Source organism: Cornus florida, unplaced genomic scaffold, assembly GCF_030987335.1.
Source record: "Cornus florida cultivar Cherokee Brave unplaced genomic scaffold, ASM3098733v1 CherokeeBrave_3.0.0_Hap2_Chr08, whole genome shotgun sequence".
Lineage (NCBI taxonomy): Eukaryota > Viridiplantae > Streptophyta > Magnoliopsida > Cornales > Cornaceae > Cornus > Cornus florida.
Window position 1 is genome coordinate 53,467,522 of NW_026775578.1, and position 144,179 is coordinate 53,611,700.

The following is a 144,179-nucleotide window of genomic DNA, read 5'->3' on the forward strand; positions in this document are numbered from 1 at the left end:
GTCCAAGTTCATGAATATTAGGCCACATTGTAATTTTTAGTGAGATATGAAATTTGTCACTATGTTTCTTGAAATTTTTTAATTGTGCGACAGAGTATGGTTCTGAATGAGCAATGTTTACGAAAAGTAATGTTTATAGATACGAAATAATATTATTGAAAATGTTTACGAAAAAGAAGCCCACGGAAAATATATTCGTTGGAGAACTGAGTTTGAGGTAATGGGTGAATGCATCACTTAGAACAAGGTAATGCAAGTTGTGGACAGTTCTCTGTTGGGGACACCAAATGGGAGAGAACTAACGAATGACCAACAAAATTGTTTTCTGGCCATCATTGGAATTAGGCATGTAGTGTTCTTCAGAATTAGCAGAGGGTAGAAGTGGCATGAAAGATGTGTTGGTCAACCTCAACAGGATCAAATCACAACTCATTTGCAATCCACAAACATGATATGTGTGCAGTAGCATTGCACATGTGTCATTAGCAAGTGTTTGGCTTTATTGTTGTAATTTATTAAATGGCTGAGAAACTGAGTGTGTGTGCATCTAAATACTGTAAGCCAACCCCTAGGGTATTCAGCCCAATAGGGTATTCAACTCAAATTATAAGCAAGAACACTCAATCACAATCAACCGTACACAATTAGACAAGTTTGACAGATGGGTCCTCACAATTTAACTCAAAAATAAAATAAGAAAGTCCTAAAATTTTGTTTGGTTCCTTGGAAAATATTTGAAAGCAACTTCACTAATAAATATTTCAGTTTTAGTACATAAGGATTTTAGAAAACAGAAAACCTTCCAATTAACAAGAGGTTTTTCTCTCTCTCTCTCTCTCTCTCTCTCTCTCTCTCTCAATCAATCAACGAGAGTTGTTGAGGAATAAAAATATTTTCATTGAAGAGTGTACCTAGTTGCAGAGGAGGCCAGGACTTGAGGCTTGAGGCTTTGATGATTTAGTGAGGAAAAATTCTTCTTCTTCTTTTTTTTTTTTTTTTTTTCAAGATAGGAGTGTTCTAATTCACTCAATCTTTGGTTCTTGTGATTCATTTTTCTATAATTAATGTACAACATGCTTGAATGTGATTATTCATTAAAGAAATTTCTTTAGAGTTGTATATTAAATTTGTATATCCATGTGGGTTGTTATGTGAAAGTGATTTGTGAGTAGATAGTTATTAAAATGAATAGAGAATCATACTTAAATGGTTGTGTTTTAAATTCATATATTTAATGGCAAAAAAATTTGATTATTTATGTACATGTTGTTCTTTCATGAGAATTATCTTGATAAGCTTGTAATATTTGTTAGAATTGATTTGTATGATATTACGGCATTGAGATGCATGAAGCATTCATGCATTAATTGGGAAAGAAGTAGGGGGAAAAATGTTTTAAAATAAATAAATTTGTTCTTGGGAAAAAATATTTTTCAAAGGAGTTTGTGAAAACCGGACACCTAGGAGGCGCCTAGCGGTTTGTGTTGTTAGTGTAGTCAAGAAGTGAGTATGGTTGAGCTAACTAGGCCGGATGCGATGCTTTGGAGGTGCCTTGTGGTCGTAGATAGTTAGTCAACCCTCCATTCATGACGCCTTGGAGGTGCCTTGGGTCGGATTACACTGACGGTTTGGAAGTTGAAACAAAAATATTTCAGAAAATGGGGGGTGACATTTGCATAATATTGCACTTCATGACATTGTGGTAAACTTGTGATTGATTGATATTTGTTACATACTTGTTGTTGTGGTTGAGAATGTGCGTTTTCCTATGGCATGATCCTGTTTGCCTTTACTTATTCTTCGTATGGATTCACGGGGTTATAAGAAGTGTGTCTTAGACACTTCCTACTGAGCTTATGCTCATCCCTTTATTATTAACATTTTTTAGGACACGGAAAGGAAGTTGCGGACGATACTTCTCCACAGGGTTCGATGGGTCAGTGGACTGTTTTGACATACTTTGTAGCTATGATCTCATTTTATTATTATTGTTATTACTATATTTTTTTTATGACACGCATATTATATATTGACGGACGGTAATGTCTTTAGGTGACCACGAGTTCGGATAAGGACCCTGTTAGCAATTTGGACTCTCGGATTCAGGTCGTTATATTGCGACTCCCCGTCCAATAGCAACTTGACCTTAGGCTTATGCTTAATATTTGTAGAAGAGTAGTAGGTAGATTAGACAACAATCCATGAATGCTCCAACCCTTTCAAAGTGTGATCGTTTTTACTTCTGTTCTTCAATCGTCTGAATTCGATGTAGAAGTAGATCTGTTTTTGTCTGATCGATGTAGATGTAACTGTATGATTACGATTAGGATTTGAACACCACAACTCTAAACTCACTATGTGTTTATGTGTATGTGTTCTAGAAAGACAAATAAAAAATTCTTTAAGAATTTCTGAAATAAAAATCTTCCTAAGGCTTTTAAGAATAATAACTTGATAGTGCAAAAGTCGTAAATAAACCTATGTGTATGACATGGTTTATATAGAGGTTTACAAAGTCCTATTCCTTTTGAAAATAAAGAAAATTTTATGCATAGGACTTGGAAGGAAAGTTGGATCAAAAAGGAATTAAACAGAATAAGAAAACTGAAAACCTGTTATTGTCAGGACTTCTGGAACTGGTACCCCAATCTTGGTACCGGTTCCGGAGGACAGAATGGAGTTCTCGAATCTCAGCTTTCGGAACCGGTTCCCAAATTTAGGTACCGGTTCCCACTTGACAGAATCCAATTTGAACTTGGATTTTCTATTTTTGGAGACTCTGAAAAATATACCATATAGGTATTTTTGTCTTAAGTGGGAAAAAAAGTCCTAATGTGTTGTTCTTTCCTTTTCGATGATTAACAGTACTCTCATCTTCTGAACAACCTTTGAATTCCGCGGTCGATGTCGATTCTGATATGTTAACGAAAACTAGAACTTGTTTTGTTACTGAAATGTGCCAATTACAAAAATATATATCACATATTGTTTCTCGTAAATGGTGAATTCTTTATTTTCTCAAAGAAAAGAGAGAAATAATTGAGCGACATATATCTCCTATATTTTTGCAACTGGAAGTAGGGTTGCAAATAAGCCGAGCCGAGCTTTACCTTGCTCGGGCTCGGCTCGCCAGTTTCAGGAGGGTGCTCAGGCTTGGGCTCGGCTCAGGCGAGTTTGGCCAAACTAGGCTCAGGCTCGGCTCGCCAATATTTTGGCAAGCTTGGGTTCGGCTCGGCTCGAGCTCGCCTTCAAGCCAAAATGAAAAAAAAAAAAAAAAAAAAGGAAAAAACCAAAAAGCTTTAGATCTGGTACTGTTTTGACGATGGATTAAAAGAGCTCTCCGATCATTCTTTTGATCTTCCTTACATTAAAATGGGATTGAGATATCGAGACCCAAAAGGAGATTTTGAGAGAGAGATCTATTGGAAACCCTCCATGATGCTGTATTGATGTTGAAAGGGATGGGATTAGAGGAGTGATGTTGCAAGATTTGTTTAGGGTTTAATAGCAGATATTACAGAGATTTGTTGGAGACAGTCGATGGCGTGTTAGAGAGGAGGAAGCGATGTTGCAACAGCATGATAGAGAGGAAGAAGTGATTTTGCGGCTGTTATAAAAACGAACCCCTGATATAAAGATAGATAATATATATATATATATATATATATATATATATATATATATATATATAATGATGATGATGATAGGGTAATAGGTTAAGTAGATTTGGGCTTAAGGTGAATCGGGCTTAAGTTAAATGAAAATGGGCTAATGAATAGGTATTTAGATTGGTATTATATTAAATGGGCCACACAATTATATATTAGTATAAAATAAAATAAAATAAAAATTAATTATTTTATTAAACGAGCCTGTTCACGAGCCTAACGAGCGAGCTTAGCGTTGCTCAAGCTCGGCTCGTTTACTAAACGAGCCTAAAAAATGTGTTTTAAATTTTAAATTTTATTTATATACATCTATTGAATAATAGTATTATAAAACGTAAATTCATTTCTAATTTTTATACTAAGAGTGTATCATAGATTCAATTATTCCACTTCTTTATCATAATAGTATTTTTATTTTAAATGAACAACTATCATTTACTGTTTTGCTTGTGATTATTTTTTTTCAAAAATAAAAAAGTTCAATACGTTAGAATATATTAACACATTACACTTATTCTACTACTTTATCATAATAGTGTTTCATATTAGATAATATTTTTGTTTATTTTCTTTTCATTTTGTTTTAGCCTCCAAAGCTTATGGAAAATATAATTTTGAATCTAACAACATCTGAATTGGAATCACTGCTAAGAATTGTTTGTTTTAACTCTTCCTCTGTTTTATTGGTAGCAAGCAAATCACTATTATATAGAAAATTTTCATATGATGCATGCATATATATATATATATATATATATATATATATATATATGCGCAAAATGACCAAACGAAGGCTACTTGCCATACCATGTAACCAGAAATCGAGCAAGGCTACTTGGTGCAACCCAGCAAATCAAATATAAAAAATATGGTCCTAATACTTGGCCAAAGGACTACAGACAGCACAATAGATGAGAGCTGGATTGCATTACAAGGACACTTTAACCATCAAGAATTATGATGCAATGTTATTTCCAACCCTCATTTCAAGGAATATTCATGATGACAATAAATTTCTTATAAGGAAAAAGACAGTAACTCAGAAATATTTATAATACCATAAAATTTGAGAAAAACCAACAAAAATGTTTAATTATGTCTTACAAACTTGATCTCACATTTGCTACAGCAAGAGATAAAAATAGATTTTTTCATCACATAAAAATGATGAGCAAAAAAAAAAAAAAAAAAAAAACTAAATAAATTAGATTGATCAAAAGACATCTGAAACAAATTAAGTCTATACTGAACTTCCCAACACAGTTGGGACAATCCAAATTGAGGGTAGCATATCGTTATGTGAAGGATTAAGGAAGAAATGCATCCCAAAACTTCCATTCACTATGTCGAAGATAACCATGTCACGGCGCCCAGATGGGGGATAGCATATATAGTCAATATAATCATCTGTATAGTATATTGAATTAGGTTCACATCCGGGCCATTTGGAAGCTGAAACACAAATGGAATGATTATCTCCCAAAAACAGGGTATCTCCACCCAAGTCCTTCACTTCAACCAACATATGCGAACCCTCCTCAAATTGGTCTAAGAGCATCTTAAAAACCTTAAACCCTAAAGTTGCATGTTGTGAATCGTCTCCAATTTCTAAAAGCCTTTGTACAAGAAGTAATTCCCCACTAGATGATTCGACAAGATACATGAGTTCAGTATCAATAATTTGCGGTGAAATTTCCTTTTCCTCCACTTGCAGAGCACTAGCCATTCTATTAACATTAATCATTAGGATTATATGACTATCAACTGCAAAAATCCGGCCTTTATAATATATGACATCACCAAATCACCTAAATCTCTCTTTCTCTATGCAAGTCCAAGCTTCATCTCCTGCCCGAATAAATGCCAGGGTAGAACTAATGCCATAGATGGTGGCGACAATATAGTCATTAGGAGATGAAGTAGGATCAGCTGACAATATAACTTTTGTAACTTCAAAGGAAATCAGATTTATGCTTGTTGAGACCACACTATCAATTGGAGGAAGCTCTATTGTAGAGCCAGAGAACGGATTCATTAGAGTTACGCTCGAGGATTTTTCTATACCAATCAGCCAACCATGTGAGGAACCACAAAGCCTCTCTTTGTAAGGTACCCGTAATTGAAAATCATATAGCTTATTATGAGTAATGCTGTATAGATTGCGTCGTTCGGTGACATTATTATCTTTCAAAGGCACTATCAAGAATGGAACTTGTGTGGAAAACTTATTTTGAACAAATTTAAGTTTGTTCTCCATTGCCACAGACTGCCATGGTTTGCAAACCGCACCAAATCGAACAAATTCAGAAAGTGAAACCAAATTTTCCAGAATCATATCTGGGGAAAGGTAATGAGAAAAAGAATGATGATGATCAAGTTGCCACCACTACTTCTGTAGACTTCCTCGTTGTTTATGGTGATGATGCTATTAATATTGCATGCCATGAGACCAGCTAGGTTATTGATAGTGGTGCCTCTATTCATGCTACATCTCGAGAGGATGCCTTTACATCCTATACACAAGGTGACTTTGGGACAGTAAAGATGAGAATTGATGGCTTGGCCGAAATCATTGGTATTGGAGATGTGTGCTTGGAAATGAATAATGACACGGGATTGGTCCTTAAAGATGTAAGGCATATTCCAGACATCCGCTTGAACTTGATTTCTGCAGGCAAACTTGATGATGAGGGTTGTTGCAGCTCCTTCAGTAATAGCCAGTGGAAGCTCACCAGGGGTGCAATGATAGTTGCTCGAGGCAAGAAGTTTTCTAGTTTGTACGTATTGCAGGTAAGAATCTCTAAAGACATTATTAATGTAATGGAGGATGAGCACTCAGTTGAGTTGTGGCACAAGAGGCTTGCTCACATGAGTGAGAAAGGCTTGACAATGTTAGCTAAAAAGAATCTTTGTCAAGAATTAAGAGTGCATCTTTGAAAAAGTGTACTCATTATTTGGTAGGGAAGCAAAATAGAGTTTCTTTCAAGAGTTCCCCTCCTTCAAGAAAGCCAGGTATACTTGACTCAATACCTTCAGATGTCTGTGGCCCAATGAAGATGATGTCACTCGTTGGCTCTCGTTATTTTGTGACCTTCATAGATGATCATTCAAGGAAATTGTGGGTGTATACCTTGAGAAGAAAAGATCAAGTGTTGGATGTGTTTAAACAGTTTCAGGCTTTAGTTGAGAGGCAGACTGGAAATAAACTATGGTGCATCAGAACAGATAATGAGGGAGAGTACATAGGTCCTTTTGATGACTATTGCAGACAACAGAGTATTTGACATCAAAAGATGCCTCCCAAGACACCTCAGTTGAATGGTTTAACTAAGAGAATGAAAAAGACACTAATTGAGAGAGTGAGATGCTTGCTTTCACAGGCACAATTACCAAGATCCTATTGGGGTGAAGCTTTGAGTACAGTTGTACATGTTCTTAAAATCACACCATGTACTTCTCTTCAGTTAGATGTACCTGACAAAGTTTGGACTGGCAATGATGTTTCTTATAATCATTTGCGTGTCTTTAGGTGTAAGGTTTTTGTGCATATTCCCAAAGATGAGAGGTCTAAGCTTGATGTGAAAACCCGATAGTGCATCTTTTTAGGCTATGGCGCTAAACAGGTTATATGATCTAGTTGATAAGAAACTAGTGAGAAGTAAAGATGTTGTGTTTAAGGAAGATCAAATCATACAAGATATTGAAAAAACAAAGAAAGCAGTGCCTCAGTACGATGATGGTTTGATTGACTTGGATCCAATTTCTTCAACAGATGTTCCAGCACATGTTGAACATGATGCTCAGGATGACTAGCAGGGTCCAGATGACAGTGAAGCTCCTTTACAGATTGAGATTGGTCAGTTGCCAGTACCAGAGACACCACTTGATGTTCCACTCAGGAAGTCTATCAGAGACCGACACCCTTCCACTCGGTATTCTACAAATGAGTATGTGTTACTGACTGATGGGGGAGAACCTGAGTGTTATGCAGAAGCCATAGAAGATGAACATAAGACAGAATGGGTTGATGCAATGCAAGATGAGATGCAGTCATTACATAACAATCACACCTTTCAGCTGGTGAAGTTGCCTAAAGGAAAAAGAGTTTTAAAGAACACGTGGATTTACAGGGTAAAGCAAAAAGAACACACTTCACGGCCAAGGTACAAAGCTAGACTAGTTGTCAAATGATTCAGTCAGAGAAAAGGCATTGATTTTGATGAGATTTTCGCCCCAGTTGTGAAAATGTCTTCCATACGTGTGGTTCTTGGCTTAGTAGCTAGCCTAGACTTAGAGACTGAACAAATGGATGTGAAAACTATCTTCCTTCATGGTGACTTGGAGGAGGAGATTTATATGGAGTAGCTAGAGGGTTTCAGGGTGAAAGGAAAAGAGGATTATGTGTGTCAGTGTAATACCCCTAATTTTAAAAGGATAGTCTCGGTATTTATATATTTATTTTTATTGTATTTTTTTTAATTGTTTAATTGATTATTTGACTAATTGTTTATGTGTTTAATTGAATTAAGTGTTACTTGATTAATTGGCTACTTATCTATGTGTTATTTGTATTTTGTCTAGGTGTTATTTGTATTATTTGTTTAATTAGATTGTGTGCTTAAATGATGTATTTGATTAATTGTAATTAATTATAAATTAAATGATTAAATATTTTATTTTATTTTATTTTATGGTTATGATTAGTGGTAATGGGCTAACTAATTGGGTCCCATGGACTACTTGGATAGGAGGTTCGATGGGTATGGATAATTACCCATGGATAGTTGTATATGTATATATATAAATATATATGTATATACATATATATAAAAAGGAAAGTAAATAATCTGATGTATATATTTTATATATTTATATAATAAGGATATACATATATTTTATACGTAACATGTTTTAAGTTACCTTTTTAATATTATGGTAACTTTAGTATAAATAAATAATCTGATGTATATATTTTATTTATTTAATGAGGATACAGATAGATTATATACGTAACATGTTTTAAATTACTTTTTAATATTATGGTAACTTTAGTATAAATAAATAATCTGATGTATATATTTTATTTATTTAATGAGGATATAGATAGATTATATACGTAACATGCTTTAAGTTACCTTTTAATATTATGGTAACTTTAGTATTACTAAATAATCTAATGTATATATTTTATTTAATTAATAAGGATATACATAGATTATATACGTAACATATTTTAAGTTACCTTTTTAATATTTTTATTTTTATTTTTTTTTATTAAGTTGACTTGGATTGGGAAAAGGAATATGGTTATTATTTAGCCTATAAATACACAACTATAGGTTGAAAAAGGAGTGAAAATATATCACGTAATATATTCTAGAGAGAGAGAGTTAGAGAGAGAAAGAGAAATAGGAAGGAAGGAGGAGAAAACCCTTTAGAGAGAAGATCAAGGAAGAAGAAATTTAACTTTCAATCCGAAAGTTTAAGGCAAGTTCTTCTTCTATCTCTTTCCCTTTGATTCGTGTTTCTGTACATGCCTAGGAAATTCCAGAATTTATTAAACACATAAAATTAAATAATTATGCATGTTTAATTGGGTTAGAACATAGGTTTTATGAAATTGGTTCATATCTGTTCTTGTGTTATGAATTGATAAAATGCATGATTTTGATTTGATTTCTTATGTGAATTTTTACATGTTTAAATTATGTATTTTTTATACCTGTGGAATGATGGAACGTAGAAACATGCCTAAGATTTTTGAACATTAAATAGGGATTAGGTTTGGGTTTTAATAAATTTAAATAGACTCAATCATAATGATACTTGCTATTTGAATGTTTTAAACAAACGAATGGATTTAATCTTTTAAAATATTTTAGCAATTGAGATTAAATGTGTATGATGAATTGGATATGGAGAATCCTTATTTAACGGTATAATAAAATATCATCATGTATAAGATTCAGTTTGTGTAGGACATATGATATAGGAAGTTTAAAGAAATAATAAGTCATTCCTATTATGTGATAACGTGATATCATATTTATCATAGTTATTTATGGAATGTTTGATGTATTTCCTTAATTGTTACATCAATTGTTGGATTGTGTGGTTTAATGCACCGGTATGGGACAGTGGCATTCTAGGGATGGATTAACTTATTAGTTAAGTCCTACCTATTTTATATAAGGGAATGGATTAACTAAAATGTTAAGTCCTACTTATATTTAAGTCAGGTCAGCTGAACAAATTGAATGACTTATGGATGATTAATTTATTATATAAGGGAATGGATTAACTAAAATGTTAAGTCCTACTTATATTCAAGTCAGGTCAGCTGAACAAGTTGAATGACTTATGGAGGATTAATTTATACTGGATAGGATGGTTACTAGATTTTATATATAAAAGTATGGTGCCATGATATGAGCTTGAGTCTCAGGATCAATGGTTAGGGCGCGTATATCGCCATGGATGTGTAGCTAGATATAGTGTAGTTGTGTACCCTGATAGGTCTAGGTACTCATGTCCACTATATGTGCGTTTTGCATGTTGCCTACTATTCAGGTTGAGACAACCCTATAGTCTAGTGAGGTTCCTTTAGTGTGTATATATATATATATATATATACGGACTACTAGTTACTGTTGGATTGACTAGGATGTATACATGTATCGGATCTCTGCTTGGACTGTAGTAGAGTAGAACTTGTTTGTGGGCTTGACCCACCATTATTTTTCAGGTGTTCGTCACGAGTAGAGGTTGTTCGTGCTGAGCGGGGATCAGTCTACTTCATTCTTCCGATGCTACATAGGAGTTCCTTTATGATTCAGTTTCCTGTTTTAGATTACTGTCATTTGTTTAGTTTGGATTTTCTAGGGGTCCACATAGTATGGATTCCCGAGTTGTATTTTGGGGGATCAGTTGTATTAGAAGAGTTTATTAATTAATGGAAATATATTATGAGGTTTATTATTAGATTATCATTTTAGTTTCTTGTCAGCATTTTATTTATTCTTCTTTATTCTTTTGTACTCTGTGTTCGTTTATTATCAATTTGTTTTGATATCCTCGGGTATTCGGGCGTGGGCCTGGCCAACCCGCATTCGAAAATTCGGGAATATCACAGTCAGCTAAAGAAAATTCTTTATGGTTTAAAGCAGGCACCTAGACAGTGGTATAAGAAGTTTGAGTTAGTTATGGGGGAGCAAGGCTACAAGAAGACTACTTCTAACCATTGTGTATTTGTGCAGAAATTCTCTAATGAAGATTTTGTTATTTTATTGCTATATGTTGATGATATGTTGATTGTTGGCAAGAATCTTTCAAGAATTGACAAATTGAAAAAACAGCTAAGTCAATACTTTGCTATGAAGAACTTGGGGCCAGCAAAACAAATTCTTGGTATTCGTATTTGTTGAGACAGAAAAGAGAAAAAGTTGTACGTGTCACAAGAGCAATACATTGGAAAGGTGCTTGAAAGGTTCAAAATAAATAATGCTAAAGTGGTTAGTTCTCCTCTTGCTACTCACTTTAAGTTAAGCACTAAACAAAGCCCTTCCACAGATAAAGAGAAGGAAGATATGGAAAGAGTTCCATATGCCTCAGCAGTAGGAAGCTTGATGTACGCAATGGTTTGCACAAGGCCAGACATAGCCCACGTAGTTGGTGTTGTTAGCCGATTTCAAGAGAGCATTGGAATGTGGTAAAGTGGATTATGAGGTATCTTCGAGCACTGCGAAGTTCAGACTCAACTTTGGAAGTAGCAAACCAGTGCTAGTTGGCTATGCAGATGTAGATATGGCAGGGGATATAAATACCCGTAAGTCTACTTCGGGATATTTGATCACTTTCTCAGGTGGGGTTATTTTTTGGCAGTCGAGGTTGCAAAAATGTATTGCACTTTCTATAACAGAGGCAGAGTTTATTACAGTAACAGAAGCTTGTAAAGAGTTGCTATAGATGAAAAAGTTTTTGAGAGAGCTTGGTTTTAAGCAACAAAAATATGTCTTATTTTGTGATAATCAGAGTGTTATTCACCTTGCTAAGAATTCTACTTTTCATGCTAGATCGAAGCATATTGATGTGAAATACCTTTGGATTAGAGACGCTTTGAATGACAAGTTGTTGGACTTTGAAAAGATTCATACAGATCGCAATGGCTCAGACATGTTAACGAAGGCTTTGGTAAGGGAGAAGCTTGAGATTTGCCACTTGATCGCCGGGATGGCGAATCCTCCCACTTAGTCGGGAAGGGGGGATTTGTTGGGCTGTGTTCCCTTTTAATTTGAGGAGGCCCATATGAAGCCCATATGGGTATAAAGCCCACATATAGACACACATATATGTATGCTTATGCTGTATTGAGGAGATAAAAAAAAGTGGCGGCGGCATCTTGTACTTTCTGGAAAAATAGAGATAGAAAATTCCCTAAAAACCAGTTCTCCAAAGTGCGACCAGATTTTATCAAGGGCTCCGATCAGCAAGTGTTTGTGGTATAATCGAACTAAAATTTGACAAATGGGTTCGCAATACAAGGCTCTACATTCTGAACTCTGTTTTTGGGTCCGTGAACAGTACCTCTGTTTTGGTGAGATCTCTCCTTAATCTTTAATTAAAAGATATTTGTTGCCAAGAAAGATTATTTCTTGAGAATGATTACCTCTAGTTCTAACTAGAGAGAACTTTTGTACATCCATTATTTTGTTAATAGTGGAGATTTAGTGACTACGGTCCCATGGTTTTTTTGCCTCCCACATCGGGGAGTTTTTCCACGCAAAAATTGATTATGTCAATTGTGTGTGTGTGTAATATCCTTAATTTTAAAAGGATAGTCTCGGCATTTTATTATTTATTTTATTGCATTTTTATTTGTTTCATTATTAATTTTGTTTATTTAATTGTTTATTTGCATTTATTATTTGATTTTATTATTTGATATTTGACTTATTTGAATTAAATGGAATTAATTGTATTCTTTGTTTTATTTTCGCTAAATGAATTAAATGTTTTAATTTTAATTTGAAATTGGTTTAACTGTATTCTTTGTGCTATTGTCTTTAAGTGAATTTAATGTTTTAATTAGGTAACTTAGTTTTATTAATTGGTAACGGACATAGATTTAACGTAGGTTTTGTTTTATGGGCCGACTAGGGTTTAACTTAGATTAGGGTTCTTGTCTTGGATTACCATTAGACTTAGGTTATATTTGTGCCTATAAATACACGGTTATAGTCTGTAGTAAGGGTTGGAGAAAACCTATTCACGTACCAAAGCTATAGAGAGAAACAGAAGGAGGTTTTGAGGAAACAGAGCACGTTCGGTGAGGGTTCGATTGCGGCTTAAAGATCGGACCTAGGAGAAGGGAAGAGCCGGAATAGTAGGAGGCTTGATGGTGTTCAGTATTGCCGGAAACTTTGAGACGACGCCGAGATTTCGTTACTGAAATCATAGGCAAGTTCTTTTCTTCCTCTCTCCTATTGGCTCATGTTCTGTGCACCTAGATAGTCTCTAGGGTTTAATTGATCATTAACTGAAACTTACATGCTTATTATATGTTATATTGATAATCTATATGCATTGAATAAATTCTGTTTCAGTTCTTGCATGTCTGAGTTTCAATTTTGTTCTTTAAGCATGTTAAATCGGTATGGTTGTAAACACTATAATTGCTTTCAACTCTTGTAAACAAAACATTGGGATGCTACTGGGATTATATAAGACTTTTAGGTTCAGTATTAAAGAGGAATAGAGGGGTTGGAACTGCCGGAGACGAAGCAAAACGGTCGAAAACGGAGAAAACTGGACTGGAGGCTCTCAGAGGAGGAGAGAGCTGGCTCTATGGAAGTGGGAGCCGGCTCCCACACTCATAGAGCTGGCTCTAAGAGTCATGGAGCTAGCTCCATGCACAAAAGAGCCTACTCCCAAAGTTATGGAGCAGTCTCTCTCAATTTTTCCTTTTCTGAAGTTTTTTGACGCACTGTATTGAGACTATTTGAAGGTTGAACTGTTTTGATTAATTCTGGGACTTCACAGAGGGGTTAAGTAGTTAATTTAGGATGTTATTAAGAACTCTAATTAATTAATCTTTAGCTCTAAGTTAATGGGACGAACAATATAAAATTAAACTATTTGTTTATGCTGTTAACGGATGGAAGGAAATTAATTGCATAATTAAATTTTAGCAATTGAATGGAATATAGTATGATTATAAAACTTATTTTAAATGCATGATAGGGTCATTTATTTATTAATTTTGATCTATGCATGCTCTGGATGCTAATTGTTGAAATAGTAAACCTTTTTCTACAATTGTATAGATTAACGCTTGGATTTTGATTGCTGAAATATTAGACATTCTTTTGCAATTATTGGGATAATGGTTTTGGACTGTAAATTGCTAAACTATTATTTATGTGTTGTAATTTACATGGATATGGAGGATTGTATGCACCGGTATGGGACAGTGGCATACTATGGATGGTTTAGCTCAAAACGATAAGACCTAACCTATTGGTTTAAAGGAAATGATTGTAAAATATTGAATCCTAATTTTATTTAAGTCAGATCGACTAAGTAAGTTGAGTAACTATCTGGATTAATTATTGTTTATGGTTAAGTCAGATCGACTAAGTAAGTTGAATGACTACCTGGATTTATTGTTATTCGCGGTTAGGTCAGATCGACTGAGTAAGTTGAGTGGCTAACCGGATTAGGAATCTTATGTCAGATCAACAAAGAATTAAATGACATACTCTGATTTTGAACGGACTTTATATATATGATTATGGTACCGCGATATGAGCTTGAGTTTCAGAGTATATGGTTAGAGCGCGTATATGCAGTGGATGCGTAGCTGGCTATGATAGGTTGAGGTATACTCTGTTAGGCTTAGGTACTAATGCCCACTTAGGTGCATTTTACATGTTGCCTTCTATTCAGGTTGAAACCCCCTATATAGTCCAGTGAATGTCCCTTAGTGTGAATATATATATATATGGACTAGATAGCTATTGTTGAGATATTTAGGGTGTATTTGTGTATCGGGTCACTGTATGGATTGTAGTTAGATTAGAACTTGTTCGTGGGCCTGACCCACTCTTACATTTTTTTCAGGTATTGGACGGTTCCAATCTTAGGGCTTATTCAGCAGAGCATAGACGATCGTTCAATCTACTAACGACGTAGGATTTCACTCCACGTTTTGGAGTTGGATTTTATTTAGGAGTCCACCTGATGGATTCCCGAGTTGTACTCTTGAAGGTTTTTGAGGAGAGTTGGATTATTTAATCTTTATTATTTTAGAATTATATATTTTAGAATTCTTTCAGTTTTAATAATTATTTCTTAAATCTTTTTGTCATCTGTGTTCGTTTTAAAATATTAATTGTTTAATATTCCCTCGGGTTTGGGTTTGGGTTTGGGCTTGGGCCTGATCAACCCGTGTCTCAGATCCGAGGGGTATCACAGTGTGTGATGGTGATTATATTTTTCAGATTATTGTTGTAATACCCCTATATTTTAAAGGTAATATTTATTGAGATTAATGATTTTTATTTAAAATAATTTATTTGATTTATTTAGGATTAATTACTTTTATTTTATTTTAAATGATTTGTTTGATTTAATTGGAATTAATTATTTTTGTTTTATTTTTTTAAATGATTTATTTTATTTAATTGAGTGTTATGATTAATTATCTTATTTTTATTAAATTATGTTTTGTGACTATATTTGATGAATTGGTATGTTGGTTTACTTTATGAGAATGTCATGATTGTGTTGTTTTAAGTTGCTTATTTGACTATGTGCAATTTTTATGCTAGTGTGATTTTATTGTGTATTATTTGCAATGATTAGATTTAATTGGATTATTTTATTTATTTAAGTTAATGGGTTTGGGCTTAAGAGGAGTGGAACCAATGGATATGATCTCGAACTTGGATAAAGCCTTATTGGGTTAATTAATAAAGGCCCATGGTTAAGTGATTATTTTAATAATCATTTTTGTATAATTATAAATATATATTTAATTATATATTTAATAAGTGTTGAAGCGCACAATAAATTAAAATAAATTGACTGAAATTAAAATAATAATTTAATTTAGTATAACAAGATAAATTGACTGAAATTAACTGATGTTAATGAAAGATAATTACAACAGAATATAATAACTTAAAATCAAATAGAATACTGGTAACTTATAAACTGATAGATTACTGGTAGATGGTTGTATACAGCATACTGGAGATGTAATACAACAAAGATAGAAAAAATATGATTATTACAAATGAAGACTGATTATATGAAAACTGAAGCCTGAGTCCCCTCTGAAATGAAGCCTGCTTATCCGATGGAATGGTTTCTCTCTTTATAGCTGGGTTCTGGCACTGTTGGAGAGCTGTTGGAGACATTTTTCCGAAATCTGCAACGCAACTTTTGGCTTTGAAAGATGTTTCAGACTTTTCTGACTGAGGTTTACTGTAGGTGTTACTGTTCCTGTCCTTTTACGCTGACAGCGACAGCACTGTAGATGAATAGTATTTTGTCGGGTGACTGTAGAAATAGTGATCTGCCGACAGTACTGTAGCAAAAAGTAATGTTGACTTGGTACTGTAGCAAATAGTAACTTTGACCAAATAGTGATTTTGACTTTTTCTGGCCTAGAATTCAAATGGATTCTGGGCATCCTGAAAATCATAATAAGGATCTTGTGGGTGACTTAACTCAGCAGTAGAGGAAGCATCATCTGCTTCTGCTTCATCTTGGGATAGTTCTTAGATGCGATCAGTCAATGTGGCTGCCATCCTTTTGAGTTCCTCAATTTCTGACTTGGGAGTATGCTTCTGAGACTTGGTAGATGTAATAGTGTCTGTAAGAGAAGATTGTTTTTGTTGAATGGCTTGTTTTGGTGGTGGAGTGACTTGTCTTGAGGTTTGCTTTGGGTAATCATCTTCAACATACCCAATAATTTTGTCAATTTTGAAAATGTCCCACCATTTAACATAGTGGCGACGGATGAGCATGTTGTCCTAGATATCATATTGCCATTTGAATATCTATGGGACCTTATACTTGCAGCAAAATAACAAGAGGACTGGGAATTGTGAACTGTGTTTGCTAACTTTATGAACTGTGTGGAAATATTTGACTTGATCTGCAAGGGAAAGTGGCAAGATGTCTAGAATGGCGCCATGATGAGACCACCAATGTAGAAACCAGGTAGGGAGTTGACTTTTGAAATGACTATCAAAATTGAGGAACCAGGAATGAGTATATGACTCATTTTGGTATAGGAATATGGAGGACCAGGCTGATACATAATCATAATATGTAAACTGAATATTATGATTAGGCAGTGGTTGGGGTAAGTAGGGATGACTACCCCATTCTTCCATGGAGATAATCCGTCGGATATATAGGAAGTGGTAAATGACTTTGGAAGAATCATTGCAATCATAAGTTGTCTTAATGGTGATGGACTCTGTATGGTATAGAATATCTCTATAAAACCCAAGAGTTTTATGAGGATGATTTGGGGCATAGCGAAGGTTACTTAGAAAATAAGAGCGAGCTAATTCTATAGGATCCTTAGTGTGACTCAGGTATGGCTCAATGTGGAATAGAACAACATGTGTTTTTTCATAATATGGACTTGATGGCTTTCTAGTAGTTGATTTTTGGACTTAGGACTGGGTTTAAACTTGTGTTTGGACTTGGAAAGGGTCTGGTGCTGGCATGACTAGAGCTGACTTAAAGGTCGATTGGGAGGTAAGTGGTTGGAACCGGTTGACCACTACTAGGGCAGAAGAGGATTGTGACTGTGATTGGGTAACTGGAGCTTTGCCTGAGCAAATATCAAAGGGTTTAACTGGTTGAGGCCTCTGGGGAGGCTGCCGGTCTGCCATCAGATTTTTGCAAGAATTCTCTGGTGAGAAAATTTGGAATGGAATTGTTACTGCCTTTAATATATTCTATATCAAAATCAAATATACTTAATATGGCTTGCCACCGGGTAAAAATCTGTTTAGAAGCAATATTTTCAACATTGACGAGTGCGTGCCGTCATCGCAAACCCGAAAGTTTATATGCTTATGTGGCCAAGTTTTACATTTATAAATTCCCACTACTACCTTTCACTAAAAATATAGTTAGGGTGAGTAGGGATCGTCTCAAGGGATTGAGTGTCGTATTAGGTTGAGGAATCAAAATTAGGGTTAGTAGGTCGAGTGATCAAAATAGTGGTTGGTTCGTTGAATTAAACTAGATGCAAATTAAACTAAAGTAAACAACAATGCAATAGAGAGAATAAAAGAGAGAGAGATCTTGGAGTTTAGAGATCACCACTAAGCATAGCTTTTCTATACCTTTAATGAATGATTAATGAGGGGAAGAACATGTATTGCAACAAAGTGTGTGTGTGTGGTTGTTTCAACAAGCATGGATAACAAATTAAGCATATATTGTCTAAACAACATGGTGGATAGCACAACATATCAAATTAAGCCATTAATCCTTTCTTTAAGCTCACAATCCAAACATATCATAAGGTTAGAGATACATGCTACTTGCTTTTTATAAGTATGGAACATTAACAACAAGTATGGATTGTCCTCCCATTTAACAACTACTCTACAACTAAGCTAATGATATGAAATTAAACTAAGGGAGAGGCACAATCCATCAAGCAATGAGTATGAACCATCAAATAAACCACAAGAACATGACATTAAGTACTATGTTTTAACAATCTCTAGATCTATAGATCAACACACATAGACATGCATCAATAACACAAGAAACAGAGACAAACATATGAACATCTATTCTAGCATACATAGATATATGGATAGAATGGAATGATCAATTGGAAGCATTAAACCACATAAATCATTGAATAAACAAGATCTATATATATAAAAGTGTCAAAACATGAATCACAATACAAATCCCCTAAAAAATACATAAATCAAGTAGTAGAAAACATGCTTAGGGCTAACTCTAGCCACAAGAGGATGTCTAGCCACTCATGGATGATGTCCTCTAACCCTCAAGGGCACACTCTATGGAAGAAATTTGTTCCTTGGTTGATGAAGAACCTCCAATGGTGTCTCTAGCCTCCTCCTCTTCTTTGCTTCCTCCCTAAGAGTTCTCTAAGGTATGATATGATATGATGTGATACAATATGATATGATACAAAAAGTAATCATTATCCTTATATAGGTAGGTCAAATGACACTCAAAATGAGATGGGGTCGTACAACAAATATTCCCCAATGATTGGATAAAGGACAACTTTTTGTGAGTTGAAAATTTAACTTTTTCGCACTGGAGGAAGTTCGATCGATCGAACATGGTTGAGATCTATCGAACATAGGCTGGATCGATCCTTAATGGCGGCGCCTTTTTGGATAAAAACAAATCTGAGATATTTTGAAGATATTTTTGGCAAAAGGACAAAAGTGGTTGGTAGGGTGGTACAACTGGATAAGATCAATTATTTGGATATGGACAAGAATGTTCGATCGATCGAACTTTTCTTGAGATCGATCGAAGTTGCTGAAATTCCACCCTTTACTTCCATCTGCTATACTTTGCTCATTTCTTTGATTCATCCTAGAATTACTTCAATTATGCTCTTATTTGGCTGAGTTAGATTGTTTTGGGGATAAGTACCTGAAAATGGAAATAACACGAAATCAATACAAAACGGTAAAATAAGATAGATAAAGATTCTAGAATACCTAAGCTTAAGGGGTTTAAATTCGCACTTTTCAGCGCTCATCAAATATCTTTTTCTAAAACATATTTTGTACTTTGACAATCGACGCGAACTAAAAACTTTTGATTTAAAATATCATCTTGAAATTTACTAATACATAAAACAATAGATAAAATTTCTTTTTTAATAGTACTGTAATTACTTTGTGCTTTTGTTCAAACACCAGAATGGAATCGAACCAATTGTTCAGGTGCATTTGGACTGACCCGCTGTTTGAGGATGCCACCATAACCAATGTCCGAGGCATTAGCTTCAATGATTTTAAAAGAATCAGTAGTTGGAATGCTAAGACAAGACAATGACTTGACATATTGCTTGATAGATTTAATTATACTTGTATGAACAGAAGTCCATGGAGGAGGATTACTTTGAAGACGATCAAAAAGTGGTTTACATTGCTTACAAAGATCTTCAAAGAAATCAGCAATGTAATTGAGAGATCCTAAGAACCTCTGAAGTTGAGTCTTATCAAGAATTTCATCAGGGAACTTATCGGCAAACTGGATTGATCGGTTAATAGGACGGATTTGGCCTTGATGAATGTGATAACCTAAAAAACGGATTTTGGTTTGGAATAACTTGATTTTTGAAGCAGAGACTACAAGACCATTTTTTTGGATGACAGTAAGAAACATTTTTAAATGTTTCCAGTGGTCATCAATTGACTTTGAAAAGAGGAGAATGTCATCAATATAAACAATGGAAAAATGACTATAAGGATTAAAAATATCGTTCATGATATTTTGAAATTCACTGGGGGTATTTTTTAACCCAAAGGGCATGACTTTCCACTCATAATGACCAAAGGGAGTGGTGAAAGCAGTTTTATACCTATCCTTTTTTCTCAAACGAATTTGCCAAAATCCGGACTTTATATCAAATTTAGAGAAAATGACTGCCTGACTTAGGCGGCTAATAAGGTCCTTCTTATTGGGAATAGGATACCTGATCCATTCTAAAACCTTATTAAGGGGCTTGTAGTTTATAACTAGGTGAGGAACTCCTCTCTCTATTTTAGAATTTTTCTGAACATAGAAAGTTGGGCACGTCTTCTCCTAAAGCCTTTAATGTAAGGTAACCAAACCGAATGTCGTTTTTTATGCCAAAAGGCAGTTGGAAGATCATAACAAACTTGGTTTTTAATTTGGTGTTCAAAATCTTGAATTTTTTGTTGAAGCATTGAATCGGCTAACTGATCATCAATGCGTTTATAATTAACTTCTTCTTTTAAAAATTCTAACTGTTGAGTTTTACTTTGAAGTAGGTTTACGGATTTGGAAATAGAGGAATCAATTACTGATTTTAATTCTTTCCTAAAGGGGGGCTTAGGAATTTAAACTGGACTTCTTGTCCAAAAGGACGAGTGACTAATCCTTCGTTATTAGTAGTGAAGGGATAAAGGAGGTAGATAAATGAAACTTCTAGGATTAACTTATCAGTCATATTCTTTACCAAAATAAAGGATGTCTTGAAACATACATTGTTTTAACAAATATGAGCTTTAGATAACTTGTATTTTATATTCATTTTACTTCCATTAGTTGAGCTTAGCCTTTTAGAGGTTTTCACATAGTATTTGGTTGGTATGAAACCTTCCTGAATGCAATTAAGATCAGCTCCCGTATCAATCAAAGTAACAACTTCAAGTTTGAAATCTTTGTTGGTGATAAGGGTAACTTTAGCATACCATTTCTGGAATGATATGTGATTTAAAGTTTGGAGTTTTTGAGAGGGTTCTGAATGTATTGAATGTTCAGAGCCTTCTTCATCAAATGATTCTTTTCTTTTGAAGGAAAATGCAAGGTTTGTGTTTAACTCCTTGATATCATTTTTTATGACTTGGTTTTCTAACTTGAGATTTTTTAATTTCGATTTTGATTATGTTAATTTCTGTTTGAAGGTCCTGAATGGTGATATCTTTAGGCTGGTTATTAAACCTTTCTAATGTTTTATATAGGCTAAAATTGGGTTTACTAACTGTTGGGGGTTCAGTTTCTGAGTTACGCAATAATACCTTAAGTTTTTTAAGATATAAGGTTTTTAACTCAGGGTCATCTACTTTGCTGATTAAATCAATAAGTAGATACTCTTGTTCATCAGTTTTTGTAAGAACATTAAGTAACTTATTGGGATTGCAGCAACTATCTTTACATCCTAATATAATGTTGGGAGAACTAGGAGAATTATCAGATGACTGGGAGGAAGAACTGTCTTCTGGGTCACTACTACTATCATCAGTGTCTCTTAACTGGAGTATTTGGTAGATAGAGTCTTTAATTTCATCAGAAATGTGTAACTGATTGATCTTCTTTTTCGCATAACAGTTTTTTGCAAAGTGACCTAGTCGACCACATTTGTAACATTTAATTTTGCTAACATCTTTGGTATCTTTGTTATCTTTTTGTCTAGAAGGGTTTTTACAGAATTTCTTTTTAGGTCTAGACTTTTCTTTAAAATAGTATTCATTTTTGGGGAATACTGATTTTCTATTCTTGTAATTCCTGCGATAATCTTTGTGACTGTTGTAGGTTTTCTTGGAGTTTTGTCTTGAGGGAGCTATAAGAGGAAGACCATATTGTTCACAGAAGGTTCCTATTTCATATTTAGCTCGTTTCCTATCATCTTGTAACTGGTTACTAATTTTCATGTCAATACACATCCTTAACCATTCTTTTTGGATTAAGCTAATGATATTTCCATAAGTGAGGTTATCATAATCAATGTTACCTGTGGCTTTGCTAAGAGTATCTCTAATTTTGTGGGCAAAGAGATTGGGCAGGCTATTAATGAATTTTTCTTTCCAAAATGGTTTATTATTATCATCTCTAAGTATGACTCTAGAAAGGAATACATCTTTATACCACCTCAAATCACTCATGGTTGGACAAGTAAGGTCGGTAAGCTGGTCATGTATTCTGAAAGTGATGTTACTTAGAGTGCCTATGAAGTGTTCAACTATGGTATAGATTAGGGTGTTAACTCCATCAGGAATACCACGTCCTATGGTTTCATCAAAGATGGGAAGGCCATTGTTGTCTTTTTGGACAACATTATCTTTCCACGAGAATCTTCAGTGAGATGTTTTTCCCACCACGATTTTAACATTCCTGAAAATCCCGAAGTAAGTAAATCAACTATTTCCAACTAACTAAGGTTATGTGAAGTAACATAATTGTTGGCTACCATGGATATATAACTGAGTTTATTGAGAATTTCTTGTTCAGATAAACCATCTATATTCCATTCATAAAGTTTATCCGAAGAGACGAAGAATTGATTTTGGATATTTCGTTCTTCATATTGGAGATCAGGAGGCGTCGGTCTTGGGTACCAATTTTTGGTAAGACTAGTAGGGTTGACTCGTTTGTTAGTTAAACTATTGAGTTCTAGGTTGGAGAAAGCAATCTCAATCTTCTGGATGTCAGAGGGGTAACTAGAATTATCAGAGGATAAACTATCAGAATTATCAGTATTATTGATTACAGTGATAATTTTTTCGTCTTTGACTTGGGATTTACCTTTTTCAAGGGTTTTGAGGATGGTCTCAATTTGGAGGATAACAGAAGGATCTGGCAAAGCTGTTGGAAGACCTTTTCTGTGTGTAGGCATAGAAATAATAAGTGTTTCCATGGAAGAAGTAGTAGGGGTTTTTACTAGAAAATTGGAAGGTTGGGCTAATGAGAGCTCAATTTTGTCTAATTGGGTACCAAGAGTGTGTAAATACTGGTTAATGAAGTTATTTTGTTCAATTATTTTTCTTGCATCAGCATCAGCTGTGGTACTGACTTTTAAGGGAGAGGCAGTGATTTCAGCTCCCATGTAATCAAGAATTACGTTTTCTAGTGGAGGATGGGAAGAGGAGATTGTTGTTGTATCAGAGATTTTCCAATTAATTTTAGTTAGGACATTGAATTTGTTATGACAGTTTTCTAGATAATCAAAAAAATTGATTTCGAGTTAGTGTTCTGTCATGAATGTTTGCCAATGATGGAGAATTTTATTTTGTTCTCTTTCAGTATGGGTTTTACGAAAAGATTTTCACTTTTCTTTGTTACTTGGGGATGAGTAGTCATCATGTAATTTTGAAAGATTATGCTTAAAAGGTTTACTAATAGTATTTAACTGAGGGTTTAATGCATTAAGGTTTGCAATAAAATCAGAAGGTGTAGGAGAGGTAGGTGTAGACCTAGATTTGCTAGATGTGGGAGTAACATAACAAGGGTGAGTAACCTGTTCTTCTATTTGAATACCTTTTAACTTAGTATCTTTTGGCGGGGGATGAAAACGAGAATTATTCCTATCTAGAGGAGGAACTTCACTTTCCTTGTCTAATAAACTACCATCTGGTTTATCCAATGAAGTAGAAGGATGTGAGCGAGTCAGAAGGCGTTGTTCATCAAAGTTTATTCTGACTGTTCCGTCAAGAAATTCCTGCACTCTATCAAGATTACTAATATCATTATTTATTTTGATTGGGTGATTTTCATTCTCAAGAACCCATTCATTGGGTAGTGAAATATATTTTCAAGCAATAGTTTTCTTTATTTGAATATTAGCATCAGGGGTACTGCTCTCAATCAGTAGGGTATGACCTTTTATATCTTTCTTAATGGCTTTGACATTAAGATTAGTTTTCCTTATTTTATAATAAATCTTATAGATCAAACCTAAAGGTCGTGATCCTGGAAGCATAGGATAACATGATGTTTTAATATTAAGGGTTAAGGCTTTCAATAGATGAGGGTCACTTAAACTAAAAGTTAAATCTGGGTAACAATTAAAATGAACTGGGTCGTTACAAAAAATAGTTTCAACTACTCCTAAGAGACTGGTTTCATAGTCAATAAACCTAGCATCTCGGAGGGCTAGAAACACAGAGGCATTAAGTCCTGTATTGGTAAATGGTTTGACTGCTGCTTGAACTAGACCTATATGGATGAAGTTGTATCCACGATCTCTATGACTTTGGATTGACGTAGCTGTGAGTAACTGACATTTTTCATGTTCTCTAGACAGGGAATAAATTTGTTCAACTGCCTTGACTGTGTAATCACTAAGAAAGGTAGACTTAAAGAAACTGGTTTTGTAGAATTCTCTAGTTGGAACTCTAGGAATATTCCAATCACTAAAGTCTAAATTAGTATCTTCAATTCGATACTCTTCTTCATTGACTATGTTTAGAATTGGAGGAGGTAAACTAGTACTGGCTCTGGAACTAGAGCTTATTGAAGAGGAAGATCTAAATAACCTATTCATTATTGATGGACTCAAACTAATCTTATTGGCTTGTTAAAACATACTATGGTCATGATTCTCTCAAAGTGGTATCTATATCATATCCACGCTCTTATCCACTCATGCCGCACCGCTCAGGCCCTTCCTTGGGTCTTACTGTTTGGATCTAGGACTTACTGTTTGGATCTGGACTCACAGGAAGAAGATAGAGTACTATAAGCTGAGAATCAATTAATAGGATGCTATAACTAAGACAAACAGATTAGAAAGAGACAAGGAATATAAATAGATTAACTAGATCAACCACCAACAAATGGCTCTTTATATATATATATGTAATATAATATATGTTTATAGATATATATTATTTGAAGATTTTTATTTTATTTAAGAGTTCTAGTTGGAATAGGATTTGAATTTTAATGTGTACAAATATACACATAAGACTTTAGGGTTAAAAGTTTTACACGTTAGAAAAATAAGAGAGAAATAAAGGAGAATGCCAACAAAGAGGAGGCCGAATCTGAGAAGGAGGACATTGGGATTGGAAGAGACGATCAAATCTTGAAGCGTTGGTTTTGTTTTGAAACCTTCAAGCGAGTTTTCTCTATTTTTCCTCTTAGAATCCATAAGGATTTCACCTTGAGTATCAAGGCTTTAATTAAATTGTTAATTTAAATCATGGTTAGAACGGAGTTAATAAAAAATATTAAGTTAATTTTATTTGATTAAATTAGTATTAAATTGGAAAATTAAAAGCATGATTTATTATTATTTTTCTTTTTGGAATTGTAGGATTTTAATTATATATATAGGTTGTATATATATTTCAAATCAACTGTTATGTTTGATCTATGACCCAAGAGGATTATTTAGGGTTCATAGAATTTTTGAAAATTTTCTGTAATTTTTTGAAATTTTCTAGAGTTGTTTTATATTTTTCTGAAATTATTTAGAATTATTTATATTTATTCTGGGCAAAAATTATATATTGTTTTATACACATATGAGGTCCTGTAGCGGCGGTGGCATGTAAAAAGAATAGGTTAGTAATCCAGTGCGGCACGACGTAATGTAATGGTGCGTATGCAGAAGCTTGGCCATTGGATTATAATGATAAGGGACAGATGATCCAGTGTAACATGGCGCAAGTTATTATGGTACACCATGCATCTGGACCACATAAGGAGTCTATTCATCTTTATTTTGATAGAGTGTAACGCAAACCATGAAGAGTAGGTGCACATGCAGATCTAGGCCATTGGCTGAGGTAAGATAGAGGGAAAATGATCTTGTGAGGTTGAGTGCATTGCAAAAAAAGGAAGTAACCAATGGTGGAGCGCGTGCAGGCGCGTGTGAATGAGTGAGAGCACGTGTGAGCGCGTGGTGACATATAACAGCTTGTGGAGGCGCGTGGGGGCACGTGAGAAGGTATTTTGGGTTCCAAAAAGGTCCTATACGGTCTGCTGAATTCCCATAATTGTTTTTTAAGCTGTTAGGGTTGAAAGCAACCACTAGAAGAGGTGTTCTTAATGTCCCGAAGGCCATAGAGTGTTACTACAATGATTAGTAGCATTTATTTTGCATAAATTTAATAACTTATTATACTGTTATGGAATGTGGTGTATATATGTATATATATAATTGTATACATATATGTGTATACATGGATTTTAATAAATTATGATTAGTATGGAAGGAGGTATATATATATATATATATGATTTTAAATAATCAAGGTTGGTTATGGAAGGTGTTGTACATATATTTATATTAAATAATATATGTGGGTAAGTATATATTATTTAAGATGATTATTATTATCATTCTTATTTAATTGGTATATCTGGATAGGCTAGTTTTTAAATTAATGTTATGCGTATGATATGCATGAGATATCTATGTGTTATTTAGTTCATCGTTAAGTTTAAAATCGATACCTGGTTGTATTGTAGGCATGGATGAGTTGTCAAAGGCTTAAATATGGCCTAAATATTTGTATGAATAAAATACATACATAAAAAGTATGGATGAGTTGCTAGTTTAAATGTATGGATAAATATACATAGGAGGTATGGTTGAATTGCCAATGTATAAATAAATATATTTAAAGGAGACATAATTTAATTGTCAATGTATAAATAATATATTTATAATGGCATGGTTGATTTGCCAAAACATAATTAAATTATTATGTGTATTAGATGATTAAAATTTCATCTGTGGATTTATTGTATGTAGAAGTTGGATTATGATTAGTTATTCGTATATTAGAATAATCTAGGGTTTAAAAATTAGTATATTATTTTATATATATTAATAAAATAATATTGGTGGAGATATAGATGATTTGTCAAAACATAGGTATTGGATATGTAATTGAAATAAATAAATCATTATTATGTTTTAAATTAAATATAATATTCATTTAATTTTATTCTATTGTTTAAATGATTAAGTAATGGTATAGGATGAGATTAAGGTTAAAGGAGGTTCTCTTTAAAAGAAAATAAATTGTGGATTGGTTTAGGAATGATTATTGATTTAATCATTATTTTAATGGGTTTGGAAGTTTAATGAACCTATTAATGGATGTGATTAGTGTAGTATATATAATTATTTATATATATGTGTATCATTATATATTAAAGATAAAAACTTTAATATGATTGGTTTTGGTCAGAGATGATCTCTTTATTGGTTTTCAGAGGCCTGGTAGAGAGAATTTGCTCGTAGGGTTTAACTCACGATTTATTTTTCAGATTATTAGAAGTTCAAGTCTCAAGGTTGAGGATCCGCAACTGGAGGACTTATCCATTCTCTCGATTTATTTAAAAGTAGGATATTATTATTATTTTCATTTGATGTTAATATTTAATAATAAATCTCTGGATAGTGGATTTTGATTAATGGGTCCTTGAGTTACAAGATTCCCGAGTTGTAAATTTTGGAGAATTGTTAAGGGAGTTTTTATTTAGTAGATTTTCCTTTAGCAAGTTATTTATTCTTTTTATTTCTTTTTGTACTCTGTGCTTGTTCGAAATACTTTAATTGTTTTGATATCCCTTGGTTTTGTGCACGGATTTGATCAACCCGTATTCCGAAATTAGGGGGTATCACAATTGTGCTCTATTTAATTGCTTCCTAAAAGATTTACACATAGAGGGAGAATATATTTATTCCTAATTTAATTGTGAGAGATTCAGGTTGCTATAATCAGTCCTTGAATTCTCTCAAACAACATATATGTGTGGGATGTGCCACTTTAATTACCTTTCTTGGCAACTCTTATCACTTGCTATGGATCAAATTGGCAGAGAACAATACTTCAGTAGCATAAAATACAACTAACTTCATACCAGTCATCTTCTCAAGAGCAAAATTCAAAATTCAAATTCAAGAACCTCTAACTCATACTTCATTATATAAGATAATTTGATTATCAAGCATTGTTCAAGTGTTTCCATCCCTTGATTTTAAGGAATATTATTCATGATGCTAACAGACTAAAAAAAATAAAAAATGACAAAGCACTTCTGTGTTAACAATATAAATAAATAATTCGATGATAAATAGATTATGAGAGCCAACTACAAATGATATTTATTTAGAAGTCTCAGAACCACGATCTTACATTTTAATATAAATTTAGAATAGACTTGTGTGAAAAATAGATTTGTTTCAGCACAAAACAATCCAATTATGAACCTTTCAGAAGTGGAACCTCATCCTAATCACATTGATGTTAGGCCTCTTGAGGTTGAAGTTACAAAGGCTACATTGTCAGCCGACCCTGCTTCGTCGCCTAATGACTATATTGTTGCCGCCATCTATGGTGATTGTTGTAACCTCGCATTTATTCAGGCAGAAGATAAAGCTTGGACTTACATAGATAAAAAGATATTTAAGCCCCTCTATGATGTCATCTATTATAAAGGCCAGATTTTTGCAGTTGATAATAGAAATAAAGTCATAATGATTGACCTTAATAAAAAGGGCGAGGGAGAGTAAGGCTCCACAAGTGAGGTACTTGAACTCCGGACTAATGTGTATGGTGATTTGACATGTCGAATCATCTAGTGGGGATTTACTTTTTGTACAAAGGTCTTACGAACTTGGAGACGATTCACAACATGCAACATCAGGGTTTGAGGTTTTCAAGTTGCTCTTAGAGCAATTTAAGCAAGGTTCGCCCATGCAGCTTAAAGGGAAGAAGTTGAAGAACTTGGGCGGAGACACTCTGTTTTTGGGAGATAACCATTCAATTTGTGTTTCAGCTCCCAAATGGTCCGGATGCTAACCAAATTCCATATACTACACCGATGATAATATTGACATTCTATCATATCCCTCGTTGGGGCGCCGCGACATTGGTATCTGCAACATAGAGAATGGAAGCTTTGGGATGCATTACAACCTTGATCATTCACATTACCATATGCCACCTTCAATTTGGATTGTGCCAACTGTGTTAGGAAAGTGACTACGAAAGTAACTTCTTGAGTGTCCTTTTGGTCCGATCTATAGTTTCTTTTGTTTTTAATTTTTTAATTTTTCATTGTTTTGTTTTTTTGTTCAATGATAGCGCTAGAGAACGGATTCATTAGAGTTACGCCTAAGGATTCTTCCACAATAAACAACCAACCATATGAGGAACCAGAAAGCCTCTTTTTGTAAGATATCCGTAACTGAAAATCATATAGCTTATAATCAGTTATGCTATATAGACTATGTCTTTCGTCACTATTATCTTCCGTAGGCACCATCAAAAATGGAACTTGTCTAGACAATTTATTTTGAATGAATTTAAGTTTGTTCTCCATTGCCACAGATTACCATGATTTGCAAACCGCACCAAATCAAACAAATTCAGAAAGAGAAACCAACTTGTCCATCATATCTAATAAGTTCTTTGGAAGTCATGCCCAATCTGACTCCTCCATTGAACCCATTAATTTCCTGCAATGTCAACAAATCAAAGAATCTAAATAATCACAAAAACTTACATTATATCTACAATACTCAAATAATTGGCAAAAATTCAAATGGGATTTATAATTTTAATAACTTACATTATATCTACAATACTTAAATAATCACAATAACTTACATTATATCTACAATACTCAAATAATCGGCAAAAATTCAAACGGGATTTATAATTTTAAACTAAATAATTCACAAAAAAAAAAAAAAAAAAATACACTTATTGGTGGTTAACCAGGATATAGTATGAATAAGTTAAGTGGAGTAATGCCTCTTTCATCATAACAAACTTGTTGCTAACAAATCTGAAAAAACTAATCTTTCAATATTAAAATCTGATTGAGCCCGTCCTAACCCATAAAAACAATATCAATATATATATATATATATATATATATATATATATATATATATATGAACAATCAAAACAACTTACCTCAAGAAGCCTGCAATAATCGTAAACTTCACACTTGGCGGCGATGCAAACCTTAAACTTCACACTTGGCGGCGATGCAAACCTTATGAGTAAAGCTGATCTATATAAATAAAGATATAATATTTGAATCGAGACTCTTTTGCAATATGGAATTTTTTTTTTTTTTTTGGGAAGTTGAGGGAAAGTTAGTAAAACACGAGTCTTTAAAGTGTTCATAAATTAGACAAGCACGTTTTACAAGCACATTAGTTTAGAAGTCAATTATTAATTTAAAATTTTAAATTGTCAATACAACCCTTTCTTATCGTAAAATGACCAAATATTATTCCCCAAAATACAATTTTAATCTTTATATATTGGACTTCATACTTTCATATAATTTAAAATTAAGTATGCATAATTTATCAAATGATATAAAAAATTACTTAACAGAAATTATTTTATGTAAAACATTATTTGAAATTAAACCTGTATATAATTTCATATATGTACAATTTATTAATATATTACTCCATAGTATAAATTTAAATTAACAAATTTAAAATATTACTAGAAATAATAAAAATAATTTTTATTTGTAATAATAAAATATGATTTGCCCTCCAAAACCAAAAGCACCCAGGAGTATAAACAAATACGACACATTTATCTAATAAATTTAATTAAATAGTTTAATTTAATTATAATAAATAAGTTAGTAAATCAAATACAAACATCCTATATACATAATTATTGTATCAATTTATATCGACACAATTATCTATGTATTTATATTGTGTTAAATTATGATACGACACGAGTTAAAATGATTTGAATTTGGCATAAACGGATTTGAGTCATAAAAGGGTCAACACGGTTAACCCTTTACTTAACCGTATCGGGTTAGGGCTGAGAAGTTCAACTTGTGTAACTCATTTATGATCTATTTAACTCAATATGTTATAATCGTAAATATGACCTATGTAATATGTTACCTGTTTAAACCCAATTACTATGGATAGTTAAGTCATTTCAACATAAACATTGTCCATGTCTCATGATTTTTCTTTTTATTTTGAATATTTAAATTAATTATGATAATTTTTTTTATTATTTAATATTTAATTAAATATTAAATATCTCGTTTTGATTAACAGGTCAATAAACGATTAATATATTTACCTATTTAATATGCTAGTTGGATTACACGAATTGCAACTCCAAATTGGAACAATGTTAGCATGTCGGAAAAAATATTGCAACACAATTATGACTCGATCTCTGGGTCCATGCAACCGGGTGGCCCATTAGCATCACCCATTGGAGACTCACACGACTTGCACGTGCAAGCGTGACTCAAACGGCCTGCGTCAAGAGCATTCCAGACTTCAATATGTGGAAGAATGTTCGCGATCCACTTTCTTTCCTTGGCAAAAATCAAACCAATCAAGGACCAAACACAAAAACGTCGCCGTAAATTTCCTTTCCTTTGCCTGATCAATAAAAAAAAATCCTTTATAATTTTAAAAAAGGAGTAATTGAGAGAAGAGTAGAAGACTCCAGAACCCCGATTTCCTTCCTATTTCGGGACCCTCTCTTTCTATAAATACCCCCATCCGCTAGCAGCTTTCAATTCGTAAGCAAGCTCTGTTTCGAATCTCCTGAAATCCCTAGCGTTAGTTCAACGCAACTTTCTTTCTCTGTCTAACATTCTTTCAAGCTTTGAAGAATTTGTAGTAATGGCGGATGTTCAGATGGCCGACGCTGAGACCTTTGCCTTCCAGGCAGAGATCAACCAGCTTCTCAGCCTCATCATAAACACCTTTTACAGCAACAAGGAGATTTTCCTTCGGGAACTCATCAGTAACTCCTCTGATGTACGTCCTACATATTTCTCTGAATGTGCGTGTATAGATGTATATGTGTGTTTATGTGTGTGATTTGGTGTTGAATTGATCAATTGTGGTGTATGTAGGCTTTGGATAAGATCAGATTCGAGAGTCTGACGGACAAGAGCAAACTCGATGCTCAGCCGGAGCTCTTCATCAGGATCGTCCCCGACAAGGTCAACAAGACCCTCTCTATCATCGACAGTGGTATCGGAATGACCAAAGCAGGTACTATTATCAGTTTGATTCCACAATTTTAAGCTAAAATTTCATGATTGTTTCCCAGGAAAATTTTCATCAGAAAAAATTGAAACTATTGGAGAATGTAGTAGCATTCCAGGGCAAATTTAGGATTATTGTAGTTGTATTTTTTTTTTTATTGTTTTTTGGATGGTCAATAATTGAAAATTGTTTATGAATGTGTTGTTTTAATTAGATTTGGTGAACAATTTGGGGACAATTGCGAGATCGGGGACCAAAGAATTCATGGAGGCGTTGCAGGCTGGAGCAGATGTAAGCATGATCGGTCAATTCGGTGTTGGGTTCTACTCTGCTTACCTTGTTGCAGAGAGGGTCATTGTGACTACAAAGCACAACGATGATGAACAGTACATTTGGGAATCTCAAGCTGGTGGGTCCTTCACTGTCACTAGGGACGTCAATGGCGAGCAACTAGGCAGAGGGACCAAAATCACTCTCTTCCTCAAGGAAGACCAGGTAAAAATTCCAATTCAATGTTATGTTGCTTTGTTACTGTTGAATTGAACCTGGGTAATATCATGAATGTAATGTTGGTTTTTGAAACTCCAAATTGTTATATTTGTCTCTCAACCATAGGAAGTTTGAATCCCTCTGTTGTTCTTTGCAACCAAACAGATAAGTTGTCTGGGATTGTTTGAATCCTCAAATTCGGTTGCTTGGTACTTACTTTATGTTGTTGATTTGTTGTAGTTGGAGTACATGGAGGAGAGGAGGATCAAGGACCTTGTGAAAAAGCATTCTGAATTCATTAGCTACCCTATCTATCTATGGACTGAGAAAACCACTGAGAAAGAGATCAGCGATGACGATGAAGACGATGAACCAAAGAAGGAAGAGGAGGGTGATGTTGAGGAGGTTGATGAGGAGAAAGACAAGGACACCAAGAAGAAGAAGAAGATCAAGGAGGTCAGCCATGAGTGGCAGCTCATTAACAAGCAGAAACCCATTTGGTTGAGAAAGCCTGAGGAGATCACCAAGGAAGAATATGCCTCCTTCTACAAGAGCTTGACCAATGATTGGGAGGATCACCTTGCCGTTAAGCACTTCTCTGTCGAAGGACAGCTCGAATTCAAGGCTATCCTTTTTGTACCCAAGAGAGCTCCATTTGATCTTTTCGATACCCGAAAGAAGATGAACAACATCAAGCTCTACGTCAGAAGGGTGTTCATCATGGACAACTGCGAGGAGCTCATTCCGGAGTACCTTGGATTTGTCAAGGGTGTTGTGGATTCTGATGACTTGCCACTCAACATTTCTCGTGAGATGCTGCAACAGAACAAGATTCTCAAGGTGATCAGGAAGAACCTTGTGAAGAAATGCATTGAGATGTTCAATGAGATTGCGGAGAACAAGGAGGATTACACCAAGTTCTATGAAGCTTTCTCGAAGAATTTGAAGTTGGGTATTCACGAGGATAGCCAAAACAGGGCAAAATTGGCTGACCTGCTCCGATACCACTCCACCAAGAGTGGTGAGGAGTTGACTAGCTTGAAGGACTATGTCACCAGGATGAAGGAAGGTCAGAAGGACATCTACTACATCACCGGTGAGAGCAAGAAGGCTGTTGAGAACTCTCCGTTCTTGGAACGTCTAAAGAAGAAAGGCTACGAGGTTCTTTTCATGGTTGATGCCATTGATGAGTACGCTGTTGGTCAGCTGAAGGAATATGACGGGAAGAAATTGGTTTCCGCCACAAAGGAGGGTTTGAAGCTTGACGATGAGAGTGAGGAAGAGAAGAAGAAGAAAGAGGAAAAGAAGAAGTCATTTGAGGACCTTTGCAAGACCATGAAGGAAATTTTGGGAGACAGAGTTGAGAAAGTGGTTGTATCTGATAGGATTGTGGATTCTCCGTGCTGTTTGGTTACAGGAGAGTATGGGTGGACTGCAAACATGGAAAGGATCATGAAGGCACAGGCTCTGAGAGACAGCAGCATGGGCTCATACATGTCGAGCAAGAAGACCATGGAAATCAACCCGGACAATGGAATCATGGAGGAGCTGAGGAAGAGAGCCGAGGCCGACAAGAATGACAAGTCGGTGAAGGACCTTGTGCTGCTACTATTTGAGACTGCTCTCCTGACTTCTGGCTTCAGTCTTGATGATCCAAACACATTCGCGGCGAGGATTCACAGGATGTTGAAATTGGGTCTGAGCATCGATGAGGAAGAGGTTGGTGGCGAGGACGCTGACATGCCGGCATTGGAGGAGGATGGTAATGAGGAGAGCAAAATGGAGGAAGTGGACTGAGGGCAGAAGCATAAGCAGCTAGCATCTAGGTAGTCTCTGTTGTGGATAAGCAATATTTTGGTTGGTGTGTCTATGTGGTTGGTAGTAAAGGTGTTTTGTCTTGCATTTTGAGTCTCAATAGGTCTGTGCGCAAGGCCTGTCTTGTCTTGCTTTTGGAGTCTTAACACCATCTCTATTGTAATATGGGTTCTGGTTTTCCGTATTATAGAACATATGCATCTCTTAGTGCCAGTTCTGCAAGCTAAGGATTATAATTATTATTATTTAATATTTTGGTGTAATTGAAGCTATATATAGTTCAGTTTAGGGGGTTTTAGAAGACACAAGACAAGTTACCTTTTTAACTAAGCTAAATATATTAATAATCTTTCTCCATTCCCTTTATGGGCAACTTGGTTCCTGCCCTATCAGGATGAAATTTGTCACATGTTTCAAGGACCAAACCCATTTGGTACTAGGGGATAGGAAATTTGTCACATGTTTCAAGGATCAAACCCATTTGGTACTAGGGGATAGGTGGTCTGCCACGTAAATGGACCTGGCCCATCTACTAGTAGGTAGAATCCATGAACCAAAGAATCCCTCTCTTGCTCTCTAAATCTTGAGGACATTTGTTTCAAGGACGTCACTGTGCCAAACCAAAGAATCACCCCTCTAAGACTTGAGGACACTAATTTCAAGGCCAAAGCCCATTTGGTCACGGGCCAGGGATAGACTCCATGAAACAAAGAATCCAACTATCTCCCTAACTTGTCTCTCTCTAAGTCTCTTTAAAACCCTCTCTTTAAAACCCTCTATTTTTCTCGCGATTGATGGTCATCATGTGTCCTAAAAATATTATACAATTTTATAAAAAATAAAAGTCGTGGTTTTTATTGCTTAACAGATAGACTAGTATGAGAAATTTTATTTATTTATTTTTTTTCAAAGAAAAAACCCTTATAAGCAGTAAATTTTCACAACATATACTAGGAATTCTTCAGTCTAACTAGGCAGACTAATCTAACTCGGGGTAAAAGAAGTAGCTGACGCAAAAAGACTATGACATTGCAACCGGAAGCTAAGCCCCCGAGTGTGGCACAAAATAAAAGTAGGGATTTAATTTATCCGAGGTAAGAATGCTTTATAGCCAAAGAATATTTTATTAAAATAATAAAAGAGGACAAAATTAGAGTGTGGCACAAAATAAAAGTAGGGATTGAATTTATCCGAGGTAAGAATGCTTTATAGCCAAAGAATATTTTATTAAAATAATAAAAGAGGACAAAATTGTAGGTAAGATGATTCAAAAGACATGATATTGATTGTTTTTCAATCGCACCATGTAAGTTCTAAGGATTGAATTTAATTCACTAAAACATAACAATCAAGAAAAGCTTGAACTGGGAGGTGCCGCACCGTAACCTCCAGCTCCACGCCCAAAGCCACCCCTTCCAGCTCCCTGAAATATTGAAACCAGTAGTAAGCCAAATGATAGCATCGGAAAAAAAACAAAAAAAAAAAACTTTGGAAGAAACTCCACTCATTTTGATACAGATCTAAATCTCAGAAAACAATTTTACTTTGAATGCATACTAGGACAAATCCTAAAACACTCGAAGAATACATATTAACAGTGACTGGTGTCTGTGAAACTTCTTAAAAAAATATGAGTATGAAGCATGAGGAACAAGCCACCTTAAAGAAAAAACATTCTTCCATGAAGATTGTATGAAATGACAAGTAAATTGTATGAAATGATAAGCTGCAAGAAGGGCATAGAACATATTCTTAGAAGTCAGGTCCATATAAACATAAACTGCAACATTATGTGGTAGCAGTGAAAACACATAATTAACAACATAGAACACTGAACAAATATGCTGATACAAATTTTCTTTGCAATCTCCTGTCAACATATCTCATTGTGAGACTTATATGTTCCTTTTCCTGTTTTAAAAGGGGCATCAATATCATGCTTTACTCACTTTAGTGATGTGAAATTCTAAAATTTATTTCAGAAAACTTATGCGTACATGCAAGCCATGTAAAAGACATTTCTAAGAGTATCTGAGATGTCATGTCAGACACTGTTGAGACAGAACCTAAAACAAAGTATCCACACTTATGGAGTGAAACACACTAGTCTCCTCTGAGGCAAGTCTACAATTGGTTAGAGTGGAAAGAAAAGTCAAATGGCATAAATCACAGCCCGCACTTTGAGAGGGCAGATCAACAACTATTAAACACCAAGATTTGGTAATACTTGGATCAAAAGTCCAACCTCTTATAAATAAGTTAATTGTAAGCTTTTGAGATGCTTTCTTGTTGTTGATTCATATGCCTTTTATACTAGCTTCTAGTACAAGTTTATTTACTCATAAGTCACACAACGAAAGGGCTCCTTGAGCTCAATATCTTGAGGTTTTTAGTTATTTGAGCTATCAACATTCTAAAAATTTAAACCCATTCAGGGCCACTGATTTTAACTTTTGAAACTGATCAAAGTCTGAGTACCATTTGGAAAGTTAATTGTGCAATTAAATTTGTTGAGCATTGGAAACCTATTATGGTGGGTACCATGGGTTTATCTTTGAAAGCTCAGGTGGACAGAGAGAGGTGCTTGTTCACGATAATGGAACCCTTGTGAAGTCAGTTTGGGGGTTGTAAAAACAATTGTGCCAATTTGGATACACATGACCTAAGGCAGTCTACGGTGAAGATAAAAACAGATTTAAGAATTTAACTCAAATCACAATCAAGACCCTAACAGAAACCTAGGAACAGAGCATATGCAAGCCAAGAGAGAGAAAAAAGTTTGTTCTTTCACTTATTCAGTTGATTTATATTTAATGTTGATAAAATGTCATAAAACTAATATAAGCTACCATAAGCTTATCTATATAGACAATGCAATAGTGCAGGTAGGAAAAGAAATTCAACCCCAAGACAAAACTTGGACAATTGAACACCTTCAAATATATTGTCTAGCAATTTAGACAAATATAAATGATCAAATCTAGGGAATTTGCCAAGCATGAAAACAATCAAAACAAAAAAAATCCTACCACGTAACCAGCCCTTTCCATTCACTAGTGGTTTTGGTTATAGAGCAGCTTTGGTTTGATAAATAAATACAAGGCACAAAGGAGGGTTCTGAAATATAAAAGCAAAGATGACTAAAAGACATAATGTACTACAAGTGAACACACACATCCTAATATCCTGTCCTCTAGTTGAATTCAGAAGACAATCACCAAAACTTCAACAGAATAACACAACTCTTCACACAAAATTACAAATTCAAAACACAATCACCAAAACTTCAACAGACTATAACTCTTTATACATGACACTTTCCAATAGAACTGACAACTTCCACAACTGTCCTCTATTTGTAACAGTTACAATTGACTAAAAAAACAACCAGACCAAACATTTTGAATCATGCATCAATCTTAACATGCCTACAATATGAAGAATGTAACAATTGTTCAATAAAAAACATTTGGAACCCCTAATAACACATCAAATCTGCACCAATATATTATCTACATTTATTTAGTTAAGAGAAATTACCCTAAAAGAAGGCTGAAAGTCGGCCGGAGCACCACCCTTTTCGCCACCAAACTCACCGGGAGGGCCGCCTCGAGGACCCCCACGGTATCCATCCCGGTCACCAAACCTCGGCCTGTCACCTTCAAACCGCGGTGGGCCACTGCAATATCATAATAAATCCACAAAATTAATCACATTTCTACCAAAAATCAAAACTTTAAGAGAAAATGCATTAAACCCATGACGCAAAATGCAATGCGGATGCTGAGTTACCGTGGGCGATCGCCGGGTGGGCCGCCCATGGGCCGACCCATGGGCCTTGCCGACTTCTTCAAAGTGGCGGGAACAATCTCCGACGGAAGATTGAGGTAAGTCCTGAGGAATTCGATCCCGTCGTTGGTGAGGTACCAGTAGTAGTGCATCCAAGCGAAGGTCTCGCGGACGTATTCCTTCGACTTGAAGCTCTGCATCAGCTTGATCACCTGCAGATTCGGCACATCGATCTCGGGGTGCTTCGCGAGATTGTAATCCTTCTTCGCGTAGCAAACACCCTCTGTAGATTCATCACAAACCGAACGTGAGAAACAAACACACACAGACACACACAGTGAGATAGAGGGAGATAAAGGAACCTTGGAAAAGGTATTTGGAGATCTCTCTCCGGTTCTTCTCTGGAATAATCTGATAATGAAATTGAAGATATTCGTTATTTTCAATAGAAATATACATGTAAATAAATAAAAATATATATATATATTCATATAGTATATATTTATATAGAGAGAGAAATGGTGAGCTTCATTTTACCATGGCTGCTGTTCGATGATGAGGGAAGGAAGGGAACAAGACGACTCCTTTCGTTTTGGCAGCTGAGTTACTCTGAACCCTAAAAAATGGAACTTTATAGCTTAGATTAGGTTTGGGTTTGAAATGGGCTTGGGTAATACAATAATGTAGGTTTGGGTTTTAACTTTTAGATGGGCTTGGGTATAATATATTACCAAACTCATAGAAAAATGAATGAAGTTGTGTTTTTGTACAATTTTTTAATATTCTTTGAAAGTGAGTGAGTTACGGCGATATATATATATATATATATTCATTTCACACCTATGATTTTGTTAAAATCATAATGATGCTTTAACAAAATATTTTTTAATTTTATTTAGACTTTATTTTTTTAGAAGTTTTTAATTTAATTTTGTTATAAGTAAATAAGTTCAACATTAGAAATCAAGTGGTTCCTCAAAGTACAAAGTTAGATATATGAAATAATGTTATAGAATTTAAATTATACAAAAAAAAAAAAAAAAAAAATTATATTTCTATTACTATAACTATGTCTATGTATTTTTTCTTATTCTTTTTCAACTCTTCTCAATTGTTAACAACAGAATTAGAACTCTCACTAGGAGACAAGTTGCAAAGAAGCTGATGCAGTGACAATAAATTATAAAAAAAAAAAAAAAAAAATCATGGCACCAAAAATCCAACTCTCACTAATATATATATATACATATATATTTAAAAAAAAAAAAAAAAAAAAGAGTGACAAGATCAAAACCGAAGACAATCACTCTTGAAGCCTCAGTGTTCCAACTACTTTTTAGTAAAGTTTTATCAAAGTAATTTCAAGTAATTTTCTCCACGTCTTTGCTTGTATAATATATTAATTCTATGAAAAATATGCATCCAGTTGTTTTTTGTTCACTTTTCAACTCTTCTTCATCTGTTCTGATGAAAAATTATTCTTTTCATGCTATTATCTTAACAATATGGAGTGTGTAGCTTCGAGAACTTTCATGTTAAGTATCTAAAACACCCCTAAAAATAAATAAATAAATAAATATTCTTTTGACTGCAACAAGAACAGTCCATCAATTTTTGATTTAGAACTCGGATATATATATATATCCCCTGTATGAATAAATCTGCTTCTATCCTGTCAAATATGGCATTAACCCTTTGAATTGGCGCTGCCAATTTGAGGATATGAAGAACATTGAGCACCGAAATGAATTAAAATTGCGGGAAAAAGGCATATTATATATATATATATTCAAGTAGTTTCCATTGAATTTGTTTCATATATATATATATATTTTTGGGGATATGAAGAACATTGAGCACTGAACCAGTTGTACATGACAGAAATTTAATATCTGTTTGTGGATTTTTAGTTTACTGTAGTGAACACTCTAGAGATAGAAAAATCATCTATTGAACCAACACATTTGAGTTCCAATAGCTGCTTAAGAAAAATCATTATTTGAACCAACACATTTGACTTCCAATAGCTGCTTATGATTCCTAATCGACAACATGTTTTTATTTATTTAGGGCTAACAACACATATGTGGAGAGGTTTGTACATGATGCTAAATCAGCTCTAAAACACACATAAATATATGCTCATGTAAACAAGAATTAGAATTGACCTCTCCCTTCTTAATGAATGAATTAAAACCCTCTCTAATACAAAGGCAAGGAAGCACAAATTGGCTATGTAGCAAGTTTGGTTTCTTTGGCACCCTCCAACAACACAACGTGGCGTCGGGAGTCCCCTTCGAAAGGTTTAAAAATGTCCGGTTCAATGTCTACAAAATGGAAATGGCAAAATGTGACGGTGAGCGATTTTGAAAATGACCAGAGAAAGCAAAAGAAAGCTGCTTTGGAAGAGAGGGAGGGAGGGAGGGAGAGATCAGAATGTGCAGAGCTGAGTCTATATATGTTTTGAAAACCTAGCTTAATGAAGCAAATGTACTTATGCAAACTCTCGATTCATTATGGACAAACCAAAAAAGTGACTGAACATTGATGTAACATCCGCTCTTGATTCAACAAGATCAAGAATGTTTAAGTATACATATCTGCTGTGTGCTGCCAAAGGTTAAAAGAGCTACTACCATAGCTTATTGCGACAGGTATCTGATATCCTAAGCTTCCACTCTCAAAATCTCCGTCTATGATAGCCTTTTTACTTATCAAAGCAACCATGACTGCTGCATACATTGTCCACCTTATGGCGGGATGATTGCTGTCCAAAGGCGCTAATTCTGGGGTTTTCCAGCAGATATAACCGCTGCCATGTACATTGAGAATTCTCAGCAAATATGAATACTTAAGCTGCTACAAAATGAAAAAAAAATAAAATAAAATATAAAAAGATAATTACCGAGATGAAAAAAAATATATATATATAAAACAGTAGCTGGTTGACATGTACTGGCATAAACTGAAAACATTAGAGCCGTAACAGGGTAACATGTTGTCTATTCAAACATTAAATTTGAAAATGATATATAAACTCAATTCCCAACAAGTTCAAAGGAAATACATGAAGCATTTAGTAATCCAAGCGGCTAGATCAATAGCAAATAGAAAAAAAGGTTTCAACACTAAACTACTAAAAATTCACAAGCTCAATTGTGTTTTTTGTGCTAGTTATAGATTACCGTGAAAGTCAAAATATTACAGAAAGAATTCATCTAAATTTTACAATACTTTCATATTTTCATTATGCATTGCTAGTTATAGCAACTAACATTGAGTCTTAACTTGGCACCAACACATCAACACATTTATAATGAGTCTGAACATCATAAGTTAAAGAGATGATAGTAGGCTTACAAACTGATATATGATTTGAAGCACCCTTTATTATTCGTAAACTATGTCCATTTGGGAATATTGCAGAGAGGAAATGCATGCCACTCGTTAAAAAAATCAAGACACGGTTTGTCTCCTTCAAGGAGCCTTCTTATTCTCAACCCTAAAAAAATGGAGTATGTAACACTAGTTGGAGCTTAAATATGCTAACCATAAGAATATTGAGATTTTAAGCTTAAGCACAAAGGTTAGAGCTTAAACTAAGGGAAAAGATCAAATCTGCTTTTCTATTTTCAGCTCAAAAGACTAGAACACCTTCTGAAGAGTGAGGAAAGGACTCAATTGTTTTTTAAGCATTTAAACAGATCAACGGACTCACTGAATTTCAAAGAACTGGTGTATGCCTCTAACTTTTATCAAATTCTATTTACCAGGAGAAAAGGAGGTGAACAAGATGTCTATTATCCTCACCATCGGAATAACTTTTGAAAGTCCTTGGCATTATTCCAAAGCATCAAAACACGTGTCGTAAAGTCATGTATGATGAGATAAATGTTGCATTTGTTTATACTACATACATTAAATGAAATATGTCTGTATGATAGTGTAAATTGAAATAAACATAAAGGAAACCAGATCAATAAATTTTTTCCCCTCAATCTCTCTCTTTCAACTCTTCAAATGCAAAGAGTTCATACAAAAACCATAAACATCATCTCGCACAATTTCCATTTCATTTCAAAACCACCAGACAGAGAAATAGAAAATCATGCATAGGAAATCAAAATTTCTTATCTTATTGCCCGCAGGAAATCAGTCAGCCCAAATCGAACACATATATTGATGTGAACTTCAACAGTTGAGCCCAATCAAACACAGTTGAACTTCAATAGCTGCTTTAGACTCCAATTTGAGCTCCAATAGCTGCTTATGCTTCATAATCGACCACATGCAATGATTACTTTTAGCCCTAACAGCACAAGTATGTCAAATACATATATTTTTTTGATAAGTAAGTATGTCAAATATATTTTTAAGAGAGATAGAAACAGAGTTTGGTACATGCTGATAAGTCAGCTCTAATACACATATATTAATATATGTATAATATGTTTATATGTAGAGAGAGAAAGAAAGAGTTCACATTGATTTTCTAGTTACAGGACTATGTATCTCAACCAAATTTTTAAAGAACTACTGTAACAGAGATATACAAATAAAAACCTATCCAGGGGAGTCAATCAAATTATCAATTGCTGATCAGTTTTGCATCACAAGTGAAGACGACTACTCATTAATCGAGTAGCTCAATAATAAGCTAAATTGATCAGCAATAGATTTACATTCAACACTCAGATCCATTATTATGATCGAGCCCTCACGAGTAAATTCAAGAATAAAAAGTCAAAAAACTACATAGGCTTCCTTCACGAATGACATGCAATTCTTTAGTACATGAAAAGGAATCCACATTTGACTATAGTTAATTATATACTCAAGAAATTGTCATACCATGTAACTAGCAAGCAAGCAAGGCTACTTGGCTGCAACCCAGCAGATCAAATATAAGAAAAATGTGGTCTTCAGAAGAAAAAAAAAAACATGAATTCTAGCTCGGGAAATATTTATAATACAAATAAAGAAATGAGAAACAGCCACAATACTATTTAAATTAAAGGTTTTACAAGCTTGATTTCACATTTTGATACAGCAAGAGATAAAAATAGATTATTTTACCACATAATGATAAGCAAAAAAAACTAAATTAAATTAAATTTGATCTAAAGACCGTCCAAAAACAAATTAAGTCTATACTCAATTAATTAAGTCTATACTCAATTTCCTAAAACAGTTGGTACAATCCAAATTGAGGGTGGCATTTGGTTATGTGAAGGATCAAGGATGTAATGGGTCCCAAAGCTTCCATTCTCTACGTTGAAGATACCCATGTCGCGGCGCCCAGATGCGGGATAGCTTAAAACGAGATTATAATCATCTGTGTAGTATATTGAATTCGCCTGACATCCGGGCCATTTGGAAGCTGAAACACAAATGGAATGGTTCTCTCCCAAAAACAGGGTGTCTCCACCCAAGTTGTTCACTTCAACCCGCATAGGCCAACCCTGCTCAAATTGCTCTAAGAGCAACTTGAAAACCTTAATCCCTTCAGTTGCATGCTGTGAACCGTCTCCAAGACGTAAATCCCTTTGTACAAGAAGTAAATCCCCACCAGATGATTCGACAAGATATGTCCGTTCGTTATTCCAATAACGTGGTGCAATTACCTCCACATGCGGAGCCTTACTCTCCCCAGCACTTCTATTAACATCAATCATTATGACTCCACTTCTAGAATCAACTGCAAAAATCTTGCCTTTATAATACATGACATCATTGATGCCCAGAAATCTCTTTGTATCCATGCAAGTCCAAGCTTCATCTCCTGCCCGAATAAATGCCAGGTATAAACAACCACCATAGATGGCGGTAACAATGTAGTCATTAGGAGATGAAGCAGGGTCAACTGATAGTGTAGCCTTTCCAACTTCAAACTCAATATCATCAAGAATATTGTCAAGCTCACCATCTTCGACCCTTATTGGAGGAAGCTCAATGGTGGCGCCAGAAAACGGATTCATTAGAGTTACGCCCAAGGATTTTTCCACAGTAAACAGCCAACCATGTGAGGAACCAGAAAGCCTCTTTCTGTAAGGCACCCGTAACTGAAAATCATATAGCTTATTATGAGTGATGCTATATAGACTACGTTTTTCGTCACTATTATCTCTAGAAGGCACCAACAAGAATGGAACTTGTCTAGAAAACTTATTTTGAACGAATTTAAGTTTGTTGCCCATTGCCACAGACTGCCATGGTTTGCAAACCGCACCAAATCGAACATATTCAGAAAGCGAAACCAACTTGTCCAGAATCATATCCAATAAGTTCATTGGAAGATATGCCCAATTTGGCTCCTCCATTGTCATGTCCAATAGGTTCTTTGAAAGAAATGCCCAATCAGACTCCTCCATTGAACTCATCGTGTTTATTTCGCTAATAGCACTGCAATGTCAATCAAAGAATCGATATGATCACGATACATCTTATCTGCAATACTCAATAATCAATTCCAACGGGTCTATAATTTTTAAACTATTTAAAAATAAATATTAAAAAAAAAACACTTGGCTGGATATAGTATGAATTAGTTATTGTTGCAATACATCTTTCATCATACTGAAATATAACAGATTTTCTACTAACAAATTTGAAAAACTATTCTAATAAAATTAATTTTCAATATTAAAAACAAATCCAAGTCTCATCCCCGTCCCAACCCATAAAAACAATATATATTTATACACACACACACACACATATATATAGTGAATACGAACAATCAAACAGCTTACCTCAAGCCTGCAATAATCTTAAAACTTCACAATTGGCAGCGACGCAAACCTTATGAGTAAAGTTATTCTCCGAAAAAAAAAAAACCTTATGAGTAAAGTTGATCTATGTATAAAGATATAATCTTTTCCTAATAGAGCAAACCTTATGAGTAAAGGTGATCTATATATAGAGATATAATCTTTTCCTAATAGAGCAAAGATTCGAGAGTTTATTTCCTCGTCTCACTCTGAACATCGTATGACGGCTTAGATTTTTAGGGATAGAGGATGTTACAGTCGGCGATGCCAACCTTAAACTCATATGTAAAAGTTAGTAAATTGCAGCTTAAACCCCTTTAACAATGCTGATATTGCACAGTGATCCTTATGAGTAAAGCTGATGTATAAAAGTTGGAAAATTGCAGCCTAAACCACTCTACCAAAACTGAAATTGCACATAGTGTCCTAATCGTTCCATCCGAGTAAGCCGATCTAAATATGTAAAGATATAATCTTTTCCTAATCAGGATTCAGGAAGGAATTAGAGGGTAATTTCGTACAATCCTAATACTAATATAACAATGAGTACGGCTTAGGTAATTTGGGATATTTAGGAAGTTAAAGTCTTGGTAAATTGCACATAAACCCCCTCGACAATGATAAAATTGCAGACAGCACCCTTGTAGTTTCAAAAACTACACCGCATATTTATTTATTTTTTAAAATATTTTTGAGAAATAGATACATTATAATAAAAACCATACGAAATATATATATAAATAATAAGATAAAATGCAAAATATACTCCTACTTTTTATTTTGTGCATATAAATTCTGATATTATCAACATTGTGAGCAAATTATGCTCAATCATCCATTTTAACTAATTTTTTCTAAAAATCTTAAAATGTCTTCACTAGTAAGTTAGTTAAAATGGGTTAGTTGTGGCCCTGTGGGTTGATGATAGTGAGTAAGCACTCGAATCACTTGATCTCAAATCATAATCATATCATTTTTGTCATACTTACAAATTAATCATCCTTGGATCTATAACCGTTAATTATTTTTTAAAGTTCCCTTAAACCTTGCTTCTATGTCCCATATCACTCCATCATTTACAATTTTTTTATCCAGAATTTTATTTCGTCTGGTTTACAGGACTCGGAAGGTGGGAATGGGATTATTTTTTAAACTAAATTATTATGGAACATGATAATAACGATAATAGAAAATGATCATAGTGGACTTGGTTTAATTTCTTTTCGCCCATGCTACCAGGGCTAAAAAATAAAATAAAATAAAAAGTTCGTAACATCTAAAATGGTTTGTTATAATCAAAATTAGACAAACGCACTTGAGTTGAAACTTTGGGGTTAATAATTCTTTTAAATTTATTTAAATAGTTATGTCATTTGAAAGCTATATAGCATGGGCACAGGCATGGATACAGATATGACACGATACGGATACTTCAACACGTTAAATTTAAAAAAATGGTTTGTTATAAAATGGACGCGACAAGCTATGTAGCATGGACACGAGCATGTAACCTCTAAAATGGTTTGTTATAATCAAAATTAGACAAACGCACTTGAGTTGAAACCATGGGGTTAATAATTCTTTTAAATTTATTTAAGTAGTTAAGTCATTTGAAAGCTATGTATCATGGACACGGGCATGAGATACGGATATGATACGACACGAATACTTCGACATGTTTAATTTTTAAAAAAATAGGACACAAGTATGACTTAAACCACTGCCAGATCCAAGGGTGGGTTGAAGACCACCCCCAAAAAAAAAAAAAAAAAAAATTTACTATACTTAATTCTAGTCCAGTCCAAAAAAATAAAAATTTATTACTAATATTAGCCCACCCAAAGAAATATTAGCTCACCTCATTGACAATTCATTGATCCGCCATTGTCTTGGACTTTATATATCTATTAAGTAATAGTTATCAAACTTAATTTATTTCTAATTTTTATACTAAGAATTGTAATGACTTTTATATCATATATACAGTGACGGACTCAGGAATTTTTTTGAGGGGGGCGTTGTTGAAGAATATAAAAAATTGAAGATAATTTTTTTAAATAAAATAATAAATATAAGAATTTATTTTTTTGTGACTTGTCTAACTCAGATTCTTTGATCTTTTTACTATGTCCGTGCTTTCTAGATTATCATAGATGTGGGATCAGAAGAAATAATAAAGCCGATTTACTTTACTTTTTTTGGATCTAAATCGCAATAATATATATATATATATATATATATATATATATATATATATATATATATATATATATATATATATAGTGGGTATTTTATAAAATTTAGTAGGAATATCAAAGAGTGAGAGAGAGAATCATGAATGTGGCGGACGGTAGAGAGTAAAAAACAGATGATTATCTTTTGGATCCAAAAAAATAGTGGTGGGAAGAATGTAAAATGTAGTATTTTTATCAATTGAGATGGGGTAATTTAAAAAAATTTACAAATTGAGGGGGCATTTTATAAACTTTAACAAAAAAGTATAGGCAATAATATAAATAGGAAAAAATTCAGTGAGGGCGGTCCTTAACCATGTCCATGCCTGCATATAAATATATATATATATATATATATACACAGTTATTCCACTACTTTATCATTGAAGATGCAAGAAACTCCTTCTATTCTTTCTCTCTCTAGAATTCTTACACCTCAACCCGAAAAGATCCCTCTCCTCTTCATTCCAACTCCTATTTATAGATATTTACAAGATATTTACAAGATATTTACTGATTGCTGGATCTGGGCCTATTCCTCTGTAAGCCCTGGTCACCCTTGATGGGCTTACTCCCGTTCGGCCCATATGGCAGTGTCTTTCTATGGGCTGACCCAGCTGTTCGGACTGAATGTTGTGTTTTGCGGGTCGGACCTGGCCCATGTCATCCGGGGCCTCCTCAACTGCCCCCATAATTGCCCCTTATTTAATAAGGGGTAATTATTGATGGCGTCTCATCATGACGCTGACGGCTCGAGATAACCACGTGGGGGAGCGGACGGTCAGATCCAGAATCAATGTTCCGGGGCTCGAGGGATTTCTCGCCTTCCCGACGCTTCGGCCCTCGGGCCCCCTCGCCTTTATAATGCTCTAGAATTCCACTTCACTTCCCTTTACCGTCTGCATCATCAGCCAAGTCTCTCTCTTTCTAGAACAGTGCTAAGCTTTTTCTGGTGAAATCCTTCGAGAGTCATTCTTCCAGCGATCTTGCAGTCCTCCGAGGTTAGTTTCGTTCTTTTTACTTTCGGCAGGCTTCCATTTTCCCTCTTTTAGATTCTTCTAGCACTTCCACCATGGTTGTAGATCTGGATGTTCTTCGTATGAGACTTAGACTTCCTGACAACATCGAAGTTAGGGTTTGCCCCCAAGACGTTAATATTACGACCGGCGCCGGCCTCCTGCCCGGCGAAGTCTTATTCACGAACCTTCAATTGAATGTTGTTAGGTTCCCTCTGCACCCTTTCTTTAGTTATGTCTTCAATAGATTGGGGATATCCCCTCTGCAGGTCAACCCCAACTTCTTTAGGATCATATCTGTTATGCTCTTATTGATGCGTGACAGAAATCTGGACCTCGACCTCATAGACCTCCTTCTGTGCTATAAGGTCAGTAAGATTCGTACTAACGAGCCCTTCTACCACCTCTACCCGTTCGAGAAGATGTCCATATGCACTGACACAATAAAATCTGAAAAGGGTTGGAGGGATAGCATAGTGGGCATTAGTGGGGCTTGGTCTTCGCCGGCTGCAGAGGATTACCCAATCCCGAGCGCCTTTGGTGTCTGCTCTGTCTCCTCCTATAAAAAATTCAAATCCCATAAACATGACTGCCCCTGTGAAACATGCGTTCCTCGTTTTTGCACTTACTTATGCCGCTCCTTGGGAATACCTTGTGATGACTTGAGCTATAGTGTTTGCAGGGATAGGAGTAACTACTTGAAGAGATACGTTCTGAACGATATTCCTTCCTGCTCAGATCTCCTCACTTCAGACAACCTCTTTGCGCTCTCATCACTCGGCTACAACATGAGCAGACTTCAGATTCCCTCTTTTGGCAGGAGGAAAAATACTCCCCCAGCCACTCCTGCTGCTGGGGCGACCTCCTCTCCAGCGTCAGCTTCTTCTTCAGCCACCATATCTGACACTGTCCCGAGCGCAGTGGCTACTAACCCTGTTGCCAGCGCCCCTGCTGCCAACCAGAACGCGCCCTCCCCAGCTACCATAGCTCCTGCTGCTGCGGGGGGCGGTCGGGACAAAGAACGAGGCAAAAGGCCTCATCCTGACAGTGAAATCGATCCTGAGGAGGAGCCTCTCATTAGAAGGACCCGGGTCTCTGGGCCGGGTACTCTCTTGCACCGAGCGATCAGAGCTCCTTCTCCCTCTGGGCCTCCCGCAGCTGGTGGCTCTGCTTCTGCTTCAGGCCCCCCTTCTATCCCCAGCTTACCGCCATGGGCCCCTCGGTACACCCGAACGGATGGGACGTTCGTGAAACCGAACGAGACCATGCTGAAGGATGGCCAGACCGCTATGGCCTACTACAGGAGCATGTGGACTCCGAAGGACCTTGAGGCGGCAAAGGGCCTTTCCCAGAAGGACGTGTTCAGTCGCTTTCCCCAATCTGCTATGGAGGTGACTTTTATTTTCTAACTCATGAATTCTCTCATATTACTTGGTCCTGCCTTTGCCCGTTCTGACTATTGGTTTAACCGTTTTTAATGTGCACCTATGCAGACATTGTTCGGGATGATGGCCATGCAGAAGCAGGTGGAGATGGGGAACGCCAGGGCCCGAAAGTATTCTGACAGCCTGGAGGTGGCTAATAAAGAAAATGACCTCCTTGCCATGAAGAATACCGAGGTGCTGGTTCGGCTTGACAAAGCCGAGCAAGAGAGAGATGTCCTGAAGAAGGAGAATGATTCCCTTCAGGATGAGAAGGACGCCCTCCAGCTTGAGAAGAGCGTCTGGCAGACTGAGCGGGAATCAATTAGAGAAGAGAAGGCAGAACTCCAGCGCCTTCTAGCTGATGAACAGTCTGCTCGGATGGCTTTTGAAAAAAGAGCTCTCGACGAGCGTACCGCTCTGATCGACGCGATCAGCAGAGTGGGTGGTGGGATGCTGGCCCTTCACGCTCGGTTCTCCAGGGTCGGTGCTCTTCGGTATGCTCAAGGATTCCGGGAAGGTTTCGCCGACCGGGTTCCGGATGAGGGACAGACCAGCTCCACTCCGGATGAGGTAGACAAGGATCTGGGGATCGAACCTCTGGGGGTCTATGTCGACCCAGAACCCACCGAAGCGGAACGTATATTTGATGAGTGCCAGGACATCGCATCCTCAAGGATCATCACAGCTCCTCCTACTGCTCTGCCACTGACCGCTCCCCAATCGTCAACCGTGGCTCCTTCTATAGCCACTGCTGACGCTGAACCCCAGCCGAACGATTCAGTCATTCACCTGGATTCCCCACCTCATGAGGGTGAGGCGGCTGATGGGGCCGAGGAGGCGAGTCGGCAAGACCAGGATGCTGTTGGTACTGAGGCGTCTAGCTAGGGCTCCTTCGAATTCTTCTAGTTCATATCTTCTTGTAATGATGGACATCTCTCTTTTGTAAACTCAATGTTCAATATTAATGAAATGACAGAACTCTTGATCTCTATGTGTTGTGCTCTATTCAACTTATCTTCAGTACATACATATCTTTTCTCTCTTTTTCTTTTTATATTAGCTTCGCCGTGTGTTTGTACGGCAAGTGCCTGGCGCTCGGCTAGAATGCCACTTGCCACTTGGCTTTAAATTTTTAGCAAGTGTCTGGCGTTCGGCTTGTAGTGCTAGCTGCCACTTATCTTGCTTAAGTGCCTAGCGCTCGGCTAGAATGCCACTTGCCACTTGGCTTTAAATTTTTAGCAAGTGTCTGGCGTTCGGCTTATAGTGCCAGCTGCCACTTATCTTGCTTAAGTGCCTGGCGCTCGGCTAGAATGCCACTTGCCACTTGGCTTTAAATTTTTAGCAAGTGTCTGGCGTTCGGCTTATAGTACCAGCTGCCACTTATCTTGCTTAAGTGCCTGGCGCTCGGCTAGAATGCCACTTGCCACTTGGCTTTAAATTTTTAGCAAGTGTCTGGCGTTCGGCTTATAGTGCCAGCTGCCACTTATCTTGCTTAAGTGCCTGGCGCTCGGCTAGAATGCCACTTGCCACTTGGCTTTAAATTTTTAGCAAGTGTCTGGCGTTCGGCTTATAGTGCCAGCTGCCACTTATCTTGCTTAAGTGCCTGGCGCTCGGCTAGAATGCCACTTGCCACTTGGCTTTAAATTTTTAGCAAGTGTCTGGCGTTCGGCTTATAGTGCCAGCTGCCACTTATCTTGCTTAAGTGCCTGGCGCTCGGCTAAAATGCCACTTGCCACTTGGCTTTAAATTTTTAGCAAGTGTCTGGCGTTCGGCTTATAGTGCCAGCTGCCACTTATCTTGCTTAAGTGCCTGGCGCTCGGCTAGAATGCCACTTGCCACTTGGCTTTAAATTTTTATAGTAGACCGTTGGAAAAGAAAATTCTTTTTTTGTAAATTCTAGTAACTTGCTCATTCATACGTATTTGATTGACAACAAATAACATCCAATTAAAGCCAGAACTTAGCTTCTATTGGTAGTACCTCTTCAGAGACGTGGCGTTCCAGGGCTTGCTGACCAACCTTCCCGCCATGGTTTCCAACGTATATGCCCCCTTGCCAATGACTTCCGCAATTCTGTATGGGCCTTCCCAGGGTGGCATCATTTTTTTGACCATCCCCACCTTTCTTTTCAGAACCAGATCGCCAGGGGCAAAATCTCTGTGTTTTACTCTCTTGTTGTGACTATTCGCCAGCACTTGCTGATACGATGCTAGCCTTATAGCCGCTGCGTCCCTCCTTTCGTCTATCATGTCGAGGTTCAATCTTAACATCTTGTCGTTCTGATCCCGACTCCATGCTAAGCTTCTGATAGTGGGGACTAAATGCTCAACTGGTATAACTGCTTCAGTACCATACGCCATTGCGAACGGGCTCTCCCCAGTCGGCCGCCTTGGGGTGGTTCTGTAAGCCCATAGAACGTTCGGGAGTTCATCCAACCACTTCCCCTTATGATCTTCCAGCTTCTTCTTAATGCAGGCGAAAATGGTTCTGTTTGTGATTTCTGCTTGTCCGTTGGCCTGAGGATGACTTACTGCAGCCAACTTCTGGTTGATTCCATACTCCTCCAGCAGCTTTCTTACTTGCCTGCTGTCGAGGTTTGTGCCATTGTCCATGACTATTGTTCTGGGAACACCGAAGCGGCAGATAATGTTGTTCCAGATAAATCGTCTCACCTGAGTCTGAGTCACGCTAGGATACGGTTCTGCCTCCACCCATTTAGTGAAATAATCCGTGGCCAGTAACACATACTTGTTCTGAGCTCTTGCAGTTGGCAGAGGACCGACCACATCCATCCCCCATTGCGCGAAAGGCCACGGCGAGGCCATTACGTGCAATTCCTCAGGTGGTTGGTGGATCATTGGTCCATATCGTTGGCACTTATCGCACCTTCGAGAGAACTCCTCCGCATCTCTTGACATGTTTGGCCAGAAATACCCTTGTGTCATTGCTTTATGCGCTAACGATCTTCCCCCAGAATGATTGCCACACACACCCTCATGAATAGCTCGCAATACCTGCTGCGACTCCGCGGGGGTGACACATTTCAAGTACGGGCCAGAATAGGACCTTCTGTACAGCTGGTTCCGCACGATGGCGTACTTGGCAGCATTCTTTTTGAGTTTCCTAGCTTCATCCCTTTGCATAGGCAACACGCCATCTCGAATATAGGTAATGATTGGGTCAATCCAACTCGGTTCATACGGTATGACGTTGACTTGCCAAGGGTCCGAGTCCATCGGTTCTTCGAAAATGGACGGCTGGGTCACTATTCCTACTGGAATCACCCTCGCCAATGTTTCACCGCAACTCGAAGCACTGCATGCTAAACGGTCTGCATCTGCATTCTGTTCCCTCGGCAACTGTATGAATTCAATCTTTGCAAAGTCCTTGGCTCTACGCAGAACGGCAGAACGATATGCCCCCATCATGTCATCCTTGGTTGCGTACGCACCATTTACCTGCCGAACAATCAGCTGCGAGTCACTATACACTGTCAAACTTTTGATCTGTAGCTCTCTGGCCAACTTTAATCCATTTAGCAACGCCTCGTATTCCGCTTCATTATTGGTGGCTCGGAACTCAAGTCTGAGTGCTTGGCTCAAGGAAGTACCCTCTGGGGTTTGCAGTTTGATCCCAATCCCAGCCCCCATCTGGTTAGAGGAGCCATCCACAAAAAGTTTCCAAGAGCCGCTTCTAAGGTCCTCTTCCGTATCTTCGGCATCACATTCTAGTAGGAAATCGGCCACCGCTTGCCCTTTAACAGCTGTTCTCGGCTCGTACGTTATGTCAAATGAACTCAACTCTATGGCCCACTTTGTCATTCTGCCCGAGAGCTCTGGCTTGTGCATGAGCGTTCTGATTGGGAAAGTTGTTAGAACAGCTATGGGGTGGGATTCGAAATAATGCCTCAACTTTCTTTTTGCATTTACAAGTGCAAGTACCACCCGTTCGGCCTTTGAGTATCTTTTTTCTGCCTCCATCAGTGTTTTGCTTACATAAAATACCGGGTATTGCACCCCTTCCTTGCAACGAATCAGAACGGCACTCGTCGCGACACCAGATACTCCAAGATATAGAAATAACTTTTCTTCCGGTTCTGGGGCTGACAGGACTGGTGGATTCTGCATATATTGCTTCAAATGAGTCAATGCCTGTCGTTGCTCATCCCCCCAGACCTGCCTTCCATGGCTCCGAATCGTATCAAAGAATGGTTTGCAGTGGTCTGACAATTTTGAAATAAATCGACTTAATGCAGCTATTCGTCCTGTTAGGGCTTGCACCTCTCTGATCGTCTTTGGCTCGGCATTCTTAATCAAAGCCTCTGCTTGAGCGGGGCTAACTTCGATGCCCCTGCGGTTGACCACGTGTCCCAGAAACTGCCCGGAACTCACACCGAACGAGCACTTGGTCGGATTGAGCCTCATCCCATATCGCTTTAGTACATCAAATACCTCTTGCAGATGCTTCAGATGATCATCCTTTTTCCTACTCTTTACCACCATATCATCAATATAGGCTTCGACAGTCTTACCCATTTGATTCTTAAAAACTTTGCTAACAAGTCGTTGATAAGTTGCTCCCGCATTCTTTAGTCCAAAAGGCATAACTTTGTAGCAGTATGTTCCTCGCTCGGTGACAAAAGAAGTTTTTTCTTCATCTGCGGGGTCCATAGGAATCTGATTATAACCTGAATATGCGTCCAGAAAGGTTAAACGCTCATACCCAGTGGTGGCATCCACCATTTGATCAATCTTAGGCAACGGGAAGCTGTCCTTCGGACAGGCTTTGTTCAAATTGGTGAAATCAATGCATACTCGCCATTTCCCATTTTTCTTCTGCACCACAACGACGTTGGACAACCACTCAGGGTAGTGCACCTCTCTGATAAATCCCGCATCAAGCAGCCTATCGACTTCTTCCGCTATGATCTGATTACGTTCTGGAGCAAATCTTCGCTGCTTCTGTTTCACTGGTTTGAAATTGGGATTGACATTCAGGGAATGACAGGATACGGAAGGACTAATTCCAGGCATGTCTAGGTGACTCCATGCAAATACGTCGACATTGTGGGACAAGAAATCCACTAGCTCTTGCTGCTCTTCTCTGGTCAGTCTTATACCTACTCTGGTAGTTCGTTCTGGCCTGGACTGATCGATCTGCACATCCAGAAGGGGCTCCTCGGTCAAGTCGGCTGACTCCTCCACCCTATTCTGCTCGAGTGGAGGTTCCTGTAATTGCTATCTGGGGCTTGTCGAACGGACGGGCGCCTTTCCTTTCCCAGCATGCTTTAGTGTGACGGAATAACACTCTTTGGCTGCGACCTGATCCCCCCGAATGTCTATTACTTTATCTCCATCGGGCCCGAGGCACCTCATGACCTGATGCAGAGTTGAGGGTACACCTCGGACTCTGTGAATCCATCCTCTTCCCATCAGGAGATTATACGAGGGGTGAATTTCCACAACCACAAAAGTTTCCATAAGAGCTCGTTCTGCAGCTTGAACTTCTACTTCCACCATCCCGACGGGTTCCACCCTCTTCCCATCGAACCCTAATAAGGGATTTCCGGTGGGCTTGAGCCTCTCTGGTTTAATGTCGAGCCTGTCAAATGTGTCCCTCGGCATAACATTCGCACTGCTCCCAGGATCGATCAGAACTCTGCGCACCAAGCAATCTGCCACTATCAAACTGACTACCAACGGGTCGTCATGAGGCAGTTGAACACGCTGCAGGTCTGTCCAGTCGAACTTTATCTGCATTGACGGGCTCTGCTGGTGTAGAGTGGTCACATTGCCGACCCTTTTCTTCATCTGCGCCTGCCGCAGGCGCACTCATAGCAGCTCATCTGACTCTTCACTAGGCTCGGGTCGACCATGGATAGCATTGATTATACGAACTGGTTGCGAATTGTGGGAGCTTTGTTTATGACTCCTTTTTATTTGTTCCACTGGTCGATTCTGCTCCATCGCCGAGCCTTGAACATAACTCGCAAACTCCCCTATAGCTATCAACATCTCCACTTGCCTCCTCAGGTTCCTGCATTCGTTAGTCTGATGTCCGAAATCAGAATGAAAAGCACAATGTTTAGTTTGATCCCTCTGTTCGAGGGGTTGTCTAATTGGCAGTGGTGGATGAAACTTGTCCTTGTTCTCCTGATACAGCCTCGCCAGAGTGATCTTCAGCGGAGTAATCAACTCTTCCTCCCTGGACCTTTTTTCGGCCTTCCAAGTGGTCTGACGTTGCGGCTGAGCCTGCTTCTGCCTGATCTTTGCCTTGGACTTTTCCTCGGTCGACACAAGCGACGTTGTCCGAGCATTAGCTGCCTCCTCTTCTTCGAGGCGCACGAAGCCATCGGCTCTCTCATTGAGTTCATCCATGGTAGCCGGCGTATTCACTACCAGACTGGTGTGAAACGGAGTTCCGCGTGTCATGGCTAACTTGAAGGCTTGAACTGCCGTAGAAGGGTGGCATTCGATCACCATACTCTTAGTGAGATTAAACCTGGTAAGAAAGGCCTGGAGACGTTCATCCTTGTGCTGCCGCATCGTGAACAGGCTCGAGATGTCCTTCGGCGGGCGTTTGTTCCCATAGTACTGGCTTATGAACCGATCGCACAGGTCCCTGAAACTGCCAATGGAGCTCCTAGGCAAGTTTTTGAACCAGCTGAGCGCCGGTCCGGCCAGGCTTGTAGGGAAACATTTGCACATTAAAGAGTCGTTTTCCGTATTCAGGGCCATTTTCAACTGGATATGATACACATGATCGATCGGATCGGTCGTTCCGTCAAACAGAATAAAGACTGGCATAGCAAACTTCCTTGGATGCGGCGCATTCAAGATCTCGTCGGTGAATGGTGAATCCACCGTCCGGGCTGCGGATCGGAGAGCTTCATTCTCTCTCTGGAGTCCAGCGGTAGCTCTGTGAGTTACGGTTCTGCCCTCCGAACCGTGATGAGTGACAGTAACCATGGAGGGCCGGTAAGACGGATCGAACGACCGTTCCTCTATGAACTCTCTTTGCCAAGGCGACGCTACTCGACGGCGATCAACCTCCATCACTTCCTCTCGGTCAAACCTTTCCCGCTGCGGATCAACGTGAGTCGATCCTTCGTGATCTTCAACTCGACGAACATTTGGCGGCAAATTGTCCATCATCCTTTCATCACGGTGGTGAGCTGACTGATTGTTCTCGTTCTGATCGCCTTGATGCGCGATATTGGATTGAACACCTCCTTCTCCGACCGGAGGTGGATGCGAAACTGCAGGTATTTGCCGATGTTGCAGTCCAGCTTTCAATTCTGCATTTTCTTTTCTGAGAGCTTCAATCAAGTTCATCAACTCTTCAAGCTTTGTTTGCTGGACAGCTTCCATCGGATTGGAGCTTTCACCTATCATTATTCCCGAACGGAGTAAAGGCATTAATCTCAAGCTCGCGAGTAGATCTGAGCTTCGTGAGTAGGAATTTTTTAGATCTGGCTTCTAATCCTCCGAATTATGCTCACTGTTTACGAGATCTGAATTGTCTGAACTCTAAATCCGTCAGATCCTGCCACAATCAAACAACTCGTAGATCTGAAGTCACTCCAAAGCTTGAAGAATTGTAATTCCTCCAGAGCAGGTCACAATCGCTCAGCTCTGGATTCAAATCCTAAAGATCGAGTCTCGATCAACCGAATTGGTTTGAATCCATTCGATACTCCTCATTGATCAACCAAACTTCCATGCGTTTCCCACAGACGGCGCCAATTGAAGATGCAAGAAACTCCTTCTATTCTTTCTCTCTCTAGAATTCTTACACCTCAACCCGAAAAGATCCCTCTCCTCTTCATTCCAACTCCTATTTATAGATATTTACAAGATATTTACAAGATATTTACTGATTGCTGGATCTGGGCCTATTCCTCTGTAAGCCCTGGTCACCCTTGATGGGCTTACTCCCGTTCGGCCCATATGCAGTGTCTTTCTATGGGATGACCCAGCTATTCGGACTGAATGTTGTGTTTTGCGGGTCGGACCTGGCCCATGTCATCCGGGGCCTCCTCAATCATAATAGTGTTTTTATTTGAAATGAACAAAATGCTTTGCCTGTGATCAGGAACGGATTTGTGATCCGACTGGTAGTATTCCGGAGCAAATGTTTAACATGTCTGCTCTGCAATTCTTTGACCCGACTTCCAATACACTCGATAGAAATCTGCCATCAACTATTGGTTTTTGGCTTCCTAATCTTGAAGAATTAAATCTAGAAGACAAATCAGTTGGGTGGAAACATCCCCTTGTATCTATCTAACTCTTCTAAGATCACAAGACTGTCGCCCTTGAAAATCTGCTGCTCTTGGATTTATCTAATAATTCTGTAAGTGGTTACCTGCCATCACAAATGAAAATGTCTAATGTCATTGACGTTGTAGATTTATCTTGGAACAATATACAAGGAAGCATTCCTCAAGCTATTGGATCCTCCCAAAGTCTTAGCTCCCTAAATTTGTCGAGGAACTCATTACGGGGGAATCATTTGGTGACTTGATTTCGTTGGAATTCATGGATCTCTCTTACAACAATTTATCAGGTACCATCCCTAAGACCTTAGAAGAAGTTTCACATCGCAAATATTTGAATCTTTCTTTCAATAAGCTCTCCGGAGAGATTCCAAATGAGGGCACTTTTGTTAACTTTACTGCTCAATCTTTTATCGCAAATGAGGATCTCTGTGGGCCGTCAATTCTGCAAGTTTCGGCTTGCAAAATGTACAGAGAACACGGACTAAACAAGTTTTTCTCAACTATATTCTTCCAGTAGTTGCATCAGTAGTAATCTTTGTTGTTTTGATTTTTGTGATGCCAACTTGCTTGGGTCAGGAGGCGGAGTTCTTTAGATGGGACAATCATTGCTGTAAAAATATTGAATTTGGACCTTGACGGAGCTTTTAAAAGCTTTGATGCAGAATGTGAAGTGCTGCGAAATGTACGCCTTCGGAATTTAGTAAAGGTCATAAATACATCCTCCAATCCTGAGTTAAGAGCTTTGGTTCTGCAGTACATGTCTAACAGAAGTCTTGAGAAGTAGATATATTCTGAGAACTATTACCTAGATTTCCTTCGAAGAGTGAGCGTCATGTATGATGTTGCGTTAGCTTTAAAATATCTCCATGATTGTCAACCGGAGCCTGTGGTCCATTGTCGTTCTTTTAGATGAAGAAATGGTTGCTCATGTGGGAGACTTTGGAATTGCAAAAAATTTAGTTGACAAGACTGCAGCACAAACCAAGACTTTAGATACGCTCGGCTACATTGCACAAGGTACTTCTCGCATTCTCCCTACTTCATTTTTTAAAATTATTGTTACATTTCTAAGAGTGGTGAAACTTATGACTTCTTGTGAGTTAGACTTCTCATCTTCCCAATTTCAAACGTGTTCTTGATGAGGCTTTCAGTTCTATGGCCAACACATTAATGGTCGGTTGGGCTTCTAATTGAATAACATATTTCTGGTGTTGTTTAAACATAATAAATACTTCACTTTATTGCATGCTCAGGCTGGCATTTTAAATGCTTAGTTGTGTTACTCATATGCTAGGATTGAAAATGTAATGCAACACAATAAAGTCCAGCTTAGCTCACTACTTGATTATCTTTTCTTTATCTCTTTCTTTCTTTCTTTATATATATATATATATATATATATATATCTCCTAAAACATGCATATCTTCTGTAGACAAGTCCAAGTTCATGGAAGTGAATAATGAAATTTCTTTTCATTGTGCTTCTTGAAACTTTTGAATTGTTTGACAGAGTATGGTTATGAATGAAGAGTGTCTACGAAATGTAATGTTTATAGCTGCGGAATAATGTTGCTAGAGATGTTTACGAAAAGGAAGCCGGCAGATGACATGTTCGTTGGAGAACTGAGTTTGAGGTAATGGTGGGCCTCTTAACTGGGGTTGATGTTTATTTTGGTCCAGCTTTAAGCCCATATCTGTAGCCTACAATTAATAAGGACCAATTGACTATGAGTTTTAGTTTGGGCTAGTGGGACGTGGAATGCTTTTACGGGTGCAGGGTCTTTGTGCCCATATCTCATATTATGGTAGTTTTATTTGGTATTTGTCGTATACCTTTGAGTAGGGGTTTTCTTTGGTTGTGCTTTGTAGATGCCGTATGGCTGTTCTTATTGTCGAAAAGAAAAATAAAAAAAAAAAAAATGTTGGGGACACCAAATGGGAAAGAACCAGTGAATTACCTACAAAATTGTCTTCTTTTTTTCTTTTATTTTTCTCCAAAAGTTCAGGCAAATGCCCGCACTCACAATATATTTACCCTATAGCGCACAAACGACTCACGAATTACCTAAGAGAAAAGTTCAACATCCTAGTCCATTTTTTTTTTTGAACAATGATTAAGTTTTAATCATAGCTACAATATATGCTCATAGCAACAATATTTCCTATATATACATGAAACAAAATGCAGGTAAGAGTAATTATAGCAAAGACTAGAGAGAAAAATAGTGCCAAAAAATAAGTGCACAGAGAGTGGTGATGAAGAAACGCATGGTGATGATACGTCTCTGCAGTGCAGTCCCAGAAAATAAATGCTTTTTGCATTGAATAGCCTAGTTGGAGTTGTAGGGGCTGTGCCTCAAACTTTCAATATATCTTGAAAGAGTATCATCAAAACCTCTCTAATCTCTCATTTTCTTCTACTTTTTTAACTTTTTAGTAGTATCGTCTGAGTGCAAAGCTCTCTCTCTTTGGTATATTATTATGACCACTCTCTAGAACCTTTCTGTCTCCAGTTACTTGATGGGAGAATTGTACTTGATTTACTTTAGTGATGGGGAACCCTCGCTTTTAAAGCACGCTCAGGTTTGGAGCGTGTGTGGAACACGCTAGGTTGTAAGTATTAATTGGTGATTTTGTTCCTGCATGTGGTTTTCCTATTAAGTTTGAACCGTTAATTATGTTCTTTTTGGACATTAGTTTAGATTTTAATAGCATTTGGATGATCTTGTTTCTACTGTACTGAACATGATTTAATGTCGAATCAGGATATTTAAGCCAACTCCTTTAGTCTATTAATTTATCAAAGTAACTAGCTCGTTTGTCATCTCTCTCACACACAGTCACACACACATATATATGATATATGATATATGATACACTAGTCTCATTTCTTTTTTCGCTTTTACTTCTCATTTGTTCCTACAAACCATATAGAGCAAGCCCTAGCTACAGCTTTAGTTCTTTGTACTCATGATCACTTGTTTTGTGGATTTGAAATATGAAACTGATGAATTGAAGTTACTTATATTATATTGGGTATTTAATTTTCGAGTGGGAAGCAAATTTTACCTAGAATAGATATAACCCAGTAATGAGAAGTGTAGTCCTCGGTTGATCTTCTGTTATAGGGTTATGAATAGTGTGGACTCCACAAAAATCTTTTAATTCACTTTTTTTTTTACTAATCTTTTAATTCACTTGGAATTTTTTTCTTTATACCAACACCTAAAACTTACTATCCCTTACTCTTGTTTAAAACTTTAAGTTGACTGAATCTCTTATTGGACCACAATACATGCATCGTATTTGTCACACACCATGCACACATATGTGTGTGTATATATATAGAGATATTTGTTGTAATTTAATAAAGGGTTAAGTGCAAAAAACTCCCTTCTACTATCAATATAGTGCAAAACAGTTCATGTGTGGTATAAACCCCCCATATACTATCAATTTAGTGTAATTAACCCCCCCTCTCATATTCGCATAAAAGACATTAATACCCTCTCTAATATAATTTTTAGGGTTAAGTGCAAAAACCCCCCCGATCTATAGGGTTTGTGCAGAAATAGTTTATACTTTTTGAAAATGTGCATTTTAGTCCATAATATTCAAAAAATGTGCAAATAAGCCTCTCTGACTACTTTTTGATCAAAATTAACATAAAATAAATTTTTTCAAAAAAGACATGACATTTTATTCTCACTTGAAAAAACATATACTATATACACACACACACACACACACACACACACACACACAATACCATAATTCCCTCTTAAAAGAATCCATATTAAACCAGACCGATGAGTGTCTGTAAGAAAAAAATAGTTTCACTACCCTCGAATTAAAGAAAGTAGGACCCATAACACCCTTTTGGGTCTCCTGAAAGCGTAAAGTGAGCAAATGCATGTAATTTTGAAATTCCGGTGATTGTAATTTCCAAAAATAAAGAACAGTGATTATCCTTGAAATTTATCATAATTACTGTATAAACCCAATGCATTATTTGTTGAAAAATTATCAATTAGTTTAACTTTACAGTTGGTAAAAAAAAAAAAAAAAGGCTTTACTGCAATAATCAAGAGGAATAAAGTTATATTTTTTTTAATATATCTTTAATTTAATTCAAAATTCATTAGTAATTAATTTGTTTATAGTTTTGTCATTACTTATTAAATATCTTAAATATATTTATTTTAAGGTTAATGATCTTAATTGGATAATATTGAATTTTGTAACTATTAATATAAAATTTATGTGAAAAAAAAATTCAAAAATAAAAGTTAATGGTCTTAAATTAATCGAAATTTTTGAAATTTTTAGGCTCGGTCTGGTTAGATAAAAATTAGTAGTGGTTATATTCTATATTTGTTTAATATGGATTTTTTACATTGCCTAAATTTTTTTTAATATTATTTCATTTATATTAGAGAGGGTATCAATATCTTTTTATGCGAACATGAGTGTAATTGCACCAAATTGATAGTATAGGAGGGTTTTATACCACACATGGACTGTTTTGCACTATGTCGACAGTAAAGGGTTTTTTTTTTTTTTTTGGCACTTAACCCAAGGGAAAAATAGGGTTTTTAAATTTACGTAATGTCAATTTTGATCAAAAAGTGGTCAGAGAGGTTTATTTGTACATTTTTTGAATTTTATGGATTGAAATACACATTTTCAAAAAGTATGGACTATTTTTGCACAAATTCTATATATCAAGGGATTTTTTTGCACTTGACCCTTTAATAAATGGGTGAGAAATTGTGACTGTGTACATCTAAATAGCGCAAGTCTCCGCACATTGTTATCAATGAAGTCAGCTTATTTAATAAAAAATAATAATATCAATTTGTTTTGTTGTCTTGTACCTCTCCTCTAGTCTATTTGTGGTCCTTGGCTTCGGGGACATAGGTTTGGAAAGAAATAATATACTAGTTTGGATCTATTATTGGAATAGTATCCCATTGTGATTGTATTTTTTTCCAAGGTTTCTGAAACCTATTCTACAATAAAATTTTCAATCTTTTATCTCAAACAAGTTTAAACACCTATCTACTATGAATCGGAGAGATAGCAAAAAGACTTTTGACTCCCACTCCTCTCCAAAAAATACTGGTATGACATTGATGGGTTTACATAGTAGTTTGGATTTGTAAGATTTAGGGTTGCAATTCAGGCAAGTTGGGCGGGTTTGAGGTATAAATTGAGCCCAACCCATCTTATAAAATGCTAAACACAAGCCCAACCCTAATCCTATCTTCAACTCTAACTGTTCAACTCTAACCCAGTCCATCCTTCTTCTTTTACATTCGGGTTTAGATTTCGTGTTAAAAATTCGGATTACTCATATGGCTAATCTTTACAGCGAAAATTTAATATAATCTTGAATTAGTTGTACATTAAATTACTCTTAAATAAAAAAAAAAAATTTAAAATTAAAAACTTTCTGTAAAGAATTTTTAATAAATTACAAACAAATTATTAGAAAATTAATTTTCTTAAATGTTAACATACAATATTATATATAATGTAATTAAAATTAAAAATGTATATGAAAATAATATTAGAATTAGGATTCGGATTGCTAGCACCTCAACTCAAGCCCAACCCTAATTAAATTTGGATTAAGATTTTTCAATCCAGACTCAACCCAAATAATAAAAATAATTGTGTAAACTTAGAAAAAATCAGGCTAGACCCAAGTTGCTCCAGGTTGCCCAACCCAAATTGCACCCCTAATAAGATTATAGTAACTACTACTTTCTCTTTGATGGTTGTTCTTTCTCACTTTCCATGTAACGACCCAAACCCATGGATTTGAATCTCTATCTGGGCCTAACCTGACCCAGAAACACCTAAGGGTAAAATGGTCATTATACACCTTACTAATTGTTAGGAGTCATAATGGAACCACACTATTCATTTCTAACTGCATTGGTTCACAAAAAGGAGATACTCTAACTTTAGGCTCATACTGGACCCATAGGGTTTACAAGGGCAAAAATAATCATTTAGAATCATAGATATGAAATGATACTAGTACTAATGGAAAGAGGACTCAAAATACTTCAATTTGGACTAAAAAATGACCCCATTTGGATTTAAATCGGAGATCGATCTCCCTAGGTTTAAGTAGATTCATCAATTAAAACCTTTTACTATTATATATATATATATATATATATATATTTTTATATATTTTAACACTAAACCAGAATATAATTTAACAGACACAGGAATACAATCAAGAGTAAGAACATTTAACAACCACTGGGGCCATATATATATACTCTACTTTAAATCACCCCATTCGGCTTCCAAAGCCATTCTACTCAGCATGTGAACTACCAAATTTCCTTTTCTAGAAGTTGAGGCAAGAGAAACGCCCACACAAAACTCAAGAAAGATTGAAATATCCTCATAGACAACCATAAGAGCTTCTTCAGAAGGGATCAAACTCATCACAGGTTTATAGTCACCCTCCACAATGAAATGACGGTATCCCCATGCCTTTAGCAGCTTGAGAGATTCCTGAAGCACCAAACCTTCTGCCACAGGGGTTGCAAACGTTTGTTAGAAAAATATAGGCCACTCCAACAGGATGACCAAAATGGTTTCTAACAATCATACCTCTTCCACAGGACTGTCACATTGAAATGTATCAAAGTTTAATTTAAGACATCCAAGACTTGGAGATAGCCACGCTGCCGAACGAACCGGCCGGATGAAGAGTAGGAGGCAACGAAGACAACTCATTTTGTTTGCACATATTTGAAATTCATGAAAATTGTTTATAGCTCTTTGGACAGTGTCAACAGCCGCCCAACGCTTGTTTCTAAACATGAAATCGATTATACTCTTCCAAATAGACCAAATAATGAATGCAGCAAGGCTAATGCAATCCTTCGAGGCATCACATGAATTCCAAAAAATAGTAAGATCATACCATCTTTAATTTCAGCCAAATAGAGGAATTTATATTATCAAAATCCAATCTAAAAGGGCTTTACTTCCATGCCTTGCAGGCAAAGGGGCAAGTACAGAGAATATGATTAATGGATTCTTCAGCCACTCCACAAATTTTGCACGTAGCATCATCAAACACCTTTCTGAGCCTGATTTTTTGAAGCACTGGGAGTCCCTCGTGAAGACATTGCCACATGAATAGTTGGATCTTTCTGGGAGCACGAATTTTCCAAATAACCTTCCACATTCTTTTCCTATCCGGTTCAAAGCTGCACCCTACTACTCTAGGAACATATTTTTTCTTGGTAAGAGATGAGAGAGCTACGTAGTAAGCAGTTTTGACAGAAAACTTGCCATTCGAAGTAAAGCCCCAGATTTTACGATCGTCCCCACCCAACTATCGAAGGGGAATTTGGAATGAGGTTCATGTCTCTATGGTTAAAATGTTAGGAAATTATATATTGGTTCCATGAGGGTGAGGAGATGTTGATCAGTTCTGCCACTGTGCTAAAAGAAGCATTATTTTTCTTTGAAGTAACTGCAAAATTAGACTTATCCGGGAGCCAGTTAGCCATCCAGCAATCAATGTTTGAACCATCCCTAATGCACCACTTTAAACCCCTACCGAAGATATCCTTTGCAGCTTGCATGCTTCTCCACACCCAAGAGGATTTTGGCTTGACAGTTGAATCCAGGAAGCTGCAGACTATATATATATATATATTTAATTATTATTAAATTAGATAAATGTATGAAAAATATTAATGAGGTCAGTATGGCATGTGTAAATAATGTAATTTGATGAGCTTTCATGTTTAGTTTGTGAAATTTATCCTAAGCATTATATGTATTACAATTTGACAATTTCTTTTTCCATGTAACTCTCCCATTTCATTATTACAATTTTGCATGATTTTGCCTTATTTGAAAAAGTGTCCTTTTGCATGCTTGCCTTGCGGTGGCAACATGTATGCTGAAAAAGTGTTCTTTTGCACGATTAGCTACCTATTGAAGCAACTAAACCCCTAAATTATTAAAAGTTACTACTAGATTTTTAATTGCATTTAAAATGACATTTTTAACTATGTACAATGAAAATATATATATAAGAAAATTAATTAAAATTAAAGAACAAAAATTGAAAAGTAAACTGAAACTCAGATGCATATTTTTCACATAATTAATATTACACATGCAAATAACACAAAGAAAATTACACTTTAATAAAGAGTCTTTGCTGGGCTACTGAGAGTTCAATTTGAATTCCTATGATGGTCACCTCTTTTGTTTAAGTGGTGTAGACTGTAGAGTATCCTAGTGAGAGTCCAATTTATACTTCCTTCTTTGTAATGGCTAGAAAGAGTCTTTGTTGGGCTAAAATGAGAATGTAAATGCAACAAAAGACATGTATAACAAGGCAAGCATGCAAAAGAACACTTCTTCAAACAAGGCAAAAGTATGCAAAAGAACTCAAAATAGAATTGGAGAGTATTAGCCTATGAAATACTATAATATCATTAAAATTGTAACAACAATAAAAGTACCATAAAATAATACTATTTATTTGCCCAAACTATTTTTACTATTTTCATATATAACACTTTTGTTTGGAGCATAGATGTAGCATAAAATATATATTTTTTAATTATAATAATAAATAAAAACAATCACTTTTGAATTTTTCTTTTCATAAACGTTGTGCTTGAAGAAAAATAATAGAAAAAAAAAACATATTTATTAATAAAATATGTCGGTCAAAAGCCTAGTCTTAGCATTTTCAAAACATGTCGTTGGATACTTCAATTCAACATTTAATTATTAAAAAAATTAAATATTTTAGTAATATATTAAATGATATTTTCATTAAAAGTTAAATAGAGGGACGTGACTAATAATTAAATATATATTTAAAATTCAAATAAATATTAAATATATATATATTTATAGTTAGTAAGAACATTTATTTATGTGGTCAAGTTGATCAACATTTTATTTGGCACGCTCCTCCATACAAGGACGAAATGTGAATATATACCATATCATCCCCCTTGTTACCTATATCATTTCCCTATGCCGAAGTATCATAAGGAAGAAAATTGGTAGTTGAGAGAATAAATGATTTTTTTGATTTTGCCTGTGAGAATGTGTCAAGTGTATCATAGTGAGAGCTAAGTTCTGGTGCATCAAGACTATTATGTGTATGTATGTGTATGAATAGATACATGTGAGTGGGTGGTAATAAGTATGCTATGGTGTGCCCAAGCGTACCTAGTGTAATGGTGTGAGCGTGTGGGAGGTCCTATTTAACTGTTTGTGAGAAACAAAGAAACTGAATCATTTGTGTGAATAGAGCTCCTCGCTCTTCTTCCTGTCATTGACTCTCAGTGCACAACTTGCAAAGAGTGATATTCATCACGGTGCACATCCAGATCTGGTTTGGATGGAAATCGGAGGTGACAGCTTTTGCACTTGGGCTTGTTTTTGTGAGACCTTTGTTGATGATCTACAATGTCATGAACTTTATCACCCAAAAAATCACAAATATTACACATAAGGACACTTACCCTTCCCTCTTCGGGACAAGCACAGAGCCTCCTCTATTCCTTTTTCCACAATCCACAGGAAGAGAGGAGGCTCTGTGCTTGTCCCGAAGAGGGAAGGGTAAGTGTCCTTTTGTGTAATATTTGTGATTTTTTGGGTGATAAAGTTCATGACATTGTAGATCATCAAGGGAGGTCTCACAAAAACAAGCCCAAGTGCAAAAGCTGTCACCTCCGATTTCCATCCAAACCAGATCTGGATGTGCACCGTGATGAATATCACTAAATGTCAGTGTTCTTGGTCCCTTTTTTTTTTTTTTTTTTCTTTTTTCTTTTTTGCTTATTTTATTTTATTTTATTTTATTTTGCTGTTCCATTCTTTTGTTTTCACGATTTAATTTTTTTTTTGGTTTGTTTGATATTTTTATTTGGTGTCAAGATTTGTCATAGTCTGTTTTAACTGCAACACTGAAGCCATGTTTGATGAAACAGGAAGAAATCTTCGTAGCCATGGGTGGGCCTGCCTTCGGAATCTGCGCGCACTTCACTGAAGACAGTATATTGTTGTTGGATATATGAATGTTTATATGACTGAGTTATGCATTTACTTACTAGTAGTTTAACACTAAGAACCTGTGTGTTTTTTATTCTAATTAAGGCTGGCAGTGGTGTGCAGTTACTATATGTTGGCTTAACCTAAGAAAGTGTTTTTTTTTTTTTTTTAATTAGAAAGATGATTTATGTTCACATTCTAATGTTTAGTTTTGGAGAGTTTGGTTAATAGAAAGAAGTATTAAGTCTCTCCTTGAATTCAACCTGTCTCATTCCCCTTTTTCTACAATTATGAGTACTGTTGCAGTCTCCCTCTCTTCCTCTCTCTACTTTTTGAGATTGCTTTATTTTTTTTATCATGGCGATTTTCCTTTCCTTGGCATGAATTTACAATTGTCTCTCTCTCTCTCTCTCTCACACACACACACACTCACACACACACACACAAAATGGGTATTTGCTTTGCTTCGATAGTGCCTACGTTGTCTTTATCTTTGATAAAACTGGGACTTTGATTTGGCAGTGAATTGAAGCCTAAACTTGTCTTCTTATCCAAAAATCCTGAGATGCTTTAATTGCTTACCCCATAACACCAAGTGCACTAGGCTACAACTTTAGTTCTTTGTACTCATGATCGCTTGTTTTGTGAATTTGAAATATAAAACTGAAGAATTGAAGTTACTATATTATATTGGGTATTTAATTTTCATGTAGGAAGCAAACTTTACCTAGAATAGATATAACCCAGTTTTGATCTTCAGTTATAGGGTTATGTATAGTGTGGACCCCACAAAAATCTTTGAATTCACTTGAATTTTTTTCTTTATACCAACACCTACTGGTGCTTGGGGAACGAGTTTAGCTTATAATGGTGCTGTTTACAGAAGATCTTGAGTAATGGTTTCGTGTTCACTATGATGTTGCTAGTACACACAGATCTTCTAGTTTACTTGGTCAATTAAGGATACAGGTCCTTGTCTTCCGGTTTGTATGTCTGTCACATTTGTTTTGGACCTCATTGCTGTAGGTCTTTTGTTAAGATTGGTTTAGTCATGTGGTGCTTGCCTTGAGCTTGTCCCTTGGCTATGCCCAAATAACTCCCATGTACATATTTTTATTTTATTAAGACTTTATCCAAAAAAAAAAAACCTACTCTTTTAAATTCAAAGTTACTATCCCTCTCTGTCTTGTTTAAAACTTCAAGTTGACGGAATTTCTTTTTGAACCACAACACATGTATCATATTTGTCACACACGTGCATACACACACATATATATATTTGTTGTAATTTAATAAATGGGTGAGAAACTGTGAGTGCGTGCATATAAATAGCGCAATCTCCACGCATTGTTATCAATGAAGTCAATTTATTTAATGAACAATAATAATATCAATTTATTTTGTTTTCTTGTACCTCCTCTAGTCTGTTTGTGGCCCTTCAGGGACATAGGTTTGGAAAGAAATAATATTATTGGAATAGTGTTCCATTGTAACCGTGTTTTTCCCAAGGTTTCTTAAACCTATTCTACAATAAAATTTTTAGTTTTTTTATCCCATACAAGTTTAAACACCTCTACTATGAATCTGAGAGATAAGAAAAAGACTTTTGACTCCCCACTCCTTCCCAAAAAAATACTGGTAAAAGACTTTTGACTCCCCACTCCTCTCCAAAAAAATACTAATATAACATTGATGGGTCTACATAGTAGTTTAACATTGTGAAGAAATGCAAGAAGTTTTTTTTTTTTTTTCAAGGTTGGCATTGATGCAATACGAATTTTCGTTGTGAAGAACCCATGATTGCATTGTGATTGTTGAATTCAAAATTTGTCTGCCAATGAACAATTGTTAATTTAATTAGAAAGATTATTCATATTTCAACATCCAATTTGAGTTTAGTTTTGGTGAGATAAATGAATCGGAGATAAGAAAAAGACTTTTGACTCCCCACTCCTCTCCAAAAAACACACTGGCATGACATTGATGGGCCTACATAATAGTTTAACACTGTAAAAAATGCAAGATTTTTTAAGGTTGGCATTGGTGCAATACGAATTTTCGTTGTAAAGAACCCATGATTGCAATGTGATTGTTGAATTCAAAATTTGTCGGCCAATGAAGAATTGTTAATTTAATTAGAAAGATTATTCATGTTTCAACATCCAATTTGAGTTTGGTTTTGGTGAGATAAATGCATATTACAAGGTTGACATATCCTCCTCCACAGTGCTTCCTGTCGAATTTCTTTTTAGACATGTAAAGAAAGAGTACTTGGAGGTGTAGTAGGCCACTATATTTTAAACCCTAAAAACTACTGTCTTTGGTATGATACGTTAGCTGGCCAGCATTTACTGTTGATGCTGCTGCAGACAAAGACTCGTTCTACCATTTTGCCCAAACAAAGACTCATTGTAGAAATTCAGTCAGTTAACAAAAAAGGAATGATAATTATGATATGGCATCTTGTCATTGTCATCACCAGCTATTGTTTATCAACATAACAAAATGTCTATTATCTGGAAATCCTTGGCATTATTCCAAAGGATCAAAAACACATGCCAAAAAGTCATGTATGATGAGATAAACGTTCTTCTGAGATTAATAACTCCAAATAGAACCACATTCACACTAAAGCTATAAAAATTGAATGATAAATGTGTCGCACTTGTTTAAAGAACTCTGCTATCCAACCCATACAACATACATCAAATGAAACATGTTAAGAGTATTGTTTGCATGGCAATGTAAATTACAACAAACATCAAGGAAAACCAGATTTTTTTTTTTTCTCTTTCAATTCTTAAAATGCAAAGAATGCTTACAAAAACCTTAAAAATCATGTGGCACAATTTCCATTTCATTTCACAACCAAACAAAGAAATAGAAAATCAACTGCAGGAGATCAAATTTTCTCACCTTATCGCCCCACAAGAAATCATTGACCCCTAATCGAACACATGCATTGTTAAGAACTTCAATAGCTGAGCCCTAACTGAACACAGTTGAGCTTCAATAGCGGCTTTAGAAAATCCCACGCTAATTCTGGGTTTTTCCAGCAGATAAACTGCTACCATATAGTTTGAGAATTCTCAGCAATTATGGCTGCTTAAACTGCTACAAAATGTCTACAAAATGGCAAAAAAAAAAAAAAATAATGATGTATCAATACAAATATAAAAAGTATATAAAACAGTAGCTAGTTGACATGTTACTGGTAGAAACTAAAAAGATAATTACTGAGATGAATCTGGGAACTTCATAGTTTGATGTCCACTCAAATGATCAAAACAACTAAAAACATTGATGCGTCCCTAACAGGGTAACATGATGTCTATTCCATTAAATTTCAAAATGATATAAACTCAGTTCCCAACAAGTTCAAAGAAAATTTGAATTAGGGAGCATTTATTCCAAAATATGTAATATAAAGTAATTTAACTGCCTCACATCCTAACATATAGATTAAACCATAAGAAAATAGAAAAAGATAATAAAATTCTAGACAGCCATTCTGCACTTGTTATCCTATTCTTCAAGCAATCTGAAAATAGAATATTAAAAACACAAAATAAATAAATGAAAAGCTAACAATGGCTCTGCCATTCATTTTAATAAGTGCATAATTTCTTTTTTTTTTTTTGGAAATTAAAGCAAAAACACACTCATTATCATCCGGAATAGATATTTTGTTAGGAGTATACTAAAAATTATTGCCTTATTTCAACAAAAATAAGTGTCATGCAAAGAACACATGAAGCATTAGTAACTAGATCAATAACAAATAGAAATGGTTTTAACTCTAAACTACTAAAAAGTCACAAGCTCAATAGTGTTCTTTGTGCTAGTTATAGATTACCGTGAAAGCTAGAATATTAGCAAAAGAATTCATCTAAATATTCATCTCAATGTTGGTGAGACACTGACAGCTCTGCAATCCTTGAAGCGATGAAGACAAACCTAACATTAGAGGAGTTGCTCATTTGATCTTGAATAACTGTGGTTTGTTGCGCACTCAATCACGGTTCCTTGTTTTTCTGCAACCTGAGATATCTAAAAAGCTGAAGGACGAATCAAAGATCACCATCAGAATAAGTACACCGAAAATGGCGACTACTAGTATGTGTATTTACTTCAGATACGTGTTTATACACACATATATATACACCAATAGCTCAAATATAAAAATCAGTCTTAGTGTTTTGTCTTGAATGCTGAATTAAGTGGCCTTAAACTTGGCTTGAACATGACTATAAACAAAATTAGTATGTCTATTTTCATTGTAAGCTAAGTAACTGTTGTAGTTTCCTTGATAACAGTTATTATTTAAAGGTCTGCTCACCCCTCTTGCCAGTTCTTTTTCCACTGGGCACCATCCCTCCACCGAATTTTAGATAAAGGGTGTGAAAAGGAACTCGACAGTTGCCACCACAAATACTCTGACTCCGATCAGTCAACTAGTGAGTATTTTGAAGTGAGATTTTTTCTCTGCCAATAAACCCAGAAATTTGGCTTCCATTATCTTTCTCACTAGTTCTTCTCCAATTTGGCTTCACTTTTTCTTTTCCTTAAGATCTCAACCAATGGGTGGCAACAAGAATGTAACGATTGTTGCTGAGAACACTTCAATTCCAGCCAGTAGTAAGTCTTCTGATCACGCCGAGATCGTTGATAAGCTTATTCGAAAAGTTATCGATACTTATATTTATGGCGTTGACGAAGTGTTGGCCAGTGTCCTAGGCTCTGACTCATCTCCTAGATTCGGCCTTGTTCCAGCTTTCAAAGATGGTCCACCAGCTTCACTTCTTCCTTACTGTCCTTTAGCCAAGGAGCAACTCATATTTCAACGCAAGTTCTCTAATCCTGTGGACTTCACCAATCTCTTCAAAAATTGTCCGAACTCTCAAAGTGATTGGACTGATTGGGTTGAACCTCAATATAAAGCACTATGGAAGAAGGTCGGCATTTATGATGCCATCCTTCTTTCGAAACACCGAATCCCTATAGATAAAGAGGCTCTTACCATATTACTCTTCTTTTGGTTGAGCTCGACCAATGCCTTTCATCTTCGGTGTGGGATGATTGGTCTGACGGTGCAGGATATTTGCTTCCTTACCGGGCTTAGACCTCATGGCAAGGAAATAAATCCGTTTCTTACTATCTCTGGAGTGCCTTACGAATATCCAAAGAAACTTGAGAGCTCTGAGCGTATCATTGCACAAGGACTTTTTATCAAAGCCAGCAAGGGTGATGGATCTTTGGTCTCTACCGCTGAGCATATTTCTTTCCTAGTGTACTAGCTGAATAGGTTCCTATTCTGTGTCTCTTCGCTCACACTTACCAAGGAATTTACTCAATTGGCCCTTGCTCTTTATTCGGGTGAGAAACTTGCCACTGCTCCTTTCTTGCTTTCCTATCTTTATCATGGTATCGGGGAGTATGTAGCTTCCAACTTCAAAACTTGTTTTGGGCCATTTTGGCTGTTATAACTTTGGGAATATGCATATTTCCCTGAACTTTACCCCAATCTCGACTTGTCGACCACTGTTCCTATCCCTGGCTATCATTATGCACGTATTCAACCAGGAAAAAGACCGTTCAAAACTATGTTCTCCTTTTTTTATAAGATCCCTGCATACCGAGCCAGTCATCTTTTCTTACCATTCTCATTTCGACTAAGGCAACCTTTGTGGCTTTCCTATCCCCCTGACCAAGCTCCATCAAGTTGCCAAGAGGAACATGCACAAACATAGGCCAGTTTCTTGATTGCTAGGGACATCTCTTACGGATGTTCAAAATTAGGCTCTCCAAATAGCAAGTATGGGGTGGAGTATTACAATCCCCCACAATTTGCCAGACAATTTGGTCTCACCTAACTTGTTCCATTTCCGCCTTTCCGATCTTTCAATATTTCTTTCTTGGAACGAATGGTCTTCACCTCACAAGAAACAATGGAGAGAGTATCCTCTCGGTTCACCCGTCTCTACAATAAATTTTCTTTGTAACCATTCCTGGAAAATCCTGATACTTTTCCATCCTTTAACTACTGGTGGAGAAACCATATTCGGAGGTTATGGTTAAGGATTCACACACCATAGTAGATAGGATTACCTCCATTTTTATCAAACCCCAAGGAGTCTCAACCAAGCCATCAAAAGGAATCAGTGTGGCTAATCTTGGTTCTCCCAGCAGGACGAAAAAATCAAAATCGCCAAAAGAAGGTACATTTTCATGCCTATACACATATAAATGCCAAGCTTATGCCTTATATCATAAAGACATGATTTCTTTCATACAACTGTTGCCTTCCATGATCCATTAGGCGTTTCTGATCATGAGGCGAGAATGCCTGAGGCTGATGAAGAAGATGTGATGCCCCTCAAGAGACGTAAGGTTTTCCTTATGAATTCTTTAAAGCATATCTTACTTTTATGTGCCAAATATATATGCCTTTTTTTAACTTCAATAGTATTTCAGGTGACCAGGGCTGGGAAAGGAAAAAAACCGGTTACCTCAATTAGGACGAATGCCCCTTGCTTATTGATTGAAGATGAGGAGGAAGAAAATCTTGCTTCCTTGATGCCATCGACTTTCTCGGCTGAGACAAATATCTCTACCAGTCGTGAGGTAACTAGAGGTCATTTTTACTTCCAGCATCAATGTACCTGTCAATTCTAATGGCATCTTTATGGGTAGGTTTCTTCACACTCAGCTAGGTCGTTGTCGAGAGACAAGATCAATACTTGTGATGACATTGCGAATGCCAAGCACCCTCACACCAGTGGTTTTGAGTATCAATAAGCCACGACTCAATCAAACACTGTCCTCCATCAATTAGATGGGGCTGAGGTAATATTCAAGATGATCTTTCAGTACATCTCCCGTATATCTTTTTCAATGTTAGGCACTCATAAACATTCTTCTCTTGCAAGTTGCCTCGGGCACTCGACCAAGAGTTCCCAGCCTTTACTCTGCACAAGTGACCGCTGCCAGATGTACCTTCAGTCATGTGACTCGGCCTTCACCAGTTGGTGTGAGTATTTATGATTTATTCTCTCATTCAAGCCTCGACTTACTTTACTAATTTCTTTTCCTTTACAGGCTGGTTCAAGTTCTCAGTTCCAACTGCCCCTGCAAACTTACGGTACGATCGATGATTTTGACGTCACCTTCTCTCAAGTAGAGGCTGGGTTCAATCTAGAGCCCTTGATGAGTGAGCCAGTTATCGTGCTTACACCTCCCAGTCATCTGCTAGATATTGAGGGAGCAAAAAGATTACTAGTTGCAGTCGTGTCCCGAGACCTCTCTGAGATGCCAAGTTTGGTTGTTGATGTGACCGATGCTATGTCTATGCTAATAGATCATCACGGCTTAAGTCAAGAGCAGATAAACCATCTTCAATCTGTCCAAAGCTGATTCCCGACCCTTGTTTCTTATTTTCAGCTTTCCTCGCAAAAGGCTGGCGAGCTATCGTCCACGATCAATGAAAAGCTATAAGAGCAAAAATCTCTGACTAAACAAGTGAAGGAAAATGTTTCTCAATTTCGCACCTTACAATCGGCTCATGCTAAAGGAACACAGAGAACAGCAGAAATTGAATATGAGATGGAACGTCTCAAGTTGGAATTGATTGAAGCTACCCGATCAAGAGAAGAACTCACTGCTCAGATAAAGGAGATTTATGAAAAGAATGTGGAAATTGACTAACAGAGAAAATCGGTCTCAAAAGAAATTCTTCGACTGAGGACTGAGAAGGCTAAAGAGGATGAAAAAGTGGCCATGTCTAAGAAGGAGTGGGATGAGCTCAAGAGTTATTTTATTTATCTGTAGAGAAAATGATAGGTAATGACTCTTATGAATTTTGTACTCAATGGAACAATGAATGAAATGCATGTCTTCATGGCTTTTTGATTATTTAACTATCTTTGGTTTCATTCTCCATCGTCCCCCACATTATAGGATAATAAGTTTTTAAGTATCGACCATTAATTGGTCAAGGGTGTATCTCCCCGTCAAGATCTTGCAAATGATATGCACCTCCTTTTAAGACTTTGTAAACCATAAATGGACCCTCCCAATTTGGCAACCATTTTCCATATTTTCGATCATTCACACCTATTGGGAGGACAGTCTTCCAAACCAAGTCACATCCGCCGAAGGTTTTGGCCCTAACACGTTTGTTATATGCCGTTAACCTTACTTCATCTAGGTCTTCCAATTCGATTAGCATAGATTCATTGTATTCTGTAAGAGTCATTGTTTTGCAATGCGAATCTCATTGACAGCAAGGTCACTTCCATTGGCAAAACTGCATTATTACCATAGATAAGCATAAATGGAGTTACACTTGTGCTTGACCGTTGAGAAGTCCTAAATGCCCAAAGTGCTTCTGATAACAGTTCATGCCATACCCTGGGGTTATCTTCCACCATTTTTTCAATGATGCCTTTTAACGTCTTATTAGACGACTCGGCTTGACCATTTCCTTGTGCAAAGTGCAGGGTTAAGTTTAGGAGCTTAATCCCGTACTCTGCTGCAAATTCCTGCACTTCTTTAGCAATAAGGGCTGAACCTCGATCAGTTGTGATTGATTCTGGGATCCCAAATCTATAAATAATATGTTGCTTGATAAATCGAATCACATCTTCCTGGTGCACCGATCTCATGGGCACCGCCTCAACCCATTTGGTAAAGTAATCAGTTGCCACAATGATAAATCAATGTTGCTTAGAAGAAGGTGGATAAACTTTCCCAATCAAATCCATAGCCCAGCCCCTAAAAGGCCATGGTTTTATGACTGGCTGTAACTCAATCGCCGAAGGTCTATGGATTGGCCCATGCCTTTGATATGCTTGACATCCTTTAGCATATGTGATGTAATCTTTAAGCATTGCGGGCCAATAATAACCGTACCTTCTAATCAGCCACTTCATTTTTATTCCAGCCTGGTGAGCACCACATATCTCTTCATGGGTCTCTCCCATTACTTTCATGGCTTATTTTTTACTGACACACCTTAAGAGTAGGTCATCTTTGATGCTTTTCCTGAATAGGTCTCCATCAATCATCACAAACTTAAGAGCTTTGATCTTTAGCTTCCTATCAGCCTTAGGGTCTGGATTTTTTAGAAAATCGACGATTTGTGTTCTCCGATCATCCTCCTTCATATCCTCTTCCACCTCGATTGCAAAGACATCTGCCAACAATTCTTCCCTCACCTTAACTGAGGGTAATGATCTTTTCATTAGTCTGATCAAATTCTCCATTATTCCTTCTGGTGCCCTGACTCCAGATGCTATTTGAGTCAAATTAGTGGCCTCTTTGTTATGCGATCTATAAACATGCTTGACTTTTACATCTACAAATTCTAGTCGTAATTGCATGGCTATAGAGTGAAATAGTTTGAGGTGCCAACTTTGGCACCTAAAATTACTGGACAATTGATTGATCACTAGACTTGAATCACCTATGATCTCAACGGTCTGTGCCCTCATTTTTAAGAGTATTTCAAGACCAATAATCAGAGATTCATATCCTGCTTGATTGTTAGAACATTTGAAGTCTAGAAAGAAAAATATGTTGTTTTCCTTCCATTTGGTGCAATGATTACAATTCCAGCCCCTTCGGCATCATTTGCGCTTGATCCGTCAAAGATTAGAGTCCAGGGAGTTAGTTGAATAACACACAACTCTATTGCGTCATGGACTCCCGAATCAAAATCCAAGCATGGATGGTCGGCTAGGAAATCAGCAAGTGCTTGGCCCTTTACAGCCCTTTAAGGCATAAATTGGAAACTGAATTCCATGAGGGCCAAGGACCATTTGCCTATTTGTCCAGAAATTATTGAACGAGAGATCATATACTTAATTAGGTCAGTGGCACAAATCACATAAACTAAAACAGGTAGCATATATATTCTCAACTTGTGAGTAGCAAAATACAAAGCAAGACACATTTTTTCTATTGGCGTATATCGACATTCAACCGGTGTCAAAATACGACTAAGGTAATACACTACCTGTTCTTTTCCTACTTCATTATCTTAGGCTAAAAAACTTCCGATTGACTCATCCGCAACTGAAATATATAACTTCAGCGGCTGTTTCTTCCTAGGCGGCATGAGGACAAGAAGATTAGCAAGATATTCCTTGATTGATTCAAAAACATGTTGGTGATGCCTTTCCCATCGAAAGTCTTCCTCTGATTTGAGCTTTAAAAGTGGAGAAAATGTATGGATCTTCACAGCACGGTTTGAAATAAACCTTCCCAAGTATGTGATTTGACCAATCAATCTTTGTAACTCCTTCTTATTGCGAAGTGGTTGAGCTTCGATGATCGCCCTAGCTTTATTCTTGTCGACCTCAATACCCCTCCGATGCACCAAAAATCCCAGAAAATTCCCCGCTGTTATTCCAAAAGCTCATTTAAGCGGGTTCATCTTCAAACCATGAGCTCTCATTCTCTCGAATGATCTCCTCAAGTCTGCCAGATGCTTTGCCTTTGTCGCTGATTTTACCACCACGTCGTCAATGTACACTTCCATAAATTTCCCAATCATGTCATGGAAGACTGCATTCATAGCTTGTTGATAAGTGGCTCCGGCATTCTTCAAACCAAAGGGCATCACCACCCATTTGAAAGTGCCTATGGCTCCCGGACATCTAAATGCCGTCTTGTTAACATCATCTTCTGCTATGAATATCTGGTTATATCCTGAGTGACCATCCATGAATGACAGAATCTCATTCTTGGCGGCCGCATCAATCAATTGATTGGCCATGGGCATCGGATACTCATCTTTTGGGGTAACTGAATTTAAATTCCTGAAATCTACGCATATCCTTATCTTCCCATTCTTCTTAACCATGGGAACGATATTGGATAGCCAATCTCAATACCTCGTGGTTCGGATGAATCCTGCCTTGAGCACCCTCCTCAAATTCCCACAGAAATTTATTGATCTCATCATGGCTTGCATTTTATCCCCATTATTCACAATAGCTTTGAATGGAGAATTCCAAGGTTACTTTAAAGGGAAGAGAGGGCTGAGGCAAGGAGATCCTCTACCCCCTTTCCTTTTTGTTATTGTAATTGATGCCTTCACAGATATCCTCAACAATTATGTAAAAAGAGCTCCAGCTTTCAAGCACCATTGGAAATGCAAGGAACAAGGTATTACTCACCTTTCTTTTGCAGATGACCTCATATTGCTATGCTATCGTAACATTAAATGCATCTCCATTATTAAATATGCATTTGATTATTTTTGCTCCATGTTTGGCCTTACCATAAATTTGGCAAAAAGTTCAATCTTCATCTCTGCTGTTAATTCACATACTGAAGAGGTCATCATTAATCTGTTGGGTATTCACAAAGGAAGTCTTCCTATTAGACATTTGGGGGTACCACTAATCACAACATGTCTTAAGGCCACTGACTGTAGAGTATTTATAGAGAAGATTAACCACAAAATTTCCCACTGGACTGCAAGATCTCTCTCTTATGTAGGAAGATTATAGCTTATTAGATCTGTTCTTGTATCTACTCAATTATATTGGTCCAGTATTTTCATCCTTCCAAAGAGTGTCATCAGTGAATTTAACAGAATTTTCAGATCCTTCTTCTGGTATGGTCCAGAAATGAAATCTACTGGAGAGAAGATTGCTTAGGGAGTAGTGTGCAAGCCCAAGGTTGAGGAGGTTTAGGTCTTCCCAACTTGGAATTTTCTAATCAAGCAGTAATCTTGAAGTACATATAGGAGCTTCAAATTGATACCTCAAATAGAATATGGATCAATTGGTGCAGAATTCATCTCATTAAAGGCATAAACTTCTGGACCTTGAAGATTCCCCACTCATGTTCTTGGAGTTGGAGGAAAATTTTGCAGCTGAGACACCATGCAAGGCATTTTATCAAGCACCTTATTGGCAATGGGATTAATACTTCTTTTTAGATTGACAATTAGTCTACTGGAGGGCCTCTGTGTTTGAGATTCCTAGCAACCATCCTCTCTCTTGGGAATTGATGAAAATACAAATGTGGTAAACTCATTGTCAATAATAACTGGAATTTCCCACCTGCTCTCTTCTCTGCAATTCTAGAGCTAACCTCACTCCAATAACCTGCACCTTCCAGGAGGGATAAGTTGATTTGGACTGTTTCTCCCTCTGGTTCTTTTAGCCTGAGGCACACAACATTCCACCTCATGGATCATGGTCCTTTAGTTTCATGGCATAACCTGGTATGGCACACAACTTCCATCCCTAGAATAAAATTTAACATGTGGCTTGTAGTTCAAAGCAGGATTCCAACTCTCAACTCTAAAGTTATGGCTCACCATGGAAACACCTGTGTGCTTTGTGGAATTGACAATGAATCACACTCCCATCTCTTCTTCAGATGTGCGTTCTCAACCCCTCTTTGGAAATTTATCCAAGTCAGATGCAAATTCTACAATTATTTTCTCACATAGGAAAACATGATTCTGTGGATCAGCACTCGATGAAAGTCAAATTCTCCAATGAACGTCCTTAGGAAAATTTCACTATCGGAACTAGTATATCACACATAGGAGGAAAAGAACAACCGCATCTTCAAAAGGAATCCATTAACGCAGAACAGGGTTCTAACAAAGGTCTGCAACTCAATCACATCCTTACTTCGACTGGGCTGTCTAAGGGATTGCATGGCCTCTAGATCGATTCTAAGTAGTTGAAATCTCTCCCCATCTTGTTGCGGACCTTCTCCCCGTCCTCCAGACTAAGGGGTGGAGTGTCTCTCTACTGTCGCCGCAGGGTTCACTAACCGGATTTGATTAGCGCTGGGTTGCCTCTGGGCTTGTTTGCCTGTGAAAGGCTGTTTTGGCCAAAGGTCTTCTATGTATCTTTTTCCCTTTATATATAAAATTTGCTTTAAATTTCAATATATATATATATATATATATATATATATATACTAGTCTCATTTCTTTTTTGCTTTACTTCTCATTTGTTCCTACAAACCATATAGAGCAAGCCCTAGCTACAACTTTGGTTATTTGTACTCATGATCACTTGTTTTGTGGATTTAAAATATAAAACTGATGAATTGAAGTTACTATATTATATTGGGTATTTAATTTTCGTGTAGGAAGCAAACTTTACCTAGAATAAATATAACCCAGTAATGAGTAGTGAAACCCAAAAAAGACTTTTCTCCTTTCATAGGAGTTTTCTCCTTCCATAAGAGATTCTCTACCTGTTAGAGTGGCGCTATTAGGAGCTTCTTGCTCATTATTTTTCTTCGATCTTGTTTGGTTTTCTTTCCATCCTTTCGTTTTCAGTTGCTGCTATTCTTTGGAGATATTTGATCGATTGATTTTATTTTCTATTGGAGCCCTTGCTGGATTTGGGTATTTTGAATCTGTGGGTTTGCATGGTCTGGTGGGGTGTGGTTTGATGCGGAGATCTGGTTGATGGTCTTGATTTGGTGGCGATTTGACGATAATTTGTTCTTCATCTTCCTTTAGATTCCGATTACTTTTGTCGTCATGTCCCTTTTTGTCATTATTCCAGATCTCATATTGTTCTTGCTACTGTGATTATTATTTGGGTATTTTGGTGGTGTCCTCTTCCGTTACTTGCGATTTTTTAGTATGTTTCGTTGTCTGTCTTGTTCTCTATTTATAGTGGGTTTTTTTGGTAGTGGTGGTGGTGGTGGTGGTGTGATCCAATCTTAGATCTTGAGGGTGTTTGTTTTTGATTTTTGGTGTGGATTTTGGGTGTTATTTTATTCTTGGTGGTTTTCTTCTACTACTTTACCTCAGGGATCTAAGCTTTGGATTCAGAGGTGGCTCTATGGGTCCTATTGGTGTTTCTCTTACTCAGAGTGGTATCCTTACCGGTGGAGTGCTTGGTCAGTCGGCTTCTAGTGTGGAGTTGGCCAACGATTGTTGGAATGTCGGCTGGAACAATCGGCTAAAGGGGTGTCGATTTGGTTGGTCATGACGGCAAGGCTGACGTACCAATTACTTTTTGTGGATGTCTTTGGATGGCTGGTGATGGAACCTATGCACCTCATTTTTTCAACATATCACCTGTTATTTCTGTTGATGGATCTGCTAGGTACGCTCCTTTTTATCATTTCTGGCATTGTGTTGCCTGTGTGTGTGGCTGGGGTTCTTTACCGTCTTGAGTACGCTTCCTTTATTGCTCTTCCTTTATTTATTTTCCCTCGAGTTGTGCATGAGTGGTTTTTCCACTGGTGTCAGTCTTATATTTTTTAAATTGGGGATTTGGAAATGATGATCGCGTATTGGCATCTGCGTCCCTCTTTGTTTATATATTATGTGTTTTTGTCTTTCTTGCCATGCTCTTCTCTTACATACTTTACATTTCCTTTGTTGTGCTCTTGGTGGGGTTTAATTCTGTTCATTGTTTATCTTTGTATGGATACTCCATCTGCGAGCGTGATGGCGCAAGGTATTCTGGATCAATTAAGGGGCTTGAAGTTTACTTCGGTTGAAAAGATGCCTATTCTTTTATCTGAGGATGACACAGCTCAAGGGGATCAGGTCTACAAGGATAGCCTCTTTGCTAAAGTTTGGACTTCTAAAACGATTACTCTTGCCGGCGCAAAGTGTACGTTTCATAAGTTGTTTTCTAAACTGTGGCCGAAGGATTATCATAATAATTCTTCTCAGCGGCTCCAAGTGTTTAAAATGGCACCCAACTTATTCCAATTACTCATTCCGGATGCGATTGTTCATCATAATATTCTTCATGGCTGTCCTTGGCTATTTGATGGGCATTTGGTGGTGATTAAAGCGTGGGAGGATGGGCTGTTGGATTCTGATGCCCCATTTTAGGTTTCCCCATTCTGGGTCCAGATTTCGGGTGTCAAGGCCAATTTTCTTTCACAGAAGGTGGGTCAACGGATTGTTGATTCTTTTGGGCGCTGCTTAAAGGTGGAATTATGGGATAAAGGTATGGTGGATGGCCAAGAACAAATTATTGCGGATGGTCGTGTGTTACAGCTTAAAGTGGAGATGGATATATTGCAGCCCCTTCGTCGTCATGTTGTGCTAACTAGTCATACTGGTGTTGAATCATAGGCTCATGTCAGGTTTGAAAAGTTACCCTCTTTTTGTTTTTCATGTGGTATTATTGGGCACCACTGGCAAGCTTGTCCAGTTGAAAAGGTTTGTTCTCCGGTGGGTTTAACAGAGTATGGTGGGTGGTTAAAAGTTGAAGGTTTTCTTGGTAGGGATCTTTGGCACCTGGAAAAAGACTTGAGTGATGTTAAGGGGGACAACTTAGGCAAAAAGTGGTTGTATGTTGACGATAATGAGTCGAATGGGGCTGAGCACCACGGTTTTTGCAGTAATTCCTCTTTATCCTGTCAACTTCATAGATACCCTATTGAGTCTCGTGGGATGTTTGGGAGTCCTTCCCAGGGCCAAGGCTTTCAACAGTTGATTCCTGTACAACCTGCAGTGGTTGCTTTGTCGAGTGTTGGTGGGGATGGTCATGGGGAGGGATCTACGGGTGCTATCGATGTCCAAACATTGCCTGTTATCGACCCTAAAGGGAAAGGAGTGGTTGAGGAATTTAATCCAGTTGGCGTACATTTCCGTGTGCCTAAAGGGGGTTTGCTTCCGGGTTCTTCTTCTCAGAGCCATGTGGCTTTAGTGCAGCAAGATGAAGCTCTATTTTGTGCTCAGGTTACGTCTCCTATTAAAGGTCGAATATTGCCTTTGGATCGATGGGATCAAATGGCGAAAGAATATAAGACATGGAAAGCCAAGGTGACTAAGTCGAAAGGACATACGTTTGATTCATCTGCTACCTCTAATAGTCAAGGATCGTCTCCGGTTCGTAAGGGCCGTAAACACCGTCAATCTATCTCGGGTGGCTCTCATGTTGCAAGAGTTGAGGGGGATAAGAAATTGAAAGTTGTGGGGGGTGGTGTGGTTAGTACGATGGTAGATTTGAGTCCTACAAGTGGCTTTATGAGTACGCAGTCAGTTTCATCTAGAAGGACTGGGACGCTGGCATCGACTTCTTTTACATTGGATTCGTCTCAGTCGTTTGTTACTAAACATGCTATGTTGGTTGGCGCTTCGGCACTCCACTGCTCCAAAATCCGTTTAAGCTTTGGTTATCATGATGGTAGTCATGTCTTAGCTTAGTATTAGGTTTCTTAGAATAGTTTTGCTTTTGGTCTTTTGTGGTTCTCCTGTGCATTAATGATGCCTTGTATCATTTTGCTATTGTTTGATCTTGTTATCGACTGTTGGCGGTTTGTTTGCCAGGGCAAAAAAAAAAAAAAGAAAGCAAAAGAAGTAATGAGTAGTGTAGTACTGGGTTGCTTTCATGTACTGGGTTGATCTTCAGTTATAGGGTTATGAATAGTGTGGACCCCACAAAAATCTTTTAATTACTTGGAATTTTTTTCTTTATACCAACACCTACTCTTTTAAATTCAAAGTTACTATCCCTTTCTCTCTCTTGTTTAAAACTTCAAGTTGACTAAATCTCTTATTGGACCACAACACATGCATCATATTTGTCACACACCATGCACATACACGTGTGTGTGTGTGTGTGTGTGTGTGTGTAATATATAGTTGTTGTAATTTAATAAAGGGTTAAGTGCAAAAAAAACCCCTTCTCCTATCGATATAGTGCAAAACAGTCATTGTGTAGTATAAAATCTCTCTATACTATCAATTTGGTGTAATTACTCTCATGTTCACCTAAAAAGACATTAATACCCTCTCAAATATAATTTTCTGGGTTAAGTGCAAACCCCCCCTGATCTATAGGGTTTGTGCAGAAATAGTCTATACTTTTTGAAAATGTGCATTTCAGTGCATAAAATTAAAAAAGATGCAAATAAGCCTCTTTGACCACTTTTTGATCAAAATTGACGTAAAATAAATTTTTAAAAAAAGACATGACATTTTACCTTCATTTAAAAAAATATATACTATATCATTTGAAACGTCAGAATTGTCACCGCAATTAACCCTGAGAGTTATGTATGAGTTGAAGCTGGCACATGGTTTGACAATTAGCTCCCTTGTGATCCTTTGAATGAACGAGTTGGGGAGGACGTTATGTAAGAGCTGGCTAAAGACGCTACCGTTGCCAAATTTTCCATGCAACCCCCGTCAAATCATAATTATCAATTTGTTATCCTCTCTGATGTGTTTGAACGGTTAAATGACTTGGCATAGTGAAGCTTTATCACTTAAAAAAAATTATATTTGTTCCGTTATTTCCATCTTGTCACCTACATCTAAAATCATAAAATAGATTTTATTTATTATTATCATCCCATTAAGAAACACTTACACTTTTAGAAGTCAGTATTAATAACAAATGGTCTCCGTGAGAGTTTGATTCAATTACCTGTATAATTAGATTATAATAGATTACTAAGGAATCGATCGATACTTATTTAACCTTTTACTTTAGCTATAAAGGAACAGTGCTACTTTTGAAAACCATTGTTAACAACGCCTAGACTCCCTTCATATGGTGTAAGAGGGATTCCAATCCTCCTAAAAAAAAAAAACAAACAAACATATGAGGCCAGCCAAATGGGAGCCAAAGGACCACTCATCCACACATACATGAGGGTCTGAACTAATTTATTGTCAAACTATTACTTTACATGTCTTTAAATGCTCTATGCATTTGGTTAAATTATGAAAGTGAAAATCTTCATGATGATGATGGAGGCAATTAGATTCTCACTTGATTTGATGCCAAAAAACAGAAAATAGAAATGGCAGATTCAAGTTCTAAAGCATGAATCAGAGTATGATCCTTTTCAGTTTTGAGATGGTAAGATTTTAGTTAAACACCTTTCTACTTTAATACCATACAAATTTCCTCTGGCAAATATGAAACTTTGATATATAATTGGCAAGTGCAAAGATTGTAACACATCATAAATAAAATAATGAATAATGTGAGAAAGTAAATAACAAAAAAATAAAGGTATAAAAAACCAAGTGAGAGAACTAATTGTATATGGGGAAAGCCAATGGCAAGTGGCAACCAAACACGACTTCAAAATCCAAAAACATAGAAATTAATATATAAAAGCATCTTTCGGGAATTGAGGCTTAAATAAAAGATATAGGTTAGGTAGATCGAAGATGCTGTAACAGAAATATGTCTCACATATTTTATTCACACACACAACACACATCGAAATTCCTTTTTTTTTTTTCTTTTTTTTTTTTTTTGGTATTATTCTTGGTGCTTCGGGTGCGCCGCAATATGAAATTATATTATATTATTATTATATGATTATGTTTTATCTCCCTTGAACAACAAAGGTCATGCCTACTTCTTAGTATTATACTTTCACCACATCAACTGGGAGCATAAAAAGAGGGGACTGCTTGTCAATGGAATGGAAAACATGGTAGATAAAAATGGCAAACGGAACGTGGTGACAAGACATTCAATTCAACACACAGTTTCATTGCAAGACGAAATGACGAAATATAAAATAATAAATGTACAAGTCTACATATAAAAAACACACCTACTTAAACTCCTTAATTAAATGCTTTGAGTACACACCATGCAATATAGGAAAAGAGCACTCGTTTCTCCGAGTCCTCCTTGTCTTACAAACTTGATCTCATATTCGATACAGATAAAAATACATGTTTTTCACCACTTAAAAATGCTCAGCACAAAAAAACTAAATAAAATTAGATTTGACCAAAAATGCTCAGCACAAAAAAACTAAATAAAATTAGATTTGACCAAAAGACACTCAAAACAATTAAGTCTCAACTCAATTACCTAACACAGTTGGCACAATCCAAATTGAGGGTGGCATATCCTTATGTGAAGGATCAAGGATGTAATGCGCCCAAATCTTCCACTCTCTATGTTGAAGATACCAATGTCGCGGCGCCCGTGTGGAAGACGGGCTAGAATCTCAATATAATCATCTGTGTAGTAGATGGAATCTGGCTGGCATCCGGGCCATTTGCAAGCTGAAACACAAATGGATTGGTTATCTCCCAAAAACAGGGTGTCTCCACCCAAGTTCTTCACTTCAACCCGCATAGCCTGACCCTGCTCAAATTGCTCTAAGAGCAACTTGAAAACCTTAAACCCTGAAGTTGCATGCTGTAAATCATCTCCAACTTTTAAAAACCTTTGTACAAGGAGTAAATCCCCACTAGATGATTCAACAAGATACGTCCGTTGAGAATCCGCATTAGTCTGCGGTGCAATTTCCTTCACTTGCGGAGCCTTACTCTTCCCATCCTTTCTATTAACATCAATCATTAGGACTCTAACCCTAAAATCAACAGCAAAAATCAGGCCTTTATAATATACGACATCATAGAAGAGCTGAAATCTTTCTTTATCTAAGTAAGTCCAAGCTTTGTCTCCGGGCAGAATGAATGCCAGTCTTCTGTGACCACTATAGGTGGCAGTAACAATATAGTCATTAGGATACAAAGCAGGGTCAGCTGACAATGTAGTCTTTACAACTTCAAAGTCAACCTCAATAGAATCATTGTCGTCATCGTCATCGCCATCGTCATCGCCATCGCCGCCATCATCATCATCATCATCATCAGGAGGATAGAAATATGAGAGGTCCATAATTGGAGGAAGCTCAATGGTAGCACCAGAGAATGGGTTGATTAAGGTTATGCCGAAGGTTTCTTCCACAGTAAATAACCAACCATGTGAGGAACCGGAAAGCCTCTTCTGATAAGGTACGAGTAACTGAAAATCAAATACCTTATTATGAGTGGTGCTGTATAGACTACGTCTTTCGTCACTATTATCTTTCGAAAGCACCATCAAGAATGGAACTTGTCTCAAAAACTTATTTTGAATGAATTTAAATTTGTTATCCATTACCACAGACTGCCATGGTTTGCAAACCGCACCAAATCGAACATATTCAGAAAACGAAACCAACTTGTCCAGAATCATATCTGTAGGTGCAAAATTTCGCTCAACCAATAATGACTGAGAAAAATAAAACAACTCACTCAAAAACAATAAAAATAAATGAGAACAATGTGTAGAGAAGTGTGGAATTGCTTGATCCTTTATTGGAGGTCTTAGCCTCTATTTATATACAAAAGATTGCAAAATTATGGTAGGACTCGCGTTGCCTCCAATTCTTTCTATATAACCATACTTTTCTAATAGAGTTCTTTCCATTGTTGAATTTTCCATACATAAAACTTGCCTTGTACAGAACTTCCTATCCGAATTTTCCTTCTACGGTAAATTCTTCAAATGGTAGGATTTGTGCATTCTTGGGCTGAATATATTTTGATCCGGCTGGGCTTGGGTAACAAGCCGGATGTTAAATACTCATATCTGGGCTGACGACAAGCTGAGCTGATGGCTTCTTGAGTCGGCCTTGATGGAATGGTCTTGGGCTGTAAATACCCTCAACTTGGGCTTGAGCATGATGGGCCTTATATGTCCTTGGCCTGTAGATATGGGTAGTGGTGACGTGTGCGTTTTTTATTGGAGGGAGTTTTTTTCCCTCCACACTTTGCCCCAAATTCCATTTTTAATTGAGTGACGGCTCCTATTAAAGAGGGAATTGAAACCGGTTTTCACTTTGCTTCAGAAACGGTTCATGGCCTTTTGTTATCACTTCCGTCGCACAAGATTTTGCAAGAGTTACATTTGCCCTTGCTGCACTTCTGCGTCCTTCATTTAATCGCTTCCTTCGCTTTGTCAGGTTAGTCTCGCATCTTTCTCTTCAATCTTTCATTATGAGTACTTCATCTACTCCCGAACGTGTAGACCTTGGGGATTCTGAATCCACACCTTCATCTTCCCCCATTCGCATTAGGGCTCCCCCTCCTAGGGTTTCTACAGATCGCCCTTCGTTGAATCCATCAGGTACTTCCCCTCTTCCAACCGAAACATCCACCTCAGGCTCTGATTACGTTCTTACCCATGAAGAGAAGAAAGCAATCATCTCTATTCGCCGCATCAAATTCTCTATTGCTTCGGTAATGGAAGAATTTGATGTTCCTGAAGGAGTAGACATTGCAGAATATCCCGAGGGTGCCGATTTCACCTCCGGCGAGGGAATTGAGGAGGATGAGTTGCTTCTTTCTGTAGGGCACCTTAACGCCCTCCGATTCCCTCTTCATCCCTTCTATCATTTAGTTTTCAATAAGCTAGGTCTTGCCCCCCTTCAAGTAAATCCCAATTTCTTTCGCATCCTTTCGGCGTTGTTGGTGCGCCGGAAATTAGAGGCTCTGGATTTGACCCTTGCCGACCTTCTGCTTACTTACAATATATCTAAGCATGGGACCGAGCCTGGTCGCTTCTTTTTTACCTCTCCCCTTCATCAAAGGATATGCACGAACCTTCCTTCATCCGAAAAGAAATGGAAAGAAAGGATGGTTGTAGTTAAAGGGAAATGGTTCGTGTCCCAATCAATTGCGCTTCCCATTCCGCGCAAATTCAGGAAATTAGGTATAGAATATTTAACCTCCCTTCATACCAAGTGTTCTGGCTGTTTTCCTTGCCAAGTCTTAATATTTCGCCGTATTTATGAATTTCTTGGTGTTTTTTCAGCTACATTCCCGGCCTCCGCAGCAAGGAACAGACTTTCTTTTCTTGAGGAACGAGTCTGGAGTAACCCCTCGCCTATCGAGGACCTGCTAACTTCCTCCAACCTCAAGGACATTGCTTCCAGTGCCGTTGCTGCAGACCTCATGGACCTGGCTTTACCATCCTTTGACAGTTTCCCTATGACCGAGGAGGAGATACGGCGGGCTGAGGCTTTAAAAAAGAAAGCCGGAGATGCCCAACCCTTGGTCGTCATTGGATCAACTGAGGATGAGGTGGAGGTTGAGGAACCACCATTGAAGAAATCTCGCCTCAACCCCTCTTCCTCTGGCAAGGGCAAAGTCCCCTCTAAAAGCAGAGGGAAAAAAGCTGGGGAGGCTGAACCTGAAGATGAAGTCAGGGCCTTTGTTCTTGCTGAGACTGGAGCTCCTTGGACTCCTTCCTTCACCAGGGTTGACAGGTCAGTCCTACACTCAGGGGATTCTGTGGTTACAAACCCTTCAGCTGCACTGGCGGTGGCTCGAGGAATGTGGCTCCCAAAGGACGAGGAAGCCATCAGCCAAATGGGGTTGGAGCAACTACTCCCCTCTGCCCCAGTCCGGGCCATAGAGGTTCGCATTGCACCTTCAGAATTATGCTACTCTTGCCTGCTTGTGCTTCTATTTATGCTTATATTTGCTTCCCTGTTAAACAGAGTCTATACCACACCATGGCCCTCTGCGCCACTGCTGAAGCTCAATCCCTCTCCATCAAGAAGTTGGAAAAGGATCTTGACAATGCAGAGAAGAGAGCCATTACTGCCTCTACCAATCTGAAGATAGCTTCTGAAGCCAAGGATGCGTATAAGAGGCAGTTGTCAGCCTCTGCGGCTAAGGTGGATTCTCTTCAGGCCGAGGTTCAACGCCTGACCGAGGCTCTTACTACTTGCTTCAAGGCGGGGAAGCAAATGCAGGGGCGCTACTCCTGTCTGGCGCACCTGGCTAGTGCTAAGCCGTTCCGGTCTGGCTATAATCAGGGCTCAGGCCCTAAGACGATGGATCCGGACGCCTTTGACAAGCAGGTGGGGGTGCACTTCCCATATGATGAAGGGCCAGAGGCTTTGGAAGCTGAAATTCGCTTTGCCGAGATGGTGAAGGCACACCTGAAGGGTACTCCTAGCTCCCCTGCTCCTGCAGCTACCTCAAGTCCTAATGTAGTGGATGCTTTTGAATCTACTCCCTTCGATCCGAAGAGGAAGTAGAACTATGTATTTTGTTTTTATGAACAGCCTGTTTTGGGATAATGAATATAACTTTTCGTTTTAGGCTTGCCTGACTTGTTTTTGCTATATGCTCTTGATATATTTCTCTGACTGGTAATGTGTTTAAACACTAAACATTGTCTTTATACTTCGGATTTATGCTATCCGTGAAAATGCAAGGATTGTGGGAAGAAGGAGATCCTTTTAACAGTTTAGTTGACATCGCAGGACGAGTCGTATGGACAATGATTTAACTATTAAATGAACCTTCCTCGCCTTCAGTATACATACTCTTTCCTTCTCATGTGTTCCTGATGTGGGGTGGAATATGATGAACTTATGACATATCCGCATACACAAGGTATTAAACACTTGGAGTCCGGAGGAAAGAGTTCTGATCTGAATAGGACACTTAGGGTCCGAAGCTGCCTCGGATACTCAGGATCCGAGGCGAATTATACATTCCCTGGCGTGGAGCCGGAGGGGGGTTTTGCCGAACCGAACACGTAGGGTCCGAGGTGAGATTTTCGCCGAGCCGAACACTTAGGGTCCGAGGCGAATGACCTATTCTCCGGCGCTGAGCCCGAGGGGAGGTTTAAATGAATCACTCCCCGGCGCTGAGCCAGAGGGGAGGTTTTGCCAAGCCGGACACTTAGGGTCCGAGGCGAGATTTTCGCCGAGCCGAACACTTAGGGTCCGAGGCGAATGACCTATTCTCCGGCGCTGAGCCCGAGGGGAGGTTTAAATGAATCACTCTCCGGCGCTGAGCCAGAGGGGAGGTTTTGCCGAGCCGGACACTTAGGGTCCGAGGCGAGAGAACTACTCCCCGGCGATGAGCCTGAGGGGAGGTTGTGCCGAACCGGACACTTGAGGTCCGAGGCGAATGAATTACTCCCCGGCGCTGAGCCCGAGGGGAGGTTTAAATGAATCACTCCCCGGCGCTGAGCCAGAGGGGAGGTTTTGCCGAGCCGGACACTTAGGGTCCGAGGCGAATGAATTACTCCCCGGCGCTGAGCCTGAGGGGAGGTTTATTTCATATTTTTCCTCAAATCACTTATTATGAGGCTGAAGACTCAAAATGATAGGAGGCCAAGAAAGCGAGTAACAGTGGCTGTGAAGTTCTCCATTTGTCGACTTTAGAGACCTGCCTCCACTGATACTCCCTTCTTGGCAGCCAAATGTTGTGGACCGCGCATATATGAACCGCATTTATTCTCTATTTCTATCCGATGTGGGACATAGACTAAATTTTGTCAAAAAAGTCGGTGTAAGGAATGCCTCTGGTATTGAGCTTGACAGCTTTAAATACCAGTGGGCCCTCCTTACACCGTAATTAACTATTTGAATATTCCCATATATAACATAATGTAGCACATACTGTTTTATCGATGTGGGATAGAAAGTTTTAAGCACAGGCCATAATTCATGTGTTTTGTGTCTTGTGTGCTTGTTGGTTTTTGTGTTTGTGTTTTGTTCGTTTTTGTTTTTGTTTTGTAAAAATCATTGTTTTGTGCTACTTGGCATGCGCATAAAAATTGTGTAATCATAGAGTTCGTATGACTCCCCATTTTTATAAAAAGAAACAAAAACAGAGGAGAGTGATATTGAATAGAGAAGCAAAATAAAGAAAAGTTTGGCTAACTGCGGACATATTCAGCCTTATTTGTGAAGAACTTATAGCAAAATTGACAAACTTAACTAATGGAAATACCTTTTCAGGTGTATTGCGTTCCAAGGACGCGCAATGGGGCGTCCGCCAGCTTCGGCCAAACGATATGCTCATTTCCCCACTACTTCGGTAACTCTGTAGGGTCCGGTCCAATGAGGTTCCAGTTTCTTTACATGAGCTGTTTCCTGCTTCAACACCCAATCGCCTACCACAAAACTCCTGATCCTGACGCGTTTGTTATAACTGTTACACACCTGTTGTTGGTAGGCCGCGAGTCGAATTGCTGCTGCATCTCTCCTTTCGTCCACCAAATCAAGGCTATGTTCGAGTTGTTGCTCATTGTTCCCCTCCAGCACCAAGGATGTCCGAAGGGTTGGGATTATGGACTCGGTAGGAATGACAGCTTCGGACCCATATGCCATAACAAATGGGCTTTCTCCCGTGGGTCGTCTTGGAGTGGTTCGATAGGCCCAAAGCACTTGAGGGAGATTCTCGTACCACTTTGTCTTCAATTTCTCCAATTTTTTCTTTAAGCACCCGAATATCGTGCGATTAGTTATTTCAGCTTGCCCATTGCCTTGTGGATGACTAACTGCAGCCAACTTTTGCAAGATTCCATGTTCGCTAAAGAATTTCCTTGTACTTCTGTTATCGAGGTTCTTACCATTGTCCATTACAATGACATTTGGTACCCCAAACCGGCAAATAATGTTGCTCCAAATGAAATGCTTTACTTCTTCGTGGGTGATGCTAGAGAAGGCTTCAGCTTCCACCCACTTGGTGAAGTAATCCGTAGCCAGAAGCACATACTCCTTTTTGTCCATGGTTTTGGGCAATGGTCCTACTATATCAATCCCCCATTGGGCGAACGGCCATGGATTAGCCATGGCGTGCAAACCCTCGGCAGGTTGGTGCTTTATTGGACCATGACGCTGACACTTATCACATCGTCTTGAGTACTCCTCGGTATTCCGAGCCAAGTATGGCCAGAAATAACCTTGGGTCAGAATTTTGTGTGCAAGGGATCTTCCTCCGGAGTGGTTTCCACAATCTCCTTCATGAACTTGTTTTAGAATTGTGAGAGCCTCAGTAGGGGTTACACACTTGAGATAGGGACCGGAGAATGAACTTCGGTACAACTGGTTATTAATGATGGCATACTTAGCCGCGGTAAGCCTAAGCTTCCTTGCCTCAGCTTTCTGATTCGGGAGAACCCCTTCCTTGAGGTAGGCTTCGATTGGATCAATCCAGCAGGGCTCGCGTGGTACTTCTGGGATCACCATCACCTCTTGCTGGGGATTAATGCTAGGTCCTTCGAGAACATCGATTGGAACAAGCCGAACCAATTCTTCATCTGAAGACGATGCGGCTGCGGCCAATCGATCTGCTTCGGCATTTTCATCTCGTGGTACCTGATGGAACTCGATTTGATCGAACTCTCGGATAGCACTCTCTACAGCATCTTTGTATGACTTCATACGTTCCTCCTTGGGAGAATATTGCCCTGTCACTTGATTGATCACAAGCTGTGAATCACTAAAAACTTTTAAACATCGTACCTGTAGTTGTTTAGCTAGCCGAAGTCCGGCGAGCATTGCCTCATACTCGGCCTCGTTATTAGTAGATGGGAAATCTAGCAGAATTGACTGCTGCAGCTTGGTACCCTCGGGTGTTGTGATGTCAATACCAGCCCCTGCCCTTTTCCGGTTGGACGAGCCATCAACTCGTAACTCCCAGTATGGTTCTGTAAGTGTCGGTTCCTCAGGTTAATCTTCGCACTCTAGTAGGAAATCCGCTACCGACTGCCCCTTGTGAGATACCTTCGGTGCATAGGTGATGTCCAAAGAGCTAAGTTCAATAGTCCATTTTGTAATTCGACCAGACAGGTCTGGTTTAGCTAGGATAGCCCGTATAGGGTAATTTGTAAGTACCACTATGCTGTGAGACTCGAAGTAATGTCGAAGTTTCCTCTTGGCATAAATTAACGCCAGGATTACCTTTTCTGTCTTGCTGTACCATGTCTCGGCATCCGTCATAGTTTTGCTTGTGTAAAAGATTGGGTGCTGAACCTTGTCTTCTTCTTTAATCAACACTGCACTTGTTGCTACAGCTGATACTGCCAGGTACAGGATGAGAGTGTCTCCGGGCGTTGGAGCAGAAAGGATTGGGGGTTTTGCCATGTAGCTTTTCAATTGATTGAGAGCTTCCTGCTGCTAAGGTCCCCACATATCTTTGTTTTTGGATCGAATAGCATCAAAGAAAGGTTTATACTTATCAGATAATCGGGATATGAACCGGCTGAGAGCCGCAATTCGGCCGGTTAGAACTTGCACTTCCCTGCGAGTTTTCGGTTCCTGGTTTTGTATGAGTGCCTTTGCCTGAGCTGGGCTTACTTCTATTCCTCTTTTATTTACGACGTGCCCAAGGAACTGTCCTGACGAAACGGCGAAGGAGCACTTGGTGGGGTTTAGCTTCATATTGTATCTCTTGAGAGTATCAAAGACCTCCTGGAGGTGCTTCAGGTGGTCCTCTTTCCGTATACTTTTAACCACCATATCATCGATATAGGCTTCAACTGTATTGCCCAGCAGATTACTGAAAATTTTATTGACAAGTCGCTGGTAGGTGGCTCCGGCATTCTTTAGACCGAAGGGCATCACTCTGTAGCAGTAAGTGTCCGTTTCTGTGATGAAAGCAGTTTTCTCCTCATCTTCAGGATTCATGGGAATCTGATTATAGCCAGAGTATGCGTCGAGGAATGTGAGCCTTTCATAACCCGTCGTAGCATCCACCATTTGATCAATCTTGGGCAGAGGAAAGCTATCTTTTGGGCAAGCTTTGTTAAGGTTGGTATAATCTACGCACACCCTCCATTTCCCATTCTTCTTTTGAACGACTACTACATTCGAGAGCCATTGTGGGTATTGCACCTCTCGAATGAATCATGCTTGTAACAGTTTATTCACTTCCTCGGCTATTATGCGATTGCGTTCAGGTGCGAATCGTCGGTGCCTCTGTTTGACTGGCCTGAATTCTGGGTTAACCCTCAGACTATGGCATGAGACTGTAGGATTGATCCCCACCATATCTGAGTGATCCCAGGCAAAGACATCCGAATTGCACCGAATAACCCTGATCAATGCTTCCTTCTCTTCGGCTGTGCAAGATGAGCCAATGTAGGTGATCTTCTGAGGGTTTCCGAGGACTACCTCTACAGCTTCGAGGGACTCCTCGGTAGGTGCCTCAACTTCGGCTTCTTCCTCTGCCTTGAGATACTTGGGCAAAGGATACTGTAGCTGCTATTTGATTGCGTCTTTGGGATTCGCCTCTGACTGAGGTGATTTCGAAGCTTTCTTTGCTTCGTGTAGCGTTAGCATGTAACATTCTTTGGCAGTAACCTGGTCTCCCCAGAGGTCGATGACCTCCCTGCCATCCGGGGATAAACACCTCATTACTTGATGAAGTGTAGAAGGGACTCCATTCATACGATGGATCCAACCTCTTCCCATAATGAGGTTATAAGATGGATGAATCTCTGTCACGACGAAGTTTTCCTTTAGAGTTCTCTTTGCTGCAGTAACGGATAGATCGACCACCCCAAGCGGATTCACCTTAGTACCATCAAATCCCATTAGGGGGCCGGAAGTTGGCCTGATGGATGATGGTGAAATCCCCAACTGATCAAAAGCTGTTTTTGTAATGATGTTGGCGCTACTTCCCGGATCTACCAGCACTCTCCTGATCATGTAATTCGCTACCAGGAGGCTGATGACCAAGGGGTCCTCATGCGGGCGCTGGACTCTAGAAAGGTCATTGTTACCGAATCCAATATTGATGCTGCCTGGTGCAACTGTGTTTACCGAAGACAACCTGCGTAACTTATGAGCCTCTCGCAACCTGGATCTGTACAACTCTTCAGATTCTTCATCATCCTCTGACCTTCCGTGTATGGCATGGATAACCTTTACCTGACCGCTCTCTACCCGTCGAGGGTTAACCTCCCGAGGTCTTACGTGCTCCTTTGTGGCGAGATACTCCACCAATTCTCCTCTCGCTATCATGCTTTCTACTTGTCGCTGTAGGGACCTGCAGTCATTGGTGGTATGCCCATAATCTCTATGGTAGGCACAATGTTTGCTTTTGTCCCTCTGCTCCAAGGGTTGCTTCATGGGCTGAGGAGTTGCGAACCTCGTCTTATTCTCTTGGAATAGGCGCGCCAAGGTAGTACGGAGAGGGGTAAGCCTGTCCTCTGTCCTTCGCCTTTTCTCAAACGCTTGGGTGACTTGTGTGGCGGTATGAGGGACCTTCTGCATCCTTGTGCTCGCAGCTTTCTCTCGAGACTTATTTTCCACCGTGACGAGGGTAGCGTGCTGTGCACGGTGGGCTACGTTTTCCTCCAATCGGATGTAGATTTGTGCCCTAGCGTTCAAAGTCTGCATATCCGGGGGGGAATATTTGACCAAGGATGTGTGAAACTTGGTTCCCTGGATCATCGCCAACTTAAACGTTTCGATTGCCGTGGCAGGATGGCAATCTGCTATCTCCGAGGCCTCCATGTTAAACCTGGATAAAAAATCTTGCAAAGTTTCTCCCTTCCTTTGCCTTATGGTGAAAAGGCTGGCGATACTTTTCTTCTGCTTCTTATTTCCGCAATACTGGGCTAAGAACATGGTGCACAAGGTCTCATAGTCAGGGATAGACTTGTGTGGCCTATTCCTGAACCATTCTAACGCTGCTCCGGTTAAACTGATAGGAAAAACCTTACACATCCACGGATCGTTATGATCGTCCAGTGCTATCTTTTGCGCATAATGATCAAGATGCCGAGAGGGGTCTCCTGCCCCATCGACTGGGTGAAGGATGGCATAGTGAACTTCTTCGGCCTCTCCACAAGGTACACTTCGTCAGTAAAGGGGGTCTTGACCAAGGAATTCTTGTGCTCTCTAGCCATCTCGGCTGGTGTCTGGACTCTCAAGAGCTTCTTTTCGTCGAAGGCATCTTGTACACGTGCGCCATCCGGAACGCCATTGGACCATACCGTAAGCCTACGGCTGGACTCGGCCTGTTCGTCCTGAGTGCGATGCGGGAGATTATCCGAAGCAACTGCCTCGGACCTCGTCCCTTGCTTTTGCTGAACCTCACTAGGTCGAGCCCCGTTGGGTGGTGTCTCGTTGGCTGGAGGCTCGTGAACCGGAGGTAAATTCCGGGTGGGAGGTGGTGCCGCAGCATCGCCTGGTGGTGGTTGTGGCGTTAGCCTGGCCATGGCCGTGTGCAGCGTATGAGTCTGCTGCTGAAGCGCAGCTATCTGGGCGACACTCGTATCGTTTGCTTGCCGGAGTGTCCCAAATTGGTGCAAGAACTCTTCTCGCATCTTTTGCATCAATTATATCTGTTGATTCATTACTGACTTTCCGTTTGACATTCCAGACACGATTAAAGGATTTAATTTGAAGAACAAGTGGGAGTATATTTCTATACGGTTCCCACAGACGACGCCAAAGTGTAGGTGCAAAATTTCGCTCAACCAATAATGACTGAGAAAAATAAAACAACTCACTCAAAAACAATAAAAATAAATGAGAACAATGTGTAGAGAAGTGTGGAATTGCTTGATCCTTTATTGGAGGTCTTAGCCTCTATTTATATACAAAAGATTGCAAAATTATGGTAGGACTCGCGTTACTTGCCCTCCAATTCTTTCTATATAACCATACTTTTCTAATAGAGTTCTTTCCATTGTTGAATTTTCCATACATAGAACTTGCCTTGTACAGGAACTTCCTATCCGAATTTTCCTTCTACGGTAAATTCTTCAAATGGTAGGATTTGTGCATTCTTGGGCTGAATATATTTTGATCCGGCTGGGCTTGGGTAACAGGCCGGATGTTAAATACTCATATCTGGACTGACGACAAGCTAGGCTGATGGCTTCTTGAGTCGGCCTTGATGGAATGGTCTTGGGCTGTAAATACCCTCAACTTGGGCTTGAGCATGATGGGCCTTATATGTCCTTGGCCTGTAGATATGGGTAGTGGTGACGTGTGCGTTTTTTATTGGAGGGAGTTTTTTTCCCTCCACATTAAGGTAACAGACTTGCTACTAACAAATTTGACAAAAACTATTCTAATAAAATTAATTTTCAATATTAAAATTTAATTGAGCCACTACCACTACCAAATCCAAATCCCATAAAAACAATATATATATATATATACACACACACACACTGTGAATATGAACAATGAAAACAACTTACCTCGAGGCTGCAATAATCTTAAACTCCACAATTGGCGATGCAAACCTAATGAGTAAAGCTGATCTATATATGTATATATATAAAGATGTAATCTTTTCCTAATCAGGAAGGAATCAGAGGGAAATTTCTTACAATCCTAATAGAACAATGAGTCGAGATATTATTTCCTCGTTAGCTATCTGAACAACAAAGTACGACGGGTTAGATTTTTAGGGATTCTTAGGATGTAAAAGTCAGATTAAATTGCACTTCAACCCCCTCACGAATGATTAAATTGCACTTCAACCCCCTCACCAATGATTCAAAAACTGTACCGCTTTAACGTCTGTGTTTCATAGCACTTGCCATGTCAACGTAGTCAACAGAACCATTGAATTTACAGTATAACCCTTGTCACGTGAAAAGGTTTCAAAAAGATTCGATTGCCCCCCTCCCTAAATTTGATTTCAGATGTAAACGCGACACTATAAGCATATGACTATATATATATATATATATATATATATATATATATATATATATATATTATTATTTTTTATTAAAAGTATTTTAGTACATGACTATATATTATATTATTATTATAATTTTATTATTAAATGTACAAAGAGTTTCAATAAATTAGTGTGTTTCAATATATTATTTTTTAATAATAAATTTAATTAAATAAAAATATATATAATGAAATTAATAATTAAATATCTCTAATTGCACAAAATATATATATAAACGAAATATATAAAGAAAATAAATAATTTAGAATTTCTAATTATACAAAAATATATATAAAGAAAATATATAAATAATTTAATCTATTTAATCTCCACATCATTTTAAATTTTATAAATAATATATAAATAAGTTTCTAATATATAAATAATTTAATCTATTTAGTCTCCACACCTTTTTTAATTTTATAAATAATATATACAAAGTAAATAAATTTCTAATATATAAATAATTAAAATATTAATAAAAAATAGTCTTTGATATTATTTAAGGAGTTTGAAAATACACTTATCAATAATTAAAATTTTATTGTAAAGTTTAATTAAAAAAATAAATAATTTAGTCTCTTTAATTAGACCAAAAAATATATATAAAAGAAATATATACGAGTTTTTAAAAGAGTTCAAATGAAATTTTTTAAATATATATATATATAGAAGAATGCTTACCTTAGGTCAGCTTATTGTCACGCCCCGTAACCAAGAGGCTACGCCACGCAGACGCCCAGCAGTCGATGACATGGAGCCTGTATGGATCGGAGCTTTCTAGATTTCTCTACACAAGTATGGAACTTTCCGGAATTCTCTAGATTAGTGTGGAGTTGTCTAGCCTTTTTCTAGACTTGTCTAGAGTTGTATAGAATTCTCTCGACTTGTCTTGTACATTGTATATAGTTCTAGAATTGTGTAGATATATCTTTGGAGGATTCTAGACATTTAATCTAGGCCACACATTTGTACACATCTAGAATATTCTTGTAAGGGCCAAAGGCCTATAAATAGGAGGTGGGAGTTCATTTGTTCCTCACCAAGCAAGCTAAGTTGTAATCTCCTCTCAAGTAATACAAGTGTTCATACATTCCCAAACTCTCTTGCTCACTTGCCTACATCTCTTCCTATACACCCAAGTAAGCAAATCACTTGTCAAGCCTTAGTCTTCACTAAGCTAGCACACTCGAGTAGGCTGACTTAGCGCTTCAAGGGGGCTTGATAGTGTCTAAGGCCGCACGTGAGCTTGGAAAGGTCCAAGTCCGTGACAGTTGGTATCAGAGCTAAGGTCGTAAAGCGTCACACCTTGTGTGGAGGAAGCTATGGCAGAGTACTCAAACGTGGTTAATGTGCCAGAGGAGGAACCGCGTGCAAGGGATGAAAATCGCCTTCCAGTCGGAGTGAGGACAAAGGCTAAGTCGAAGGACATCGTTGCGGGCTTAGAGGCACGTTTGGTAAGCATGGAGGAGTCCATGGCCAACGTAAAGGGGCAGCTTGAAAATGCTCACCTGCGCATGGACGAGATGGAGTCGGAGGACACTGAGGTCCAGGATGTTATCAAAGGGTCACTGTGATACCCCCGGATTTCCGGATGCGGGTTGGCCAAGCCCACGCCCGGTAACCCGAGGATATCAAATCAATTAGCAATTTAACGAACACAGAATACAATATAGAAAACAGGAATGAATAAAATTTTGCTGAAAAGAACTAAAATGAAAATCCTTTAATGGAAAAACCTCCGAATAAACTTTATATACAAGAACTAGTTTGAATACAACAACTTCTCCTTTACTTCTAATGCAACTCGGGAATCCATCTCGTGGACCCCTACTAAAAATTCCAATACTGAACATGAACAACTGCAAAGAAATCCAATGCTCATAATGAGAAGAAATACTCCTACATCGTCGGTGGAGTGAATAACTATATCTGCTCAGCACGATCAAGCTCTGAGCCTGGAACTGACGAACACCTGTAAAAATAAGAATGGGTCAGGCCCACATGCAAGTTCTATCCTGACTGCAATCTATACAATGACCCGATACGCAGATACACCCTAGATATCTCAGCAATAGCTATCTAGTCCATACATATATAAATATCCATACTAAGGGGCATTCACTGGACTATGTAGGGGGTCTCAACCTGAATAGAAGGCAACATGCAAAAACGCACCCAAATGTGGGCATGAGTACCTAGACCTAACATGGTACACCTCAACCTACTATAACCAGCTACGCATCCACTGCATATAAGCACCCTAACCAACGAGTCTAAAACTCAAGCTCATCTTATGGTACCATAATCATATATTTAAAATCCGTCCAAACCAGAGTATGTCATTCAATTCTTTGTTGATCTGACATAAAACGTATAATCAGTTAACCACTCAACTTATTCAGTTGATATGAGTTAACTCCAAACAACAGTAAATCCAAATGGTCACTCAACATACTCAGTTGATCTGACCTCAACCACAAACATCAATTAATCCAAATAGTCTCACAACTTACTCAGTTGATCTGACTTAAACAAAATTAGGATTCAATATTTTACAATCCTTTTCTTTAATCCAATAGGTTAGGTTCATGCGTTTTGAGCTAAACCATCCCTAGTATGACACCGTCCCATATCGGTGCATACAATCCTCCATAACCATGTAATTGACATAATATATATTAATTCAGTAATTAAAATTCAAAACTATGTAAAAATTACAGACTATGATAAATAGTACAGCAATTTAATATCCAAAACCAAAAGCCAGGTAGTTGCAGAATAGTTCATATAATACTTCAGCAATTTCAATTCAAAACCATCATCCAGTTAATTGTAGAATAATATATACGATTTCACAATTAACATCCAAAACCATGTAAATTACAACATATAAATTAAAGTTTAGCAATTCACAGTCTAAACCAATATTCAAATAATTGCAGAACTGTGTTTAACATTCAGCAATTCAAATCCCAGCTTATAACCATATAGTTACAGGAACCGATTTAATAATCCAACAACTAACATCCAGCGTATGTAAAGATCAATTCTAATAAATCATTGACTTCACCATGCATTTAAAATAAGTTTTACAATCATAATATTGTCCAAGAAATTGCTAGAAATTAATCATAGCAAATCAGTTCCTTTTATCCGTCAATGGCATGCTAAGTTGCTTACTTGAAAACTATTTTATTGTTTTAGCACCGAGCTATAAACCATTCCACAAGTGATTTATTTAACACTTAATCATTAAGTTAAGAACCCCAGTATACTCCCAGTATAGTTTAAAAACACTTAAAACCATCCAAACAACGCCCAAAAACTCCTGAAAATACACCCGTGGAAGAGCTTGCTCCTAAAATGGAAGAGCAGGCTTCAAAATAACCTAGAGCCGGCTCTAAAGGGACTTAGAGCCGCCTCTTGTTGGGGTAGAGCGGGCTCTACACCTCCTAGAGCCGGCTCTACTCATGGGGGAGCCGGCTCCTCCCTCCATGCAACCGGCTCTCTCCCCCTGTGAGAGTTTCGGTTCGTTTTCGATTCAGTTCTATCTTTCTGCTTCTTCTTCGGCTTATTTCTACCCTTTAGTTGGTTTCTAAAACTGATCCTAAGGGTCTTATTAATATCCACTAGCATCCCAAAGGTTTGATTACAACCATTTGATTCAATTACATAGATCAAATTTGCTACCGAACTAGACATGTTTTAGAGATAACACTGAAACTATTTTGCAATAACAGTTCTATTCCAACCCCTCTGTTCCTCTTCACTATTGATCTTGAGAGTCCTATAACACCCCATAATCATCCCCATGATTTATTTACAGAGGTCAAAAGCAATTACAGAAACTAAAATTGCTAACAACATAACATGTTTAAAACAGAAAACTGAAATAAGACTTGCAAGCATTAAACAGAATTGATTTTTAACACGTAAAGATCATCAATATAACATATAATAAGCATGTACATTCCAATTCATAATTACTTAAACCCTAGAGACTATCAAGGTGCACAGAACACAAGCCAAAGAAAAGGAGAAATGAAAGAACTTGTCTTTTAAAGGTTTTGATCTGAAACCTTTTACCGTCTTCTTCCTAGGTTTTTTCGGCAACCGTAGTTTCCATTAAACCTCCTCTACCGCTCTTGGTTTAACCCACGAGCCAGCCTCTGTTCCTCTTCCTCCTAAGTCCGTCCGTTAATCCATAGTCGAAACCCTGACCGTCAACTCTCTCTGTTTTTCTCACAATTTTTCTCTCTGTTTCTCTCTATATTTCTTTACGTGAAATAGGGTTCTACAACCTTATACAGACTTATAACAGTATATATATAGGCAATTACAAAACTTAAGTCTACTTAAAACCTTAGACTAAAACCTAATTAAAATCATAAACTGAAAACCTCTTTAAAACCCAGTCGGCCCAATAACGTGATCCATCAAACTAAAACCCTAATTTAACATTAAAATGAAATACATTAATAATTTAACCTAACAAAACATTTAAACAATTAAAACTAATTTAATTAAATAAAAGAAAATAAAAATCCAACTAAGCAATTAATGCAAATAATCCGACAAAAACAAAATAACCAATTACACAACCAATCACGTAAAGAAAACAATTAACCAATTAAACACAAAACAGAAACCACACAACACATATATTCATGTAAGCACCTAAAATGCACAAAAATATATATATATATAAATTTCAATTATATCATTTACAAAATTAGAGGTATTACAGTCACTCAATGCCCTAAGTGGTGACTGTCGGCAGGAGCTCCAAACACTTCGAGAACTTATGTTGGGTGAGTTTGCCACCCTACGTGTCTACGTTAATCAAAAGCTTGGCACCTTCCGCGAGCGAATGGAGGAAATGCGAGTGGATTGGGCATTGTGCAAGCGGACAGTGGCGTCCAGCATAGCTACTACGGGGTTAGTAGCTCCCCGGGTTGACATTCCCAAGCCTAAGTGCTATAGTGGGAATCGGGTAGCGAGGGAGTTGGAGAACTTCCTTTTTAGCATGGAGTAGTACTTTGAGGCTACGGGCATGACGGATGAGACCATCAAGATACGCACGACGACCCTCTACCTCACCGACCATGCCATGCTATGATGGAGGAAAAAGTATGGTGACATGAGCAAATGTACGGTCTCTATTGATACTTGGGCTAATTTCACAAAAGGAATCAAGAAGCATTTCTCTCCTGAGAATGCCGAGGATGAAGCCAGGGGCAGACTCCGAAGGTTAAAACAAGTTGGGTCGATCCGGGACTATGTGAAGGAATTCACTAACTTGACACTTGAGATCCCGGATCTATCCGACAAGGACTCTCTTTCCTTATTCATAGATGGCTTGCAGTTGTGAGCCAAGACAGAGTTGAGGCGGCGCAACATGCAAGACCTTGCCACGGCTATTGCAGAGGCGGAGTCCTTTATCGATTTCAACTCCAAGAAGGAATCCTCGTCCAAGCCAAAGGACAAAGACAAGGATAAGGGGCGGTATGCTGGCAAAGGTGGGGGAGACAAGGGCGCTGCGCCACACAAGGATTGGTCCCGTAAGCCAAGTGGTGGCTATGGTGGCAAAGAGGGAAGGGAGAACAAGGAGGGAGCATCCAAGCCCAAGGGTTCTTGCTTCCTATGTGATTGGCCACATTGGGTGAGAGATTGCCCAAAGAAGAAGACCCTCAATGCCATGACAAGCCACTGCGAGGAGTAGTAACAAGAGGAGGCGCAGATGGGATCGCTGCAAATCCTTAATGCCATCAAGGCTAAAACCGAAGTCCCTAAGGCAGCGGCTAAGGGGCTAATGTTCATGGAGGCGAACATCAACGGGACACCCACACGTGTTTTGGTGGACATGGGTGCATCCCACAACTTTGTGAGCATTGATGAGGCCAAGAAATTGGGTATCAAGTATAGCAAAGAAGGGGGCTCCATGAAGGCAGTTAACTCGGCGACAAAGGCTATACATGGCATGGCACATGGCGTTAAAGCATGCATTGGCGAGTAGGGTGGCCACATAGATCTATCAGTGGTACCCATGGAGGACTTCAAGCTAGTCATTGGGTTGGAATTCTTAGACAAGATGAGAGCCTTCCCCATTCCTTTTGCTAACACTATGTGTATCATGGAAGACAACACAGCATGCATGGTGCCAGTGTAGCGAGGTGCCAAGTTGGAAGCCCAAGCCTTGTTAGCTATGCAGTTTAAGAAGGGCTTCAAGAAGGGAAAGACTAGCTACCTTGCTACGTTGCTAGAAACACCCGATGATGAGCTAGTCCTTTCCCCATAAGAAGAGGTGCCTAAGGAGATACGAGCTATGCTAGACGAGTACATGGACGTAATGCCTAAGGAGCTGCCCAAGAAGCTTTTACCTAGGAGGGAGGTGGATCATAAGATTGAGATAGAACCAGGTTCCAAACCCCCTGCTTTGGTGCCTTACCGGATGTCACCCCCAGAGTTGGAGGAGTTGCGGAGGCAACTTAAGGAGCTGTTAGACGCGGGTTATATTCGACCTTCGGATGGCGCACCGGTGTTGTTCCAGAGGAAGAAGGACGGGTCCTTGCGCATGTGCATCGATTATAAGGGTGCTAAACAAGGTGACGATCAAGAACAAGTACCCCATCCCCCTCATTGCTAATATTTTTGATCAGCTTGGTGGAACACGCTACTTCACTAAGCTAGACTTGTACTCAGGGTGCTATCAGGTGCGGATAGCGGACGAGGATGAGCCTAAGACTACATGTGTGACGAGGTATGGCTCTTATGGGTTCCTTGTTATGCCATTTGGTCTCACCAATGCACCTGCTACTTTTTATACTTTGATGAACAAACTCTTCCATCCCTACTTGGATAGCTTTGTGGTGGTGTATTTGGATGATATTGTTGTGTATAGCACCACTCTAGTGGAGCACGTGCAGCACTTGAGGACGATCTTCCAAGTCTTACGGGAGAACGACCTATATGTAAAGACGGAGAAATGCTCATTTGCCCAAGATGAGGTGTTATTCCTAGGGCATAAGAAACGGATTGGCAAGCTGATGATGGATGAAGCAAAGGTGAGGGCCATTCAGGAGTGGGAGCCACCTACTAAGGTGACAGAGCTACGCTCATTTCTTGGGCTTGTCAACTATTACCGCCACTTCATCAAGGGTTACTCGGTGAGAGCAGCCCCATTAACAGACCTTCTGAAGAAAGCGCGCGCTTAGAGTTGGACAGAGTCATGCCAGGGGGCATTTGATGACTTGAATAGGACAGTTACAAAGGAGCCGGTACTTAGCTTGCCCAACCACTCCAAGCCATATGAGGTGCACACGGATGCATCAAACTTTACTATTGGGGGCGTGTTGATGCAGGAAGAGCACCCCATAGCCTACGAGAGCCACAAGCTCAATAACACTGAGCGGCGCTATATGGTGCAAGAGAAGGAAATGACAATGGTTATTCATTGCCTACGTACTTAGAGACACTACTTGCTCGGGGCACAATTTGTGATCAAGACAAATAATGTTGCCACTAGCTACTTCCAGAATCAGAAGAAGCTTAGCCCCAAGCAAACACGATGGCAGGACTTCCTGGCGGAGTTCACTTATCATTTTGAGTACAAGCCGGGCAAGGCCAATGTTGTGGTAGATGCGTTTAGTCGCAAGGCCGAGCTCGCAGCTATTAGCCGGCCCCAGCACCCTCTTGTGGAGTGAATCAAGGAAGGGTTGCAACATGATCCTCTAGCCAAAAGCCTTATTCAGCTAGCTAAGGAAGGGAAGACTCGGTGCTTTTGGCTAAGGGATGATTTACTTCTTACCACAGGGGACCGATTCTTTGTGCCCAGGTAGGGCAACTTACGGAAGGAGCTAATATGGGAGTGCCATGACACCAAATGGGCTGGTCACCTAGGTATGCGACGTAAGCTAGCACTCCTAAAAGATTCTTACTATTGGCCTCGGATGCGTGATGATGTGGAGACATATGTGAGGACCTGCCTTATGTGCCAACAAGACATGATACAATAACAGCATCTCGCAGGCCTACTGGAGCCACTGCCTATTCCAGAGAGACCATGGGAGAGCGTCTCTATGGATTTCATCACTTGTTTGCCCAAGTCAGAGGGTTGCGGGAGCATTATAGTGGTGGTAGATCGGTTTAGCAAGTATGCCACCTTCATACCCATACCAGCAGATTGCACGGCTGATAGGGCAGCAAAATTGTTTGTTGACCATGTGGTCAAGCTTTGGGGAGTTCCAAAAAACATTGTCAGTGACAGAGACCAGCGCTTCACTGGTAGATTTTGGACGGGGCTCTTCAAAAAGATGGGGATGGATCTCAACTTCTCTACGAGTTTCCACCCCCAATCAGATGGGCAGACGGAGCGCATCAATGCTCTCCTGGAGCTTTATTTGAGGCACTATGTAAGTGCCAACCAGCGAGATTGGGCCAAACTCCTTGGGGTGGCACAGTTTTCTTACAACTTGCAGCGGAGTGAGGCTACCAATCACAGTTCATTTGAGATTGTTACCAGACGGCAGCCTATGACACCCAACGCCATTACTTTGACTTGCGATGGTAAAAGTCCAGCGGCCTACAAATTTGCCAAGAGGTGGCATGAGCAGTCCGACTTAGCTAGGGCGTACCTTGATAAGGCGGCAAAGAAGATGAAAAAGTGGTCGACACCAAGTGAATACGGGTGGAGTACATAGTGGGAGACCAGGTGATGGTTAAGCTACTACCCCAACAGTTTAAGTCCTTATGAAGCGTGCATAAGGGGTTAGTAAGGAAGTACGAGGGCCTATTCCCCATTGTCAAGCGGGTGGGCAAGGTCTCCTACATGGTGGAGCTTCCACCCAAGTTGAAGATACATCCAGTCTTCCATGTCAGCATGCTCAAGCCTTATCATGAAAACACGAATGACCTTACTCGGGGCATATCGCAGAGGGCACCCACGACCGTTGTCACATCCTTCGACAAGGAAGTTGATTGCATCTTTGCAGATCGTGTGATGAGCAGGAGAGGCGTGCCCAAGTATACAGAGTACTTAGTAAAATAGAAGAATCTGCCAGATAGCGAGGCGAGCTGGGAGCATGAAGATACACTTTGGTAGTTCACGGAGCATATCCAGCAGTTCAAGCAAGAAAACGCGACGAGGGCGTCACGAGCTTAGGTGGGGAAGAATGTCACGCCCCGCAACCAAGAGGCTACGCCACGCAGGCACCACGCAGACGCCCAGCAAACGATGACATGGAGCCTGAATGGACCGGAGCTTTCTAAACTTCTCTACACAAGTATGGAACTTTCCGGAATTCTCTAGATTAGTGTGGAGTTGTCTAGCCTTTTCTAGACTTGTCTAGAGTTATATAGAATTCTCTAAACTTGTCTTGTACATTGTAGATAGTTCTAGAATTGTGTAGATATATCTTTGGAGGATTCTAGACACTTAATCTAGGCCACACATTTGTACACATCTAGAATATTCTTGTAAGGGCCAAAGGCCTATAAATAGGAGGTGGGAGTTCATTTGCTCCTTACCAAGCAACCTAAGTTGTAATCTCTTATCAAGTAATACAAGTGTTCATACATTCCCAAACTCTCTTGCTCACTTGCCTACATCTCTTCCTACACACCCAAGTAAACAAAGCACTTGTCTAACCTTAGTCTTCACTAAGCTAGCACACTCAGGTAGGCTGACTTAGCACTTCAAGGGGGCTTGAAAGTGTCTAAGGCCGTACATGAGCTTGGAAAGGTCCAAGTCCGTGACATTATGCTGACATGTTCTAACAAGAGAATGTCATGTGTCAAATAAAATTGAATATTTTTTTTTTTTTTTTTTTTTTTTTTTGTTTGTATCTAACGATGGTTAGATTTTACGCCCCTTCTCACCACCCCTCCTACCACCTCCCCAACCATTCCCGAAACCTCTCTAACGTTACACACAGTCTCAACTTCTCACCACCACCACCACCTCTACTATCACCACCAGGACTGCCACCACTTCAAACCAATATATATGGGTTAGGGCGATGGGTAAAATGACAAAGCGAGAGCACCACCGTCGCCACCCACGCCGAGAAGCTTCAAGATGGCATCAGCCGCCCGCGCAGTTTCGAGGTCCTCTCTCGCCACCGCGTAGTTCCGAGGTCCTCTCCCACCACCACGACCTCTTCTCTCAGCTCTTGTCCCTCGCCACCTGCCGATCCGTCATCTCCACCCTCCAATCTTCCGTCCGCAGAGTCCGTTCCGAGATCGCTGACCCGCAGCGCCAAATCTTCCGCCTCTCCAAAAAACTCCACGAAGTCATGGCCGCAACCGAATGAGGGTTTTGGAGAGGATTATTGTTCTATCTTTGGAGGTTGGGATTTGAAGGCCAAATATGCCATTTTTCTTGCCAAAATGAGGGTTTAGATATAGGTTTTTAGCAGATCTGTTAATATGGATTCCGTGGTAGTTGTGTTGGGGACTGTAAGGGTGGCACATAGATTTGAACAATTGGGATTTGGTAGCATGTTTGAGAAAGATCCAAAGATGGTGAGGAGAGGACCGGCAGAGTAGACGACATGTTCTTTGTCAGCCGCCGGAGACTTCGAAGCAGAAAGAGAAGAGGCGTAAGATCTAACCATGGTTAGGTTTATTTTTTATTTTTTAACTTTTATTTGACACGTGGCATTCTCTTATTGGTCTATGTCAGGAATTATTTATTGTAAGATCTATTACGAGTTTGGATAGGACAATAGTACGGTTTATAGCCGTAATTATGTGATTGTACTATGTTTCTTATGATATTTTTTGTAATTAGAAATTTACAAACAAAATTCTTTATTTTTAGACCCCTTTTACTACCAAAATAATAATAAAAAAAAAAGTAAATTAGTAATATTTTTTACTTTCTAAAATAGATTTTTATTTTTTATTTTTTTATTTTTTATCTTTCATTTTTTGGTTTTGTTTTCTTTTATCTCATTTATTTTATTTTATTTTTCATTTTCTTTCTCTTTATTTTTTCTTTTAAAACACAAGTATTTAACCAGACTTGGAAATAAAAATGGTGCTAATTGTAAAATAAATATATAAAAAGGAAAAAAAAAAATCATATGGACTTGTTACTCGTAGTATTGAGTTTAAAGTGTATATATGAACCTAATACATAAATACTTATTTTTAAGCTTCTGTTTTTGACTTTTAGCAATGGGCGATGAATAGAACGGATTAACGGACATTTAATGACCATGACAATAGAAAATGACTAATATACCCGTAAACCAGATTTCACAGTAACCCACAACATTGATCAACTCAGGTGCATTTAGTAACGTGTTTGTTTTTTTATTTTCGTAGTCTTAAGAAAGCAAAATTAAGATTTTGTTTTCTTGAATGAAAATAAAAAGCAGAAATAATATTTATTAACACTAGTTGTTGTCACAAATTTGAAAACATAAAACAATAACAGTGTTTAGTAATACAACACATGTATTTGTTACAAAATGTTCATAATATTCTTTAATTTTTTTATTATTTTTTTTAATTTTTAATTTGTATTTTAAATTTTTCATGACAAGAATTTTAAGAGTTAGTGATTAAAGGTGGGGGAGAGTAGATGACTTAAACACGAACTCTCGAACACAGAAAGCAACCCACGACACTTGCTTCCATTAGTATAAAAAAGCCATAATTTAGAAAATTTAATTTAAAATTATAAATCTTAAAAATACCCAATACATCACAACCAATTATGTATATAAATATGCATAATGTATACATTTATTATGTGATATATAATATATTTAGTATATGATAATTTATTATGAATAAAAAAATATTAAATAATATATCTTATATGTAATAAAATATATATTGTGTTATAATATTGTAAATTAATTATAGTTTAATATTTACATATAATATAATATAGATATGATATTTACATATAATATTGTATAAATATTGTATAATATTTACATATAAATATTGTATAATATTAAAAATTATATTCTATATCAAAAATTAGTAATTTAATAATATTATATTCTATATCAAAAATGATTTTTTCACAAAAAATAATTTATATTATTATTTAATATATTATATATTAAAATATATTTTTATCAAATAAAAAATAATATATAATATTTAATATATTCTATGTTAAATATATATATTTTTATTAACATTTAATATGCAACTTAGTATATAACACAAACAATATGAATTTTATTTGAAATAAATAATGTCTATATAGTAACATTAGTGAAAACATTTCTGTGCTATAGTGCCAAAAATATAGGAAACATCTTTTTGTGTTTGCTCTTTTCTTCACAAAAATTTAAAACGTTTTCTATTATAAAAAAACAAAAATATTTTATTGAACGCAATTTTTGTTTTCGTTTTGCCTTTTTAAAAGTTGGCAACAGAAAATAAGAAATGTTTCTCGTTACTAAACACACCATCATCTTCTCTAAATCGCATTCAGCCATTTGCCACAATCAAAACAAAAAAAAGGCCAAATTTAATTAACCAAAGAAAAACACCAATTTTCCAAATCAAGCTATTAAACGTCTTATGCTCTATCTAAATTTGAGCATAAATGTTGCATTCCTTTGTCACGTCAACAATCTCATTGGAACGGAAAAAGAAATTATGGCAATGATGTGAACACTCTCAAATATTGTATATTCATTGTAGTATTATTTTTTATCTGCATTTCATGACTCATAAGTTCCATTTATATGAATTCAATGGCGAATGGAAGTTGAAGTGAAATGACAAGTAGTATTACAGTTTTTTTTTTATGATTATTATTATAAATATAAGGACTTATTGGCTTGTTTGATGGAGACAAAGTCATAATGTTAAAAAAATTATATTAACCAAAATGCAGACAGTCAATATATAAAAAATTATTATCTTCGAAATTACTATTATTATTTTCAGATACCACTTTTGTCTTGGGTGATAAGGATATTACTTTTATGCACATTGATACTACTTTTTTGTGCACACACGTCTACTTTTTGTGCACACACACACACATATATTTTTTTGCAGTACAAAAAATGGTACCTAATGACATGGTAAAAAATAAATAAAAATAGTACATGCTTGCACAAAAATTAGTACTAATGTGCATAAAAGTTATCCTCTATACCCAAGATAAAAGTATATATATAAAAATATTATTTATAGTAAGAAATTTCAAAAATAACTCCGGTAGCTCTGGATGATTGAAATGAAAAAAAGAAATTGTAAATAACTTGTTCATGCTTAACATGTAACATAACTCTTTTTTTTTTTTTCGTTTTTTTTTTTTTTTTTCAGATAAACAAGAAACTTTTAAATTTGATTTTGAATCAAATCATATTTATCAAATAAATAGGTAAATATAGTTATATATGAATGGGGTCAAGGAAAAATGCTTTGGAACAGGGATTGCCAACAAATTCAAATCAAGTCTGAAGATGGTGACTGGTCACATATACCAAGGCTAAAATTGTCTAGTTGCCACCCTTGGATGCCCTTACATACTAGGGCAATTGCACCCCTATGAAGGGATGCCCCTACAAACTAAGGCAATTGAAAAACTACAGGAAATGGAGAAACTAAATATTGATTACAGAAAAAATCAACTCAGACCAAGGTAAACGTGACAATGGTAATATACTGGGCATATACTGGCCATGCGTGCTTTGGGAATTCGTGTGTGGCGGTCGCTCTGAGTCCCCTCGGTCCTTTGCCACTCATTTTGCCCTAATTGTGGGTTGAAAAAAAAAAAAAAAAAAAAACGTGTAGTAAAGTGGCACTGTAATTGCCCCATTAAGTAGCCAGTGTTGAGAAAGGCAGCATTATAGGGTATTATACTTTCACCACATCAACTGGGAGCATAAAAAGAGGGGACTGCTTGTCAATGGAATGGAAAACATGGTAGATAAAAATGGCAAACTGAACGTGGCGACAAGACATTCAATTCAACACAGTTTCATTGCAAGACGAAATGACGAAAAATAAAATAATAAATGTACATAAAAAAAAACACACCTATTTAAACTCATTGATTAAATGCTTTAGAGTACACACCATGCAATACAGGAAAAGAGCTCTCATTTCTCCGAGTCGTCCTTCTCCTAGGAGTTATCTCAGTTATATTTATTTAATTATATGTCTTACAAACTTGATCTCATATTCCATACAGATAAAAATACATGTTTTTCACCACATAAAAATGCTCAGCACAAAAAAACTAAATAAAATTAGATTTGACCAAAAGAAACTCAAAACAATTAAGTCTCAACTCAATTACCTAACACAGTTGGCACAATCCAAATTGAGGGTGGCATATCCTTATGTGAAGGATCAAGGATGTAATGCGTCCCAAATCTTCCACTTTCTATGTTGAAGATACCAATGTCGCGGCGCCCATATGGAAGATGATGTAGAATCTCAATATAATCATCTGTGTAGTAGATGGAATCTGGCTGGCATCTGGGCCATTTGGAAGCTGAAACACAAATGGATTGGTTATCTCCCAAAAACAGGGTGTCTCCACCCAAGTTCTTCACTTCAACCAGCATAGGCCAACCCTGCTCAAGTTGCTCTAAGAGCAACTTAAAAACCTTAAACCTTGAAGTTGCATGCTGTAAATCGTCTCCAACTTGTAAAAACCTTTGTACAAGAAGTAAATCACCACTAGATGATTCAACAAGATACGTCCATTGAGAATACACATTAGTCTGCGGTGTAATTACCTTCACTTGCGGAGCCTTACTCTTCCCATCCCTTCTATTAACATCAATCATTAGGACTCTACTCCTAAAATCAACAGCAAAAATCGGGCCTTTATAATATACGACATCAAAGATGAGCTGAAATCTTTCTTTATCTATGTAAGTCCAAGCTTGTCTCCGGGTAGAATGAATGCGAGTCTTCTGCAACCACTATAGGTGGCGGTAACAATATAGTCATTAGGATACAAAGCAGGGTCAGCTGACAATGTAACCTTTACAACTTCAAAGTCAACCTCAATAGGATCATTGTCATCATCGTCATCGTCATCGTCATCGTCATCGCTTTCATCAGGAGGATGGAAATATGAGAGGTCCATAATTGGAGGAAGCTCAATGGTAGCACCAGAGAATGGGTTGATTAAGGTTATGCCAAAGGTTTCTTCCACAGTAAACAACCAACCATGTGAGGAACCGGAAAGCCTCTTCTGATAAGGTACGCATAACTGAAAATCAAATACCTTATTATGAGTGATGTTGTATAGACCACGTCTTTCATCACTATTATCTTTCGAAGGCACCATCAAGAATGGAACTTGTTTCAAAAACTTATTTTGAATGAATTTAAGTTTGTTATCCATTGCTACAGACTGCCATGGTTTGCAAACCGCACCAAATCGAACATATTCAGAAAATGAAACCAACTTGTTCAGAATCATATCCAATAAGTTCTTTGGAAGAAATGCCCAATCTGACTCCTCCATTGTCATATCCAATAAGTTCTTTGGAAGGAATACCCAATCTGACTCCTTCATTGAATTCATCATGTTTATTTCGCTAATAGCACTGTGATGTCAATCAAATATATAATTTATAATCACAATATATAATCACAATACATCATATCTGCAATAATCAATATTCAATTAGAATGGATTTATAATTTAAAACTAATTGATTAAAAAAAAAAAAAAAACTCGTTGGATATAGTATGAATTGGTTATTACTCCGAACAATCAAAACAACTTACCTCATAAGTAATAACAATCTATACAATCGCAATAACTTACATCATATCTACAATACTCAACTCCAATGGGTTTATAATTTTTCGGTAATAAAGGTAACAGACTTGCTACTAACAAATTTGACAAAAACTATTCTAATAAAATTAATTTTCAATATTAAAATCTAATTGAGCCACTACCACTACCAAATCCAAATCCCAATCCCATAAAACAATATATATATATATATATACACACACACTGTGAATATGAACAATCAAAACAACTTACCTCAAGGCTGCAATAATCTTAAACTCCACAATTGGCGATGCAAACCTTATGAGTAAAGCTGATCTATATATATATAACGATGTAATCTTTTCATAATCAGGAAGGAATAAGAGGGACATTTCGTACAATCTTAATAGAACAATGAGTCCAGAGATTATTAGATCCGTCGTCTCCACCCTCCAATCTTCCGTCCGTAGAGTCCGTTCCGAGATCGCCGACCCACACCCGCCGATCCTTCTCGCCACAATTTTTTGGTTTGGAGTGGTGGCAGTCCTGGTGGTGATAGCAGAAGTGGTGGTGGTGGTGGTGGTGAGAAGTTGAGGTTGTGTGTAACGTTAGAGAGGTTTTGGGCATGGTTGGGGCGGTGGTAGGAGAGGGGTGGTGAGAAGGGGCGTAAGATCTAACCATGGTCATGGTTAGATTTTTTTTATTTTTTTATTTTTTTTTTAACTTTTATTTGACACATGGCATTCTCTTATTGGTCTATGTCAGCAGCAAGAATTATTGAGCGTAAAATTAGAAATTTACAGAGAAAGTTCTTTATTTTTAGACCCCTTTTATTACCAAAAAAAATAAAAATAAATTAGTAATATTTTTTACTTTCTAAAATAGAAATCTTTTTTATATTTCATTTTTTGGTTTTGTTTTCTTTTATCTCATTTTTTTATTTCATTTTTTATTTTCTTTCTCTTTATTTTGTCTTTTAAAACACAAGTATTTAACCAGACTCGGGAAAAAAAAAAATGGTGCTAATTGTAAAATAAATATATAAAAAAGAAAAAAAAAATGTATGAAATTGTTACTTGTCATTATTGAGTTTAAAGTTTAAACTGTATATATAAACCTAAAACATGAATACTTATTTTTAAGCTGCAGTTTTGACTTTTAGCAATTGGCAATGAATAGAAGGGAATAACGGACATTTAATGACCGTGACAATATAAAATGACTAATATACCCATAAACCAGATTTCACAGTAACCCACAACATTGATTAACCTCATCTTCTCTAAATCGCATTAAGCCATTTGCCTCCCCAAAAAATAAATAAAAAATAAAAAATAAATAAATAAAGGACAAGCAAAACAAAAAAGAAGAAGCCAAATTTAATTACAGAAGAAAAACAACAATTTTCTAAATCAAGCCATTGAAAAATCAGTGAGAAAATATGCATTGGTTCATTTACTCTGTTATTACCCCTTTGTCACGTAAACAATCTCATTGGAACGGAAAAAGAAATTATGGCAATGATGTGAACACTCTCAAATATTGTATATTTATTTTAGTATTATTTTTTATCTGCATTTCATAACTCATAAGTTCCATTTACATGAATTCAATAGTGAAGAGAAGTTGAAGTGAAAAGACAAGGTAATATAACAGTTTTTTTTTAAGATTATAATTATATGGACTTATTGGTTCGTCGGATGGAGACAAAGTCATAATGTTAAAAAAAATTATATTAACCAAAATGCAGTCAGTTAATATGTAAAAAATTATTCATCGTCAAAATTACTATTATTATTTTCAGATATCACTTTTGTCTTGGATAATAGGAGTATCATTTTTATGCACATAGATATTACTTTTTGTGCACATATATATCTTCTTCTTCTTCTTTTTTTTTTTTTTTTTTTTTTTTTTTTTTTTTTTTTGCGGCACAAAAAGTGTTATTTAATGACATGGTAAAAAATATAAAAATAAATAGTACCTGCTTACACAAAAATTAATACCAATGTCGCATAAAAGTTATCCACTATACGACTATACCCAAGGTAAAAGTATATATAAAAATATTATTTATAGTAAGAAATTTCAAAAATAACTCCATAAGCTCCCGATGATTGAAATGAAAAAAAGAAATTGTAAATGACTCCTTCATGCTTAGAGCATCTCAGCGGTCTGTTAAAAAATTCTTTTGTGTAAAATATACACTGTCACATATGATTTATAAATTTTTTTCATCTCCAACAGTTTGTTAAGATACATTGTTACATCACTAATGTGTATAAGGGTTGTATATTTTACACAGTTTTTTTACACAGTCACGTAAGCATATTTTCTCTCTTCTCCCCTTTTCCCACTCGCGATTCTCTTTCTTCTTTCTCATTCCTTTAGGCCTCTTTGTTTCCAACTTTTAGAGCGCCATAGAGAAGAATTTGCAAGTGGCGGCAAAGTAAGAATTGTTTAACCATCTTTTATTTTTCTTTTAGATTTTTTTTATCCTTTTACATTTACATTGTATTCTAGTGAGATAAATATGTACTATCTAAAGATTAGATATATATTTTAATCACGATTTTATATAATTGTTGTTTGATACAGTTATACAAATTATTATTATTTTTTTCTTTTTTGGTGAATCACAATTGTTATTGCATATTTTCTGTTTCCGTAAAAAGTGAAATATAGAGGAAAATTATTATTTTTTTCCTAATTGAGGAGGATTGAGACGTGAGGTTTAATCGCGAAAAAGTAAATGAATAAGTTTGTAAAAGTTATGTAGAGCTTTGAGTATGACACGTGGTTAGTTGTTATTGGAGGATATTTTTTTACACAAAAGGTATTAAACAATCGTTGGAGCTAAAAATAGATAGTATAAATTTTTTGTATAAATCTACTCTGACACATCAGATTTACACAAAAATATATACACAACGGTTGGAGTTGCTCTTAACATGTAACATAACTCTTTCCTCTTCTTTTTTTTTTTTTCTTTTTTTCTTTCATATGAACAAGAAACTTTTAAATTTGATTTTGGATCAAATCATATTTATCACATATATAGTTAGATATAGTAATATATGAATGGGGTTAAGAAAAAAAAGCTTTGCAATAGAATTGCCAACAAATTCAAATCAAGTCTGAAGATGGTGACTAATGACATATATTAAGGCTAAAATTGTCTAGTTACCACCCTTGGATGCCCTTACATACTAGGGCAATTGCACCCCTATGAAGGGATGCCCCTACAAACTAGGGCAAATAATTTTTTTAATAAAATTAAAACAAAATTATTGTTTTGACATTTCATTTTTTTATTTTCACCGTCTAATAATCTTGAAAACAATATGAGCTTATACACAGCGTGTTCTTCTTATTATTATGTTAGGTACGATCTTACACATTGCCACCACAAGGCAAGCATGCAAAAGAACTCAAAATCGTGCTAATATCATTAAAATTGTAACAACCATAAAAGGTTATATCAAAAAGAAAAAAAAAAAAAAAAATTTGTCAACACGTGATGCATATAATAATACTTAAAATGAATTACACAAACAACATGAAAGCTCATCAAATTACAGAAAAGAAAAAAAATAATAATAAAATAAAAAAAAAATAAAAAATGAAAGCTCATCAAACAACACATACTATATTGTAAACATAATAAAAAAAAATAATGAAGTTTACCAAAATGCTAAAACGAACATAAAAAAAATACTATTTATTTGTCCAAACTACTCTTACTATTTTCATACATAACACTTTTGTTTGGAACATAAATGTACCATAAAATAATTTTTTTTAATTATAATAATAAAAAAAAACGATCACTTTCGAATTTTCATTTTCATAAACATTGTGCTTCAAAAAAAAAATACATGTTTAGTAACAAAACATACCGGTCAAAAGCTACCCCTAGCATTTTTAACATTTTCAAAACATATCGTTAGATAACTCATTCAACGTTTAATTATTAAAAAAATTAAATATTTTAATAATATATTAAATGACATTTCCATTAAATTTTAAATAGAGACTTGACTAATAATTAAATATATATTTAAAATTCAAATAAATATTAAAATATATATATATTTACACTTAGCAAGAATATTTAGTAGTTTGTAAACTGAGTTAGCATTTTATTTGTCATGCCCCTCCATGCAAGGACAAAATGCAGATATATGCCAATATCATTTCCCGTGTTTCCAATCTCATAGTATCATAAGGAAGAAACTTCCTGAAAGAATAATGACGGGTTTTTTATTTGTGTCTCAGTCTATCATAATGAGTGGTGAGTTACACTGCATCAAAACTATTGTGTATGAAAAATTACGTGTGAGTGGATGGTGGTAAGTATCAATGGGTTATGCTATGGTCTGCCCAAGTGTAATGGTGTGAGTGTGTTGGAGGTAATATATGAGTGTTTTGTGTGAAACTACTTTCATTTCTGAACTGACTCCATATTTGGTCTCTGGGCGAGGGCTGAATAACGTAGTAGAGCTAGATAGCGAACGGCTACTTTGCAGTGTGGGTTTACGGTAGCTTGTGCTTAGCTGACTTTCCTGATTGAATAGACTTCCTCGCTCTTCTTCCTGTCTTGCTTGCGGTTGACCTTCCAGAATCTTGAAAATCAACATGGACGAGAAGTGCACAACTTGCGAAGGCATAATCCTTTTCCACAACCCAGAAGAAGAGAGAAGGTTGTGTGCCTGTCAGGAAGACGAAAAGGTGAGTGTTCATCAGATTCCCAACCAAACCTGTAGACCCACCATGATGAACAGATTGCTTCCTGTTTCATCAAACAACATACTGTCTTCAGTGTTTGCTTCCTGTTTCATCAAACAACATACTGTCTTCAGTGTTACTAAATTATCAGTTAGTACATACTAGGGCTAATCTTGACACCAAGGAAAAATCTCAAACAAACAAAAAAAAATTAAAACAAGAAAACAAAACCCTAAAAAGAAATTGAAACCCTAATACTGAAATAAAAGAAAAAAGAAATCCTATGATGATATCGAACAAGAAATTAAAAAACGAAAAAACAAAATAATAGAACAAGAAAATAAAGAAGCAGAAAATCAAAAGCCAAAAAAAAAAACCGAACACTAACCGTCAATGATATTCTTCATGATCTATAATCCCATGAAATTTATCAGACATAGCATCACAAATACTACACAAAAAAGTACTTACCTTTTCCACTTCAGTACACGCACACAGCCTCCAATCTTCTTTTTGGTCGTGGAAAATGATCTGCAAGTTTTGCACATCGAGAGTTGTTGATTCGGTTCAAAAATGAAAAAACTCTGAACCGAATCAACAACTCTAGTGTGATCAAAAACTCTTGATGGATGAGATGTGCAAAATTTGTTCTAGTGTGATCCTTTTCCACAATGAAGAGGAAGATAAGAGGTCGTGCACGTGTACTGAAGAGGAAATGGAAAATTAACTCGAGAGTTGTTAACAAGGGCGGATCCAAGATTTCTCAATGGGGGTGGGCTAAATCAAAACATATCTAAAAGTCTAAATATGTATGATATACGTAGTATCATATTAGATTAGTAAAGTAAGTTATAAATATATAATATTAATTATTGTCTCTGTGTGTAACTTTGAGTGCATCAGAGCTTTCCATTTCATTGTTGTACACTTCCTAAATTCGATGCATGAAACAAGCCAAAAGCTCACAACCCTATCGTTGGTTCACAATTGTCGTACATTTTTGTGCCCTCAACCATATATATTTCTGTCTACAAGTCCATATCTATAAAAGTCTCCCATGACAATATTAGTCAAGACGCTCGGAAAACCTATTTTGTCCCAAGTTGGGTAATTCTTATTGGTGGACTTTCTCTTCTTTGCTATTTCAGTTTCAACATTTCAAAAGCTCTGTCAATGCTCAAACTGATAAAGATGAAAAAGAAGAGAGCCCAAGTAGATGAATCATATGTTTCAAAATTTAGAATTGAAAAAAATCAGTATGTGTAATACCCCTAATTTCAAAAGGATAGTCCTGGTATTTAATTTTTCAATTTATATTTTAATTGACTTTTTAATTGTTTAATTATTTTAAATTATTTGACATACTTAACTTATTTGTATTATTTGAATTAATTCTTTGGTTTACTTGTTTTCTTTGATTTATTAAATTGTTGAATTCTTAGATTTATTTAGCTTACATTAAGTGCTGCATTTTTGTGACTGATTTTATTACCTGTTTAATTGTTAATATTGCTTAAATTGTTTTATTTAATTTTGTTGTTTTTTTTTTATTGATTTATTTGTAATTGGTTTAATTATTTTAGAGGCAACTTAACTATTTTAAATTATTAGAGTTTTGTTAATTTCATCGTGTTTTATTCTGAGCCGACCTGTAGGTGGTTTAGGATTAAGGTTAGGGTTTCAACTTAAGCCTATAAATACATATGTTTACGTTTGCTAAGGGTTTTTGTAAACCCTATTCACCATAGTCACGTATACAGCGATACAGAGGGTTGTGAGGGCAGAGAAACAGAGAGTGAGTAATTTACAGAGAGGGCTTAGGAAGGCAGAGCAAGGAAAACTAAAACTCAGAGACGTGGATTCAGTGTTTCAACTTTGAAACTTAAGACAAGTCTCTGTTCTTCTCTATCCCTTTAATTTGTGTTCTGTGCATGCTTAGGAAGACTCTAGGGATTAAACTAAGTTGTAATTACATCTTTTAAACATGTTTAATCAGAATATTGAAGCATTAAATAAATCCGGTTTCAATTGTTTTAACAGTTCAGTATTGAATCTTGTTATCGTTGCTTTAAAAGTTGATGTTTAATTCAATTCTAAGTTGTATAATTCTGCCTTGTGATCAATCTGGGATGAGGATGGAACCTTAATACATGTATTAAAACTGTATTAAGTGTCTGGAAACCACCGGGGTCGGAGAAGAAAAAGCAGTACAAGGGAAACGGCTTTTAAGGGTGTGAGAGACGGCTCCCAAAAGGAGGGAGCCGCCTCCCACAAAGCTAGAGCCGGCTCTCCAGATTTCACAGTAACCCACAACATTGATTAACCTCACAACATTGATTAACCTCATCTTCTCTAAATCACATTAAGCCATTTGCCTCCCCAAAAAATAAAAAAAATAAAAAAATAAAAATAAAGGACAAGCAAAACAAAAAAGAAGAAGCCAAATTTAATTACCAGAAGAAAAACAACAATTTTCCAAATCAAGCCACTGAAAAATCAGTGAGAAAATATGCATTGGTTCATTTACTCTGTTATTACCCCTTTGTCACGTAAACAATCTCATTGGAACGGAAAAAGAAATTAAGGCAATGATGTGAACACTTTCAAATATTGTATATTTATTGTAGTATTATTTTTTATCTGCATTTCATAACTCATAAGTTCCATTTACATGAATTCAATAGTGAAGAGAAGTTGAAGTGAAAAGACAAGGTAATATAACAGTTTTTTTTTAAGATTATAATTATATGGACTTATTGGTTCGTCGGATGGAGACAAAGTCATAATGTTAAAAAAAATTATATTAACCAAAATGCATACAGTTAATATGTAAAAAATTATTCATCGTCAAAATTACTATTATTATTTTCAGATATCACTTTTGTCTTGGATAATAGGAGTATCATTTTTATGCACATAGATATTACTTTTTGTGCACACATAAATCATTTTTTTTTTTTTGCAGCACAAAAAGTGTTATTTAATGACATGGTAAAAAATACAAAAATAAATAGTACCTGCTTACACAAAAATTAATACCAGTGTCGCATAAAAGTTATCCACTATACGACTATACCCAAGGTAAAAGTATATATAAAAATATTATTTATAGTAAGAAATTTCAAAAATAACTCCATAAGCTCCCGATGATTGAAATGAAAAAAAGAAATTGTAAATGACTCTTTCATGCTCAGAGCATCTCAACAGCCTAGAGCCGGCTCCCAAGGGTGGGGAGCTGGCTCCCCTTTAATGGAGAAGGCTCTCCAAGTTTCAGAGCCTTCTCTCTCTTTTGTTTTTGCGCATTCTGAGTTTGAATGGACTATTTGGCTGAGATTGAGTTTCTGAAACTGTTTCAAGGCTACTGAATGATGTAATACACTGCTTAAGACTTATATATGAATTGAGAAGCAAGCTTATATCCAGGAATTTGGGATGGAATTAGCCTAGGTTTCAAAGTAAACCTGTATGGAGTAAGGTTAAACATAAATTGGTAATTGCTCATTGTTTTAGTAGGTTGGTTTCTCTGCATGTTTTGGAATTATAAATCATGTTTTGTAGCTGTGTTATAAGCATACTGTTGTTTAATAATATGCATGCTTAGTGGGGATTAACTAATGATTAAATCTGTTATCAATTGTATCTATTATGACACTGTTCGAAGGAGTTAAGTGTATAGTTTTACTTTGCCATATTAATGGACTGTAATTGGGATTCAAATTCTTATATTGGATGCATAAATTGGTTATATATATGTTAAACTGTATTTGTGCTTGCTCTGGGATTGGTTGACTATTTAATACTGTATTATCAACCGTATTAACTGGAGGATGGTATGTACCGGTATGGGACGGTGACATACTAGATATAGACTAGATTAAATACTAAGTCCTATCCAACATGGATTAAGGTATGGATTAATCATATAGGTTAAGTCCATCACCTACTTGTGTCATATCAATTGAGAATTGAATGACCTACTTTGGTTTCAGAATGGCTTGGTTATACATATATCAGACCACTACATAGATGGATGGTATTTTGTATTAGGAGGAGTACGGACTTTATATATATATTATATGGTGCCGTGGTATGAGCTTGAGTCTCATGACCATGGTTAGGGTGCGTATATCGCCTAAGATGGATAGCTGGACAAAGGTGTTATTCCCTGGTAGGTCTAGATACACATGACCACAGTATGTGCGATTTGCATGGTATCTCTATTCAGGCTGAGACAATCCTTTTTGGACTAGTGAGCGTCCTATAGTGTGTACTATATACGTATATGGACTATTCTAGATATTGTTGAGTCTTCCTAGGATGTATCTGCGTATCGGATTACTGTTTGGATTGTAGTAGATCAGGACTAGCATGTGAGCCTGACCCACTTCTTTATTTTTCAGGTGCTCGTCAGTTCCAGGGTTAGAGTTTGGACGTGCAAAGCAAATACAGCTATTCATTCCTCCGATTATGTAGGAATCTTCTCTATGTTAGTTTTGGATTTTATTTTTATTGTTTTTCAGTATCTTTTGGAGAATTTTAATAAGGGGTCCAATGGATGGATTCCCGAGTTGTAAACTTATGGAGTTTTGGATTATTAGGTTTTAAGTATTTAATTATAAAGGATTTTATTTCTAGATTCTTTCAGCTTATTATTTTTGATTCTTATTTTATCTTATATTCTGTGTTCGGTTACATATTAATTGTTTGATATCCCTCGAGTTTTGGGCCTGGGTCTGATCAACCCGTGTCTCGGATCCGAGGGGTATCACAGTATGTAAAAGATGAATAAATAAACGTAACCAATAGCTAAAAATGCAAATTAAAATTTTAGAAAAAGTAAAAGTTTGTTACCTGATGACTGAGGGGGCATGTTTCTTGAACCTTGTTCTTGCTAAATGTTAAGGCCCGATGCTAACCCTAAAAATAAGAAAACACTCAAAGTTGTGAGGAAGAAGTTTCACAATCTCACTCAAAACAATTAAAACATCACCATCTAAATACTATTTGTATCATGTATCAACCCAACCTAACTATGCTTTTAGTCAAAATGTTGGACACTTACCATAGAAAGCGGTGTGATTAGCACAACATATTATACGTGATAGGGAAAAATATAAACCTACCCTACCCTCGATAAGATTGATTAGATTTCATTATCAAGGATAATGAAATCAAATCTGACGTGGTTCAACAAGTAAGAATAATCCTATTATAACTGGAGGAGGTCAAAAGGATTAAATCATATCCCCGACAACTCTAGCAACAAATCTCCTATGATTTTGCACAAGCGGAAAATAAGATCAACCATCGACGTCGGTGGAATGATTTTGATTCCAATTGACAGCCATAAATAGGGCACCAAGCCATTAAAGAAGGTACGACGTAAAAACTATTATTAATCCCTGCCTTCTTTTTAGACCTCCGTGACTAATTTGATCGTCAGAGAGCTCTTGGCAGGCACCACACCGGTGCCGTCAAGGTTCATCGATCTTCTCCTCTCTTCCTTGCAGGAAAACGGTATCGTATTGGACTGCGCAAATTTCAGCCTCAACAGTTGGCGCCGTCTGTGGGAACGAGGATTCCCTTGAATCAATTAATTACTCGTTGGGTATATACGTTTGCAGTCCGGTATGGTTATCGAAGGAACACCGTCGCAGGGATCTGGTCAAAGGGTAGAGTCGGGTGAAAACCTGGACGTCCCAAACGACCAGGCACGGCTTGCAGCGTTAGAACTGCAGGTTCAAACTCTGAGTCAGGGTATGAACCAGTTGATCCAGCAAAATGCAACCAGTTCAACAAAACTTTCCAGGACAAGATCTCTCAAATCCAAACGGAGGTAATGGGAATCTTGAAGAGAAGGATAATCATCCCCCCCAAAATGAGACTGAAGTGGAACAAAGTCAGGTGGGAACCCGACATAGAGAGGTGGTTCACCCATCTCTCCCACGGAGTTCCCGACCTCCTGAAAGCATAGCCTTCTGTCTTAAGGGAAAGACAAAGAAAGTTACCCATCTCGACTTGTAAATCAAGGATCTCAAGCGGAAAATGGAAGATGTAATGCAGGCTATGAAAGGGAAAGGTCCTGCCACCGTAGATGACCTGGTACAAAGGACCAACCTGCCTTTCAGCCCCGTCGTTATGAAATGTCCACTACCGAGCAAGTTCAGGATGCCCTCGTTCGAAAGCTTCGATGGGACCAAAGATCCCCTCGATCACCTGAAAACTTTTCAAGCTCTTATGCATTTACACGCTGTGCCAGATGAAATCATGTGCCGAGCTTTTCCCACTACACTTAAAGGATCAGCGAGAGTTTGGTTCAACAAGTTGAAGCCAGGAACCATCAACACCTTCGAAGAATTGAGTAAGCAGTTTGTGAGCCACTTCATTACAGGTCAGAGGCATAGGAGGCCGGCTACCTACCTGTTTACCGTGGAGCAACAAAAGGAAGAGTCGATTCGGGAATACATCACCCGATTCAACGCAGAGATGTTGCAGGTAGAAGAGGTGGACGACAAGGTAGCTTTGACCGCTTTCATAGGAGGACTCTAAAGCTCCAGATTCTTGTTCTCCTTATCAAAAGAACCTCCCACCAGCATGATAGAGTTGCTGGTCAGAGCGCAAAAACACATCAACGCTGAAAACACCATAAGTGCACGGAAGGAAGGAAAGGACAAGAAGAGGCCAGCCCCTCTCGCCAAGGATGAAAATAATACCAAATATAAGAAATCGTTCTTCAGCCAGAATGATAGCACATATCATGAGAATGACTCAGATGAGTATACCGACTAGAAATTGTCTCACGGCTGGAATTAGCCTTATCAAGTCATTCACAATAGAGACTGGGGGCATCTTAGTTAATCATTTTAAATGGAGGGTAGCTCCATCACGTGTTATTTTGTTTTTAATAAGCCTTGAGGCAATGATGGTCTTTAATAAAAATCCTTTTAATTTATACGTGCAGTATCCCCGTACTATAAGGGATAGTAAATAAGTATCCTGTATTACAAGGACCCGGGCTGAGTGAATCCCGTAATCCGTATCCCCGTACTGTAAGGGATAGTAAATGAGTGTCCTGTATTACAAGGACCCGGGCTGAGTGAATCCCGTAATTCGTATCCCCGTACTATAAGGGAATAGTAAATGAGTGTCCTGTATTACAAGGACCCGGGCTGAATGAATCCCGTCATCCATATCCCCGGACTATAGGGGATAAGTATCATGTATTATCAAGACCCGGGCTGAATGAATCCCGTAATCCATATTCCCGTAATATAAGGGATAATAAATGAATGTCCTGTACTATAAGGACCCGGGTTGGATAAATCCCGTAATTAATATCCCCTTACAATAAGGGATAGTAAATAAAAATCCTTTATTAAAGAGGTGCGTTGAGTAAAACTCGTAAAGTTCAATTCATCTACTAAAGAGACGAGCTAAGTAAAACTCGTAAAGCTCAATTCCCTTATTAAGGAGTGAAACTCATACAATTTATTCCATTATCAAAGGAAGAGTACTGTTCCCTCGGGTGCAAAAAAAAAAATAAATAAATAAATAATAATAATAATTACTGTTCATGAACAGTACCCGCGAGTACTGTTCCCTCGGGTGCCAAAAAATTACTATTCATGAACAATATTGTTCCCTTGGGTGCAAAAAAAATTTTCTGAGTTACTATTCACGTGAATAGTGCATGTGGGTACTGTTCACAGGGGTATTTAAAAAAAAAAAAAATTCCCTGAGTTACTATTCACATAAATAGTACCCGCAGGTACTGTTCACAGGGGTTGAAAAAAAAAATTTATTATTATTATTATTTATTACATTCCCAAAGCTAGACGTGCAAGCTTGGGAATGGGGGGCAACTGATAGGGAAAAATATAAACCTACCCTACCCTCGATAAGATTGATTAGATTTCATTATCAAGGATAATGAAATCAAATCTGACGTGGTTCAACAGGTAAGAATAATCCTATTATAACTGGAGGAGGTCAAAAGGATTAAATCATATCCCCGACAAATCTGGCAACAAATCTCCTATGATTTCGCACAAGCGGAAGATAAGATCAACCATCGACATCAGCGGAATGATTTTGATTCCAATCGACAGCCATAAATAGGGCACCAAGCCATTAAAGAAGGTACGACGTAAAAACTATTATTAATCCCTGCCTTCTTTTTAGACTTCCGTGACTAATTTGATCGTCGAAGAGCTCTTAGCAGGCACCACACCGGTACCGTCAAGGTTCATCGATCTTCTCCTCTCTTCCTTGCAGGAAAACGGTATCGTATCGGACTGAGCGAATTTCAGCCTCAACAATACGCAACTCTTATGTTTAAATTAATCCAATAACAAAATACAGTGCATCAGTTTAGGAATAATCTTCAAAATTAACAAATCAATATCCAGATATTCTGCATTCTAATAACAAAAGAAAATCAAAAACTAAAATTTGAAAATAAAAATATGACAAAAAGATTGAATATATCCTTCATGCATTACACATATTGTATTTTTATGTGAAACACATCCAGATTTCTCAATGGGGTGGGCTAAATCAAAATATATCCACCAAAATCAACTGTTGTTTAATTCAATTTTAGTTAACTAACAATGTCTCTTCAGACAATTGACTAATTAAGGCATAGAAAATCCTATTTGGGTAATTAATAAAAAAAAATTACCAATTTATTTCTGAACAATTCACCACTTAGTACCCTATCTCTTTTTTTGACCAATCTACTAATCCTATTTGAGAATCTACTAGTGGAAGCAGTGAGGTAGTTCATGGCAAGCCCCTTCCAACACTACGGAATTCACTCAAAAGCAAGCTTTTTGTAAGTATTTTAATTTTCAAGAAGTAACTTTAGAGCTTTACCCTATGTAAAGTACTTTTGCTTGTCAAAGTTCTTGTTATAATTTTTTTTTAGTTCTGAAAAGATTTCCATCTTCAAAGAGCTTGGCATGTTGATAAAAATTGTTTCAGATTCAATCTCTGCAGATTTCTAATCCAATTCAGATTCTTTTTTTTTTTTTTTTTTTTTTTTTTCTTTTTTCATGCCCAGATTCAAATTTTCTTGTAGACACAATTGACAATGACAACAACAACAATATATATATACACACACACAGAGACAGAAATAGAAGTTATACAAATAAATAAAAAATAAAAAAAATTGTTTTGCTGAAATAAAATGTAGATTACGGTGATTACCTCAAAATGCAATGCAAATTTTGTTACTTTATATTATATATAAGATCATAAAAAATTTCACCAAATAGGATTTAGTTTGCAAAACAAGAATTACAGAGCTTGATTAGTTGATTTAGAAAGAAAAAAAATTAAAACAAAGCCCATACATACAAGTTAGCATTTGCAAAAAGTATGCCTATTTCCATATCGATCTTCTACCAAAAACAGAAAAACATGTTACCTAAATCCCAAATACCCGTTCACTTGCTGATGCTCTACTAGACTGTGGATGGTGTAGTTGTTGTTGCTATAATTTGTAACCTGCAAAAATAGAAACACTAGTTAAGCCCCCATGAAACATATTCAATGCCATACCAGTCTGATTATAAACATGTTAAGCACAACTCCAAATAACGATAACCAGTTGTGACTGTTAACATCTCCATAAGAAGAGTACAAAAAAATCTTAAAAGTTAAAAATGAAGTAATTGTAACAAATAGAAAAAGTAAGGAAAAAAAAAACAAAAAAACAAAACAAATAGAAAAACTAAAAAAGTTTCAATATAAACTCAAAATTCTGAACCTTCACCATAACCAAAGCACAACAGAACTCTATTCTTAATTTTAACTTCGAGAAGAAGGAAAAAAGAAATTATTTTTACCTATAAACTGCATACCATCTGGAATTTATTACACAAAAACCCAATTTGAAACGAAGAAAAACATGAAATAATCAAATCATGGTGAAATTGGATCCCCAAACAGATCGGAAATTATGACTAATTACCTGAAGTTGAAGAAGCAGATGACAGAGAACTGTTGGGAAGAGACGAAGAGAAGAAGGCGAGAGAGATGATGGGGTTAGTGAGGTTGGGGGGAATGGTATATATATAAACTTTAATTCAAAGGCTGTTAAAAGGAGATGGGTCTCATGAATGGTCTGCACTGCATTGGTGGGTGTGAATTTAATATAGTACCCCTATCATCTAAGCGTTCTCCAAGGACCAGAAAGAGAGAATTATATTAAGGGCAAATTTCGTAAAACCCCCATTACTTTCATTTTTTGATCATAAAATCCCAACTTGTTTTTAAAAACCCCTATACTTTTTAAAAGTGTTCACATTACCCCAATATCCATATCCGACCCGTTAATTAGGCTGTGAAATGACAAATTTGACCTTACCATTTAATATTAAATTAAAAAATAAAAAATATTTTTATTAAATTACAAAACACCATTAAATAGTAAGCATAGGCCCACCCGGGTCAACTCAGTTCCCTCAAAAGTCAATCTCAAACTCACCAAATGAGGTAATACCACTTCTGGTAGCATGGCGAGAGTAACTATCAAATCTTTCGCCACTGAAACTCGAAGATGGCGGTTCGGGGCCTTGTCGGGGAGACTCAGATGGGTAGATTTTATTACTATATTTCTTCCCAATGGAACAAAACCGGCAAGACTTTATACGAATCCCAATCTCTCTCATGCTTCCCATATCTCCTGATGCATCGATCACCGAAGAGCCATAGCCCCTCGCACAATTCCTACACAACATTCGACCACAGCTTTGGCAGTAATACCTGAGGCAAGTGACTGTAAAGTTCATCTCACACTCGCAACACGCTTTGCAAATGTTGTCATCCATATGGAGTTTCTCAGACAAAGAAGACAGATCGCTTGCTCCCCAATAAATCCAAGACCAAACTCTTTCAATTAAATCTATGAGTGACCTATCAAGTATTCCAATAGAAATCAATGACCCACCAAATTAAACCACCAAATTCCTTCTCCTCAACACAAAAGTTTTGTGAATTTTCTTCTCCTCCTAATTATAACTAAAATAACAAAAATCTACTGCTTTGAAATTCTCCGACTTGCTTGTATTCAAAGACCCGATTAAAAAAATTGAAATTACAAAACCCACAAGAAAAATGGTGGGTCTCGAATTCGAAACTCAAATGGGTGATTTTGAGCTTAGTTTTTCTTTTCTATTTTTCTATTAGGTAAACAAATAAAACAGGAAATGAAATTCCTCCTCCGAAACAAACTATGGCAAAAAAAAAGGAAACCGAATGCTACCACTAAAATTACGCACAAAATGGATTTTATTTACACAGAATCGTATAATTATAAAACGACATAAAAACACAATGAATCCAAACAACAACAATAAAGGAACAGTGTATTTTTTTTTTTCTCCCTTTTTCCCTGATGAATCTATCACAACAGTTAAAACACTCAAACCCTACACCCATCTAACCGATCCCAGAATCATCAACATCAGCTAATTTAGATTCCAAGATCATTAGAAAAACAAGATCCAGAGTTTGAAACCTAGAAGAACACCAACCAACAAACCCAGTTCTGATACGATTCACTTCAAATCAAACAGTGCAAGCTCTAACAACTTTAAGGGTGTTTTTGTAATTTAATAAAAATATTTTTTATTTTTAAATTTAATATTAAATGATAATGTCAAATTTGTCATTCCACAACCTAATTAACGGGTCGGATACGGATATTGGGGCAATGTGAACACTTTTTAAAAGTATAAGGATTTTTAAAAATAGGTTGGAGTTTTATAATCAAAAAATGAAAGTAGTGGGGGTTTTACGAAATTTGCCCTTATAATAATTAGTAATATTTAGTCCTACCTACCCACTGCCTCCCAGTTCCCTTTATATTTTGGTCAAAACTCAAAACTGATTTTTGTCTGAAAAGTGTCAGAAATCACATGGGTTGACAGAGCAATGACCGCAAGTGGTGTGATTGATTGACAGGCCTTTCATCCCGTCCTACCTTTAGTCGCACTCCCAAACTATACGGAGTATTATCTTATCAAATTCTGGCTTCATCTGTCTGATCATCACCGTCCACATGTCCTCAATACCACAACAGAAAACAATTTTTATCGTCAACGTTGTACGTAAAACACACTATTTTTACTGGAGAGATACTGTATTTTTAATTTTGAATTGATAATACAATATTAATAAATTTGGTAATATAATATTATTAAATTAAGACCGTCTCACAAAAAATATCTATTTTTAGCTATCCAAAATAAATACTATTCCAATTCAAAAGTTAATATATGTTTTGGGCAAATTTCTCAAAACCCTCAAAACTATCAAAAAATGATCATAAAACCCCAACCAGTTTTAAAAACCCCCAACAATATAATAATATTATCATTTTACCCCAACTCTGTCAATTGTCCCGTTAACTAAGCGCGTGGTTAACATTTGCTTTGACAAATTGACTTTTGTGACGAAAATACCTACTGTCACATGTGCCAAAGAAGTGATGTATATTTAAATGTGTTATACCAAAAATACCCCCAAGCATCTCTTCTCTCATCCATGCCTGAAAGTGTTTCAAAAGCCCTAAAATCAGCACCTTGAAGAAAAAAGCAATTGCTTTGAGTCCTAGCTTAAAAGTTGAGCAATTGCTTTTCACTATTATTTTTTTTATCTAACCGCCTTCATTAATTAAATGGGATTTGAATTATTGAATTGTTAAATTTAAATTTATTTTTTTAATTAGAAAATTTTAAAAATGAAACCATGTCTTTCCACTGGTTTCCCTCTGCAACAGAATATTTGGGTGACGTTTTAGAGAGAGAAACTGAGAACCTATGGACTGTTGTATACACACACAAATTTATCTATATCATATCGTGGTAACACATTTGCCTTTGTTTATTTTTGGACATAACTATAGCATGTGTGGACAATTTTAACCTTTTCGAGTTAATTAATTTTTAGTTAATTTTTCTTTGTTGACTCCATATTCTTCTTTTTTTCATTTGATCTTCTATCATTTGATATGAATCCCCATGATTCATTGATATGGCTAGGGTCTAGATCCGTTCAATATGTATTCTGCTGAACTCATATTCTGAATCTAATAAAATTTATAAAATTTTCTGATTCTATCTTCTTCTTTTTCTTCTTCTCTCTCTCTCTCTCTCTTGTTTTAGTGTACTTTACAAAAACCGGTTTTCTGGTGTCATTCCTAAAGGAATTGGAAGGCTTAGAAAGTTGGAAGTACTAGACCCGAGAGATAATAACATGAGTGGAACTATTCCAGCAGAAATTGGGGGTTTGCAGTCACTTAAAATTTTCTGACGTTTTATTAAGCCCTAAACTGATTTCCCTCTGCAACAAAAGGCAGCACTAGGCGAGATCAAGGGCAGTCTTGGCGCGGACGACGACATCGAAGGCGTCGCCGGGGGAGGGAAAGGTTGATGTCGGATTGCGTCGCTGCTCATTGCCGAAGAGAAAATCAATTTCTAAAGTGATGACTTACTGAAAGAGAATTCTCTGATTCGCAGATGGTATGTTGAAAATTCTCTTGAAGACAATTTCTTATATCAGAGAGAAAGAAAGAGAGTTATGGAGAGAGAAAGAGTAAGATAATCTGTTTGTATATCTATGTGTATATATGAAGATAGACGTAGAGAGAGAATTTCCGTATCCTCATCTTCTCCGGCTGTCTTAATTACAAGGCTAAATAATTGGGTTTGGGTTAATATATCAATAATAATGGAAAATATTGGGCTTGTGCTAAAGGATAATATTGTAATTTTAAAAATATGATTTTTTGTTTTTTAAATAAAAGGGAATAAAATAAGGGTAATTTAGTCATTTCATATACCCTTAACGGCCAATTGACAGAGTTGGGGTAAAATGATAACTTTGTTATATTGTTGGGTGTTTTTAAAACTGGTTGGGGTTTGATGATCATTTTTTTAATAGTTTTAGGGGTTTTGAGAAATTTGCCCATATGTTTTTTATAGTATTATCAATTTAATTTTTTTTTATTGAATTTATAAAAAGTAAACTGACCCACTAGACAAATTGACAACAGACATTTTATATATATATATATAAAATGGAGGAAGTACATATTTATTTAATAGTGCAAAAGCATTATATGTCACTATAATATGTTATATTTATCAACAAAAAAAAATTTTGAAAGGGGCTTATTTTTAATTTAGTGGAACATCATGCCAACAGAAATGATTCTGAGTGTGCAACTTGTCACCTTAGATTTAAAAATGATCCAGAGTTGGTGGAACACCGAACACCGAGAGAAAGAGAGAGAGCACCGACTATCCATGGTCGTTCATTTTTTTTTTTTTTTTTTTTACCAAAAACAGAAAAACATGTTACCTAGATCCCAAATACTGGAATGTGGATGGTGTAGTTGCTGCCGCTATACTTGACACTGCATAATTTGTAACTTGAAAAAATAAAAGCACTAGACTAGTTAAGCCGCCCTTGAAACATATTCAATGCCATACCAGTCTGATCATAAACATGTTTAAGCACAAATCCATAAGCAGATGAGTACAATGCCAAAAATCGATAACTAGTTGGCATTGTTAACATCTCCCTAAGAAGAGTACAAAAAATCTTGGCATTCATCAACAAAAGGCCATTAATAAACAAAGAAAATGAAATTAAAATCAAACACACATAGAAAGATAATGTGACTGACATAAAAATTCTGAATAAAAATAACAAAAGAAAGTAATTGTAACAAATAGAAAAATGATTTTTTTTTTTTTTTACCAAAACCAAAACACAAAATAACTCTATTCTTGTAGAGAAGAAAGTAAAAAGAAAACCTCAAAAAGAACAGACTTTTACCCATAATTGTATACCTGTAATCGGCAGGATTCATCAGCAAAAGGAGATTAATAAACAAAGAAGAAGAAACTAAAATCAAAACAAGAATTACAGAGCTTGATTAGTTGATTTAGAAAAAAAATTAAAACAAAACCCATACATACAAGTTAGCAGTTGCGGAGAGAGAAGGGGGCAAGCTTGAGAGTTGAGAGACGGCGGCTGTAATACCCCGTAATTTTAAAGAATGTATTTAAATTAATTTTGTGTTAGGTTAATTAATTTTATTTATTTGTGTATACTACATTATTATATTAAGTTCATTTAATTGTGCATGTAAATTAATTGAGTATGTTAAAATAGTAAATTTATTCATTTAATTATGCATGTATTAGTATTAATAATTTTATTTGTTGGTTATGCTTATATTAATCATTATTAGTTAATTAAAGTATTATATTTGTGTTATATAGTATTATGATGTTATAATGTATTCTTTTGTAATAATAATAATTATATTAGTTTAATAATAATAATAAATAATAATAATATAATAATCATATAATAATAAAAAAGTTTATTAATAATAATATTAGTAATAATAATAATAATAGTTATAATAAATCAATGTAATGATGGAAAATTAAATATTAGGATAGAATTTCATTTACTATGGTAGAATGGTGGATCAAATATCTTGATTAAGATTGCATTGTCTTAAAGCCATATAGGTAGGGATATGAGAAATGGGTGAGAAGTTATTATAAATTAGATATTTGTATTATATATATTATATAAGTTTGTATATATATATTAGTAGCCAACTTACTCTAAAGGCAACTTACTTAAGTTAGAAAGCTTAAACATTCTAGTGAGCTATTTTATAAGAGTGAAAGGAAAAGAGAAAGAGAAAGAAGCTTGGACCGGTGTAGGCAATTTTACCCGACTACGCGCAGACCGGCGGATTTATTTTAAATCCAAAAAGGCAAGTTATTACCTACTTTTCCCCTTTGAATTAATAAATTAATTGTTTAGCTTATTTTTATGCATAGAGCCAAGGTTTGGAGGTTAATAAATTATTAATTTTATTTTATTAAATTAATGGAATTTTAATTATATAGGATGATATATATTTATTTAATGTCCTATGAAATTAATAATGGCTAAAAATAATTAAATAAGACTTTAGGGATTTTTCTAGAATTTTCTAGATTTTTCCGGGCATTTTCTGCAATTTCCGGCGACCTTCCGGCGAGGATTCCGGTCACCGGCAGTGGGGAAGACAACCGAAGTAATCCGGTGTGAGGCAGCGCACAAGGGTTCCCATGCGCTTACATCAGCAGCCGTTGGATTAACTATTGACCACTAGATTGATTCTATGTAGCATAGTGTACAATAATAGCATACGCGCACTTCAGGGACCATTGGATTAAAGGATGATCATTAAGATCAATCCAGTGTAGCGCGCCCACATAGAAACGGTACAACCGACCAACCAGAACACGCCACGTCAGCAGGAACCATTAATGCGCGCGTGACAGCGCGTGCGCGCGCGTGGCTGATGCCAGACGCGCGTGGAGGCGCGTGTGCGCGCGTGAGAGGGTGGAAAACATAGGGCTGCGCGTGGGGAAGCTTAGGGCGGCGCGTGGGGGCGCGTGAGGGGCCCTGTCAGCTGCTGGAAATTACCAGAATACCCCTAGGCCTGTTTTGTAATTTCCAAAACCTTAAACTTGCACTTTTTGGCCTATGGTTGGTACTTACGGGTTTAACGGGACATTAAATTATTATTTTATTAACCGTTAGTTATTATTATGTCCGATTAATATTTTTAAATATTAATTGTATCGTTTTCAATTCAGATCACCATTAAACGGATGTAGTTAATTTAATGACATTGTTAATCATTAATTGTGTTATTATTTTATTAAACAGTATTAAATCATTAATGTTAAAATTAAATGATTACATGGTTTTAATTCAAATAAATTGTCCGTTATACATTGCAGGATTATTTATGTTGTTAATGATATACAAACCATGATTATTATGCTGTGTGCATTTCAGGAAATAAATGGACTGTTTAATTATGTCGCATTTATATTATATGGATGTGTTGCCATATAGAACCATGTGAGCTGGCTAATAAGTTTAGACTCATTTATACCTTATGCATTCGTTGCGATAGACAGATGTGTGGCTGTCGGGGTATGTGGTTTAATATTATTGGCATGTGTTGCCTAATTGACATACTAGGTATATTTATTAATAATGTTGGCATGTGTTGCCTAATTTATATGCTCAGTATATTCATCAGTACTTTGCGAGGTGTTATCATTGTGTAGTTCGTTATAGTCTGTGTTGTCAGTACCGTGCACCATGTATAATAGCTGATTTCCCGGGTAGGGAAAGGCGACACTTGACCACCTAGTGTGAGTCTAAGTGATCACCGTCTATTCTGGTTGAGGTCATGTTATACATCGGATAGTTCCCGTAGGATATATACAGATATAGTACTCAACCGATTCATAATGATTAATTTATTTGATTCTCTGATTTGGGTCATAGTAGAGAGGACTTGCTCGTGGGGTTGACCCACCATTGTTGTTATTTCAGGATACGGTCAGTATCCGTTTCAAGGCTGAGGTTAGCAGTGTGGGACCATCATCCGAACTCATCTACTCTTACGATCCAGTGCAGGGTAGAAGTTTTATGTAATACTTCGGTTTCAGTTTTTATTTACTTTTGACGTTGAACTCTCAGGGTTATATTTAGGGATCCTTGACATAGGATTTCCAAGTTGTAATGAAGTACGGTATTAAATAAAGGATGGATGGATGTTGTATTATTTAGTGTTCATTTCCTGTCTAAATTCTTTTATTATCATCATTTTGTATTCCATGCTTGTATATTGCCAATTGTTTTTGATATCCCTCGTTTTTTGTGTATAAGCCTGATCAACTTATGCGTGGAAAATGTGGGGGTGTTACAGCGGCTGAAGCTTGTGAACTGCGAACCCGAACTGGAACAGCGGGCGATGGAAACTGAAAGATATGGGTTTTGATTTTTTTTGAACAATCTGAAATAATATGGGTTTTGATATAGGTAATAGATTTTGAACTTGTAGATAAACTGAAATATATAGGTTTTGAACTTCTGATTCTTGTAGATTTTGTAGTTTGCAGTTGCAGAGAGAGAGGGAGAGGGGGGGAGGGGGGGGGGGAGTTCAGAGTTGAGAACGAGAAAAGAGATGGAGGCGATTGGGGAGGCTGAAATGATTTGCCCTAATAAGCATGTTCGGTCAAATCTGGAAGTCAACAAGCAAATTTTAACAGATTTGATTCTGATACAATAATAATGATATCTGGAGTTTTCAAACTCACAAGTAGAATAATTTATCATCAATATTTTTTTGACAAAGTCTAAAATGATTTGTTCTAAAAATATTTTGTTTTTTTTGGTAACCCATCATCCATGGGCCTATAAATTTTGAGCCCCGTAATTTTGGAGCCCCTTTGTCGCCTTGGGTTAGGACCGGTTCTGCGCTTATTTAGCTTGGGCCTTTATTTTAGTTTGTGACTGAGTTGACTTGGACTTGATTAAGTAGACTAATTCTATTAATATTTTTTTTTTACCGGGCTAAAATTAGTATATATATATATATATATATATATATATATATATATAGAGAGAGAGAGAGAGAGAGAGAGTTGTCTCAAGCCCACTCCTACATTCGACCTTGGTTATTGATGTTCAGAAATGAAAAAAAGGCAAACGAACTATATATATCACTTATAACTTCTTTTATAAAGCTAAATTATATTAGTGTCCCTGATATTTGCACAAATAGCTTCCTTACTTTTATCTCATTAAAGACATTATCTAATTTAATAATAGTTAAATAAAAAAAATATATTATTTCTTTGAGAAATTATAGGTCTTCCGACTTCAATTATCGACTTATCCTTCGAATACAATGTGGTTGGATCACGTTGAAACTCTTAAAACAAAATCCCGTAAACATCTCTTTCTTTTCGACTCATTCCCAACCACGTTGTATTCGGAGAATGAGTCGGCAATTGAGGTTGGAAAACGTATCACTTCTCCATTTCTTTTTAATCTTCTTTGATAAATACTATATTACCTTATCTAATTTTTTTATTATTATTTTTTAAAAAAATAATTAACAAATATATATATATATATATTTCTAAAATTTAATAATAAAAATGATATGAAAATTGATATTATAGACACTCCATTTTGAACAATAAAACTTTTAGAGTGATGATCTTAGCTCTGGATTCCTATGGGTCAGCTATTTTGTTTAAATAGTGTAGAGCGTGAGTCCAATTTATACTTACCTATTTGTTACTTGAGTTAATGGCTTGAAAGAGTCTTTGTTGGGCTACAATTAGAACGTATAAATGCAATAGAAGACATGCTAGTACTACACATGATATTTTGAACTTGCACATTATTAGTTTACCAAGTCATTTTTTCATACACACACAATAGACTTCAATTAATCTTGATGCACTGTAACTCACCTCTCATTATGATACACTGACACACATCTCACAGGCCAAATCAAAAACCCATCACTATTCCTTCAACCACCAAGTTTCTTCATTATGATACTATGAGAAAGGGAAATGATGTAGGTGACATGGGGAATGAATATTTAGTTTACTCATACTCACCTTGTCTTAAGATATATGTATACACACACACACTAAAATCAATATTTAGTTTCTCCATTTTTTGTAATTTTTGAATTGTCCTAGTTTGTAGGGGCATCCTTCCTAGGGGTGCAATTGCCCTAATATGTAAGGGCATCCCTTCATAGGGGTGCAATTGCATGCCCTTAGCAACTAGACAATTTTAGCTTTGGTATATGTTATCGGTCACCATCTTCAGACTTGATTTGAATTTGTTGGCAATCCCTATTGTAAAGCTTTTTTTTCTTGACCCCATTCATATCTAACTCTATATTTGATAAATATGATTTGATCCAAAATCAAATTTAAAAATTTCTTGTTTATCTGAAAGAAAAAAGAAAAAAAAAAAAAAAGAAAAAAGAAGAAGAAGAAAGAGTTCGGTTACATGTTAAGCATGGAAGAGTTATTTATAATTGCTTTTTTCCATTTCAATAATCCGGAGCTAACGGAGTTATTTTTTAAATTTCTTACTATAAATAACGTTTTTATATATACTTTTGTCTTATGCGTATTGGTACTAATTTTTGTGTAAGCCCGAACCTTTCCTTTTTTTTTTTTTTGTTTGACTATGTCATTAGGTATCATTTTGGTTTTGCAAAAAAAAAAAAAAAATTGATACATGCATACACAAAAAATAATACCTGTGTGCATAAAGGTGGTATTTCTATAACCCAAGAAATAATAATTGTAATTTGGACAATGAATAATTTTTTTACATATTGACCGTCTCCATTTTGGTTACTATAATTTTTTTAACATTATGACTTCCATCAAACGAGCCAATAAGTCCATATATCTGTAATAATAATCTTAAAAAAAAAAAAAACACTAAACTGTTATATTGCTTTGTCTTTTCACTTCAACTTCTATGGGCGATTGGATTCATGTAAATGGAACGTGTGAGTTATGAAATGCAGATAAAAAATAATACTACAATATTTAAAAGTGTTCACTTCATTGCCATAATTTCTTTTTCCGTTCCAATGAGACTGTTGACGTAACAAAGGATGTCATAATGGCGAAGCATTTATTATCTCGAAACACTATGTAATTTTCTATACCTTCCAGAGTAAATGCACCAACGCAACATTCATGCTCAAATTCAGATAGAGCCTAAAACATTTACGTCAATTGTGCTGATATAATGACAGAGTAAATGAACCAATGCATATTTTCTCGCTAATTTTTCAATGGCTTAATTTGGAAAATTGGTGCTTTTCTTCCTGTAATTTAATTTGGCTTCTTGCTTTTGACTTTTTTTTATTTATTTGGGGAGGCAAATGGTTAAATGCGATTTAGAGAAGATGAGGTTAATGGATGTTGTGGATTACTGTAAAATCTGATTTATGGGTATATTAGTCATTTTCTATTGTCATGGTCATTAAATGCCCTTTAATCCCTTCTATTCGTTGCCAATTGCTAAAAAGTCAAAACTGCAGCTTGAAAATGAGTACTTATGTTTTAAGTTTATATATACAGTTTAAATTTAACAGTGACAAGTAACAGCTTTATATGTTTTTTCTTTTTCTTTTTTATATATTCATTTTACAATTAGCACCATTTTTATTTCTAAGTCTGGTTAAGTACCTGTATTTTAAAAGAAATAAATAAAGAGAAAGAAAATGAAATAAAAAAAATTGGGATAAAAGAAAACAAAACCAAAAACCAAAAAAAAAGAAAAAAGAAAAAAGAAAAAACTATTTTAGAAAGTAAAAAAGTATTACTAATTTACTTTTATTTATTTTTATCTTTTTGGTACTAAAATGGGTCTAAAAATAAAGAACTTTGTTTGTAAATTTCATAATTACAAGAAATATCATAAGAAATATAGTACAATCACATGATCCGCAGTAATGTCCTACCCAAACTTGTATCTCCTTTGTTACGGTTTGAGTCATCCTGCCTACCCGAGGTCCCGAATGTTCTTCGAGCTAGGCAATTGGCGTAACACCAGATCAAGGATTGGGTCTAGTTCTGATACCAACTGTAACGAATAAGTGCTTTCTTATTTACCTAAAAACTCAAACTATTAGGTAGTATTATATATCCACCTATTTATACCCAATCACTTTTTTATTAGAATCTGATATGAGACAAATGACCATTGTTACACATGTCTTCTGTTGGATTTACATTTTCATTATAGTCATTAACTCAACTAATAAATAAGAAGTATAAATTGAACTCTCCCCGGGATACTCTATAGTCTACACCACGCAAACAAGAGAGGTGATCGTCATAGCCTCATAGGAATCCAAATTGAACTCTCACTGGCCCAGCAAAGACTCTTTATTAAAGTTTTATCAATGTAATTGTCTTTGTGTCATTTGCTTGTCTAATATTAATTATGTGAAAAATATGCATATGTGTTTCAATTTACTTCTCAATTTTTGTTCTTTAATTTTTTTTATTTAGATTTTTTTCATTGTACATGGTTAAAAATGTCATTTTAAATGCAATTAACAATCTAATAGTAACTTTTAATAATTTAGGGGATTAGTTGCTTCAATAGGTACCTAATCATGCAAAAGAACACTTTTTCAACTTACACGCTGCCACCAAGCATATTTGGACTCTTGTTTCCAACCAAAAAATAATTTATTGTTGTAAAGATTTTGTAAATTGTTGTCATTATTTAATCATGTAATATGTTTATCTTAATTAATATATCAATGTAATTATTTTAAGAAATTAATTATAATTATCATTGAGAAAATAATTATTTAATTATTTTAATAAATATTAATTTTAAATTAGATTTTACTCACGTGTATTATGTTTTACTAGTTATTATTAGGGTTAATTATACTCACACCCCTTGAAATTTGCCATATTGACAACCATGTATAAGTTGGACATTTTTTGAACAATGACACCCCCTGTCATAAATTGAATCCAAACAGCCCCTTAAAAGATGTGAAAAGTCAAGATTAACCCTTCAATATTTTATTAATTTAAATTATAAAATATCAGAAATATTAAATGACATTTTTGCCCTTAATTTACCATCATTATACTCCACCCCCACACACCCCATCTCTAACCTCACCTTCTCCATCAGAAACCTAACTCTACTCTCTCTCTCTCTTCTCTCTTTAACAATCAGCTTCTCTTTATTGAGATTTATACATATATATATATATATATTCAGAACTCAAACACCGTATCAAACCCATACACCACCATCACCGCCAAAACAGAAAAAAATAGTGGCAACGGACAACCACCATGGCAGCTTTAACCCTAACAAACCCAACACCAAACCCACGGCCTCTCCCTCAAACCCACCACCAAATCCTTAGCCCTCTCCGCCCCTAAATCCCTTACCACCGTTGCTGCCATAACCACCAAAAAATCCGTCGCCTTGAACTGTTTAATCTGGTCGCAGCGTCGAGGTTGTTGCCGAAGACAGAGACGAGACCTATCCCTGTGATTTTTGGATCCTTCTCGAGGTTGGAGAGAAGGTTGTGATAGTGTCGGCGCCGCCTTCGCCATGGCCACTGTCTGAAGTACAATCGTGGAGGCATAGAGATAAAGCCATTACTGAAATTCTTCCAGAGTGCGCAATTGAAATCCTTCCAGTGTGCAATCAAATTGAAATTTCCCATCAAATGACATAAATATACAAATGGTAGTTCCAACAATTGATTTGGTGGTATTCACTGAATATGCATATATATATATATATATATATATATATACATACATACATATACACACAAATTTGGAGAGAGATCGAGAGTGTAGAGATATCCACATATTACATACTTGTATATATGCAAAAATTTAGTTAATATATGGTGTATCATACATTCCATCACTGCCAAGGTGTACCATACATTCCATTGTAGCAATATAAATGGTGGATGACAAATCTGGCAAATCTAGCTTGCCATATACAATTGATCAGAAAGGAAATGAGCTTTGGTCTCTCTCTGTATTTCTTCTCCTGGGATATTATTCGGTGGAGTTGAAAAGATCCCAAGAATATGTAGCTTATAGTCTAAGCCATTTTACTAAACTCGGGTTCAGTGAGGGCGTGTTTCTCAAAAGTACCAATATCAAAATCATTTTCGTAAAATTAGGTCAAACAGAGAACATCTAGTCCTAAAACGTACATGCAAGTATGCAAAATACATCTACATCAAATGTTACCTAAACTAAAAAAGAAACTGTTGCAGAAAACAAAGTATGAGTACCCCTGCAAGAACGAAATGATAAAAACAGAAAAACAAAAAATAAAGACAAAACCCAAAACCCACAAATGAACAAGAAGAGATTTCTAAATAAAGCCCTTCTTCTAGCGGCTTTAAATTTCATTTTTACCTTCCGAAAAATATATATATATATATATATATATATATATAAATGGTGAATGACCTTCCGGAAATATATATATATATATTATACAAGGTTAGAAATGTAATTTCATTATTCATATTGGTCAATTTATAAGTCAAAGGGCAACAATGTCAATTCATGAGGTGTTAGGGGTGGCAAGTGACTTATGGGGTGTCTTTGTTAACTTTATCAAACTTGAAAGGGTGCCATTGTTCAAAAAAGGTCCAACTTATATATGACTGTCAATATGATAAACCTCAGGGGTGTCGGTGTAATTAACCCTTATTATTAAAAGTGTAAGGAATTTTAATATTTATTTATTAATATAAAAAATATTTTTAATTGATATAAAAAGAGTTTTTATAAAAATCTAACACAAATTAGTAATTTATTAGGAAATTTTATTTTTTAATTAATATAAGATATTTAAAAGAGTTTCTATAAAACTCAAATTACTTATTTATTATGTTAATAAAAAATCTAATTAAAAAAGAAAATATATAAAGAA

At 36.8% G+C, this 144,179-nt stretch overlaps 9 protein-coding genes across 12 annotated transcripts; 2 read left to right on the top strand and 7 right to left on the bottom strand.

The window, feature by feature from the left end:
• Positions 1-4,908: 4,908 nt before the first annotated feature.
• LOC132270267 (uncharacterized) lies at positions 4,909-6,003 on the bottom strand. The gene is made up of 2 exons (XM_059771455.1): positions 5,477-6,003; positions 4,909-5,395 (listed from the first exon to the last, which is right to left on the bottom strand). The coding sequence occupies exons 1-2, from the start codon at positions 6,001-6,003 to the stop codon at positions 4,909-4,911; spliced, it is 1,014 nt and encodes a 337-aa protein (XP_059627438.1).
• A 25,635-nt stretch (positions 6,004-31,638) lies between these two features.
• On the top strand, positions 31,639-34,794 carry LOC132271746 (heat shock protein 83-like). Its single transcript, XM_059773215.1, has 4 exons — positions 31,639-31,968; positions 32,067-32,208; positions 32,417-32,697; positions 32,932-34,794. The coding sequence occupies exons 1-4, from the start codon at positions 31,831-31,833 to the stop codon at positions 34,486-34,488; spliced, it is 2,118 nt and encodes a 705-aa protein (XP_059629198.1). The 5' UTR covers positions 31,639-31,830; the 3' UTR covers positions 34,489-34,794.
• Positions 34,795-35,711: 917 nt separating this feature from the next.
• Positions 35,712-38,973, bottom strand: LOC132271747 (small ribosomal subunit protein eS10z-like). Its single transcript, XM_059773216.1, has 5 exons — positions 38,833-38,973; positions 38,658-38,706; positions 38,299-38,578; positions 38,047-38,185; positions 35,712-35,929 (listed from the first exon to the last, which is right to left on the bottom strand). The coding sequence occupies exons 1-5, from the start codon at positions 38,833-38,835 to the stop codon at positions 35,855-35,857; spliced, it is 546 nt and encodes a 181-aa protein (XP_059629199.1). The 5' UTR covers positions 38,836-38,973; the 3' UTR covers positions 35,712-35,854.
• Positions 38,974-43,279: 4,306 nt separating this feature from the next.
• LOC132271749 (probable F-box protein At1g44080) lies at positions 43,280-99,040 on the bottom strand. Of its 4 annotated transcripts, XM_059773219.1 has the most exons (3): positions 45,133-45,321; positions 45,048-45,096; positions 43,280-44,697 (listed from the first exon to the last, which is right to left on the bottom strand). In XM_059773219.1, the coding sequence occupies exon 3, from the start codon at positions 44,673-44,675 to the stop codon at positions 43,470-43,472; it is 1,206 nt and encodes a 401-aa protein (XP_059629202.1). In that variant the 5' UTR covers positions 44,676-44,697; positions 45,048-45,096; positions 45,133-45,321; the 3' UTR covers positions 43,280-43,469. The 4 variants fall into 4 exon arrangements, with proteins under 4 accessions (XP_059629202.1, XP_059629204.1, XP_059629203.1 ...); XM_059773221.1 differs by lacking the exons at positions 45,048-45,096; positions 45,133-45,321 and adding an exon at positions 98,832-99,040; XM_059773220.1 differs by having other exon boundaries at positions 43,280-44,742; positions 45,048-45,322.
• Positions 48,711-50,709, top strand: LOC132268652 (uncharacterized). The gene is made up of 2 exons (XM_059769470.1): positions 48,711-49,706; positions 49,809-50,709. The coding sequence occupies exons 1-2, from the start codon at positions 48,738-48,740 to the stop codon at positions 50,622-50,624; spliced, it is 1,785 nt and encodes a 594-aa protein (XP_059625453.1). The 5' UTR covers positions 48,711-48,737; the 3' UTR covers positions 50,625-50,709.
• On the bottom strand, positions 76,339-78,952 carry LOC132270270 (uncharacterized). Its single transcript, XM_059771456.1, has 5 exons — positions 78,532-78,952; positions 78,142-78,489; positions 77,101-77,620; positions 76,444-76,692; positions 76,339-76,393 (listed from the first exon to the last, which is right to left on the bottom strand). Exons 1-5 carry the CDS (start codon positions 78,950-78,952, stop codon positions 76,339-76,341), a joined length of 1,593 nt encoding a protein of 530 aa, XP_059627439.1.
• Positions 86,818-88,052, bottom strand: LOC132271748 (putative F-box protein At5g55150). Its single transcript, XM_059773217.1, has 2 exons — positions 87,978-88,052; positions 86,818-87,839 (listed from the first exon to the last, which is right to left on the bottom strand). Exons 1-2 carry the CDS (start codon positions 88,050-88,052, stop codon positions 86,895-86,897), a joined length of 1,020 nt encoding a protein of 339 aa, XP_059629200.1. The 3' UTR covers positions 86,818-86,894.
• Positions 99,041-113,393: 14,353 nt separating the features above from the next.
• LOC132271750 (uncharacterized) lies at positions 113,394-115,810 on the bottom strand. Its single transcript, XM_059773222.1, has 2 exons — positions 115,329-115,810; positions 113,394-114,876 (listed from the first exon to the last, which is right to left on the bottom strand). Exons 1-2 carry the CDS (start codon positions 115,445-115,447, stop codon positions 114,189-114,191), a joined length of 807 nt encoding a protein of 268 aa, XP_059629205.1. The 5' UTR covers positions 115,448-115,810; the 3' UTR covers positions 113,394-114,188.
• LOC132270271 (uncharacterized) lies at positions 113,602-114,105 on the bottom strand. The gene has a single exon (XM_059771457.1). The coding sequence runs from the start codon at positions 114,103-114,105 to the stop codon at positions 113,602-113,604; it is 504 nt and encodes a 167-aa protein (XP_059627440.1).
• Positions 115,811-144,179: the final 28,369 nt, after the last annotated feature.

What these genes read in the sequence shown, in the direction of transcription:
- LOC132270267 (XM_059771455.1), bottom strand. Translation starts at nt 6,003, where the DNA reads ATGATTCTGGAAAATTTGGTTTCACTTTCTGAATTTGTTCGATTTGGT. An exon ending in ATAGAGAAAGAGAGATTTAG is followed by an intron (nt 5,396 to 5,476) that starts GTGATTTGGTGA and finishes TAATGTTAATAG; the next exon opens with AATGGCTAGTGCTCTGCAAG.
- LOC132271746 (XM_059773215.1), top strand. Translation starts at nt 31,831, where the DNA reads ATGGCGGATGTTCAGATGGCCGACGCTGAGACCTTTGCCTTCCAGGCA. An exon ending in TCATCAGTAACTCCTCTGAT is followed by an intron (nt 31,969 to 32,066) that starts GTACGTCCTACA and finishes TGGTGTATGTAG; the next exon opens with GCTTTGGATAAGATCAGATT. An exon ending in TATCGGAATGACCAAAGCAG is followed by an intron (nt 32,209 to 32,416) that starts GTACTATTATCA and finishes TGTTTTAATTAG; the next exon opens with ATTTGGTGAACAATTTGGGG.
- LOC132271747 (XM_059773216.1), bottom strand. An exon ending in CTCCAAATACCTTTTCCAAG is followed by an intron (nt 38,579 to 38,657) that starts GTTCCTTTATCT and finishes ATGAATCTACAG; the next exon opens with AGGGTGTTTGCTACGCGAAG. An exon ending in CCACCCGGCGATCGCCCACG is followed by an intron (nt 38,186 to 38,298) that starts GTAACTCAGCAT and finishes ATGATATTGCAG; the next exon opens with TGGCCCACCGCGGTTTGAAG.
- LOC132271749 (XM_059773221.1), bottom strand. Translation starts at nt 44,675, where the DNA reads ATGAGTTCAATGGAGGAGTCTGATTGGGCATTTCTTTCAAAGAACCTA.
- LOC132268652 (XM_059769470.1), top strand. Translation starts at nt 48,738, where the DNA reads ATGTCCATATGCACTGACACAATAAAATCTGAAAAGGGTTGGAGGGAT. An exon ending in TTCCCCAATCTGCTATGGAG is followed by an intron (nt 49,707 to 49,808) that starts GTGACTTTTATT and finishes GCACCTATGCAG; the next exon opens with ACATTGTTCGGGATGATGGC.
- LOC132270270 (XM_059771456.1), bottom strand. Translation starts at nt 78,952, where the DNA reads ATGGTTAAGAAGAATGGGAAGATAAGGATATGCGTAGATTTCAGGAAT. An exon ending in TGCGGATGAGTCAATCGGAA is followed by an intron (nt 77,621 to 78,141) that starts GTTTTTTAGCCT and finishes ACAATCAAGCAG; the next exon opens with GATATGAATCTCTGATTATT. An exon ending in AAAGATGACCTACTCTTAAG is followed by an intron (nt 76,693 to 77,100) that starts GTGTGTCAGTAA and finishes TATTATTTATAG; the next exon opens with ATTTGGGATCCCAGAATCAA.
- LOC132271748 (XM_059773217.1), bottom strand. Translation starts at nt 88,052, where the DNA reads ATGATTCTGGACAAGTTGGTTTCGTTTTCTGAATATGTTCGATTTGGT. An exon ending in GCAAACCATGGCAGTCTGTG is followed by an intron (nt 87,840 to 87,977) that starts GTAATGGATAAC and finishes TTTGATTTTCAG; the next exon opens with TTACTCGTACCTTATCAGAA.
- LOC132270271 (XM_059771457.1), bottom strand. Translation starts at nt 114,105, where the DNA reads ATGATTGATGTTAATAGAAGGGATGGGAAGAGTAAGGCTCCGCAAGTG.
- LOC132271750 (XM_059773222.1), bottom strand. Translation starts at nt 115,447, where the DNA reads ATGTCCCTCTTATTCCTTCCTGATTATGAAAAGATTACATCGTTATAT. An exon ending in AAGATTATTGCAGCCTTGAG is followed by an intron (nt 114,877 to 115,328) that starts GTAAGTTGTTTT and finishes TTGACATCACAG; the next exon opens with TGCTATTAGCGAAATAAACA.